General features: G+C 39.6%; 1 protein-coding gene across 1 annotated transcript; it reads right to left on the minus strand.

The window, feature by feature from the left end:
• Nucleotides 1-5,810: 5,810 nt before the first annotated feature.
• On the minus strand, nucleotides 5,811-84,072 carry LOC124148765 (limbic system-associated membrane protein-like). Its single transcript, XM_048403102.1, has 8 exons — nucleotides 83,549-84,072; nucleotides 30,994-31,103; nucleotides 28,031-28,235; nucleotides 22,250-22,402; nucleotides 21,049-21,177; nucleotides 18,407-18,694; nucleotides 12,226-12,432; nucleotides 5,811-11,748 (listed from the first exon to the last, which is right to left on the minus strand). Exons 1-8 carry the CDS (start codon nucleotides 83,619-83,621, stop codon nucleotides 11,645-11,647), a joined length of 1,269 nt encoding a protein of 422 aa, XP_048259059.1. The 5' UTR covers nucleotides 83,622-84,072; the 3' UTR covers nucleotides 5,811-11,644.
• Between the last annotated feature and the right edge of the window lie 60,107 nt (nucleotides 84,073-144,179).

A 144,179-nucleotide genomic window follows, 5' to 3' on the forward strand; every position in this document is an offset into this window, starting at 1 on the left:
GGTTTGGCAGCCATATTGGATTCAAGGTTTTGACAGGGTTTTTTGGGCACCTGTCTTCAAATACTATCTTCTCTGAATCCACTGCATGAAATGATTTCAAACTTTTTGAGAATTGTCTCCATACAGAACACAACAAATTAGCATAGCCGTTTTTTTCTATCTTTTGTAGTTGCGGCCATATTGGATTTTGATTTTGATGATTTATTTCACCGAAATTTTACTTTTAAGATCATAGCTTGTAAGGTTCTTAACAGAAACTATTGAAAGTTTGCATGAAGCTTTGAGACTATATGCAGCTCATTTTGTCCTGGGTTGCATACTGAAAGCACCACTGCTTGGTGTGGTATGATTTGATTTATGTAAAAAAATCAGACTTGAGTACAAATACTGAAGGAAGCGTCTCATAAATCTACCATACACCCCCATTCACTTGCTTTACAGATATCCAAGCGTTCTCCACAGTCTTGTTCTGTATTATGTGTACTACCCTTGACGACCAGGATTAGAATTGGCCTTTTTCAACCGATGCTTGTCTCAAAAGGCAACTATGCTTGTCACAGGAGGCGACTAATCGGATTGGGTGGTCAGTCTCGCTGGCTTGATTCATTTCTCAATTGCCAATTGCTACAGTACCTTATTTTTGACGGCGTTGTTTAAAGCAAACCATTTGCGGATTAGAATATGGTCGAGGTCGGAAATTGGTTAAGTAGACTCTGGGAAACTGTGGCACACGCAAATTTGGTAGCGGTAATGTCCTGCAAACGGTGACTATCTTTTGACGGAGTTGGTACAAGCAAACTATATGCGGATTCGAACATGGTCGAAGTCAAACATGGGTTAAGAACACACTGGGACACATGTGGTGATGTCTCACAAGCGGTTCATTACATTTGACGACGTTGGTACAACCAAACCATTTGGGGATTCGAACATGGTCGAAGTCAAACATGGGTTAAGAACACACTGGGACACGTGTGGTGATGTCTTGCAAGTGGTTCCTTACATTTGATGGCGTTGGTACAAACAAACCATTTGAGGATTCGAACATTGTCGAAGTTGGAAATTGGTCAAAACATCCTGGGACACCCAGGTCATTTTAGTAGTGGTGATGTCTCACAAGAGGTTCTTGACATTTGACGGCGTTGGTACAGGTAAACCCTTCGAGGATTCGAATATATGAACGAGGTGGGAAACAGGTTTAGCACTTTATCTCAGCAATGCGACAGGAACCTGGGGCCCCGACGAACGCAGAACGCTAATCCGTTTGACTGGAGCCCAACTGACAAAGAAGTTACGGCCTGTTAAAGAGTAACCAAGCCGAAAGGCTGAAGAGTCCCAGTGTTAGCGATTGATTTAATATTATTATTATTCCGCTGATTTTTGTACCAGAGCTAGAAAAATAACCACTGGCTCGATTTTGTTCAAGTTTTGTGTGTGTATGTGGACCGGTGGGTACTAGTGCCCGCCAAAAACACAAGGCTGTAGGCCCAAAGGCCAAGGGCAGATAACTAAAAGAACACAATATTTTGAAGATGTATTCCACCCTATTGCTCCGCAACCGCTTATCCGATTACTTTGAAACCTTGCATGCATCTGCTGCTTGAGCTGTTTGACATTTTTTGTTCTTTGACTTTGGTCATTGGTCACGTGGTTTGGCAGCCATATTGGATTCAAGGTTTTCACAGTGTTTTTTGGGTACCTGTCTTCAAATGCAAACAACTTTGAGTCCACTGCATGAAATGCTTTCAAACTTTCTGAGAATGGTCTCCACACATAACACATTAAACGTTATTAGCCGATTTTGGATATCTTTTATAGTTGCGGCCAGATTGGATTTTGATTTTGATCATTTTTTGTCATCGAAATTTTACTATAAATATCATATCTTGTAAAGTTCTCCACAGAAACTATTAATAGTTTTACATGAAGTTAGTGTGCTATATGTACCTCATTTTTTGTTCTTCGACTTTGGTCATTGGTCACGTGGTTTGGCAGCCATTTTGGATTCAAGGTTTCCACAGTGTTTTTTGGGTACCTGTCTTTAAACGCAAACAACTCCGAGTCCACTGCATGAAATGCTTTCAAACTTTCTGATAATCGTCTCCATGCATAACACATCAAACTTAAATAGACGATTTTGGAATTCATGTTTAGTTACGGCCGTATTGAATTTTGATTTTGATCATTTTTTTCAACGAAATTTTGTTTTAAAGATCATATCTTGTAAGGTTCTCTACAGAAACTATTGCAAGTTTACATGAAGTTAGTGTGCCATATGCATCTCATTTATTGTTTTTAGTTGTATGCTAAAAATAACACCGCTTGGTGGTAATATTTGATCAATTTCGTAGCGGCGATTTCCGGTGACATCTTTTGACAGAGTTGGTACAAGCAAACCCTTTATGGATTCGAACATGTTCGAGGTCGGAAATGGTTTTAGAACAGACGTGGACACCCTGGCACACGCCAATTTCCTTGCGACAATACCCTGCAAGTGGTGACTACATTTGACTGATTTGGTTCAAGGAAACCCTTTGAGGATTCGAACATGGACGTTTGTGCACAGTGTTACTTGGAGCCCGCCATTGCTGCTTGCAGCTTTAATTATTATTATTATTATTTATTTATTTATTTATTTATTTTTCCACCATGCCCTCAGAGGATTTGCTTAATTAAGCCCGAAAATCAAAGCTAATGCTTGAAGGTATTTATTTTCTAAGTATGCCATTTGCAAGAAAACTTTTTCTCCTTTTCTCGTTTTAGCTTGGCGATTCCTGTAGTCGATGGTATAATGTACACTTAATGTCTGTTCGCAACATATGCCTCGCATTAAGATATGCCACTTTAACCGCTTAAAGTATTATATCTCCCACTGACATTGTCTGGATATGTGATACGCCCACTTACAGAGGCACATTCATGCATATGGCTTGGGTATATCCCAGTGGCATCAATGATGTAGGTATGTATCAATCCCATTGCATTTTAGAACCTACTATTTTTAATTGAAAAAGTAATTGCTATTTATATACCCATTATAAAATATTATATCAATTAAACCAAATGTGTAACGTTGGAAGTCGCCTTTAGGGGGTTTTCTGTGTAGGTCAGCATACGTGTGAATGGGAAGCCGTAAATTCAAGATATTTCATTATAGGAAACGATATGTGAATGTGGTAATCAACGCTTAACTCAGAAGTAGAGACGCGTTCATTTTACCCTACCCAATGCACACGCTACAGCACATGATCTAATCTCACCCTCTTACAAGAAACCCACTATTGTATTATGCCTCTACAAACAACAATTGATTTTCTGACTTTTACCATATAATATGACTGTTGCGGTCGTTTTAATCGAAACATGCCAATCATATTTGGACCTGAGTTTTATTTTCCACGTCCCCCTGTAACGCTTTTATCGTTGTCTGTCTAACCCAATTCTCAAAGGAAATGGAATAAAATTTTCTTGTAAAATTCCAGAAGTAATCAGACTGCTTCTGACGTTAAGAAAATTAAGCAAAGACTAGAAGGCACTGGAGGATCGCTGAAGAGTCCAGTTCGAGGTTCCTTCACAGTATCGTCTATTGATCAAGCCTTCGGTGAAACTGTATATGGCTATGTCAATCAAATCTATTAGTCTCCTGAACTTCCTACCAAGCTTCTGAGGCAAACTGACACTGGTGATTGGCTATGATTGAATTACAGAGGGCGCTGGGTTATTTCAAATGTCTCCCGAGACTTTGTTGCTTCCCCAACACTTGTCAGTTAAAGTGTTAATCTCCCCGTCGAGGCTTATGGGGTGATCATTAGGTCAGCTCCATCGTTCCTATACTTGTAGGAAGCTCAGACAGGTCGCCGGTCAGATGACATGTGGATGGCACATAACGCCAAGTCCACCTTGACCTATCGTGTACAACCAAGTGGTATGGAATCTGCCATACGCAATGTTCAGCGTAGATCAAAGCTAATTGCCATTCCTTAAGACTATGTGAGTAGAGGTGTTACCTCAAAATATTACCCATTGGACTTTAATATAAAAGATTTTGAAAGCAGATTTGCAATCGGCTTAAAGATATGAGTGCAAATAGAACTTTGCAAATATAACAACGTATTATCTTTGTCTGTAAATATTTATAACAATGTACTATTATATATTGAAATCTGGTTGCATGATTAATATTATAATTGAATTATCATTTCACAAAGTAAGTATCGTTCACAGTGAAGCCAATTCAGTTAGTCTTGATTATGTACAAATTATTATTGTTATACTTTAAACACATGTTCTGTACCTTTGTATGTCGTACGCTTAAGTCGTGCATCTAGATTTTATATTCTTAATATACATTAAACGTGGCGAAATCAAATAAACGATTTGATCCGTTCACATTACTGTTCTTCCATAGCGATAATTTCCTGCGTGAAGGTCAGTGGTATTATTCTCCTGTAATGTGGGCGTTTATGTGTTTAAGTGTAACATAATAATACCATACGATTGTGTTAATTTGTCTTTGGTGTGTATTTATGACAAATACCACTCTTACATTCACATGCAATTTGCTACACTAAAGGCGGAGTAAACACCGTTTGTTTGTTTTTGCTGAAGAAATAGAACTGTTTCTAATGCCATATTTAATGCCATGTTCAGACATATTTGTAAATACATAAAGGTCAGTACAATATTCTGGAGAACTTCAGGATATGTTTGTGTTGTCACTATGTATGTAGTTACTATATTGTGTATACAGTGAAACCCCGTTATCCAGACGATCGTCCGGATGTTCGAGTTAACTGTCATTAGGCTGTGTCATTAGGAGTTAAACATGTTAAATCTAGCGCGGTTAAATCTCCTGGTAACCTAGCTCTACATCGAAAGCAGTATGTTTATATCGTTTCTACCATGACTAAATAAAAATTGAACTCTTTGGTGTTAGATAAAACATTGAGTTGCGTGCGTGTTTTGAGTGGGACGTCGCTCTCTGTTGTCCTCAAAACTTGAAATATATTCTCTTTGTAGATTTCTATTGTGGTTTCTGCACGAAATGTATTGCCACTCATCCTTTGAATATTGTAGTAACCGTCACTTTTCATTTTGAAGCTTATAATTGTACATAAATATGCCTACATACAATGACTGAAAAAGAAGTACTGATCTGTAAATATTAGCTTCCGCGGTGACGCGGCCGTCAAATCGGCTGTTTCAAACAAAAACCTCTAGATCTAATTGACCAATCAAACTCGAGTGTTTTCCAAATTCATGGTAGAATTCCACTTGGTATCCGTGTAAGACTTCCGGTATTGTCTTTCTTCCATTCATATAATGTTCATTACTATTTTATTTTTCTTGTCCCAATGCGTGTCATCATAAGCCGACGGCGTGAGACGTTGCTCACAATATCAGTCACTGGATTGTCAAGACCAGACTCGATTACTTTAAAGGCTGGAATATTGCTGACTTCAGCGATTAACAACAACGCAACCAATGTTATGGGATCCGTTTCGGCAGACATTCCAGAATATACGTTTCCGGATTAACGGCATCCGGAATAGCGAGGTTTCACTGTATATCAGTTATGAGGAAATGATGTTCTCAATATTGGCATTATGTTGGTCATGCATTCTATATCATTACTTCATCGTTCAAATATGTAAATAGTATCGTTAGTATGTAAATAAATGTTTTCGATGTACTGTTTCCACCATGCTATCCACGTGACGAATCACGTGCACAGAACGTGAATAAACTTAATTGAATCACCAACATTCTCTGTGTTCCATGAAATACGACTACATATAAAAACATTATACATAGAAAAAATATGTTTTATTCCCAAAACAAGAATGGCTGAGCATAAGTCAGTAATATACATTGCACAATGTTTGTCTACAATAACACTTTAGCTCTGTGAGAAGATTATAAAGTGGCACTAGCATTTACATAACTTACAACTGAAGGACACACCTAGTATGTGTCTATATGTATTCTTTACACAGTCTGAGTCGCTCAACACTATCTAGTTAATAGTAACGGTTGGTACTGAATCCATTAATTTGTCATAAAACACAGCTATCTATTATTCACAGATGGTACAACAGGGTGTTTATGTAAGAGTTAGCAGTTTTAACATCAATACACAAAGCAAAGAGATCATTTCATCATGAAGGGTAGACAACTCTTACATACATATTTTTCAGAAAGCCTATACTGATATTGTTATGCATCCATAATTTAAAATGATAAGTTTTAGGACAAGGATCAAGAACATGATGATTCATACGATTCGTCAATACATACAAGTAAGACTAATGAGAAAAGTTAAATTCGAATGTGTTCAAGAATCACAAAGACACTTCTTTGAATCTTGCTTTGGCATACAGTACATCGATTCAGCTATATGACACTATGTACATGATTTCACGGACATGTATGAGTGATGTATATTTGATTATATGAAATACTATCACCACAACCATGCAGAAATGTGTGTACCACAGGTAGGGATATATAGACAGCAACGAGAAGCGGCAGTACTTAGAGGTATAACAGCCAGGACCCCATTCAGCTGAAGAAGGATTGCATGGAGATCTGTAGTCCAGTGCCTCTCTGAAAGGCATTCTTCTGTGCCCGTATACATGTAGGTAGGAGAAGAAGTGAGATCATGCTTATTTTGTGCATATATATAGGTGTACATGGAATTTGTTATAGTAAAATGACGTTATATGAGCAAACAATTAAAATGTAACGAGTAAACTGATGTTAATTCTATCACAATGCATACACTATTAATATACATGTCTTTGCGCGATAGCATATTATACGTGCATGACATGCTTTTGTTGAAAAATAACAGTTTAACCATTTGGAATAAAAACATAATAATTATTGGGAAAAAGCGTAATAGTGCATTTTTGACTGATTTGATATTTTTAATGCCTTCTGTTCTATTCATAATCCTTTATTTACAAATAGCTGGTTCATAGTCACTATTAGTAATTACATTTAAGAAGTGTTCAAACTTTTTCAAGATTTATTTAAACAAAGTAGATGTATTGCTTATAATAGCAAAACGTGAGGCCACCACTACTTTTCATAGCTTACTCCACACGATACCAAATGAATGTTTATTTTTCCCCAGTTGGTATAGAATTTGGATTTTATTTCCCGATATACCTCAGATGGACTGGAAGCGATGATTTCGATCAGTATTACCAGGTCCCAAAAATAGCCGTTCCTGCTAAACCTAGTTATGTCACCGCGGAAATTCATTATTGTGGGAAATATAGATTAGATCTTACAATGTTTTGGGAGGAAGTATGTGAATCACTTCGGAGTGTCTAAGCATGATCACTCTCCAAGGTCATTATATGGCTTAATCTGAAACAAATTGCAAAAGAACTGGTTTTCCCTGTAAAACTAAGATGGATATTTGAATGATGACTCATTTAGACTGTTCCTGTCCAACGCTATTTTTGCTCGACGCTATCCACAGGAGATGTTCATTTATCCTGACTTGTTTCAAACGGCAATTTTCCTTCACGTCAATAATGTTTGTTTTTGTGGAAACCATGCACTAACAACTTAATTTATCATCTCGAAATGAGTTGGTGATATTGTATTCCATCAATCAAAGTCTTAAATAAGAAAAAAAACAAATATAAATACGATGTATATTAACAATTTATATTTACACAGTTATTCGTTGTTAATCTTGTATTGCATCGTCTAAGTTGGGTACCATTAGTTTGAAAGGTTCTGTGAAGATTCCGAGTGTACAATTTAAAACGTCAACGCCCGAGAATATTCAGTCAATAAACAAGCAACGTAAAAAACGTAAACATAGTAACTGGTCAAGCAAGAAACATTGTATTACGTTATTCTTGAGGAAAGTAGTTCATGTTTGAATATACCTATTTCAAAATGCTATTTCAGCCGATCCTGATATTTTGGAAGTACAGTAAACTACGGTTATAACGAACTTAAAGGGACTACTAATTTTAGTTCGTTATAACCGTAATTCGTTATAAGCATATATACAGCATAACTACAGCATATAGTCGGGACTAACAAGTTAGTTCGTTATACCCGTTAGTTCGTTATAAGCGTGTTCGTTATAACCGTTATATAATCTTGTATATGTATAGTTTGATTAAACAGGATTTTACAAACACCGTCAGTGGTTACTATGAAAAAAATTGGACCTGTAAATATCGTAATCGAGATGTGTGCTCGATAATCGAGATGTGTACTCGATAATACAAATATTAAAAAGTAAACATATAAAGTGAAAAAATCTACTTTTAATTGAGAATACAACTAACAAGTCATATTTTGTTAGGCTATATGTACATATCGTTCACAATTTCATCTCTAATATGTTATGTTCGATGTGCAAAGGTTAACGTTAGGTGCTTAAAAGACGAAAAAAGCAGAAAAATGGACAGAGTTACTTCCCTTTCTTTGGCTATCTTTACCACATTGACATCTATATATAATTAGCCATAACATTAGCGAATGCAATAATGTGTATTGCAGTATTGCATTTCATTTTACCCATGTGAAGAATCAAACCCGAGCCGTAAGTTTGACGTGAGAACATTTAACCACTAAGCTATTCCACCGCCCCTCAAACAATTTGGAATTAATGTCGGTTAATTCAATTTTATCACAGTACACGTCAGCGTTTTCCTCCCTAATGTTGCAAATATATAGTTTCACATACGTAATAAACATTACACAACAATGTTTCTATTCTAGTGCTGTCATACATTTGACTTTATCCTTGACACTGCCAAAGATGGTTAATTGTCTTATGTCTAAAATTAGAGACTGTGTCAGAAGCTTGTCCTCTTAACTGAAAACCTAAATGAACATGTGCTTGCTTAATAAGAACACCTTTTGACTTTGAGAGGCCTCATCAACACACAGATTCAAGGCATTTTAACAAAGACCTACTTGCACCAGAGAATAATAAAGTAAGGTTAAATCTCTATATATAGAACATCTAAGGTAATGCCATTAACAAAAAAGCGACTATTCCAGCTAAAAACCTCGTTCGTTGAAAGAGAGCTTCTAGAAACTTTTAAAGATATAAAAGTGATAGAGGCCAAGAGAATGTAAGGGATCCTTTATGAGAGCTCGTTTAAATGTGTCACGTGTGATGGCACCCTTTCGTTCAGTTTGAATACCGTATGTAGTGTCTTGTGTGTGATCGTGGCTATATGGATTTGTTTTTCTAATATATCACAAAGGAACTGTCTAATCAATAATTAGCTATTGGTTATTTATTCTTTACGGTGCGTGGGATATTAGCCATTAAGTATCCCAAAAATTTGAAATCGTGTTTCAAACATATGTTTCTGAGTATCTGAGGTTGAAACTTAGCGTATAAATTCAAACTCCAGCTATAATGAATAAGGATTTATAATAGTGACAATAATCTGCTCAAAGATATTTTGCATAATATGATTATATTTTGTTTCGGATACAACTATTAAAAACATTAACTTCGTATAGGTATATATATATATATATAGAATCGTGTATATTCAGTAATGAAACAACTCATCTGTTGTACAAATAAGACAGTGGACAAGCAGTTTAGGTCTGTTGATTATCATTGCATTATTTAAAAAATGGTTTATAAAAAATCTCTGTTCACGATAAACAAACAGACATAAATCCAAAGCGCTCAGTACAAGTTCATTTGCTTTTGTTATATGGTCATTTAACATATTTCTTCACGAAAACCGTCTTCTGTAGGGATATACATTTCACAATCTAGAACACCAAAGTAGAGCGTAGGTCATTAGGCTTGGTTGTGAGATGCGGCTCAATAACATTAGTTCAATACCTCGAGACTGTATATCACTGATTGAAGTACCTTCACCAAATGGGAGACTTTTTGCAATTCAACTAGCTGCTTCTTTCAATATTATGAAAGGGCGGAGGGAAACGGTGCTTCCATCAAGCTCCCTGCACAGAACTCCTACGTATCTCATTCTGCCCAAGACCTGACAACAAAGCCTCGTATCTGAGAAGCCTATGCAGATCTCCAGGAAAGGACAGTATAATGCTTCCACAGACACAGACCACGCTGCCTCCAGTGTCGATTCCCAGCTGGGTCATCGTTACAGAATTATTGAACAGCCAGTTAGTTTTTCTGCCTCTCTCTCTAAAAGTGACAAGACTCTCTCCCGAGGTATTAGATCTCTGCTCACATTGCCTCTGCGGATACAACAGCACACGCAACATCACGTGTTTCAATGGCCTTTTTAGGAAGTCCTTAATGAGAGCCAAGTAGCAGCTTTAATCAGTTCTTTCACATGTATAAGGGAACTAAGTACGGGACAATGCATGTGTAATGCTAACTTCTGGATGGGAGGATTGATTGACTGGTCTCAAGGGGTAGGGTGGTGTAGTGACTGAGGAAATTAGCATTAATCTAGTATATTGCTTTAGGTATGGGTTTAATTAGCCATTACCACTACCTCACAGTTAGCGCTAGTGGTAAAAAATCGAAGGCTCAAAAGGAAACATTTGAAATGAAAAATGAATTAAAATATGTGCATAAAATGGTGTGATCGTATGTTTTTTTTCTGTAAAACACTCATGTCACCAATCTCAAAGTCATGTTTCACTTTTTGATAAAAAAAACCTGACTGGGCTATCAGGAGACATTACTGTCAAATCGCTTTCAAGTATAATGCCATAAGAGTTTAAATAAGAAGCCATGACTCCATCGCTCAAAACAACACATTGTAGAGTCTCCCTACGGCTATCACCATAGTCCATCCAATGTGGATAATCTCATTAAATCGCCGGAACCATAACTACTCCCAATGAGTAGACGTATAGTCCTGATGGTCTTTTTGTTTGACCTTGGCCCGTGGTTAATAACAATCAGACTGGGAGTGTACAAAGCTTTTCTCTGAAAGTCATCAGCGAGTGAAGATCCCGTGCTTTGATGTGCGGTTAATGTACAGAGTAGAAACATGTCCTGGACACAAAAAGCAGAAATCCAACTCTGCAATTTAGATGATCCAGATGAAAAGATGTATCCTAAGCCATTAAATTCTACCTTTACTAATGAATCCATAGACACAGATTATGTTCACCGTAGCAAAATGGTCATGAAATTCAACACGCCACCAGCCATTTAGGTCTCAGCAGCATCAACAGCGCTGCAAACCATTTTCATTTGCTCTTGACTGGGGATTCACATACACCAATGTGTCCATGTCTGCTTGAACTGTTGACAGTGGAACTAGCATTTACGTAAATCCTCTACTGAAGAATTGCGCATAAGGTTCACAGGTATTCTGTTCCGGTATCCTTAGAAACAACCGCCTACATTCCTGCACTATTTTCCACTGGTACAACTCTTCAATGGTCGCCTAAAAATTCACTTGTTGCCTGGAATGTTTAGCCCAGTTTGTCCATGGTCCGTTAAAACACAAAGAGGTAATTTGAGTCACATCTAACGCTTGTTTGTCATCAAATGATTTCAAACTGACAAACCCCAAACCAGTGTCTTTGGTTGTAATCTTTGGTGAAATATCATACCCCATGTCCTCAGAAGTGATGTCTCGCTATTTTGCTTTGAAGATGGAAGAGTCGACCTCACACACCGTAGGGGTTGCAATCACAAAACAATGCGATATATGAACACAAGTGTTAGAACACTGTATATATGACACGCGTAAAGTCCGTTGGATCCAGTGGAACTCAATGGTCGTCCTTTAGCACCTGCAAATAAATTAATAGATGCAATAATTTGGTTTCATTTAAATATAATAAATGATATTACTTTTGGCATGCATAAAGTGATGACATTTCCTCGTTTAACTATATATATATATACATGTTGAAAACTGAGTGAGTTTCAAGCGCACTCAGAATTTTTCCATCAAGCTGAAATGATTCTGGAAAACATTACTTCATTTCACAATATTGTAACAAAGTAGACAGGTTGAGACTATTGTACTATTACCTACGGAGGATGTCTTATAATCAGTATCGTTGTCTCAAAGAAAGAGCTTTTATCAAGTTCACATCATGATGTTATTTGAACCGAAAATATTTCATTAAAGTGACTATATTTAAACATCTCAGCACAGCATCAAAGACGCACAGTTTTCCCTTTAATATTTAAGTAGGAATTCAGTTCAATACTGTCGACAGGGTGCAACTATATGATGAGATGTCATGTTATCATGCTAGTACTTGAATAAATTTGGTTCCTCGGGTTAATCATGGTAGACACTCGTCGAACGACGTCATAGTCAGTGTTGGGGTCGTTCCGACCCACAATTGGAGGGTAGCGTTGATCCTCAACTTGCCAACGTAGACGTGGATCGGTTGTAGTTGGTGCCGTCGTGGTAGTTGTGGTTGTTGATGTCGTCATCATCAGTCGTCGATAAGCTGTATAGTCTGAAGATATGTGAAACTGTTATAATACATACAAAGATGTGATTATTTAACATGTTATCATGATCTGATCAGTGAATAAACTACACATATTCTGATAACGTATAATAACCATTAATTGGTCGTGTTCTCCTTATTAAAGGTTGAACAAATAATAAATTTTAAAAATGGTAATGTGTGTTTGGCAGACAGAAGGACCATTTTTCATCGTTTTGTCATATACAGAATGTCAAAAGGAGAAAAACATCATGTGTTTTTTTTATATTTGCGGGTGTTGTTAAGTTATAAGTATGATACCCGGAACTTGCAATTGAAACGTCGTCTATAGGTTTCAAAAAATAAAATTCGCCGCATCGAAATCAGTACATAGCAACACCTGCACATATCAAAACAATTATTTTGTCGGCATTTTAAATATGAAAAAAGCTGTCATTTTCACATGCACCCTCTTTCTACGCGTACTTCAATAGTTGTTACACAGTTTTCAATGTGCTATCAAATAGTCGTGAGACACGCATAACGGTAGTCCTGAGTACAATGACGTCATGCTATAATCAATAGCGTCACATGCTCGCATGACACCATTTTTGTTGGATACAAGAAAATCAATTCAATCGATGTGCTTCTGATAACTGATACTTCAACGCAATATATAATGTATGCGGTATTTATGCTGCCATACCGTGTTTTCTTTTTAAATTTGGGATATGATACATATCCATAAATGTATTTATTCACAGTCAATAGTCCAGTAGACTTTGAATGTCATTGAACAAAAGGTTCTTAGATAACAGCACAATATGTCATCATGTGAACCAAATGCAATCAAATAGTGCAGTTCACCTGAACAAACACGGAACTATATGATGCAAGTGAAAATAGGTAATTGCATAGGCCACCGTTTTGGTCACTTAGGCGGTAAAGTTGGAAATGTTCTCCACATGTCTGGCATAAAACTTTTTGAAAGTTTCAGTAAGGCCTCATGTGCAGTAACCCTGATTAAACAACTTTTGAGCACCAGACGCATGACGTTCTTCGTACAAAGAGCATACTCGATTGTACATGAAAAGTTGTAAAATGTAGACACCAAAGGCTGGAACTGCTGGAAAGGTGAAAAAACACATATTTTCCTTTCATTCTCAACCAGAAGCAGTGGTTTATAAAATGACATTGGTTTTCATGGCAAATGACTTTTTAGACATGCTAACTTTAATTTAAGCATCAACTTATAAGTTATTCGCCCTAAATACGGCAATTTTTGTTACAATCTGCATGTACTACTGGGCTACAATTAGCATGTACTACTATTAATTCGAGACTTTCGCAAGGACAAACATTTTCAAAGACATTTTGAAAAAAGCACATGTATTGATTAAACATTTATACCACCCGTGAATGTACACCTATTTCATTTCATGCAAGGGGAGATAACACAAGAGGCAATGGCGAGGAAGAGACAATCCAATTAGACCAATGCTAAATGAAGATCATAGGGATAATTCGTTTATTCCTTTGCACTCAGTCATATTGGGTATCTATAATAGATGGAGATCTATTTCAGTGATAACGGCGTCTTTATTTGCTGATCATGCGTCTGCAGATCTATGCATTGGCAACTGATTGGGTTATTATCCGTTACTTGACTTCTCGTTTCCTTAGTCTAGAAATGTAACTCAACGCTTGCATTTGTATTTATATGGGACATGGCCTTACAGATCCATTCTATTCACGACACTTTCGTGAGCCATCTGTATAATACCATTCTTTACCATTCCTTGCTATTGACATTGGTCATGATTTGGTGTTAAAGGGTCTTTTCGACGGATGTTGAGCGTACGAGCAGGTACAAATGCTTAAAGAGTGACCATGATCCCTTGTACGTTACATTTTTCCAGTATTTGTCAAGGTCCAAACAGTATAATGAACGACGTGTGTAATACGCAGACAATGTTGCTTTCTCTGCGTACTTGGGGTCTCCTGTGTACGCTAGAATGATATATATCACAAATGTACGTCAGCAGAAAAGACAGAGCAGGTTTTAAATGACATGAATTAAACTTCTGAGGAAGGCCGAACCTACATTTTGTCCACCTTTAAACACATTGTTCTTTCCAGATGGTAAATACAATATTTGACAATACATGCATTTAGGTTTGGTTTAGGAATTACCACATTATGATATTGGATATTACTCTGTCAGCGTGCGTAAGTATCTGATCATGAATGTTAAAGAGGGACAGCACTAGGTCTGATTCCCATTTTAGTCTAGCTTCAGAGTTTGAATTTTGTCCCTCGTGTGAAACTGAGACATTGTCTCCGTGTGCTGTATAATAAAATTGATATGCATCATGAGTGAGTGAGTGAGTGAGCTGGGTTTAACGCCGCTTTTAACAATATTCCAGTTATATCGCGGCGTGTCAGCTAACGTGGGAGGGAAACCCGAAGTGATGCAGGTCTTAGACGTTTACCACTTCGGTGAAACCCACGAGCACGGGTATGGTGCTGACAAACCTAGAAACATAATCGGGGCGAACCGGGATTCGAACCCACAATCATAGGTTTCTGACGTGCCCAAGGGACGCAACTCTGCACAGTGAATCGCGGCGCCTTAAACGACTGGGCCCCCCGTGCCCCTTAAACAGCGATATGTGTCTCACACATGCAAGTATGTATATTATAACCCATGTAATCATAGTTATTGAACATGCCCCTTTTATGAATAATATGAAATGTGCAATATATCTTCTAACTATTATAAACAAATGAGCATACATTGAGTTAACACAACGTTGAGCAGTATTCCAGTTATTATCAGCTATGTGAGATGGAAGCCCGAAATGATGCAGGTCTGAAACGGTTATTACTTGGTTGAAACCCATAAGCGTGGGTATGGTGTTGACAAACCAAAATGGACACTGGGATTCGAACCCATGGTCAAGATATCCGCGGATTTTTAGCGCTTTAAACAACCGGACAAGCCCGAATAGATAACAATATATATTTAGATCAGATGGTTGTAATCTAAAGATCCTAGTGGACAAACAGACATGAGCCGTTTCAATATTTATACGTCCACACCAACCTTCAGACGCACTCAGTGCGGTGTATCATTATTTCAGACCATCCACGTCTATCACGTAAAGCAATGCGGCCGTTCATTAACGAGTGTGCAGAACACAAAGTTTGTACAAACAAGACTTGCGCGCAGTAGCACAGAAAAGATGCTCATCACGAAGCCTTTAGCCCCAGTGTTCATTATTTGAACTTGTGGATACACAGCTACCTGCAGGTCTGTCACGGAAGTATGGACACCAATATCACGGTTGGTTACCCACGTGTGATGCATGTGACACACGCATGCCTATATGTGCTCCAGACACACCCATATCAATTACAGACACACCTGTATTTATCCCCGTAAATCACATTTCACAGATGCATAAACTTCCATGTCGTTGTGACATGGACATGCCTAAAGTGCATGAATTTGTGACATACAGACATACAGACACACATACACACATGCAAACAAAAAGACATACAGACATACATTGTCTGGTGCAGATGTAGCTATCTCTGATTCAGATACCATCTGGTACAGGTAACTCGACCTGAGACTTACTAACTGTAATAAACACTTACATATAATTGCGTTTACATGTAACGGAAACATCTACATGGAAGGGAACCTCTTGTGGACTCCTACATGAAAAGGAAGACTGTTTTGAACAACTACATGAAAGAAAACCTCTTGTGAACACCAACATTAAAGAGAACCTGTTGTGAACACCTACATGAAAGAAAACCTCTTGTGAACACCAACATTAAAGGAAACCTGTTGTGAACACTTACAAGAAAGGGAACCTGTTATGGACACCTGCATGAAAGGGGACCTATTGTATACACCTACATGAAAGGGAACCTATTGTAGACACCTACATGAAAGGGAACCTTTTGTAGACACGTACATGAAAGGGAACCTGTTGTAGACGCCTACATGAAAAGGAACCTGTCGTGAACACTTACAAGAACGAGAACCAGTTGTGAACACCTACATGAAAGGGAACCTATTGTAGACACCTACATGAAAGGGAACCTTTTGTAGACAAGTACATGAAAGGGAACCTGTTGTAGACGCCTACATGAAAAGGAACCTGTCGTGAACACTTACAAGAACAGGAACCTGTTATGGACACCTGCATGAAAGGGAACCTATTGTAGACACCTACATGAAAGGGAACCTTTTGTAGACGCCTACATGAAAAGGAACCTGTCGTGAACACTTACAAGAATGGGAACCAGTTGTGAACACCTACATGAAAGGAAACTTGTTGTAGACACCTACATGAAAGGACACCTGTTGTAGACACCTACATGAAAGGGAACCTATTGTAGACACCTACATGAAAGGACACCTATTGTAGACACCTACATGAAAAGGAACCCGTCGTGAACACCTACAAGAACGGGAACCAGTTGTGAACACCGACATGAATGGGAACTTGTTGTAGACACCTACATGAAAGGAAACCTGTTGTAGACACCTACATGAAAGGGAACCTGTTGTAGATACCTACATGAAAGGGAACCTGTTGTAGATACCTACATGAAAGGGAATATGTTGTAGACACCTACATGAAAGGGAACCTCTTGTAGATACCTACATGAAAGGGAACCTAATGTGAACACCAACATGAAATGGGCCTGTTATGGACACCTACTTGAAAAGGGAAACGGTTGTAGACACCTACATGAAAGGAAACCTGTTGTAGACGCCTACATGAAAAGGGAACCTGTTGTAGACACCTACATGAAAAGAAACCTGTTGTAGACACCAACATGAAAGGACACCTCTTGTAGACACCTACATGAAAGGGAAACTGTTGTAGACACCTACATGAAAAGGAACCTCTTGTAGATACCTACATGAAAGGAAACCTTATGTGAACACCAACATGAAATGAACCTGTTATGGACACCTACATGAAAGGGAACCTGTTGTGAAAACCGACATGAAAGGGAAACCGTTGTAGACACCTATATGAAAGGGAATATGTTGTGAACACCTACATGAAAGGGAATCTGTTGTGAACACCTACATGAAAGGGAACCTGTTGTAGACACCTACATGAAAGGGAATATGTTGTAGACACCTATATGAAAGGAAACCTGTTGTGAACACCTATATGAAACGGAACCCCTTGTGAACACCTACATGAAAGGGTATATGTTGTAGACACCTACATGAAAGGGAATCTGTTGTGAACACGTACATGAAAGGGAACCTGTTGTAGACACCTACATGAAAGGACACCTGTTGTAGACACCTACATGAAAGGGAATCTGTTGTGAACACCTACATGAAAGGGAATATGTTGTAGACACCTATATGAAAGGAAACCTGTTGTGAACACCTACATGAAAGGGAACCTCTTGTGAACACCTACATGAAAAGGAACCTGTTGTAGATACCTACATGCAAGGGAACCTGTTGTAGACACCTACATGAAAGGGAACCTGTTGTAGACACCTACATGCAAGGGAACCTGTTGTAGACACCTACATGAAAGGACACCTCTTGTGAACACCTACATGAAAAGGAACCTGTTGTAGATACCTACATGCAAGGGAACCTGTTGTAGACACCTACATGAAAGGGAACCTGTTGTAGACACCTACATGCAAGGACACCTGTTGTAGACACCTACATGAAAGGACACCTGTTGTAGACACCTACATGAAAGGAAACCTTTTGAAGATATCTACATGAAAGAGTGGACGTGCTGTGGGCACCCAATATTTACATGAAACGGACTGACGGTAGGGAAAACTCATACATTGAATATGTTCATATGAGATGGATGGATAAAAGGACGCACAGCCAGATAGATACGAACACAGCACCGACCAAAGATGTTTATCGCGGAGCATTCGGAAGTGAAAAGTCACATACCTAACCGGGTCATAGCAAACCTACCGTACAGAACCATACTCTCAGAGTCACTGCCAAGAATATTGGAAGCTGCACACGTATATTCCCCGAAATCCTCATCATCAAGCACTCGTATCCTTAGGCTCAGAGTGATGGTATTATCGGCATCATTGTAAAGTTCTATCCGGTGTTTGGCACTGTTCTGGATCTCGTTCCCCTGCCACGTCCAATAGCTTATCTCCAAGGGGTTTGCTGTGATAACACATTCCAAAATGGTCTCCTTTCCCATCACCTGGCCGATCCTCTTGTTCGGAAGCCGAACTTCAGGAGGAACTGAAAAGAAGATGTGAATATATGGTTAAGAGTTTTAAATGTTCGCCCCCGGACTGTGTTCCGTCTTGGGACGGCAATCACACTCCGTGTGTTTATTTGCGATATAATTGAGTCTGGGGCAGGTAAACAGTAGTTGATCTCATGACCAAAGTCCCACTCGCAATCAGTCACATCACCGAGCCAATACTGTCGCCTCCTACGACAAGCAACAGAGGGCTGTGGTTCTATTCCATCTCTGATGTCCACAAGATATGACTACTCGTAACTTGTTGACGTTGCTTTAGGGGCTACATTGTGTTACAGTGAAATCATCTGACCATGGTTGTGCGTAAATATTTGTCACAGAAATATATACACACTAAGACATATAAACGTTACCGTTAACGCTGTTAACGAAACTGTCATTCAGAACGCCATGATCGCGTTTATCAACCTCGGTTCCAGCTGCTAAATGCCTAACATATTGAGAACACCTTCTCGTTAACAAATGCTGGATCTTTCCTCTTCTATCTTTGCGGAGTATGTGTGCAACATGCCCTGTCCCTTGCATTTGGTGTTTCTCGAGGTTAACATCCATTTATGATGCATACATTATTGAATCAAGTTCGAAATCTTTTCTGAGACAATCAGATTATTTACAGAATATTGACAATTATGATGGTGAGCGTCTGGTCTTGTGTACTGTGTATTGTGATTTTATTATACAGTTGACATTTGCTACAGACGTTTCCTTCATTGTGTATTTATATCAACTCCAGCAGATAATGCCATTTCCAGCCAATTGCTTATCTAAAACTATGTCTGTCTCACCTGCTGATGTCACACTTTGAATACTAAGTATGTCTTTATCCTAAAATTACTTGACGATCTATGACATCTTGCCCCAGTCTACCTGTTAAGGGATCTACTGTAAAGTGTAACCTTTCTATGAATATGTAGCTTCCATTCTGTCATTGGCCTTTTAAGTTACACACACACACACACACACACATGTATAATACATGTGTTGCTGTGTATAAATATATATTTTTAAAACAATAGGAACAGTTGGTCGCAAATGTATATTCAAACAAAGGTCATTAATTGTGAATAAAAGAGACAAAACCCTTCCCATTATCATAAGAAATGTCAATTGAATCCCTTGTACGATTAATGTGTTTATGAATCAGACAAACAATTCATCTGATTCACGAATTTGTGTCCGCTGGTATGACCTTTGATTAAACATGACTGAATTTGGTACGATTCCGATTCTATCATAAGCATGTGCGTCATCAGTGATTTTCGATGATCGATTCAAATTATTTTCATCGTTGCTGTGCATTTTAAGCTCAATGGAATCTGTTACATCGGTTGGATAATCGAGATTGAAAGTTTTCTGGCATTGACGGTATATATAAATGAATCAAACGGACTCGTTTTAAAATCAATGAAACTGTTAAATTCCATCATTAAAGAATTATACTTTCTTGTCTGTCTCTAAAACGTTTTAAAACAGCATACGAAATGAACAAAGTACAAATAAGTAGTCGTGTAAAGTGTTTGTTTTGTTTTACATATAATAGCGCCAATGGCATAGTGATACATTGAAACGTTAAGTGAGAATACTATATAGTGTGACGTCTGGGCTTAGTGACCTAAGATATTTTGACTCCTGTCCAGAGGCCAAAGGGTCGTTTTCATGGATTGCAATATCACTGTAATTGGCTGAGAGAAACATGCGAAATAATCACTTCTGGACCATGCAGTATGGTACACTAAACGCGACAAAGCCATTTCTATAGCCATACGAAATCTTTGTTTCAAGAGGTGTCTGTTTTTGCACGGGGTATTTAACGTTAGACAACTGAACTTAATCAAGGTTCCTTATTTCAGTCACGGCAACAACAGGTATTCTCAGAACGGATTAAAATGCCAGGCCGCACCTTTCGACGTCTTGATTTGTCATGCCAGACGGTAGAGGTGAACATAACTGTTCTATAAGAATGAGTCACTAAGCCTCTGTTCCAGCGAGTTGTGTAACGCCGCTTTGAGTTTGTATTTCAGTTATATCACGGCGTGTCAGGGTTATTATAAGGAATGTTAAGTGACACGGTTCGTAGACATTAGCGTCTTCGTGCACAAGTAAGATGGTAATTGCACTCTATATATATTGAGACTGTGTCCATACTTTCTTGGTGTGTACGTAATACAGAAATAACACAAGTAACTACGATGCCAAAATACTCTTGGTTATATGAGAATATAATTGTATAAATATTTGGTGTGTTATAAATATATGACCTTACTTGAAAAAAGGACCATCAGAGACCAGCCATTAAACCGTATAGAAATACCCCATGAAATATACTTACAGTCTACGGTGACTTTGATAAGTCTGTTCGCGGCTGGAGGAACACCGTTGAAGGCGACGCACTCATAAGTGTCGCCACAGTAGCGGGTGACGTTGTGGATGAGGAGGACCTCTCCGCTCATTCCTATCCCTGTTGTCACAAGCATAGCTACTTTCAAATTATTCGCACTGTAACAGCGCGACGAGAAAATATGCATATGCACGCATGCAATTCTCATAATAAAAATAATTTATATTTTCATGTATAAATCAAATCATAACATTGTGTCGTTATCTGACTCGTGGTCATTGCAATCAAAATTCGGATATGAATCTCCCCTATTCACATTGTGTAGATACTATTCTTATTATAAACAGTTCTACCACACTGAGTGACCTTTGTCCACACCGGACCGCCTCCGTGGTCTAGTGGTAGAGCGTCCACCCATAGAGCGGAAGGTTCGGGGTTCGATCCCCAGCCGTGTCATACGTTAAAAGATGGTACTTGTTGTTACCCTGTCTGGCGTTCGGCATTAAAGGGCTAAAGCAAGGACTGGACGGCTCGGAGTCAGTATACTTTGTCTGAGTGAGGCATTAATGTTAATCTGCAACACGTCGCAATATAAGTGCAATACTCTTGGACGTGACGTTAAACCCCATTTCACCTCACCTCACTTCTTCCCCATTAAAAAACGAAAGCTTATCATTTATTACCTATTCAGTTTTATTTTTTGCGGAAAAAACTCCAATGATGCTGCACTGTCTTACTAATTTAAACAACTTTGTTGTCTAGGAGGCATAAAACGTCGCGTCTTAGACCATAGCCTTAGCAATTCCCAATGTTTAAGTATCTAGATGTATTTTTTAAAACTTGATACGAACAAACCACCCCAAATTCTGCAATACACAATATGTCCTTCAAGATTTGTTCTCTCTGGCAAAAAAATAATATGCCTCATCAAATAATCTTTTCTGAACCCGTAATATTTAAGAAATTAGATATTAACGGGTAAACATGTATGGAACGCAAATTAGTCTGTAGAGGCCCTTCTGAAAATCCATACTGAATACTAGATGATTTCTGAATCATCAAATAAGCACAGAAACAAAACACTGGCGATTAAGCTTTGACAAACAATGGAAAAGCAAATGCAAACAAAATTATTTATCATTACGCCAACTTTGTCCGCTGGTATTTCGCTACCGCATGTTATATATCTTACTTTCTTTCTCGACGTCATCGTCGGTAATCCTGTGCCTATACCACGTGATTGTTGGCGTTGGGATGCCTGACACATTACATATCAAGGTCACCGTATCTCCTTCACGCACAGTGATATCCTCTGATGATATCTCATGGTTGATTTTGGCAGGTACTGAAATGTAGATATTGATATGAGAATACATAAAATATTGTTTTTAACATTATTATCAGTTTGCGATTTTGTTATGTTGCTGTCTTGAGACCATAAAATAATTATAAATAATCGTGTACACCCTCAAGAACACAGAGACGCTAAATCTTAAAAGCTGTTGAAATGAAATAATCAAAAGTCGATTTCTTAGTTTTATTGTCAAAACGCACGGAGACGAACTCAAACACACACAACTACACAGTCCAGCACTCACTCGTGAGGGGCGGTCGGGTAGCCTAGTGGTTAAAGCGTTCGCTCCTCACGCCGAAGATCCGGGTTCGATTCCCGACATGGGTACAATGTGTGAAGCCCATTTCCGGTGTCCCCCGCCGTGATATTGCGGGAATATTGCTCAAAGCGGCGTAAACCCTCACTCACTCACTCACTCGTGAACGCACACAAGCACCCGCGCATGTACACTGCCACACGGGTGTATGTTTCAGTACATGGAATGAGTCCATAAACTTAACCAAAGACCAGTTTTGTGAATTTTACTTGATAGGGCACAACAAAAAAGTCAAGTAATGTCTCCCCTTGGTTGGTTTATGTAATGATAGAAATAAAAGCGACAAAGGATTGCCAGAGACACAAGAGTCTTAACTAAAAACAGAGTTGATTGTGTGATTCCGAATGTATCATGATCATTTGTTCGGGGTTTTTTGGTTTTGTTTGTTGTTTTACGCCGTACTCAGCAATATTCCAGCTATATGACGGCGGTCTGTAAATAATTGAGTCTGAACCAGACAATCCAGTGATTGATATCAATAACATCGATCCACGCAATTGGGATCGATGACATGCATCAACCAAGTCAGCGAGCCTGACCACCCGATCCCGTTAGTCGACTCTTACGACAAGCAGAGTCGCCATGTACGGCAAGCATGGATTGCTGAAGACCTATTCTACCCTGGATCGTCACGGGTCACTGGATCGTCCGGGAATAACAATCAAATAGTGATGCCACCAGATGTTCGCGAAAAGGGAAGGACCTCAGCCATGGTGAAGTGTAACATTCTCACATATGTAACTATCCAGGACTTAACTGTGCAGGATGACACTTATCCTACTTTACGCATAACTTGACACGGCTTTGATACAACTTCCTATTATTACTCTTTCCCACGCATCCATCGTTGAAAGGTGTTAATTTTTCATTGGGTAAATCTCTTTTGACTTTCAATGGCAGAGGTCAATAGATTCTTTCAACATGCGAGAACGTCGCGCCAACAATATAAATTAAATATTGCAATGATGGTGAGTACTTTAGTGACTTAATGGCACGAGAAACAAAAACATTCCAGGCAGCAAAGTAGACTTCTGCCTCGAAACTTCCAGACAATGTATAGATCAGCTAAATGGAAAAAAAACATCACCAATATAATAACAGTGAAGAAGATTAATTTATCAAACAGCCTCAAACTAAATCTAGATTTTCAGCCCTTTACATATATGACTATAGCTAATGTATATGTTTCATTATTCATAGAAAATACCATCTGATAGTTCTGTTTATTACCATAAGCAACTTAATATACCAATGATTTAATGCGTCAGTCAATGTTGATCAAGGTGTGAGAAACGACAAAAATTAAACCGTCATCGTAAAATATGACCGTTCGTTTCTTAAAATGGTATCCCCGATAAATGTCACATTAACTGCAGATAAGCACGTCATTGCTCTGAATTTTTCATGAGAAAAGTCTTCTTTATCTTCTCAAAAGTCCCAGGGGTCCATTTTCTTGTGAGGAAAACCAACAATGAAAGACATTCTTTATACTACCGAGTAATACTTCTGGACAAAGGCTCCTAGGATCAGATGGCAGTGTCTGGCTACTTGGCTGCTGAACGTCATAGAGTACAGAAAGAAATGTGAGCAATATGATGGAACAAGACAACCCTTTAGACAGTCGTAAACATGTGTATATAGTTTCAACATCTGCACAGAAAACTAAAGAAGTCGGTGGAACTGCAGCGAAAGGACAATTTGTATGCCTTTATAAAAGCATTAACATTATTGCGAAATGTAATCTCTCTGGGCTTTGCATAAGTATAAAGATATCACACGGCGTCATAATGATAAACACATCGAACTTTACATGGAGATTATATAGCGTCCCTACACTTGTTATCCTTAAGAATGTGTTTAATGTAGTAATACAGTAAAAGCGATCGAAGTCGTTTGTGAAAGTTCAATTCAAAATTCCCCAGCTAGTGATGATGATTGGTGAGTATAGATAGTCAGTTAATATTGCGGCAATATCACGTCTGGAAGCACTAGATATGGGCTTCACACATTGTACCCATGTTTGGAATCAAACCTGGACACTCTGAACCCTGTTAAAGCGGAAACCCTGCCTTTAGGGCGATTGCTGCTGAGAACGTCCACGTGTGTGGACAAAACTTCATAACCATGACGTACTCATCAACCGATACTTCATATTGAATTTTATTACGCGGCCGTGAAGAGATCACCCGTTTAATAAACATACAGCTGTATTACAGTGTAATGCCAAACCGCGTTCTTATGTACTGCGGGAACAAGTTTCACTGAAAAATATTTAAAATTAAACTCCAAGCATCTCTTGGCTTTTTCAATGACATAGCGTGTAGAGATGAATACTAAACTCGCTCCCGTGTAATACCAATTTTATGAAACTCATAAATACTATTCACTCGTTTCATATAACTAGTACCACACACGAACTCTTTAATCTATATTTGAAACAGGGGTCGACCTCGAACTGTTTCTACCTTATTATTAGAAGTAAAGAGGAAGTAAGGCTTAATGCTGAGGGAGGGAAATATGCTCTTTAATAGTTTTTGTAAAAAAATCTGAAGAAACATATCTTGCATGTATCTTCAAGGCATTCCATACGATAGAATGGTAACTAAAAACAAGCTATGTTATGTGTTGTTAACATGAATTATGGTAATGGTTTTTAATCCACGTTCCCATGTTATTCTAAGGCTATTCATTCATCTCCTGCTGTTAGACAAGACGACAGGAATATCCCCATTCTAGTCGACAATTCGATTTGAATATATATGCCTCTACATTGAGGAAAGTATAGCAGTGAAATTATCCTTATATAACCAAATGATTAAGACAAGGAATTAAACGATTTTGCATAGCGCTCTTGACAGTAGTTCAACACAGGCTTGTTCGGTAGGTGTATTTGTGGACTCTAACGGCACTTTTAACAGAATTTCAGTGAAGCTAATTTTGATAGAAACATGGTAGATATGAAAGACGTCAACAACCTCGGTGACGCCAGCAACCACGGGAACATTGGACGCTAAGAAGCCAAGGATCATAAGAAGGTTTAATCTGAATGTGTGTTTGTGTGTGTGTGTGTGTGTACGTGTATGTGTGTATGCATGTGTAGTGTGCGTATGTGTGTGAGAGTGTGTGTATGTTTGTGAGTGTGTATGTGTTTGCGAGTGTGTATGTGTGAATGTGTGTGTATGTGTATGTGAGTGTGAGTATGTGTGTGTGTGTGAGTGTGTCCAGTGATTGATATCATGAACATCGATCCACGCAATTGGGATCGATGACATGCATCAACGAAGTCAGCGAGCCTGACCACCCGATCCCGTTAGTCGCCTCTTACGACAAGCATATTCCCCTTTTACAGCAAGCATGGGTTGCTGAAGACCTTTTTGACCCTGGATCTTCACGGGTTTGTATGTGAGCACGTGCGGGTGCGCGTGTGTGAATGTGTGCGTGCGTGTGCGTACGATTGCTGTTAACCATTATTTTTTATGGCTACTGACATCTGATTTGTCTCGACACAAAACTTTGTGTGGGTTTTACAAAGTATAGATGTATATTTCTAAATATAAGGGAATTGTTTTTGTAAAACATGGTTTCAAGAACAATTATATAAATGTCATCTTGAAAAGATGTGAAGATTATTTACATGTGATGTGTCTTGTTGCAGTTATTCGACACGCAACATGTCCTTTATGGAACATTTCAAAGAGCAACAAATACATGACATCCCATACAAGGAGTAAGTCGCCTTATGGATTCGAAAAGGAGTCATTGTCATCGCAGTATAATACATGTTTCCATAAAACTTGGAACAGTACTTATTGTCATTATAATTGAGTGGTGGTTTTACGTCCCTTTTAGCAATATTCCAGCAATATCACGGCGGGGGACACGAGAATTGGGCTTCACACATTAATCCCATGTTGGGAACGAACCTGGGCCTTCGGCGTGACGAAAGAACGCAATGAAACACGTTCTGCCTGCCTGCCTGTCTGTCTGTCTGTCTGTCTGTCTTTCTGTCTGTCTGTCTGCCTGCCTGCCTGCCTGCCTGTCTGTCTGTCTGCCTGCCTGTCTGTCTGTCTGTCTGTCTGTCTGCCTGTCCGCCCGCCTGCCTGTCTGCCTGCCTGCCTGCCTGCCTGCCTGCCTGTCTGTCTGTCTGCCTGCCTGCCTGCCTGCCTGCCTGTCTGTCTGTCTGTCTGCCTGCCTGTCTGTCTGTCTGTCTGTCTGCATGCCTGCCTGCCTGTATGTCTGCCTGTCCGCCCGCCCGGCTGGCTGCCTGCCTACCTGCCTTCCCGACTGTCTGCCTTCCCGACTGTCTGTCTGCCTGTCTGCCTGTCTGCCTGTCTGTTTTAGGTTTATATGTAGCCGTCTAAAGCGCCACAGATTGTATCCCTTGGACGCGCCAGAAACCTTTTATCGTAGGCTCGAATCCAAATTTCGCCTGGATCATACTTGTAGACGTGTCAACACCATACATGTGCTCGTGGTCAACGTCTGTGGCCTACCTTTTATCGGGCTTACCTCTCACGTGGAGCTGAAACGTCACAATAAAACTGAAATACTGTTCAAAGCGGCGTTAAACCAAGCTCACTCACTACATACATGTCGATCTATGTACATATTGGAGAAGAGCTCGAGCTATCGGCGTAAGACGTGATAAGCATGGCAGTACATCTGCACCGTGTACATGCTACCAAAGGGGGCACGGGTGGTCCAGTCGTCTAAGCCGCAGCGACTCGCTATGCAGAGTTGCGTCCCTTGGGCACGCCGGACACCTATGATTGTGGGTTCGAATCCCGGTTCGCCCCGATTATGTTTCTAGGTTTGTCAGCACCATATACCGTGCTCGTGGGTTTCACCGAAGTGGTAAACGTCTGTGACCTGCATTACTTCGAGCTTTCCTCCCACATTAAGCTGACATATATAACTGGAATACTGTTAAAAGCGGTGTTAAGCCCAACTCAGTCACATGCTACCAAAGCTACGTGTATGGGGACGCTGTCTCTAAACACACGGACAAGGAAAATAAAGATGATACGGTAAGGGATTAACCTTTGTAGCATTCTTGTTAATTATGAATTTATATGTTATGAAGTAAATATGAACGAGTGCGTTTACATTTATCATTCCCATGTGTGTGAAGTAGAGCAATTGAGGTAATTCGACATCAAAAGGTTTCTCAAATTAAATTACATTCATGACAAGAATACACGTAATATTAAACAATATGACAAGCTTTGTATCAGGATATCGAGACAGTTTTACACCGTTATTTGATGTTCATGTACTGAATACAGACGGTAGCTCGGACAAACCTTGAACTCTCAGATGAACTGTTTTGATTTTGACTGGCGTCGTGTTGATCTGGCAGTTGTACCCTCCCTGGTCGCTATGTTTGGCGGCCCGGATATGAAGATTCCAATCTCTTGTGTACGGACGTTCCACGCTCAGGCGCTCATCGTCAATGATGCGACGGTCCTCAAAGGTCAGTAGTGTTGACCACTGGTCGGTCCATATTACCTTTGCAGCAAGAACATCAATGAGAGGTCAGTACAGTTCCTGATCACCTTTACATAGAATACAGCATGAGGGGTCAATCATCATCGTTTAATCAGTATATTAGTTCTATTACGATAAGTGTGGGGGCACGGGTGGCCCAGTCGTCTTAGGTGCCGCGATTCGCTGTGCAGAGTTGCGGCCCTTGGGCAGGCCAGAAACCTATGATTGTGGGTTCGAATCCCGGTTAAACCCAATTATGTTTCTACACTCTAGGTTTGTCAGCACCATACCCGTGCTCGTGGGTTTCACCGAAGTGGTAAACGTCTGAGACCTGCATCACTTCGGGCTTTCCTCCCACATTAAGCTGACACGCTGTGATATAGCTGGGATACTGTTAAAAGCGGCGTTAAACCCAACTCACTCGCTACGATAAATGTCATGGACCTATTCGCTACAAAACCGTTGTTCGGAGACAGATTGGAGGGCACGGGTGGACCAGTCGTCTAAGGCGCCGCGATTCGCTGTGCAGAGTTGCGTCCCTTGGGCACGCCAGAAACCTATGATTGTGGGTTCGAATCCCGGTTCGACCCGATTATGTTTCTAGGTTTGTCAGCGTCATACCCGTGCTGGTGTGTTTCACCGAAGTGGTAAACGTCTAAGACCTGCATTACTTCGGGCTTCCCTCCCACATTAAGCTGACACGGACGCGATATGACTGGAATACTGTTAAAAGCGGCGTTAAACACACTTATTCACTCCGAGTCCGATGTGTATAGCTTTAAAATAGCCGTCCAATCAAATTACTCTGATGAGCGAAAGAAATTCTGTGGGGTGAGGGACGGAGCGATGAAGATAGTGAAGTCACTTCCGAAACGAATCGAGGATAAATATCGATGAATCAACTGAATGGAGATATAATACACTTGATAATCGAGGATGATGGTCATTACGATTCCACAAGTATAATCCAGTACACTGTGGATATAGTGAGTGAGTGAGTGAGTTAGGTTTAACGCTGCTTTTAACAGTATTCCAGTTATATCACGGCGTGACAGCTTAATGTGGGGGGAAAGCCCGAAGGGTCTCAGACGTTTACCACTTCGGTGAAACCCATGAGCACGGGTATGACGCTGACAAACCTAGAAACATAATCGGGGCGAACCGGGATTCGAACACAAAATCATAGGTTTCTGGCGTGCCCAAGGGGCGCAACTCTGCACAGCGAATCGCGGCGCCTTAGACGACTGGGCAACCCGTGCCCACTATAATTACAGTAAAGAAATGTACTAGAATTAAGCCATAGCGAATTAAGATTATTAAATTCATAATTGCTAGATTATGCAATATATTTTTTTATAAACACAACGTAGGCATGTTACAAGATTTACATTTAGTTGTCTGAGAAATTGATAAACACATATTATTTTCCATTATAAAAACATATACATAAATAAAAAATATTTATGTTTGGTGTAATATCGTAAGTAGAGTATTACTTTATAAAAATGCAGAAAAGGGAAACAAGTACCTTCAATAAACCCGGCTGCGAAAATTCGAGCTGTTAAACGACTGCGTTAAATCCCCAATATGTATTGCATGTTATAGAGCTAACGTTAAAAGGTCATCGTACAACTAGATATTCACGCGAGGCTTGTTCAAAGAATAAACCAAATTGCATAAGATATGCGCTCAGAGCTGTATATTTTTTCCTGTTCATATCAACACAAAGGTTAAGTCCTCGCAGCTCCTCAGTCCAATGATACACCTGTGTTCTATGATGGAGAGGATTATCGTTCCAAAATGCTGGTAGACCCCTAACAGTTGCTCTACACTTTATCCCGCTCAGTCACGCGATCCTAGTGGTTCTTGAACGCTAACCACCCACCGTCAGGAGGAATTCTCTCCGTCAGAGGCAAGTTAAATGTATGGCTTCTACCTAGATAACAACGCTTCATCATTGATCCTAAATGTAACTGTCCAAGCAATAAAAGCGCACGATGCGTCCCCGGCACACCGGTTTAAAATGGCTTTCCTTTAGAACATTTACGCTCTGAACTGTCAACAGAGACTTGACTATTATCGCTAGCCTGATGTGAGCGATATTTGGTTTAACATTAACTCTGTTGATTTTTTCCCATTAAAGTTATTCGAATTTCAGTATCTGTAGATGGAAACAATAATAAAAGTGCAAAGGTTTGCTTCCTTAAATTAATACTTATAGGATCGGTAATTAAATTTAAGATGAGATGTACAGAGACACGGTATAATAATTTCATTCTGCATCAGAATACGAGTACGTCCTTTCATCATACCATTTTAGTCGCAATGGCCGACCAAGGAGGACTGGATGGTCGATGGCTGGATATTTGATCATGCTGTCATTAACTGGTTGGGGCACGGGTGGCCCAGTCGTCTAAGGCGTGCAGAGTTGCGTCCCTTTGGAACGCCAGAAACCTATGATTGTGGGTTCGAATCCCGGTTCGCCCCGATTATGTTTCAAGGTTTGTTAGCGTCATACCCGTGCTCGTGGGTTTCACCGAAGTGGTAAACGTCCGAGACCTGCATCTCTTCGGGGTTTCCTCCCACATTAAGCTGTCACGCCGTGATATGACTGGAACACTGTTAAAGGCGGCGTTAAACCCAATTCACTCACTCACTCACTCATCTACTGGTTTGACTCTATACTTTAGAGGACACCGTGAAAAACATGCAATTTTGCTGAGTGCGGCGTAAAACAGCATTCACTCAATTAACACTTTCAATTGTTAGTTTTAGTTACCTGGTGTTTGCCGAGATTTTTAACAGAGCATGGTAAAATTGCAGTCATTCCTTCTCTCACGGTGACGTTCATGAAGGGGACGTCAAAACTCGGCGTGATCTTCTGTCCGTCTGAAACGAGATACATACAGTCTACAGAGGGCCACGCCCTTGACCTACACTGTCAAGAGGTCACGGCCACAGCATATACAGTCTAGAGGGCGGGGCGGATTGAGCATTTAAAACATTTAAACATGGACTTTATTCAATTCTTCATAACGCATTATAAATTCTGAGAGAGATAAAGATAATTGAAAAGAACCATATGAATATGCAATATGCATGACATTCGTCTTTTGGGTGATGGAATTGTATCCGTGCTGTTCCTATCAATTTGTTTTCAATCTCCTTCAAGATAATTTTTATAATGAGTTCAAAAAAGATAAATAATTGCCCCCTTCTTAAATTCGCGTATGATGAATGTCCTTCTTGTTTGATTTTTTGACTCAGAAAAGACTGAATGCAATAGCACGATTAACGGAAAATAGAAAATATATATTGTATTTATATATCAACATATATTTATTTTTCATGAATCTTAAAATGGTCATGTTCTAACGAAAGGAAATCAGAAAAGTAAACACATTATTTCTTTCAACGCGAAAGTTTCTGTTTGCCTTTTGGGATCTTGATTCATTAATTGAAATTTATTCATTAGCTGCAGTAACACAGTTTATCGTTGTAATGATTTTTTCCTGAATATTATTATCCCTTCCCTTGCCTACCTGTCACCAGACTTTGTAATCATATTAATCACAATTTGCTTTGTACGGAAGTGATTACAGTAAACTACGGTTATAACGAACACGCTTATAACGAACTGACGGATATAACGAACTTACTTTTTATTGTCCCGACGACTTGCTGTAGTTATGCTGTATATGTGCTTATAACAAACTACGGTTATAACGAACTAAAATTAGTAGTCCCTTTGAGTTCGTTATAACCGTAGTTTACTGTATAATGATTGATATACGTGCACGTTGATAATACGGCACCAACTACCCAAACATAGAACCGTAGAAATCTCGAATGTCGGAATACACCTGCTTGTCGACCATACGATATATCGAATTGTTTGTAATCACCTGAATTGGATACGGAAACCTTCGGACAAAGAGACGCGCCTGCCACTTGCCTTGAGTCGACCCCACATAAAACATACAGCCGCTATATAACAAGCTCAAAACAAGTACTCGTGTATATATGAACCACATGAATCTAATCATCAGAAATCCATTTATGCACGTATAGTCTTAACTCCCAAATGGGTATCGATGGACGTCACAATGGCTAGATGGCACAGTCAAATTGGGTGATCGAAACTATCGTTTATCAGAGCGTCCATTGCCACATCGGTAAATTGTGAAGATAAAAACCCAAACGAACTAGGTCGTTACTTTACTTGGTTCACTCTGCGTGTGTTGGCACTGTGCATGGCCCGAACATATTGCCCAGTGGACTATTAAGGGAGATAAGGCCACGGAAGAAACGGGTGAAAGGTTGTAATGGTCAAGACGCTGATACGAGCGACGCGAAAATATCCAACATTTGCCTCTGTATAATATTACAATATTTCCACCATAATGATCAGAGTGACATCAACAAGACGCGTGTATCAAATCCTTCAAGCAAGGGAGGTGTAGGTGAGGTGAAATGGGGTTTAACGTCGCGTCCAAGATTATTGCACTTATATAGCGACGTGCATGTACGTGTGTGTGTTTGTGTGGCTGCTTGTACTAGTCCGGACTGATGCCGATTTATAGTGCTAGCTCACTGAGATACCATGCCGCAGTTTAACATGAAAACCCCACTCAGACACATTATACTGACTCCGAGCCGACCAGTCCTTGTTTTAACCCCTTAATGCCGAGCGCCAGACAGGGTAACAACAAGTACCATCTTTTAACGTCTTTTGGTATGACGCGGTCGGGGATCGAACCCCTGACCTTCTGCTTTCCGGGCGGACGATCTACCACTAGACCACGGAGGCGGTCTCACATAGTGTAAAAACACAGGCATGGTTATAGTTAGTTTTGTTTTGTGCTGCTTTGACCTGTACTTCTGTATATCTGCGCGTCAGCCTCATGTAGGAGGAAGGCCTTACATTTTGCAGATGGAAGACGCTTTCCATTTTTTTGAAGCCCACATGCATATGTATGGTCCTCCCTAACCAAGGATCATAATCAGGGCCAATCTGAGTTTCGTACCAAGAGCATAGGATCCTGGTCTACAGAGCCTACAGAGCGAATTGCGGCGCTTTTGACGTCTTGGTTACCAATGGTTATAGGCTTACACAAAATACTACAAATGTAACGTGAGTGAGTGAGTTTGATTTTACGCCGCTTGTAGCAATATCCCAGCAATATCACGGCGAGGGACGCCAGAAATGGGCTTCACACATTATACCCATTTCGGGAATCGAACCCGGGTTTTCGGCGTGACGAGCGAACGCTTAACCACCAGGCTACCCGACCGCCCCTACGAATTCAAGGATCTTCGGGGGAAGTAGATTTACAACTGAATTTGATATTGCCAGTAATTGATTTCACTTTTCAGTGCTTGATATGACCACCTGATACCGTACGCGCATCTTCAAACATATGTCAACCTTATAAAATATCTAAACTGACATTGAGAACTCTTGGCTATGTCTTTTAAAAGAAGCAAATATTTCCGAGGGACATTATTCTTTCTAATGTGAATGAGTTGTATAATGTAGATGCTTCAATTGTTTATTGGTTTTATTTATATTCATTACACAAAAATGTTTAAGGTAGTATAATGTTTAAGCTCATTAAAATTGCAATAAACATATCTTAAATCGAATTCTATGGAACTATTTCGATTTTCATTTTCATGTTATCAAACGTATATTCATGATGCTAAACTATTTTATGTGTAGTACAAATATCTTGACCTGTAGTGTTAGATAGCAGGGACACATCCAGTAACCAGATCAGCAAATATCTTGACCTGTAGTGTTAGATAGCATGGACACATCCAGTAACCAGATCAGCAAATATCTTGACCTGTAGTGTTAGATAGCATGGACACATCCAGTAACCAAATCAGCAAATATCTTGACCTGTAGTGTTAGATAGCATGGACACATCCAGTAACCAGATCAGCAAATATCTTGACCTGTAGTGTTAGATAGCATGGACACATCCAGTAACCAGATCAGCAAATATCTTGACCTGTAGTGTTAGATAGCATGGACACATCCAGTAACCAGATCAGCAAATATCTTGACATGTAGTGTTAGATAGCATGGACACATCAAGTAACCAGATCAGCAAATATCTTGACCTGTAGTGTTAGATAGCATGGACACATCCAGTAACCAGATCAGCAAATATCTTGACCTGTAGTGTTAGATAGCATGGACACATCCAGTAACCAGATCAGCAAATATCTTGACCTGTAGTGTTAGATAGCATGGACACATCCAGTAACCAGATCAGCAAATATCTTGACATGTAGTGTTAGATAGCATGGACACATCCAGTAACCAGATCAGCAAATATCTTGACATGTAGTGTTAGATAGCATGGACACATCCAGTAACCAGATCAGCAAATATCTTGACCTGTAGTGTTAGATAGCATGGACACATCCAGTAACCAGATCAGCAAATATCTTGACCTGTAGTGTTAGATAGCATGGACACATCCAGTAACCAGATCAGCAAATATCTTGACCTGTAGTGTTAGATAGCATGGACACATCCAGTAACCAGATCAGCAAATATCTTGACCTGTAGTGTTAGATAGCATGGACACATCCAGTAACCAGATCAGCAAATATCTTGACCTATAGTGTTAGATAGCATGGACACATCCAGTAACCAGATCAGCAAATATCTTGACCTGTAGTGTTAGATAGCATGGACACATCCAGTAACCAGATCGGCAAAGCACGTTATATGGCATTAGGTCATTCTAGTTAGGCTCTGAAATATGCATTCAGACCTCGGAGTGCGCCGTGATAGACTATTCTCACAGGGGAGGGTTTATCACTGACAACCAAAATTTTAATGTTTCCAAAGAAGCATGATATCCTTTCAAACGTGAACTTGTTGGATGTTTCTGACAGAAATGAATTAATTATTCTGCCCATGCCTAATGGACCAGACACATTATTAAGATCGATACCCCTTGGCACGAAACAGGCAAGGATGTCTATTTTCCGTTAATCGTGCTTTTGCATTCAGTCTTTTCTGAGTCAAAAAATCAAACAAGAAGGACATTCATCATACGCGAATTTAAGAAGGGGGCAATTATTTATCTTTTTTGAACTCATTATAAAAATTATCTTGAAGGAGATTGAAAACAAATTGATAGGAACAGCACGGATACAATTCCATCACCCAAAAGACGAATGTCATGCATAAGTAACATGTTTGAAAACATAAAGGATGAAAATTAATTATACGTAATACACACGGAATTAGTCTTGGAAATGTTAAAGTGTGTTAAGTGTGCGTCATTTTAGAACAACCTGCAGCTGCATAGTGAAATGTTTTATAATTACACATCTTGGCTCATTATTTTTCTCTGGGTCATCAAGCAAATGTGCAATAAATATGGTAAAATAACTATGATTATATCTATGTTTTGGTATTAATTATCATGCTTATTATGGCTCTACAGATTGGTCGATCTTCTGACAATGTACACAGCAAACCATTTGTTCAGACAGACAAAGGAGGCCAACTGCCATATTAATAAGGATAGAGGTAAAAAAGTTACTATTTTCTTTTCCATTCACGAAAATTGTACATCTATAATGGGGAATGAAATATTTCACGATAAGTGTGTAAAACATAAGTGTGTAAAAAATGCCAAGCAGGGTGTTATTGGAAACTTCGAATTTTCGAAGTTTTTTAATTTGAAAAATTAAACCTCGTGACTCGTGAAAGCATATAGGGGCATCTCCGGCCTGCAAAGAGGTAAGATTTACGTGATTAACTTCTAAAACAATCAAAGTTTGATGGATAAATCAGAACATGATTCGATACTCCTGAAAGCAACTTCATGTATACCCGATTAAATACTGAAACAGTATGAAAACGCTAAATTTCGACTGGGCTTTGAAGGGAAATGATTGAATGCACTGCAGTTGCTATGGTAAATCGTGATGCTACTTATTTCTGATAACATACCAGAGAGTATGTCCGATACGTGTGACGCCACACTGTGGAAACCTTAGAAACAATTTATTTAACAATGAAAAGTTAATCTGGACGGAACTGTTTCAGCTGAAATCGTCCGTATCAACACATATGTAAATGCTTCCACCGGGAATCCTACAAAAGGGGTCACAGTGGTGACTTGTAAAAATGCCACAGTTGCATACATGTCGCAGTGTCACAGTTGCATACATGTCGCAGTGTCACAGTTGCATACATGTCGCAGTGTCACAGTTGCATACATGTCGCAGTGTCACAGTTGCATACATGTCGCAGTGTCACAGTTGCATACATGTCGCAGTGTCACAGTTGCATACATGTCGCAGTGTCACAGTTGCATACACGTACAAGTGTCACAGTTGCACACATGTTGCAGTGTCACAGTTGCATACATGTCGCAGTGTCACAGTTGCATACATGTCGCAGTGTCACAGTTGCATACATGTCGCAGTGTCACAGTTGCATACATGTCGAAGTGTCACAGTTGCATACATGTCGCAGTGTCACAGTTGCATACATGTCGCAGTGTCACAGTTGCATACATGTCGCAGTGTCACAGTTACATACATGTCGCAGTGTCACAGTTGCATACATGTCGCAGTGTCACAGTTGCATACATGTCGCAGTGTCACAGTTGCATACATGTCGCAGTGTCACAGTTGCATGCATGTCGCAGTGTCACAGTTGCACACATGTCGCAGTGTCACAGTTGCATACACGTACAAGTGTCACAGTTGCATACACGTACAAGTTTCACAGTTGCATACATATCACAGTGTCACAGTTGCATACATGTACAAGTGTCACAGTTGCATACACGTACAAGTTTCACAGTTGCATACATGTACAAGTATCACAGTTGCATACATGTCGCAGTGTCACAGTTGCATACATGTACAAGTGTCACAGTTGCATACACGTACAAGTGTCACAGTTGCATACATGTAGTAATGTCACTGTTACATACATGGAGTAATGTCACTGTTGCCTACATGGAGTAATGTCACTGTTGCATACATGTAGTAATGTCACTGTTGCCTACATGTAGTAATGTCACAGTTGCCTACATGTAGTAATGTCACTGTTACCTACATGTAGTAATGTCACTGTTGCCTACATGTAGTAATGTCACTGTTACATACATGTAGTTATGTCACAGTTGCCTACATGTAGTAATGTCACAGTTGCCTACATGTAGTAATGTCACAGTTGCATACATGTAGTAATGTCACAGTTGCCTACATGTAGTAATGTCACTGTTACCTACATGTAGTAATGTCACTGTTGCCTACATGTAGTAATGTCACTGTTACATACATGTAGTAATGTCACAGTTGCATACATGTAGTAATGTCACAGTTGCCTACATGTAGTAATGTCACAGTTGCATACATGTAGTAATGTCACTGTTGCATACATGTAGTAATGTCACTGTTGCACACATGTAGTAATGTCACTGTTACATATATGTAGTAATGTCACTGTTGCCTACATGTAGTAATGTCACTGTTGCCTACATGTAGTAATGTCACTGTTACATACATGTAGTAATGTCACTGTTGCATACATGTAGTAATGTCACTGTTGCACACATGTAGTAATGTCACTGTTACATATATGTAGTAATGTCACTGTTGCCTACATGTAGTAATGTCTCTGTTGCCTACATGTAGTAATGTCACTGTTGCATACATGTAGTAATGTCACTGTTGCACACATGTAGTAATGTCACTGTTACATACATGTAGTAATGTCACTGTTGCCTACATGTAGTAATGTCACTGTTGCCTACATGTAGTAATGTCACTGTTGCCTACATGTGTTGTACTGGTAAAATAACAGTATGTATCTATAATGATTTATCAAACTTGTAATGTATCATGCCATTAATAGTTCTCAGAAATACGTTTAGAATTTATGCATTGGCATAGACGGTACAAGTTCGAATCCCACGCGGTTATCAACTGGCGACTATCCTTCATCCTAACATCCTCAATACATAAGTATACGTACTAAACGCTGCAACGCACTTACCATTCTGTCCGTTTCCAAAAGCATAATGATACGCCCTTTAAGGATAAAGGGCAATAAACGGGTTTTACTGGTCGATAATGTCTGACTCACTGTCAACATTAAACGGTGTTACCTAGGAACATGTCATAAAATAGTCACCACTTGTCATTACATAAACATTTTATTATTGGTTATTTTCGGCCTAGCGTGTTCAAGAGTTATAATCGATGTATGGAAAGACGTTCATGTTTCTCTTTCAAATGGGTCACCGTTGTATATCCATCTGAAATGTGCTCATGCTGCCTGTTTTATTTTATGAGCAATATTGTTCATAGTTTGCGCACAACCATTGTTCAATGTTGAATATAATGTGCATGGAATGTGAGTTGTGTGTACATGACTAATAGTCAGCGTTAACAAAATATGTTCCTTTTTACAGGGCTTGAGGAAATTTAGATCCAAGGTCTTCTCAAAGCAATCATGTACTAAACGAATTCATGATGTGTTTGACCTGTGCAGATGCATGTGACCAGCGTCAAAGATATTAACGGTAAACCTCCCAAAATACAAAAAGGTCCACAACACCAAACCATGTCACATGGTCCGTCTCAGCCAATTATTACAATTTACAGGATGAGTTTCAAAAGGTTGGCAGTACAAAAGGGAACAGTTTAAAAACATGTCCCAAGTTTTTGCTTCACAATCCAATATGAGAACTTTCCGTGTAATGGAATTAAGTCAAAAACTCGGCTTCTATACTCAAGGGATCCCATTTGTTGCCGAAGAAATGTCTGTTAATACAGTGTACGTTTTATCAATGTCGGAGGCCGTCGCACAGCATTGATTCCCGTACACAGAACAAGCTAGGAAAGGCTACATTTCCTGAAGCCCAGATTCCCTCCTTTGTGGAGTCCACAAATATTGGTACAGGGGATTCATGCCTTCTTATGGCGATTTAACGGCGGACTAGGCTTCAAGCCATGTTCATGTGACTTATTGACTCCAGTGTTGGTCCAGCAAATTAATTTTGACACGATTTGCTTTGTCCTATTTATCACGTATTTCATGTCGCATAAACAGAAACAATGATATTCTGGCGTAATGTTCACGCGTATCATTCCATGAAGAACAGTTGTTTCATTTTCAAACGTACAAGTTACAATAAATGATATAGATGCAAAGTATCAACCACAACAAAGTGCAGATATTCTTTGTAAGTGACAGTGACACTTTATGAGGAGATATTGTGTATTCACTGCGATTGATGACTTGCATTTTCCGTTATCGTCTTTTTATCTTTTTTTCGAGATGAGTGTGTGAACTTTATTTTTCCATAAGAAATAATACTAAAATCTAAAATGACCTAACTGCCCGATACAGAAATGAAACTGCAGAAGTAACACATTTCACGAAGAAATATCGGTGCTTCATCAAGGGGTTCCACAATACGATACACATTCAAAGAACATATGACAATGTTTTTACACATCCGGTACCAAAGGAACCTCTCACTGCGTTGATATGGCCTTGGTTGATTTATTTTCAGATTTAGATAACAGGAAATGAGAAAAAAGGCAACAACAAAATATTAATCTGCTCTCATTGTGAATAAAAGAGAAATCTTCCTTTGTATGACCCAAACTCCGAACAAACAACACTGTCTCCAGTGGCAGATGTTTCACACTTGGCGGACGATGCAAATACCATTCATAACCTGGGTCAAACCATCTGACACATGCAAGCACCTCACGCCTATCATCACAAATGCCTACACAGTTCAGTGGTATGCAATTCTTCAGATACATTGCATGTATTATGTATGTAATTCTGTTGCTGCTTCCAATGATCCCTTTATAGCCTTCATATCATGGGGAACGATTGCTTCCGTGCAATGTCTTTTGAAATGACAACACATGATACAACAAGAATGACCAAAAGATTGTGCTTTGGGAAACATGAGAGTTAATGCCAGTTTCAGCATTGTTTCACCTATATAATGGCATTATGTAAACATCAGTGTGTAAAGACACTACCTATGGCCAAGAACGAGAGTCTCTATTACGTCCTCTGTCCCATGTCATCCATTCAATTATAAACCATTGTAAAATAAATGGCAGTGTGTGTTGCAGTCTGATTGGTTGAAAACGTTGTTTAATGGGATTGGATCCCGGAAATCTTTCTGACTTTTTATTGAGTATGAAAAGTATTCTTGATAATTATTTCTCTCATTCTCAATCCTAAATTTCCTAACCGGACGAGTTCCGTTATGTGACGCCTTCGAACGTGTCGTGACGTCATAGCATTCAGGAGTGAAGTCATATTTGTTGTGAGACTTTACTTAGAGACAGACCGTGTGTGCTTCAGACAATTACTGATAACTTTTGTACATCGAATATTCAATAACACTTTCAAATCTTAAAACGCCTAAAGTTTATCTCCTAATTGTAGCCATCCCATCCTATTTTGTTCTTGTATTACACTGCACATAGATGTAGAGTAAACTGTACTTCATAAATAGAGGGGACTAATATAACCGCATCATCTGTCTCATAATTAGATCAATACATAAAGACTTTTCAAGCCTTTGATGTCTACATTTAACGTTTTTTTAGGTACAACGGAGCATGCTCTTTCAACGAAGATTTCAAAGAGCGTCAAACAACTGTTGCTCAAAAGTTGTTTGATCAGGGTTAAAACTTTCAAACAAGTGGAAGACATTTCCAAACTTGACTCATCAGTGACAACAATGATAGTCGATGCAAGTCCCTATTATTGCTTGGTCAATATGTTCCCGTAAGTATAGTATTGCAAACATGACTCTCGCGGTTGGATCAACATAACACATCTAGTACACAAGCATTACTTCCAGCTGAAACGACCGAGTCACGAAATAACAATGTTAATGTATCATAACTACTATTACAGCTGTTGCCCGTTTTGTTTGTGTACCTGGGAGCAAATTTTTTTCCTCAGTAAAGCCTGTAATCCGAGAATCAAAAACTATTATTTACATCTGTTCCCTTCCAATAAAAAAATGCATGCGTTTTAATCGGAAACTGGAATAACATAAATACATGGGCTAGATTGAAATAAAGGTTGCACAAACGTATTCCAAAGAGTGTAAAAGAATGTCAGAATGGACAGACCAGATTAACGGCAAACATGTTCAATGTCTGAAGACATTCAGCCGCCTGTTGATTATTTACATCTAGAACAGACATGTCGTTAATGAAACCATGAGGAACTTTCATGTACACGTATCAATGGGATATACCAAGTCATATATCTATAGACGTACATAGTTGAACAGTGACGGAAATACCTGTTCAAAACCACAGCAGAACAATTTGCCTGTATTCCGAGCTCTGAAGTACATATTGGTCTGAAAAAACACACACTGTTCTATTTAACAAGGATAAAATGATAGGTTCTATTCAACTAGTAAACACATTTGATAGACAACACATTTTGAATTCAAACCATACATATACTTCCCAGTATACATTCAAGCTGACAAAAAGTAATTGACAAGATCCCATGCTGCCTACTGAAGGTTCTCTGATAGGCATCCATTCCAATACAAGATATGATAAGTCTGGTGGTATGATTTACAGTCAGTAGGCATTAAGTGGCACTCCATGATATGAAGGTCGATATGAAATGATATTAATGGTGTTAAAACCAGTAGTTTAGAGAGCGTGGAGACACGCAAAGTGCCACAGCATTGTGAAGATGGATTAGGCTCTTACACTGGAAGATAGGACTTCTTATTATCCGTCAACTGAAGAGATAGATTGTAGTGACTGGGAGACGGACACCTTTTAATCTTCCTCCAATAATAGATGGTGTTTGTTTACGGGTGAGGCAATTTGAGCAAAAACACCATAGCCAGATCGAGATATGCATATTATGTCATAGTCTGTGTTAGGAAATGCTCCAATTATACGATAGAATGTGTTGAATGGTATTCTGTGGAATGTCATGCAGTAACAACGACCAGTATCATGAACAATATTAGAGGGACAATGGATAATGTAAATCAGTTCTCTTGTTGAATAGTTTAGCTCTGATCTATTTTCAGATTCTGTGCAACGCGTTTAAGCAGTTAATATCATTTTATATATTTATGAATTTAAACTGTAATCCCAGGATCAGTGGGTTGTATTTGTTATCATTTGTCATTAGAAAAGAATACCTGATTTTTATGAATGAAATTTGCAAGTATCATGAGCATGTTTAACTACAGTGTTTGATCTTTACAGAAATGTTTCTCCCTATCGCCAGATTTGATCATTGTATCACTCATCTTGGAAAGTGATACCCAAATAGAAAGAGAGGTATTAATATTGTATTAACTAATCAATCAGGGACATGCTGTCACGTTAGTATTTCACTGTCTTGTTTACATTTGACATTTTGACAGTCTTAATCATGGGGATTAAGCATACACTCTCAAAATTCGATTCCATTCATTAATCTTTCATTTCAAATGTCGAGGTCAAGCATATTATGTTCCTGACGCATGTAAAATAACGTTTCCACGAGGGGTAGTGGAAAAAGGATATTAAAAATAACACAAACTCATTACAAAATTGCCATGTGACCTTGCCTCTTGCCTAAGGTGTTTTACTAATCCCCAAGGGTTTCTCTGTCACTGACTATCCAAAGAAGACCGATTGCTGCACGTTGAAGCGTTGTTTTGACATCTTTAAGAAAACCTTTATTTTCATTTTTATTACAATCAATGTGTCTGACTGTTTAAAATATTTATGAAAAAAACATAGAAGACACATTCACACATGAGGATACCTGTTTCGTGTTTCTTGCTTTATCAGTGTTATACCCATGCTCGTCGCTTTCATCCAAGTGGTACACTTTTAAATTTTTGTCATTCTTGTCTTCAACACGAAGCTGACACGCCCTGGTATTAAATAAAAGCGACAAAACCCTGTCCATATTGACAAGAAATTTCTGCCAAAAAAGAGTCGATTGTTCGATTAATACCGTTCAAAGCAGCGTTGTACCTTACTCCAGACTGCTATAAGCAGCATGTACATCTGTCCTTAGGTTTTGTATGGCCTAAAATGTATGCCTCGTTGTCACCTGAATTTCAAATAACTTCATGAAATATATGCTTCAATTATAACTGAGCAAACGACAATAACAAAGTAAATATTTCAAACTGCGATCAGGAAATTGTAATTCCTGTTCTGTATCAGTGATGCATTCGGAGGAGGAAGAGGGAGAGGTGGGCAACTGGCCTTCTTGGCCACAAACATCTCTGGATCGATTCCCTGTGTCGGTACATCTAGTGAAACCCATTTATGCTGTCCCCTTGCTGGTCGTCATGCGGCGATTAGTGCGGATGTCAAGCTAATGATGAACCAGCCAATCGATCCAAGACTATGAATGCTCATAAAGTGCATTCATAACCCTATCTCATGAAGAAGTATGCCACGCAAGACATAGTTAACATGGCAACAAATTCATTTGAACGCTTCCATATACCTATTGACATACCATGTAGGTATAGGAGGAATAAAACGCGAAGACTCTCCCAGCACCAAGAGAGGTCAATTACATTATATTGCCACTGGAGGCACAATATTTGTATCAGCCTTGTGGAGACGATCTTCAAATACGCGTTAATCACCACTTAGCCGTCAACGTTGCCTGTTCATTGGGGTAAATATTTTCTGAAAGTCACAAAAAAGTCTGAAACTATGATCCAAATTCAGTGAAACTTTTTGAAGACAGTTTATAAGACAGTTTCAGAACTGTCTCCGCATCTCATCAAAGCGAACGTACATTTCCCCGAGGTAAAGTCCACATCAGGTCCGGTTTTTCACATCTGTACAAGATTAACGGTGATTCACAACAATTTCATTACAAAGACGAAATTACGCTTTGAACTAGCAGAACTGATTGATGCGGAGTTCTTATTGCGCGATCAGAACATACGGGCGTTATTTCCTCGTCCGAATTGCAACCATGACCCGTAATCGCTGTAGTAAATCGCGCCCCCTGACACCCCCTAATCAGCCCTATTAAAGATCGCGAGAAGATTAGCCTATCATTCCGACGGTCGACCCTTGTAGCGATATTGTGGGAAAACCAACGTATTTGCCCACCAAACACGATTGCAAGCAAGTGGCTAAATGCTTTGAGTTGTTCCGCGGCGCGATCATTGGCAGTATCAATGGCATATCGATGTTTTGATGGCATCTGTAGCAAGCCGTTAGTGTCTTATTGATGGCAGCCTCTCGAACACGTTATCGTAACCATCCCTGTGGCATCCAGTTCGTCCGTCTATTGACACCTAAAGAAATTCCAGCAATTCAATGATTTAATTCTTTTCATTAGCTGCGGTGTTACGGTCTGTTGTGTATGAGGCCGCGTGATTAGAGAATCTTCCTCCCAGTAGGACTGCTTGCATAGTCTGTGCATCCCATCTACAGCTCCTATAGAACTCGCCGGGAAGACTTTCAACCTGCTCTTGACCTGATACATGCGGAAGGCGATGCAAGTCGCCTTTGTTTGTATCAAACACTCCATCAGGCAACCAGACATGTAACGGGAGCCAGTTCCATTGAGGCATGCGTGCATGTTTTCTGTGTTAACATCTATTTAAACCAACGACCTGTGTTTCTAATGTGTTTTATGTAATGAACACACGCTGAGTTGTGACTGGCAAATGTAACCTACCACTTGCAAATCGTGTACATCGTCCTTTGGTCTATTTCCACGTGTCATCATGTGGACACAACTTAGAAAAAAAAACTTCACCTTCTACCACATCGCACATAACTCTGCACAGTAGCATGATCATAAAATGACATACATGTGTGCAGCTTCTCAAATATTGTTTTACACTGCTATCATGTATAAATGGTTCAATGAGAAGATGTTAAACCGAATGCAGTAGAAGTAGTGTCCAAGTCAGTGTGTTACAATTAGGATTCAATATGTATAAATGGATGGTATGTTTGCATCTATGCATTACATCCCGGATTTAGGTCTCAGTTTCCTGCATTTACACACATAGATAAGATGTTTGCAGAAATTCTGTAAGATTAACTGCTAAATTCGAACACCTTATTATTGATATCCAGGTCTATTAGGATATGTATGCACCATGCATGTAGAAGCACATTGAACGAGCAGAACATGATTAGTATATGCAGCATGTAGTTCCACAAATATCATATTTATATACTAGTAAATATGGAACATGTCCTTATGCGGAACATGGCTTTTTAGCACCATACACACGTTGTTCCACACGTTTCTCGAGGTGAACAGGGATATAGGGATTTATGTGGGATGCATAAATATAGAATCCAGGGAATGTCGATGTGGAATTGTAGCTCATGATATTATTAAGCATGTCTTTTTGTATTGTAAATTGAATATGAATGACAGAAATGAACTATTTGAAATCATTTGTGATGTGATAGATGTCTCTACATTTGCAAGACTATGTAGTGAGGACGATGACATAATCCTATCTGTACTACTAGGCGGTATGCCTGAGTGTGTTAGCCCTTTATCTCAAAGTCTATGGGGTGACCTTATGGTTATTGTGTCAAGACATTGTAGGAAATGGCTGTATCTGTTACAAAACAGTTATAAGAATACTTGATTGTCATGCATTTTGTAGTTATCATTTCTAATAATATTGTTCAATTGTACTACTGTACAGCTCTGTAATTATACATAATATCATATATGATATGTATCTTCAATATCTGGAGGAAATAAAGAATATCTATCTAAAGAATATTTATCTATGCAGCATGTAGTTCGACAAATACCTATTTATATGCTAGTATATGTAACATGTGGAACATGTCCTTATGCGGAACATGGCTTTTTAGCACCATACACACGTTGTTCCACACGTTTCTCGAGGTGAACAGGGATATAGGGATTTATGTGCGACGAAGTTCAACAAATATATACGGGAATCAAAGATATATATGCTACACATAGTCTACAAGTACCAGTAGTTCTGGTGGGGTAGGGAGTAGGGATGTGTATGCATCCGTGGGTCGGGGCTGGGTGTGAATTGGCTCGTTGATATGATGTTATTCTACAAGTATCTCTAGAAGAACAGGGGTTATATGTATTTCTGATCCGTGAAGATCCGGGTTATAAATGGTCGTCAGCAACCCATGCTTGTCTAGGAAGCGACTTACGGGATCGGTGGGTCAGGCCTGCTGATTTGGTTGATGCTTGCCAACGTATCCCAAATGGGTTAGATCGATGCACGTAAGGTCAGTCACTGAATTGTCTGTTACAGAATCAATTATTTACATATTATTGTGCATTGTACAGGTGTGCATTACTCATGTGAAGAAACACAGGTGTGCATTACTAATGTAAAGAAACGCGGGTGTGCATAACTAATGTGAAGAAACGTCCGTGGAAATTACTCATCTGAAGAAACGCAGGTGTGCATTACTTATGTGAAGAAACGTCCGTGGAAACTACTCATGTGAAGAAACGCAGGTGGACATTACTCATGTGAAGAAACGCCCGTGGACATTACTCATGTGAAGAAACGCAGGTGTACATGACTCATGTGAAGAAACGCAGGTGGACATTACTCATGTGAAGAAACGCCCGTGGACATTACTCATCTGAAGAAACGCAGGTGAACATGACTCATGTGAAGAAACGCAGGTGTACATCACTATAGTGAAGAAACGCAGGTGTGCATTACTCATGTGAAGAAACGCAAGTGGACATTACTCATCTGAAGAAACGCAAGTGGACATTACTCATGTGAAGAAACACAGGTGAACATCACTAAAGTTAAGAAACGCAGGTGTGCATTACTCATGTGAAGAAACGCAAGTGGACATTACTCATCTGAAGAAACGCCTGTGGACATTACTCATGTGAAGAAACACAGGTGAACATCACTAAAGTTAAGAAACGCAGGTGTGCATTACTAATGTGAAGAAAGGCCCGTGGACATTACTCATATGAAGAATAGCAAGTGGTCATTACTCATCTGAAGAAACGCCCGTGGACATTAATCACGTGAAGAAACGCAGGTGGACATCACTATAGTGAAGAAACGCAGGTGTGCATCACTCATGTGAAGAAACGTAGGCGACATTACTCATGTGAAGAAACAAGGGTGAACATCACGACAGTGAAGAAACGCAGGTGGACATTACTAATGTGAAGAAACGCAGGTTTGCATCACTTAAGTGAAGAAACGCAAGTGGACATTACTCATGTTAAGAAACGCAGGTGGACATTAATAAAGTGAAGACCGCAGGTGTGTATTACTATAGTGAAGAAACGCCTGTGGACATTACTCATGTTAAGAAACACAGGTGGACATTACTAAAGTGAAGAAACGCCTGTGGACATTACTCATGTGAAGAAACGCCTGTGGACATTACTCATGTGAAGAAACGCAGGTAAACATCACTAAAGTGAAGAAACGCCTGTAGACATTACTGATGTGAAGAAACGCAGGTAAACATCACTAAAGTGAAGAAACGCCTGTAGACATTACTAAAGTGAAGAAACGCCCGTGGACATTACTCATCTGAAGAAACGCCCGTGGACATCACTATAGTGATGAAACGTAGGTGTGCATTACTAATGTGAAGAAACGCAAGTGGACATTACTCATGTTAAGAAACGCAGGTGGACATTAATAAAGTGAAGACCGCAGGTGTGTATTACTATAGTGAAGAAACGCCCGTGGACATTACTCATGTGAAGAAACGCAGGCGACATTACTAATGTGAAGAAACACGGGTGAACATCACTAAAGTGACGAAACGCAGGTGGACATTACTAATGTGAAGAAACGCAGGTTTGCATCACTTAAGTGAAGACCGCAGGTGTGTATTACTATAGTGAAGAAACGCCTGTGGTCATTACTCATGTTAAGAAACGCAGGTGGACATTACTAAAGTGAAGAAACGCAGGTGTGCATTACTAATTTGAAGAAACGTAAGTGGGAATTACTGATGTGAAGAAACACAGGTGGACATTACTAAAGTGAAGACACGCCAGTTGGCATTACTGATGTGAAGAAACGCAGGTGAACATGACTCATGTGAAGAAACGCCCGTGGACAATACTCATGTGAAGAAACGCCAGTGGACATTACTCATGTGAACCAATTATATTTCCTCCAATAATTCTTTTTGATCTACCTCTTAAATTTATACCTCAGAATGCTGCACCTTGACTTAACTTTAGTTATTTCAGCCTATTCCTCATTCATACTTCATAGATGGTGATAGAAGTGTCACAAAACCACGATTTAACAGAATCGTCTTTGGGAGATATTAAACTTCTACATATACCTCCCCGTCCATCATGCTTGTTTTAATTAGGCAGATACACAATCAGTGATTTATTTGTGAGACATTTTATGATAGTTTCAAAAATGACATTATGCATATTGAATTTTTCCGATGCTAAGTAAATGTTAACATGTTAGATTTTGTAATGAAGCTATATATAGCGACTTTGATTTCAGCTGACATTTCGCGCTTTCAATATTGAAACAAAACACGCCTCAAATTAAAATGCCAATGGAACATAGTCAGTTGCATTAGCTCTTGATTCTGACAGATTAAAATCAAATATCTAAAGCATTGGCCTGGAAGTTCTAATTTACTAATCTACAGTTAAACTTCCTCACATTTGAAAATGCAAAACGTTTATATGCTTGTAGAAAATTCTGTTCGTAGTCAAATGCATGCTTAAGATTTAAGATAGATCAGGATACCAAATGCAAAGAGGTAATATGACTTTCTGTAAATTACGATATATTCGTATATTCATATATATGTCTATACGAATTGGCACATCATTGGCACAACATGAGAAGGACAAACCACTGCGGGATTTACGCATGTTGGTTTCAGCATTCATCAAAGCTCTATTATTCAACCCTGACTGAATGCGTGGGGGCCGACCATTCAGTAATCTGGAAGGATGCTGGGAATCTCCTCAGAGACCGAATACTTCCTCGGTCACCGTTTAAATACAGAAACACCTCCTCGGTCGCCGTTTACATGCAGAAATATTTCCTCGGTCACCGTTTAAAGACAGAATGCTTCCTCGGTTACCGTTTAAAGACAGAAATACTTTCTCGGTCACCGTTTACATGCCGAAATATTTCCTCGGTCACCTTTTAAGGACAGAAACACCTCCTCGGTCACCGTTTACATGCAGAAATATTTCCTCGGTCACCTTTTAAGGACAGAAACACCTCCTCGGTCACCGTTTACATGCAGAAATATTTCCTCGGTCACCGTTTAAATAGAGAAATACCTCCTCGGTCGCCGTTAACATGCAGGAATACTTCCTCGGTCACCGTATAAGGACAGAAACACCTCCTCGGTCACCGTTTACATGCAGAAATATTTCCTCGGTCACCGTTTAAATAGAGAAATACCTCCTCGGTCGCCGTTAACATGCAGGAATACTTCCTCGGTCACCGTATAAGGACAGAAACACCTCCTCGGTCACCGTTTACATGCCGAAATATTTCCTCGGTCACCGTTTAAATAGAGAAGTACCTCCTCGGTCGCCGTTAACATGCAGGAATACTTCCTCGGTCACCGTATAAGGACAGAAACACCTCCTCGGTCACCGTTTACAAGCAGAAATATTTCCTCGGTCACCGTTTAAATAGAGAAGTACCTCCTCGGTCACCGTTTACATGCCGAAATATTTCCTCGGTCACCGTTTAAATAGAGAAGTACCTCCTCGGTCGCCGTTAACATGCAGGAATACTTCCTCGGTCACCGTATAAAGACAGAAATACTTCCTCGATCACCATTTAAAGACAGAAATACTTCCTCGATCACCATTTAAAGACAGAAACACCTCCTCGGTCGCCGTTTACATGCCGAAATATTTCCTCGGTCACCGTTTAAATAGAGAAATACCTCCTCGGTCGCCGTTAACATGCAGGAATACTTCCTCGGTCACCGTATAAGGACAGAAACACCTCCTCGGTCACCGTTTACATGCAGAAATATTTCCTCGGTCACCGTTTAAATAGAGAAGTACCTCCTCGGTCACCGTTTACATGCAGAAATATTTCCTCGGTCACCGTTTAAATAGAGAAGTACCTCCTCGGTCGCCGTTTACATGCCGAAATATTTCCTCGGTCACCGTTTAAATAGAGAAGTACCTCCTCGGTCGCCGTTAACATGCAGGAATACTTCCTCGGTCACCGTATAAAGACAGAAATACTTCCTCGATCACCATTTAAAGACAGAAATACTTCCTCGATCACCATTTAAAGACAGAAACACCTCCTCGGTCGCCGTTTACATGCCGAAATATTTCCTCGGTCACCGTTTAAATAGAGAAATACCTCCTCGGTCGCCGTTAACATGCAGGAATACTTCCTCGGTCACCGTTTAAGGACAGAAACACCTCCTCGGTCACCGTTTACATGCAGAAATATTTCCTCGGTCACCGTTTAAATAGAGAAGTACCTCCTCGGTCACCGTTTACATGCCGAAATATTTCCTCGGTCACCGTTTAAATAGAGAAGTACCTCCTCGGTCACCGTTTACATGCCGAAATATTTCCTCGATCACCGATTAAAGACAGAAATACTTCCTCGGTCATCGTTTAAAGACAGAAATACTTCCTCGGTCACCAACACACACACACACACACGCACACACGCACACACACACACACGCACACAAACACACACACACACACACACACACACACATATTATCATATTGCACATCAGTGTTACTCATACCAGCATATATATATAATATAATATAATATAATATAATATATATGCTGGTATTTGTAACACTGATGGGCAGGGAGGCAATTCCATGGTGATGTATTTAGGTCAGGTGTTATTGTCAGGTCTTCTAGCCTTTAGGTATCGCTCGATGGCTTCCTGCAACCGTGCAATATCTTCACCGAACTACATGTACATATACACACCACTAGCTGTGTCCACATTTTGTGCCTGTTATGGTATGTCAAAGTTGTATTTTACTTCTAGTATAAGTTAACCAGCGATTCATATCAGACTGATTGTCTTAGAGCAAGCCATCGAATTAGTCCGCTTAAAAAACTAATGCTGACATTTAGTTGTGAATACGAGAACAGAAAATGTATTATCTACTTACGGACCTGGAAGTTTACTGATTTTTTGACATTCTGTATTAACATTTATTTCAATCGAGATGTAATCGAGTGGGAAATATTTCAATTTAATCAGTACAGTTTTCCTGGGGTTGGTTAGCCGAAGTAATTATAATTCCATTGTGAGCGTGCGCAGTAGATTGGAAGTCAAATACATTAAGAGTAGTTGTCATTATGAAACAATTCGCATGCAGCGGATGGCTTTGGTAAGAAAGAAGTTTAAACCAATAGTTTTCACAGACCAGGGTGACCCTAAGGGTCTGCCCGGAGTGGAAGGTCGGTGGTTCGATCCCCTGCCGCGTCATACCAAAATACGTTAAAGAGATGGCACTTGTTGTTACCCTGTCTGGCGCTCGGCATTTAAAGGATAAATCAGAGGCTTGACGGCTCGCTGTACAGTACACTGAGTCTGAGTGGGCTATCCTTGTTCATGGGGTATCTCAGTGGGCTAACACTATAAAACCGGTATTAGTTACTTTATGAGTATTCTTAACTTGAACGCAGCGTTAGCCCAATCTCACCCATGCCCGAAAACCAAACACTCAAGGAACCATGAGGCTTCGGCCCTCTGTTCTCAGACTTGAACATGAAGGTCTACTAATAACGACAATGCGTGAGTTCCGAAGGGCGAGGTGTGTCCTATCTCTTTTCACAACACACTAAACCATTTATATACATTTGAAAGTATTTTGGCCGTCGGTACGTTCAATATAAACGTATTTCAACACTATTACTAACTAGTTTGTGATGTCGTCATCGAAATTACACGATAATTACCGAATTGTCACGAGTTTCACTACTTGAAATTTAAGACGTTCACACCAAAGATTAACCAGTCTCGCTTAAAATCAGTTCTAAGAAGCACCTGTACAAACAGTGCAAAATACACTTTGACATTTTCCCCACATACTTACAGTGCTTACAGCGTGGGTTAATCTACACATATGCACTGCCAGCCATAGCTATTGTTTATCACGAAGCACCTACGTCGGTGGAATACATCCAGTACTCCCTTTTTATCTAAAAAAAGAAAATATACTGGCGACAGAAAAAGAGATATAGATTAACTGCAATGAAACAAGTACATGTAGACTTGGCGATTCCGGTTTGAGAAATGTGTGATCTGTATTTAAAATCAATAGCTCTAAAAGAGACCATTCGTAACGTTTGTCACCCGATTGCAAAACTTTTTGACGTTAACTAAACTGTTTCATGTACACTTACGACAGACAGAAAAATATAACCGACGAGAACGTGAATAATACATGCGGTGTCATCTGTTTTGCTCGTTTAATACATGCTTTATCATTCACAGTGCCGTATTCTCCTAATAAATGACACGTTTTATTTTCCACCTAAAACGAAGACCCAAACCTGAAATTATGTTTCCCCATTTTATTTTTCAACGTATTTTCGACGTTAAAATTACTACCGTCTGTCTGCAGAAACCTACGACCTCATTGGTCTAATGTGATATAAGAATGCAGAGGAACGCATAAGATTGAATTTGTAGTATTTGGTCAGATAGAAACCTGCTTCTAGCCAGAGCAAAATTAATGTCTTCCTGAAATAGTGTTTACCACGTCTCGGAACGAGCCCCAACGTCCGTGGGTTCAGCCACATTGGAAAACATAGACAATAGCTAAGAAATGATGTATATCGTTTTAACACAGCTAATCAGCAATTAGAGAAAGTTGCGAGTTAACTAAACTAATTTATGGGCAGCAAATCTAATTAGTTGTGACTGAAGTGAGAGCTTCGCTAGCAGCCCAGCTGGGTCTACTGCGAGGGTCTTCCGAACAGCCTCGAGGAATTCAATCCCAGGTCTGTTTGAGCTTCTAAAATACTGCAAATATGCGTAGCAGGAATTTGATCGTTTGGCTTGGTCAAGGGCTCCTATTAGATACCTTAATAACAGCTGCCAATACTTTAGCATGCTTGCAAATAAGCAACGTCTCAACTTGTTTTAACCTTGTAAAACTGGAAACAGCCATTTTTGTTAAGTGAAAAGAGCTTAAAGAACCAGCTCGTTATCAATCGCATATTTAATCTAGAGTGGTTCCATGTAACTTATAGAGATGATGCATTCAGCACCGTTTCATCTCATGATTTTTCTATAGAATGTCAACTGCAACACCCCCATAAGACACTGCTGTATTTTCATGTACTCGTGTAGATCCGGGTTAGAATTGGTCTTCAGCAACCCATGCATGTCATAAGAGGCGACTGTTTTTGTCGTAAGAGGGACTAACAGGATTGGGTCAGGCCAAGTGGATTGGTTTATGCCTGTCATCGTATCCCAACTGCAAAGATCGATGCTCATGATGTCACAACTAGATTGTCTGTATTTTGTTGTATTGTGACAATTTTGGGAAAATATTAAAATTTATTAGAGATACTCAAACACAAAATTAACTGTGATCCAATTACGTTTTCGAAAATGTGAATTAATAATATGAATATGATCGTGATACCTCTGATTGACTTGTGTAATTGACACAAATACATTGGTTGGAAGAACTGTTTAGAATGACTATGCTGTCTATCATTAGACGACTTAAAGCACTATATGTTACACAATAAAAAAAATAGAGAAGAGCTATGAATTAAGTACGATATGAAATACATGAACATAATCACAGTTACTTTTGGGAATTTTACCTTATGAATAAACTAGCTGATAGAAATTAGCATGCATTCTCGAACAGGAACCGAGACAACTGATAAGTTGTCCATTGTTCATATGTACAGTTGAAAATATCGGATTCACAAACGACACTTTAATCCCGGAGCTGTAGTATATCACGTCATTGTTATAACGCTTGGTTTTTTTAGGTGTCTTGAAATGCGGGGACGAATGTGTTTAAATGAGCGATTAAGTGTTCAATTGATTATACTGACTTTTTTACTCGGGGTCATATGAAACACCTTTAAAAGCCTTTGCTTCAGTATGTGACCATAGACACATTAGTAATGAAATTACTTACTGACTAAAACCTAACACGAACTTCTCACAGCGTTCATTACTTTCCAAAATCTATCCTTGCCCATCAATAACATACCTTTAGACAAAGGTTTTTTGCTCGTGAAGAAGTCGTGAAACTAACACTTCTATCAAGGATCTAAGTAGACATGAACTTTAACAAGAAGGCCCCTTTCGTCTTTAATGTTTCACAGCTCCAACGCTCACGATTTTTAACTTAACACTGCTACATAATACTCATTGACCTGTCTGGGGACTAGCCAAAATCTCGGGACCACTAAACTAGTAGCCTTATGGCCAGATGAGTCTACGTCGACTGAGACCGCCAACAGCAGGTAATATTGGGTGAAACGCCTGTCTTCACACCTCGTCCTCCTTCTAATGTGAGAAGAGGAGGATGGCCACCAGCTCACCGTGAATATTTCATTGTGGAAAAGTTAATCAAACACTGAATAATAATCCTCTTTCACTTCCCCGTCAATATGTAAGTCTGAGCCCGGGCCTAATCCTTATTGAGTACCCCGTACCCTGGACAAAATTAGGCCTTCATCCTGATTTGATCTGAGGGTACAGCGTTCACAGCTGATCTCATGTGACTGAATTTGCAACGAATATGCAAATGGCTAGTCAGGATAAGGGTCCATTTGACCCAACCGAAATGTCAAATTCTAAGGTCAAGTTAAATTCAGACATGTTCAAATGGCTGATAACTGGTCGTTTCTCTTTCTTATCCATGACAGTTTTTGATTTCTTGAACATACATAATTATAGCAAGACCATGACCCAAGATGCTTCAACAGATGCTTGAACTGTTTACATGTATATCTCCGTCTCTTGATGAAATCAGCTGGAGTAAACGATTTTGCTCATCTTTGAATATTTAAACAATTCTTTCTGATAACCTAACAAATTAGCATTTATGACACATTTTACCCAGCCGATAACTTCCACAACAAAGTCTAAAGGTTCTGTTCATTTGTAAAACTGTGAGCACTGTGACACTGTGAGCTTGTCCTTTGGTTGATGTTCAGAAGGTTGCCATTCTTTTGTTTTCCTGTTTTTGTCCTTGGAAATTTTCGATGGTCCTAAATTATGCCATTGTTAGCAATAAATAATACAATAGCTTTGGCTTATTTGTAATCAAGTCTCGGTCAGACACACCAGTGTCTCGCAACATGAGAAAGACAATGTGTCCACCCTATCTGACATTATATGTTGACATGTTTCTTCTTTCAGACTTTTATTTCTTTTATGCCGACCTTTAACATATATATCCAGACACAACCGTTTAAGAAGAGCAATACTTTTTCAAATATAGTTTTTGACATATAATAACAGGCTGATAAATATGATGACTTGATCACGATCACTTGTGCAACGGTAACAAGGTATCCACAAGATTGCAGTGACTACCAGCTTAAGTCAGCCAATACTTCGAGAACAATCACTCACAGTATAATATTCGCTGAATTAAGATATTATATTTGCTTCTAGATGACATTGCACGGATGCAAATGCATTGGAAGATGTACACGTATCATTGGTCATTGGCGTTTTATGTGGGTAATGCACACTCTGGTTCAAACTATTGGTGCATGTGTGCATGTTGCAACCCTGGAGAGTACCATGGATATCGAATATTGAATGTGTCAAGTTCCACTTTCTATCCTTCACCTTGACACGTTGTCTTTGAGGACAAATCACACTGGCTACGTGTAACTTGGTGTCTGAACCAAAACAACCCCAGTTTAAGGTGAAATAGGGGTGTGTACACTGGTACCACACAAACCACCAGGTAATATTTTACCTCCCATCCCCATTCTCATCTTCAATTACGCCGAGCATGGGGTGCCGGAACCTATTCTACGTAAAGATCCACAGGGTGTGTGAACAGACATTGGTAACAGTCTCAGGTGACGATCGTGACCTCATTGTCTTTTGTTGAATGCCAGCTTTTCAATCAGCCTCCTAAGCAGCTATATAATGTTTTACTATTTTCAAGTTTTACGACAACATTGCCATTTCTGATCGGACTGTGCTGATTAGGTCTCTCGCCATTACTCTCTCGCAATTACTCTCTCGCAACCTTGGTCTTATTGCTGACGTTCTGCAAGGCGACAACTACACTGGTTTATGCTTCGTACAACTGCAACACACACGCGGTGTTAGTCTGCCACAAACATCTCGTGCCAGTGTACTACTTATCTATGGATGGTCTTTAATATAACAATCTGACAGTGTTTCCATTCCAACAGGAGATTCAAGCTTGTATGTTTTCTGTCTGAAACAAAGCGGTGTCAGGTTATGCCATAATATATGTGTTGGTTGCTGGGTTGGTTGGTTGATGTTGCCCACCACTAGTCATATAATCATTATCGATATGAACAAAATATCTAGAATCGCCGATAGTGTACATGTGCACGTACATATACACGTAACATGATAGACTTCAGATGGCCTTAGATAAAAGGCAAGGTATCTAGTGGAACCTCCAAAAGATAATAATAATAATAATTGCGGGGGTTGGATGTTTGTGTGCTGCGATGAATATGAGAAGAGGCAAGGAAATGAAAATAGAATAGAGTTTCGTCATTATATAAAGACACCTGGGCCCCGTTCCACAAAGCGATCTAGCGCTAAGTCGGTCGTAACTCCCATTCTGTAACACTGACTTACGACAGTCGTAGCGCTAAGATCGCTTTGTGGAACGGGTCCCTGTACCCGCTGTACGCCAGACTGGTGTGTTTATAGTTAAACGGTAGATGAATAGGCACTTATTGATGACTTAAGTTTTATGGTAGATATGAAGAGAAAATTGACTTGCCTTTCATGTGTTTGGAAAGCTGCCACCGGTGGAAAGGGATAAGGACACCCGTTCGCGAACACATGGTATCATAATTATTTGATAGTGATTCGTAAACATAGGTTTATGATATATAGTCAGAATCGTACGATCGACGCAGCTTTTAGCAGATATTTCTTTTGCTTAAGGAAAAAATAAAACTTTTCATTTAAAGAATATTGTATTTAAGCTTGAGAATTCTCTTCTGTAACAAGTGGGCTGCAGTCCGACTCATCAACATTGATCAATATCCCTCAGACTCTCATCCGCCCTCTTGATTCAGGTTCCTCATTTACATCACTAACTAACTCACACCGGGATATCATGGACAAACAGCTTTAAGGAAAGACTAGCACCTCCATTTAAACGCCGCGTAGATGCTGGGTTCATTTGTGCAGACCGTGCAACCCTTTCAGCTCTGTATAAACGCGATAATTCATAACTGTTTTAAAAATATGTTTTCGTCACACATTCTTCCTTAGTGATTCCAAAACACCAAAAGTTACATAAACCATGTGGTTCTACAGTACCTTGTTGATCAGTACCAAAACATTGAAAAATTCCTGGGGATGTCAATGTATCCCGATGTAACAGCCATTTTCTGAAAGCGTATACTCTTTGTCATAGTAATATAATCACTATAATTAACCCATAATTATGGCTGTTTTAGGACTATGACACTTACATGAGGTAACGCATCTACTTGTTTACAAAGCGACATAACCATTTTCGATATACATAAACTTATATCCATCATCTAATGAGATGTTTTGTTCCACGGCGTTCCTGTACCAATTGCCAAGAGTGAGTGAGTGAGTGAGTGAGTGAGTGAGTTGGGTTTAACGCCGCTTTTAACGGTATTCCAGTTATATCACGGCGTGTCAGCTTAATGTGGGAGGAAAGCCCGAAGTGATGCAGGTCTTAGACGTTTACCACTTCGGTGAAACCCACGAGCACGGGTATGGTGCTGACAAACCTAGAAACATAATTGGGGCGAACCGGGATTCGAACCCACAATCATAGGTTTCTGGCGTGCCCAAGGGACGCAACTCTGCACAGCGAATCGCGGCGCCTTAGATTACTGGGCCACCCGTGCCCCCTCCAATTGCCATGAGCTATCGGCGGTATGTGAAAAGTGTATCAACATGAGGTTAATGTCATATGTGGATATTTCCTAAAGATACATTCCCGTTCGGAAATAAAGAAGGGTGGTACTTCACTGTTTGCCCTTTCTCTGCCCTTCGCACCAAATGTAATCTGTTTCGGCTGATAATCTAGACTGGTTATTCTCTTGCATTGAAAATTTATATTTAGGTGCATAGACCACAGACCTTTGAGTCTTTTAACCGAGTTTTTGTTAATCCACGCGATTTCGGAAGACTGATACAGTTCTAATTATAGGGGTTCATTGTAACAAGAAAATATGCTGAAATGTACGTTTTCAGCTGAAGTCAAAAAATTATTTATAGAACTTATAATTATATTACATTCCTTTCAATTAACATGTACGCATATTTTTTTATTTGAGCTACTAGTTCCAAGTAATCATCTCAACGCGTCTCACCCAGAATTTATGCTTGGTTAACATATGTCATGAAACCCGGCCGAGTAATTCATACATAATCTACTCATGCTAAAAGCTGCCCACAAAGAGCTTCATAGTTAATTTCAACTCATTACATGCGGCTATTCCCCCAAGACCACGGGAGTCAAACTTTTGGAAGACTAGCTGCTTAACTATAGCCAACAGTGACAGGTGTAATTTAGTTAAAACAATTGGAAATTCCAGTGTTAAAATATTAGCTGTCTGCAAGTGTTGACGCAATTTGCCGCAGTTGAACACATGTGCTGAGGGACCTTTCCGTTCCACGAAGAATGTCCGTTGGTCCGTATTCAGAGTATTTTATTTTTTGTAAGATAGGTATTTCTAAAATGTTTATTATTCAAGCTAACTACCCAAATGCAAAAAGTAGTTTGAGTGCATTGTATTGCGCTAAGCGATAACTCCTTCCCCCAATTCACACATTACATAGCCACCGCCGGTTAAAGCAATTTGACGTACATTCGTGACCAACTCGTGTTATTCCGGGACAACTCGAAAGCGACTCGTACCCCTCTCGTGGCCATTTTTGCGACCGGGTTCCGTCTTAGCGCAAACGGGCATACCTAAAACAATTGTCAACTCGTTGCGTAATGGTTCACACATTTTCCCCATATATTATATATATTTCAGATGCAATTTAAAGCAAATCGGGACGTTCGGAGTTATACAGTGTGATAAAACACATTTAACTGTGTCTTTGGTATATTTTTAGATGCAAGACATATGTAAAATCAAAAATTATTTCTGGGGGATTCTTTGACGAAGAACTTGAAACCATACGCGCATTCTGATTGGTTTGTCGTATTTTCGCACATAACATTCATCGATAGGGGGACGAGTCTTCTTGCAGGTGACGGAAAGGGGCGAGTGGTGACGAATATATGACGTAATGCCACCACACTGTTAGGAACAACACATGACGTTATACACACCTTTAAGAATTGACAAACATTTAAACAGGATGACTTCAGAGGAGGTTTTCACCTGGATGTTGGCATTTACATTTAATCCATTACTTTCATTTTTCTTTCCTTAAATATCAGTAGTATGTATAGATTATCCTACATTAATTATGGATAATATATTCATTCGCACAGATAATTCTAGACTAACATCTAGGCTCTGAAAAAAACATATTTTACAGCAAAACCAATTGTTAAATTATAGTTAAAAATAAAATAAAAAAGAGCACAGAGACTTTCATCACTTTCAAAACATTTTAGACCTGCATGAGCTGTATTGGATATATATTTTTTCAGGGTCTGTATGACAGACTAAAATAATCCAAATACTGCACTGTTTCTCTATATGAATCGGCTTGGAGTAATTTGCTCCAGATAGGAAGTTTAATACTAATAAAAGCGACAAAACCCTTTCCATATATATAAGAGATATCTGCCCCAAAACAGAGTGGATTGTACGATTCTGACTATATCATGAGCATGGTGTTATGAATCACTATCAAACAGAAATGAAAGCAGGTGTTCGCAAAAAGGTGAGCGTATCCTGCCCAACCGGTGGCACCCGCCACAAACATATAAAAAGTACATCCGTAATAACAAAGATTTGTAGTGAGTGAACGAGGTTTTACGCCGCTTTTAGCAATATTCCAGCAATATCACGGCGGGGGACACCAGTAATGGGGTCCTCACATTGTACCCATGTCGGGAATCGAACCCGGGTCTTCGGCGTGACGAGCGAACGCTTTAACCACTAGGTTACCCGACCGCCCCTGTGTAGATTTAGTAGTGCGTAGGTAGTATATATGGAGAAGTACTAGTAAATTAATTACTAAGTTCACAGAATATAATTATCCAAAGTAATCTATGTTAAGTCAGGGTGGGTAACTGATATTCACGGTACTCGGTCTCAATCTTTTCCTTGGCCGGGATTTTCTTCAAGGCCGGAATAATAAATGAATTAATGTAACCAATTACGCTGCATCTTAGTATGGTCAATCTCATGTGGCCACATTTAAGTAATGAAAATTAGTTTTGCTTCATTGAATTAATATTGATGTACGCTCCAGGACCTACTGTTAACAGTGGTCGTGGTACTGGAATGAGTGAGTGAGTGGGGTTTCATGCTGCTGTGGACAAAGTGTGTGTTCTGTCACGCAGTGTCAGCAATGTGTGGTCGGAAATCCGAAATAATGCAGATCTGTGAGTGAGTGAGTGAGTGTTGCTTGCAATATCAATAGTTATCGCAATAGTGATTTCCAGACCAATAGTCACCCCTAAACAATACTTACGTTTTATGCAAATTGTGTGAATGAAGATGCTACTGGTAGGGAAGGGCATGCTTACCCTCTTCGCAAGACCATCACCGATTTTCAGTGGTTATTTATATAATTTTGAACAGCTATTTTGCCCTTTACGCAATATTAATATGTTTTGGTGGATAATGTTATTCTCTTGCATTGACAGTTTATATTAAAACAAACTGTAAGTTTACACTTACACGGACCGCCTCCGTGATCTAGTGGTAGAACGTCCGCCCGGAGAGCGGAAGGTTCGGGGTTCGATCCCCAGGCGCGTCATACCAAAAGACGTTAAAAGATGGTACTTGTTGTAACCCTGTCTGGCGCTCGGCATTAAGGGGCTAAAACAAGGACTGGTCGGCTCGGAGTCAGTATACTGTGTCTGAGTGGGGTATTCATGTTAAACTGCGGCATGGTATCTCAGTGAGCTAGCACTATAAATCGGCATCAGTCCGGACTAGTACAAGCAGACACACACATAAGTGCAATAATCTTGGACGCGACGTTAAACCCCATTTCACCTCACCTCACCTTACACTTACACAGCTAAAACAATTTATTTGCGTTATTCTGCGTCTGATTCATCAACTTAATCCGATGTTCTGTTTTTGTATTTGCACACAAACGTGATCTTCCAAAATTGATGGACAGTCATTCATTCCCAACAGGTGGGCGCGAAACGCTGACCTTATCGGGAACATCTGCTAGCATTTCCATTTCATAGTTATGCTCATTATAAAGTCAGAATCGTACGATAGATTCTGCTTTCAGCAGGATTTCGTGTAATGATTTCTCAATGACATGCATATCTATTCTTGTGAGCATATTTAAAACTTAATATGGGTTACAGTAAACTACGGTTATAATGAAGTCAAAGGGGCCACCAAATTTAGTTCGTTATAACTGTAGTTTGTTATGAGTGAGTATGGTTTTACGCCGCTTTTAGCAATATTCCAGCAATATCCCGGCGGGGGACACCAGAAATGGGCCTCACACATTGTACCCATGTCGGGAATCGAACCCGGGTCTTCGGCGTGACGAGCGAACGCTTTAACCACTAGGCTACCCGACCGCCCCTGTAGTTTGTTATAAGCATATATACAGCAAATGGACGAGACTAGAAAAATAAGTTCCTTATATCCGTCGGTTCGTTATGAGCGTGTTCGTTATAAACGTAGTTTACTGAATGATATCAATGACGCAGAATAGGTTTTCATGTTTGGTCGATTTAAAATGGTGAAACATGATTACGTCCAGAATATAATTCACAAATAATCAGTTCAACAGACGTAAATAAAATTTTAATATTAAAACACACTTGCTGTTGATTTTTTATAGTATGTTTCAAAAGCATTTGATCATGTAATCAAAATGTGACAGTACTGAATTCGAAAGCATACCGCATAGGTGCACACATTGCCCACGGCCTTTGACGCAGGATGAAATATTTGTGCACAGTTACAAACCTACAAAGGTACAGTGAATTTTCTCTAAGATATGTTGAAAACCCTTTAAGTTGACATTTTTTCCAGTTGCCTTCTTTTTGTAATAATCAGGGTTTCGGGTTACTTCGACACAATGGTACAGCTGAACAGGTACCTATTTCGACACAAGTTGACAGTGTAATGCACAAGAACACTTCGACACAGAAAGATGTCCATGTACACAAGGATATACCTGTAAAGGTATATACTTCGACACAAGTTGACAGTGTTATGCATAAGTACACTTCGACACAGAAAGATGGCCATGTACACAAGGATATACTTGTAAAGGTATATACTTCGACACAAGTTGACAGTGTTATGCATAAGAGCACGTCGACACAGAAAGTGTCCATCTACATAAGGATATACCTGTAAAGGTATATACTTCGACACAAGTTGACAGTGTTATGCATAAGTACACTTCGACACAGAAAGATGTCCATGTACACAAGGATATACCTGTAAAGGTGTATACTTCGACACAAGTTGATAGTGTTATGCATAAGTACTCTTCGACACAGAAAGATGTACATGTACACAAGGATATACCTGTTGACAGTACACATGAACCTTAGGAATACCTTACACTCGGACAATAGCTACTACACTAGAATTGTAATAAGCCGAGTGGACTTGTGTCCATCAATTAGCAGTCACATTTAGTGACAGTGGAGATTGCTTGCCTTAACATGTCGGCTAAGAGAAACCGCGAAGCTGCATCGTGATAAGCCCAGTGTTGTTAACATTTCCATTGTAAACATGAAGCTTGATATATGCAGAGAAACATATCAATATAATACGGATGAAGATAGTACAGCTGAAGTTAATGAAAGTTTATATTCTCTTGTTCATAGTAAACAAATACGTAAGTATCCAGGTGTAGGCAACTTCATACGACACATACAGAAGAAAGTAACCGATATATATCGTTTTACAAAGCACCGATTGACTGTACATCTGATAGGTGCCTCGAAAATCAATAGTTGCTGATACGATGGTAAACAATTTGATCCAAACGATGAAAGATGTATCAACTTGTTTCTATGAACATATGTGCCCAGAATTCCACATCGACCTTATACATGCAGAAAATACAAATTAACTCCAAGTAGAAGACACCTTTTAGATTTTGAGAGTAGTTACACATTTTCAGATGTTTTTGTGCTTGATTCATATGCAAAAACTCTCTTCTAAACGCAGAATCATGGTAGATTCACAAACACGTAAATAAAAGCGACGAAAGCATTTACATAACCATAAGAAATCTCTACTAAAGCAGAGTTCATTGTACAATGCTGACTATATCATGAGCATGAATCACTACCAAAATGTGATGATACTAGGTGTTCGCGAAAAGGGGCGTATCCTGCCCTACCGGTGGCTCCCGTGGGTGTATTGGACATATTGTCACTGAAGCATCACCTTTGGAAATGTCCTCCACATGTCTACCAGAACACTTTCTGAAAGATGTATTGAGGCTTTGACTGTTGTAACCCGAATGAAACAACTTTAAAGTCAGGCGATGATTGAAACAGTGATACTATTAATGACTATGACGACACCGGGTGTTCCTAAAAAGGCAGATATTCTTCTTTATCATCCAAAACTGGCTCCCACAGGAGATATCGCTTCGATGAGATCAAGCGATATCTACACTGTGGATATCGCTGCAATGAAATTACATCACAATGCTTTGCAGACCATTGTGACATCACTGGTTACCATGACGTCACAATCAAATGACATCACTAATGGCTCTGCTACTGAAGCTGTTTGCAGTACTTTTTACACTGAAGACACTGCTAATTACTGTCTACAAATTGAAAAAGTTGAAAGAATGATGTTGGATGATAAATAAAATCTCACCCTCGTGTCTTTTGATATCAAATATATCAACACTCGTTGATAAAAGTGGCAAAAATCCTCGGCAAGCCTCGGAATTTTTCCACTTTTATCAACTCGTGTTGATATATTTGATATCAAAAGACACTCGGGTGAGATTCTCTATATAATCATACATCCGTCTACACCAGTCTACCGCTATCAACGGCGTCAGTGTCAAAGATATTGGATTAGAGACACGTAATAGCAAGGATGGAAGATCATAGCACATCTGAGTAGAATATGAAAGAAACAAATTGCGCTTGCTCTGATCATGATCATCCGAAATTCTTTGTGTGTCATTTAATACAAAAAGAAACATTTCATATCACATTCCGTTTAAAACACCCCATGATCAATATCGACTTTGCTAGTGTTTAAACACTCGGAGAAATAGGAACGTTACACGTAAGTGACATTAACGATTACTGTGACAGATTGCCACACTACATAAGCCGACTTTGAAAGTAATTCCCCTCAATAATATTGTATTACAGTGCAAGTCTAGCTGCGCTGTCTGCATATGTGATATAGGACAGACTTATTGGGGGAAAATGATGCTTGACATGCCATCACTTTGTATAGATGAGTAGTGAAAAGAAAACGCCAGGAGTTGTTCGAAACTGTTGTATTTTGACATATTATGCCTGTTTTTAGATAAATATATTTTCCTTGCGATGGAAATTGTATATATTATGAGAGCCTAGTGTAACTAAAAACAATGCAATAAGGTGCATGTTTGTATGACAGATGTATGGTGACAGGAAAATCGTGAAATATTTTTTGTCCAATACGAAAATGATGGATATCATATGAAACAACAAACAAACGATTATTTCAGATATTTTAAACACACATTGTATACAAAAAGTAAATTGTTGTTATTGATATTACAAATGCTTTACCGATAGGCTATGAAAACCGCAGTGGGTGGGTGGGGGGGGTGGGGGGATTCTAATCAAAGAACGGGTCATTTCCAATATGTGGTTTACATTAGGATAATCAATAATGAGTTTTTGTCCTAGTAAGAACCTTTTTATTCGAGTTTTTATCGATTAATAATATTAAACATATATATTATATATATCATAGTTTAGGTAAAATATATACAAATATATATATATATATATATATATATATATATATATATTACCTAAACTTTAATTTAACAGTTCAGCTTTCTGAAGTTATTCTGTATTTAATACCAAAGTATCACATTGTCCATAGATATCTGAACACCACTTGAACTACATGTCCATGTGCCCTTTATAGAAAGTCTGGTCTTTGGGAATATTGTGGTTTGTATAATCCAGATTTGCATCAAGACTCAGACAATTGCTCATATAGTATATCGCTACCATCTTGATGAATTCGCCTACATATTTTCTACCAGTACTAATACACCAGTGTTGACGTTCTTCATTTCAGAACTACGATATATGTCACCGAGATAAGATTATATATACCTTAAAGGTTCGCCTGCTGCTATTAGGTCTGCAGACAGACAGTCTCTTATTATCTTGTGCAACACTGGTAAACATTTCATATTCGCTGGGGGTGAAAAATATTATTTACTTCGAATATGAAACTAGTGACCAGTTAACAGTCAGTTAGTCAGTCAGTCCCTGTCTAATTGGTCATGTGACCGTGTCTGTAAGAAGTCCAACGATGTTGGTTTGTAATTTTTACAACACATAGTGGGTGTAGATTTCTGTTGTATGCACATTTAAACTTTGAAATACTGCGATGTTCACTCATAACCTTTTGGCAAATATTATACAGTGTGGGCAATAAAAGATTTCAGTTAACATATTTTTTAATGGACAGACAGAAGAGATTCTAATAAAACTACCGTTTGCTTAAGGAGGTTGTTTGTGTCATATAAATCAAGCTAAATGCAAACAGAAGTACAATTGAACTAAAGGTAATAAATATTCTCAAAGAATAAAAGAAATGTCTTGTGACAGGTGCCACCGGCGGGGCAGGATACGCCCACCTTTTCGCGAATACCTGTTATCATCACTATTTAATAATGATTCTTAAACAAATGCTTATGATAAGTCGGAATCGTAAAATGGACCTTTAGTTGAGATTTTATTCATGTGTGTCATGCACAACAGATAGGAAAATATCTCAAACCTGTAACAATGAAATCACTTTCAAATTCTAAAATGTGTCTTCTGCTTGGAGTTAATTTGCATTTTCTACATGTATAAGGTCGATAAGCGATAAAACTATCAACATAGGTAGGTACCTCTGGGTAGGTATAGTTAGAAACTGATTGTCATATTTTGTAAAAGTAACTTCGAATGTGTTCTAACCATTCAAGGCACAGGCCCAAAAGAAACTTGCTAGTGTACACTTAAACAACACCCGTGCATTAATTGTATTTCAAAGTGTCGGTGACCTGTTGTCATTGATTCACAGAGTGCTAATGGACATTCCAGTCTGCCAAATACGTATTACTGACTATTGATGTATTTTGGTGGAGCTCTACAATGGTCAAGGAAATCTGTTAAATGTACGTCAGTAGATCTGACCTGGAAAGCTATTCTCGAAGAACTGTAAGTTGAGTCAAGTTTTATCTGATCATGTGTACGTCATTTGACTATTTTCGAGTTTGGCTAATACCCCAATCATTCATCCAATGCTTTCTTTCGAAGGTATGTGTCAAGGATTATGTTTCTTTTTCTGTTACCCCAAAAGCCATCAGCTGAGACGACTTTGAGAACGTCATCAAAATGTAATAACGAAATAAAGAATTTAGACTTTCATTGATGCTCCCAGTGATCTTTCAAATGATCGTTTGAATTTCAGTTGTTGATATGCACAGGTTGCACGTCCAAATAGTGACGATCTTAAATGTATGAAGCTGATCACGTTGCCCAGCTAACTGGAACGGCTGCTTGTATTAGACCAAAGGTTCAATATCAATGACTGAACTTCTCTTGAGACGAATCGTTAACCTAGAAACTCTGGTCGGTGCTATTAGTGAAGATGCTCTTCCTTTGCTTGCTATAATAGACCCCAAAGAGCCTTGTACTTCTTCGTAGGATTTAAAACACGACTGGTTATCGGATATAGCGCCATTACCATAACCCTTACATTGACAGGGGGCACGGGTGGCCCAGTAGTCTAAGGCGCCGCGATTCGCTGTGCAGAGTTGCATCCCTTGGACACGCCAGAAAAACCTATGATTGTGGGTTCGGGTCCCGGTTCGACCCGATTATGTTTCTAGGTTTGTCAGCACCATATCCGTGCTCGTGGGTTTCACCGAAGTGGTAAACGTCTGAGACCTGCTTCACTTCAGGCTTTCCTCCCACATTAAGTTGACACGCCGTGATATAACTGGAATACTGTTAAAAGCGGCGTCAAACCCAACTCACTCACTCATTTAAATTGACACAAACCCTACATTTAGTAGCCTAGTGGATGGGACATCTTCCTGGAGAATGGAACTTCGGTGGTTCGATCCCAGGCCACGTTATACCAAAAGATGTTAAAAGCTGGTTCTTGTTTATACCCTACCTGGGACGGGTTGATTGTGTTGTCCATGTTAAAAGCGCATGTACGTCGCTGTATATGTGCAGTAATGTTAAATGCGACTTTAAATCCCATTTCACCTCTCCACTTAATATGATATATATGACAGCTATAGCATTGTGCTCTGTCTTGCTATACTGTGTGAGTTAACAGTCATGCATTATCAATTTGTTATGTGTTCAATAACATGCTATTCGGAAATTGCCTCCCAAAGCAGTAGTTCGTTCAAATGTGTATTGTATTAAATCATATTCTTACATTTTTCTTGGTTGACATTCGTATTTGTACATACAGCCCCTTATATTGCTTTATGACGACTTAACAACCATTCCTGCCTCCGCATTTGGGATAAATATTCTTTTCTGGTCAACAAAGACTGTCTAAACGCGATTGTAAATCCATGTTTATTACATAAATGTCTGGCATATGATTCACAAGCAATGTATATTGCTCAACATGGCGATCAACAAGAGTATATGAAGACACATACCCAGACTAATTTGGAGAATAAATTATATTTTCAGTTTAGTTTACTGAAGATTTACCTCTTCTTGAACACCTAAGGGGCTCTCATATTCAATGCCAAATTTGAGCCTTCAGTTACGAAGACATTCATCACACTGCCCAGCAAATATTGAAATGTATTGACCACAACGTTATTACTGTATAAAATGTATTATGTCGTTCTTGTCGCAATTCCAGTGATATGTTCAGTTGACAAAATGAATTGAAACACAGATTCAGATGATGGCTACTACTCCTAGGAATGAAGCCGAGTGCAGGGAATACATATAGCGACATGATGAATAAAACTTATAAACCAGAGGGCATATTTCTTCAGGGATTTTGATTTAAACGCCCACTTGGACTTCAATTCAACAGTGACAGTTCTTGCTTGTATCTGTCAACCAAATCAAATTGTAAAAATTACTCAACTTCGCAAACCAAATCAAATATTTCAAACAACCTTCATCATAGACGATGACTAGGATTTAATATAGCAATAGAGATTACCACATTTAGGGTGGTCTGCTCCCTAAGTGCCAAGCCAATATGCTTTACTAAACACTTGCCCTCGTTATAATAACGAAGAATTCTGCGAGCGAAACTCCTAAATTCATTATTCTTGAATCCGGCGGTGCGCTCATGTTTTCCGATGTTATAAACTCGCCATGCAATGAAATTGCGATTGAGTTGGGTATCGTGAAAATTGGGAGGTCAATTCAACCGGAAATGTAATCTTTGATTCGGTCTTCTTACCATGGCCCAATCCATGAGCTTGACTGAAGTTGTCCTCCAATCTCCCTCTTGAATACTAACACAGGATTTGGATATAGTTGGAGACACTGAATCGATATGATACAAAGCTGATGTTGGGAAGTCTGTGACAAACTGGCTAACTTTCAGATTGCGATCGAGATACTGTTCGACTTGTAGCTCTTCAAACAAACATACGCTTGGTATTTAGTGACTATCGTTAATATTACTATGTTGCAATTATAGACTTCTGTGAATGGTTGGACATTACACTACGCTGTGGTCTGAAGGTTTTACCCCATGTTATGTTTAAAAGTACAATATTTGTTTTATATGCCAAAAATCTCGTACAAGGTAAATATCGAAGATGTACCACACCCACTATCTTTCTGAACACAAATTCTGTTTTCAAATTCCTTAATCATCTTACATCATTTTAACGGCGAGTAGGCATGGGACTTCAAGTCATCAAAGGCGTCGCAACTGTCTGTGAAGGGTTGCGTCCCTTAGGCTTGCAGGATCCTACGATCATTGGTTCGAATCCTAAATTTGAGTTGCTTATGATCCTTGGTTTGTCGTACTTTACAAGTGCCCGTCAGGCTTTCCACTCATGTTCAACTGATACGTTGTGATATAATTATAATACTGTGAAATATTAGTTAAAATCGTATTTTTGCCGTTAGTGGGGTACATATGTGGCTGATGATATAAGAATGAGTTGAAAAAATGTTATTCAATTCGGTGACATTCAATTATATGAAACAAACAAGAAAACAGTAAAACCTACCCAGATGAGTCAATACGCCAGTATGGAGATTTACCCTTATGATAATCATACTGAATATAGGGTGAGGTACACAGCTTATATTGGCGTGGTGGAAGGTCGGTATGTAAACTAAGAAAGAAATCTGCCAAAACACGCATCGGTACTATTACCTTTTGACTTTCTGAAACCTTCCGACATGTCCATTCCTCTTTTTTACTGGATTCCAAACTTCCATAAAAACCCATACAAAGAGAGATACATTGCTTTCGTCCAGAGATGTACCACCAATTCCCTGTCTCAAAGATTAACCATATTGGCACCAATTTTGATCCCCTTCTGGCTTATCTGTTAGCTTTATGCATATGAATTTTTGCTCGGTAATTTGGCCAAGAAGTTTAACTTAAGCTTCAGGTATATCGATGATCTGATATCGGAAATGGTTTTGGCGCTTTTAGTTATAAATGCAGGTTCTTTGAAAAGCTGTTTCGGTTTTTGTTTTTTCGAATCTAATTCAAACGTATTTGGTATAAAAATGTTCTGTATTCTTATAACAATTTAATCCTAACTTATTTATCAATCAAACAGAGGGACAAATATGCATGGCCGTTTATAAATAAAGTGACAAAACCCTTTCCATATCAAATAGTCATCTCTGCATCAAGCAGCGTCGATTGTACGATTTCGGCCATATCATGAGGATGTGTTTATGAGTCATTATCAAAGAGTAATGATACCAGGTGTTCGCGAAAAGGTGAGCGTAACCTGCCCCACCGGTGGCACCCGTCACAAACACATGCAAAAGCAAGTTAATTGTTCACCTGAAAAAAAAACGGGAACATATGGTACAAGTCAAAATAGGGATCACTGTTGCGTCAAATTTGGAAATGTCCTCAACATGTCTACTATAAAACTCATCATTCTCTAAAACAAACTAACATTACACGAACATATATTGATCATTTGATTAGAATTGAATTGCTTTATATTTGCTTTACTGTAAATACAAGTAAATCATCGTTTTGAATTTGCAATATAAACCAGAAACAAACTGAAGTTTAACATCTGCCGATGTATGATAATTTAGTTCCACACGAAAGTAAACATGAAATTCAAAATAGCTACGCGCATGAACTATTGCTGTTCTCAAAACCATACATTTGAAAACATTCATTTCGTCAAATTCGATTAATTCACCTGAATTACCCACATTCAATGCGTGACTCGTACATTTCAAGATCGGAACCGTATATAATTATAATTGATTACTTTAACAGGATAACTGTGCTACATGTTCTACTATTCACATGAATTCGTATGTCGAGTACATTGTATGTTCTACCCTTGTATTCTTATACCATCAGCCACGACTAGTTACCCTAAATTACACGAAAACATAGTTTTGTTATTGAGCTTTGTAGTTAGGTTGGGGATAATCCGTGGGTAAATTGCGAATAATGTGTCAATGCGCGAGCCCAGAAAAGTATTTAGTCTCCTTATTGTGTTAACTAATTTTACAAATTTGGGCGGATTATCTGCAGATTTCCACACTCACTGCACGTTCGCGAATTGGGTGAAAATATCATTTCCTACTTGTGTCAAGAAGTTCATATGGCGAAAACGGCATATTTTATAGGTAACAATGGCGAACTGTGCCAGATGAACATATACAGTCTATTTAAGCATCTAGCTACATTGACCTGAGAAATAATGACGTGCACTTCAGTGCCCTCCGTGTTGTGCAACCCTGCGCATTGAAACTAGCCTGTTTTATTATTTATTAAAGCCTTAGGGAGATTCATTTTCATATCTCTGCCGCATGGGGAAATCGAGTACGAACACATTCATACAGTCTTACTAGTTGCTCATTTACAATGACGACCGGTGTTCGCGAAATGATAACCATGTCCTTCCCTGCCAGGCATTGTACGAAAAGAATTGTAAATAGTTTTATGTGGCAAGTCATACGATTAAAATGGAAATTTTTAAAATCTCCATCAATGTAAAAACTGAAGATGCTTACTTATACGTTTTAAAATATGTTTAGTGAATTTGGTTTGGTCATTATGAAAATTATGTATGGGTTGACAGCATGTGCAGGTTGTCAGCATTAACTGTTAGTTGTATTGCTATACTCTGTTTCAGTGACATATCACAAGGGCAGTACCCTGAATAGCATACGATCAATCAGAAAATGCAAGCATTGTTTAGCATACCCCTTCGTCACTGCTGATGAAATTAGTCCAAAGCATTCCAAAATGCAGACTCTGTAAGCCGTTTATCTCAATCATCTGTTTAATATTTTAATACAATCAGTGGAGAAACAGAGAAAACATGTTTGAAAACATTCGTGCCCGAACATTAATTTGTTCCCTTAGACTGGATTAATTCATATCCGGTTAAACACGATCACAGCATAAAACATGCATAAAAATGGGTTTTGTAATCATTTGGATCAACACACGTGATTAATATATTTGAGTTTATCATACATGATCTATTAATAGCATGATTAAAAGAGATGAGTTATCTTCCGCCATTATCAAAAGCTTTTGACATTACTGATGCAAATAATGGTTTGTCTGCGATTGTAGACGGACATTCAGACTATTGCAGCCGGATTACCTTTATGAACTAAACAATGCATAAACAAAACGAACTGGAAATGAAGACATGGACCTAAATGAACCGTAACACTATGTGAGTAATATGTAAAAATATATAGCAGAAATAGCATTACTCAAATTGTTTGGAAGTATCGTTGATAATGATTTATCATACTTCAAAGTGATGTATTCAAAACTGATAGATGGAGTTGAACCTTTATGTATCGCTCTAGTTTGCAATCAGCAATAATGCAAATCCCGATGTTCAAAATTCATTACAAGTTAACGTCTAACTGATAAGCGTATAAGAAAGCTTAACACATGTAATTGACTTCTTTTAACAGACCATGTGCCTCAAATGAATTGACTTAACGGCTACACTAGAACCGACACATAGAAAGGTTTCAAAGCCAATATGGGAGTAGTAAAAAGACAACTGAACGACTTAAAATATTGACATAATCGTTTTCTTTGAAATATTTACTTTGCCTTTACAACGCTAAGTGCAAATATGTGTTATCCTCCAAGGCAACCATTGTAAATTACACCATAAGCACCAAAGTGACAAGTTCCCAAGTCAATCACCCGACAAAGAAAGCTGTTTGGGAGCAGGCAGGACGAGTGTCTCTTTGCCATTCTACGTGTGCACATTCATTAAAAAAGCGAGATACTCTGTCTGTGGCAGATGCAGAAAACAATCTATCTTGCTCAGAATCTGTAAAAGACAATATTTCCTTTCTAATTTACGCCCGTCCACATCTAGAAATGCTGGGATGGTGGAGGTAGAGGAGGAGCAGGATCGATTGCATTCCGAGCACGAAGCAAGCAGAGTGTATTACTCACTTTGCCCTCCTCCTTAATAATGCATGAGACGAGTTCCAACCCACTCTATCAGCTCCACACTCTTGTCCTCAGTTCATGCCTAAAAGTTTTGCCTATGATCCAAAGCCTCTAGACACTCGGTGTCAGACCAACTCATAATAGTCCACAGAGCATCACTCTCTTCATCCGTTTCAAATCAGAAATATGAATATATTTACATGTTGAGTCCTGACGTCGGCTCAATCTGATCGCCTGTATCATGTTTGTCAAGACACATTAGTAATGGTCGCGAAAAGACGGAGGACCAACACTTGAGCCTGACAAGATGATCCTGTAAGCATCTCACTAAACTGATATGCCCGTATTATAACATTAAACCAACTATAATAGGTTCAGGGTTAATGTAATGGATTTGTGTAGCGTGAGATACCAGGTACTTCTGGGAATTGCACAGGTATTGGGAATAAACACTGCTAAAACGATTTCATTTTATTAGTATTATACGTTACTTCTATATATTAAATAAAAACATCACCCTTGGGTGGATATGTAAGGTGGCATTGTCTCATCCATGCCAAAGTAATTACAAGAGGAAAATAGAAACAATGTTGCGCAATGCATAATAATGCTACAGCTGTAATATTTCAGCAAAGTAAATGGTCATTACCTCACTCACATTTTATGATAACTGACGTCATCGTGTAACGCTACTATTGAAGTCTTACCAATCTAACCTTTATATTGCCTTAGACTTCGAATCCATCACACCATCAATTCTAATCACAGAATATTCAAAACACTTCATAAATGTCAAACAAACTCCACACCGTCAAAATCTGCAAGTCAGCAGTTTGCTATCAGAAAGACAGTCTGCAGTATATATTAAACACAGCAATGTCAAATTGTATTGAAGTACATAAACGGCATAAAATTGAATAAACAAGAAAAAAATATGTTGACGTTTCATTCAAAATGATGTGTGATGATAATCGTTTCTTGGCATTTTAACCTGCCAAGGATTTCCAAGGACTCAGATTATTCCTTCTGCTTAATAAGATCATACTATGCTTCCACTGCTAAGGAAACGATCACCGCTCATTTTAATTTGCGCAATGATTTGCGCAATATATCCACAGTAAACCACCTGAGGTTTCTCAATGTGGCCACGTACAGAAGAAGAATGACATGCCTGACATTGAAACAATACCCTCACTAACTTTTCCTAGCGGGTCTCCCTGGTGAATATAGGTCTTGTCAAGAAGTAGGCAAGTTGCTGTCAACTATGAATGTCTCTTATTCCCAAATCCGATTTTCTGTTTTAAATGAACCGAAGACACAATGGTGGATCTACATCCATGCCTCTCAACTCCTATCTTCTATCTGAGACATGTACAAAAAAAATGCATCCAAAACTCTTACCGATGACTATTTACAAAATAACGGAGTTTACAATAAAGTACTTCTGAAAATTGAATAAAAAGAGAATGTATTGAGAATTCAAGATATCTGACATTAGCAATATTGAGGCTGTTATCCCGTAAGAACAAGCATACTGTATAAGTCCCGTTTTTAGGTGATCTTCCGCTGACTAGGTGCATAAAGAAATACTATAAAAAAACAGCTGTCAGCTGTTGTCGCTTTCCTACGCCGGGCTCATTAAAATGAACAAATCAAGTGAAAATTTTGCTCATTGTCTCAGAGGGCAATTCAATGCCACACACTTCACCCGTCAGCCATACTCGACTGTTGGCTTAGGCTTTTTTTACGACAAGTTCTAACGTTCAGATCTAAAGTCCACTTTCACAGACTTTGCCAATACACGCAGCCAACTGACGAAGTTACTGATTGCCACGTGATGTGTCTGAAATGGGGTATCGCACCCCTTCACCTCCAAGACCTCCAAAAGTGCTTTGGTGTAATCGTAACATACTCTGATCATCTGAGAATAGCTGTGCGTGTTTCTGGCATCTCGTCGTAAAAAGATGTTGTTACAGGATCTTGCAATATGCAGTCTCATAAGAAAGTCTACGTAAATTTTTCTGCTTTCTGTATATATCTTGAGGGAGAACCTGTTGTTTAATCCCACAAACAGGGATATTACAGCTATAACATGGTTGATATGTATCAACTGAGTTTGAAGCAGAACCAGTTATTGATAAAATAAGCATCCTGACACATTAGCGCTGAACTGACTTCAGAACATGCATGTGAACGATAGTATGCACATACATTTCATCCGTACCTCTGCGTGTACCCCAAGAACTTTAACAGTGTATAAATAATACATAAATACAATAACAAATCATTGTAAAAAAAATAATAAATATTCAAAATTAAGATATCGTTTTTAGCTTCAACAAAATCAGCAATCGTACCTATAGAGTGTCTGGTCCGGATTGTTTTCAGGCTGCCGTGGCATGTCAAGAGTGCTACTGTGTTAGGCTAACAAACAAGCGCTTACTCATTTAATGTCTAAGTGACTGGTGATCCGGTAGAGCAGACATACTTACCCATTTGCGAACACCTGTTATCATCACTGATATTCAGTATTCGATTCAAATATACTGACCGCAAACGTCACCATGGATAGATATATGAGAAACCTTTTTTGTCCAACCACTGTAAACATACCTTGATACATATTAAAAAGATGAAACTTGGCAAAACTGATCATCAAAGTTGAAATTAAAGTGTCAAATGTTCTTAAAGTGAAACACAACACCAGAGAAAATGGCATCACAAGTCAGTATCTCGTGTGTCCGCCATGTGCATTGATGACTGCCGTGCAACGTCGATACATGGAATGGATGAGGCGGTTGATGAAGGCCATAGGCACTTGAGCACACACTCTGAAGAACGCCTGACGCAGTTCTGCTGCAGTTGTCGGCCCTGGTCGGACGTCATTCAGACGTCTATGAATCTCATACCACAGGTGCTCAATGGGATAAACATCGGTACTGAGGGCAGATCACTGCATGGTTCTGATGCCATTCTGCTGGAGGAAGTAAGTCTCTTGTTGCCCTCGCAGTGTAGGCACGGGCGTCATCATGCTGAAACTCGTGTCCCGGCGATGACGTGGTGTCAGAATGGGTCCTCGGTGTGGCCTGTGACAGTGCAGGTGTCTGCTCTTCAATCGTCGACGCATGGTGTCCGCACTAATGTGTCGCTGGTGTGTCCCCATGGTCTCTCGAGCGGTTTCCGCAGCAGTAACAAAGAGATCTTGAAGATGCTGTCGCACAATCTGACGATCCTGACGTCGGGTGGTGACCCTTGGTCTGCCACTACGTGGTCGGTCATCTGTAGTGTTGGTGGTCTGGTACCGTTGCTGGAGCCTGTATATGGTCCTTACGAGGACTTGAAATGCATTGGCTAGTTGCCGGGCGGTTTGTCCAGCTTGCAATCGTCCAAGGGCTTGGTGTCGCTGATTTCTTGTCAATCTTGGCATATGGTAGCAATTCAATAACGAACGAATATTATCCGATCTGGGTGGATTTTTAGAGGGCAAGAAATCGGGGAACGCATGTGCATTTCAATTTGCACGGAACTCACGTGCATCGGGTCACAATGGCTGTTGCCGTGATGCGTTTGGGCGATCGGTTTTATTGTCATCTGCTTTGTTTTTTTATCATCAAATTTCAGTTGTTCCGGACAAGGTAATGTTAAATTTTAGAATCTTTGACAAAAAAATACCCAGATATTTCAATGAAAGCTTTTCATGCAATGTGACTTGGGGTGACGTTTCTTTTGCGGTTCAGTATATTATGTTCACCAAAAGTTTGCCTTTTACGCCTATCGGGACAGGTTTCGGCAGATAATCGAGTTTATATACAAAGATAAGTCCTCTGTTGCTCGAAACACACGTATAATTAAGCATGCTGCTTATAAGAATAACACAGGCACCATAAAGCATTACATCGTTTATCCAATACATCATGTTAAAAGAGTTCGAGTTTAATCAGCCAAATGACAATCATTAAAGAATTAATCAGAAAAAGAACTTAATCCTTCGCGCATCGTTTCTACCTTCAATCCTACGGATATCCTTAAAAATGTTGAACCAGCACATTCTAGGTCAACTCCGAATCCTTAATGACACCAATAAAATCACCCTCAACGCAACAGAGCAGGGGAGGGACGTTGATTACATGGGTTTACTAAGTGAACAGGTTCATTTTCCATGCTGGCTTCATTTACCCAACAGTGGCTCATGTTATTCGCGGGAGGTTGAATCATTAGCTAAATACCTTTCATTTGCCCAGAAACTTTCTTAGACAGCAGGGACCCCCAGAGACGTACACTAGGAACACATGACATGATAATGTTTGTCGATGATACAGAAATCGAGACGGTAGGAAGGTATTTCTTTAATAATGGATATAACTGATGGATGAACAACTTTAATGAATCTATTAAGTTCCTTTAGGGCAGCTCTGGGATTACATAATTGGTACTTAGACACGAATTAGATCGTCGGTTTAATGGAGAATGTGCGTGCTCACTCGGACAATTTATGTCGACATGCCTGTACATAAAAACCGGGGTTGTTTAATTGAATGTGTGCCATTTCCGATGTTATGGTCGCCAAGTGACTAATGTTATCTTATCTGAGGTGATGTTTGATCTGTATGGCTACCCCGCTGCGCTTAACCTTACTAACATCGGGGATCATAATCACAGCTTGTCTTGCCATCTTTGGACAAGATCTGACTGATACGCACGCAATCTGTGGGAACATGGAGACCATCCCCACACAAGACGTGATGAATTCGCGTTGACCTTTTAGGGGGGGGGTGAAATAATTCAGTCGCTTTCTTCATATTAACGCGCTTCAGACGTTGAGCTAATTCAATTTTAACCAGTTATTTGTACAATTTGGGCAAATATGTATCAAGCCTTACAGAAGATTTCGTTTTATTACACTATCGTTGGTTGAAGCTTCACAAGGTTCCATTTGGTTTGAGTGACTTAACCAATATTCTTCCCAGCTGACCATTTTTTTCTCAGTCTGATGTGTTTTACGGTGCATACTCGTGTTAGGAGTCGGTATTGCTGCAACGTTTGAATATGAAGGTATCACATATAAACATATATTCTTTGGCTTTTGAAGACTGCATCTCGGACGCAGAGTTATAACTCAAAGATTATTTCAGCACACAAGGGATTCTACAACCAATGAAACTGCAGCCGGAGGTGTTTTTCTGTGTGCTAAACACTACTTCACATTTTTTCCAGGGAGTTGATAAATCAATTAATAATTTGTCTGACGTTGGCATTTTTATTGCATTCGGTATAGCTGTTTGTAACCAGAACCTTCTAAATGCGTGACATACCGAAACACATTTGCTTTCTAAGGGAAGAGTTAATGAAAAAAAATAAAACCCTGAATCAGCCAATTTTAGTGCAAACTAAATGATGAGAAAAACGGCTTGACAATGCCTATACACACCTGACTTTAAAAGCCTATTGTCACATGTGGCGTAAAAATTATGATAAACACATGGCCTGAGCCGGCTATAAACATGACCCAAAATAATATATAATATGCATGACTTTAAAAAAGGCTTATTAAAAGTAATTATATATACTTTTGAAGCCAAAGGATCTTAAAACCCTAAATTTCAACTATATATGTATCAAGGTGTGCTTTGAAATTGTCATTTCAATATATTTGTACATCTTAACTTTTTACTTAATTCATCTTTATAAACACGTTATTTAAATGGAGTTATGGAGTTAGTCAGCAGAGTTGTCCGCGACATTATTTTGGCGGACTGATAGGTTGGCATAAATTAGATTTCTTGTGACGTCGATCATAACAAAAAACTTTACACTCTCTTAAAAACTTAAAAAATGAACCAGTGTCGAGAAGTAGAAACGGCCGCTCTAAACGTTGACCGCTCTTTGTGCTACGCCCAGCAGAGATGCCACGTCGCACGACGTCATGATTGACAGTGAAGGGGAGCGGACAAATGGTAGTCCCGACGCTTACGTTTAACGCTGCCTTGAACAGTATTCCATTTATATCAAGTCATGCCAGCTTGATGTAGGAGGAAAGCCAGAAGTGATGCGGGTCTTAGAAGTTTTCCAATTTTCTAACAAACCTAGAAACATAATTAGGGCGAACCGGTATTCGAACCAACGATCAGGCGTTTCTGCCACCCCTGAGCTGTAACTCTGCACAGCGGTGTCTTGGACGACTTGACCACCAATGTCCCTGGGACCATATAGAGTAGAGAAGGAAAATTGCATGACGTCGTATCAGTAATTATGAAGGTATTCGCTGCGGTCAAATAGAATAGACCTGCAGAATAAGTCATCTTTAACAACGGCAATGTACAAATACGGTAAATATTTAAATCTAAGTCACAATGTCAATTTCAAAAAGAATTCCATTTTGTTCAGAGACGATAGATAACCACATTGACACCATGGCATCTCTCCCGTTATACTGCTTGTTGGAGGGATGTTTGAGTGTCCTTAATTCTCTTTACCAGTTGTACCGCCCTTGCAAAAATAATTGTACTGAGGCTGTGCCCCTGTCTCGTTATTAGGGCTTAATGGGAAATAGAAGAGCCTTTCTTAATTTCCTGTTTCACTTCCAGTAAATCTACCACCTTGTGATTAAAACACAAACCAGACTACAAATAACAAATCTTTAGCTTTGAAAATTCATTGAAGATTCCGGTGGGACAAACTGTGAACAAACTAAATTCACGCATCACTGCCTCCCGGTACTTAATCCAATATCGACATCGTGAGAAGAAGGAGCCACGCTTTCATTTTGCCACATTTCATTTTGCTTTGGTTGATCTATTCTTTAATAAACTTATACGGCACGCTTTGTTGCTTTTCAATTCGAAACAAAATATCAAAATGGCAAAGAAAGTTGAAAACTCCACCGGATTCACGCTCTTCCATGAAATAGGCAGATGTGGAAAAAAAGGGATTTGCCAATATCCCTGATTGTAACTGAACCTAATCCGGCGACCACTGAATCTACCATAGACGATATTGGGATGATGGATCCTGGAATGCTGACTTCCTGCTTGCTAGTTGACGATTCATTCAGTTGCACGGACACATACTACAGACCTTAAGAAGAGGGATATTTTTGAAAGCAATTCAGGCGGACACCTAAGCTCCCTCCAGGAGTATAATGCTCTTACGGCAAGCCTCCTTCAACCCTTACCCTAGCTACTTCAATCAATCATGGCGCGTACTTCAAAAGTCGCCTCAAGTTGCTAGCTACCTGGATGGTTTGGCCATCCACCATCCCCATGATAACAAACCTCTTTGATGGGATAATTTTACTGACTTATGATTCAAAACTAGAGAGAACTTTCGATTTAGGCAGTGATGAGGGGAATTTTGGATGGTGGGCGATGTTTATATCGATCACGTGATCCGGAACGTGATAATGCGAGATATCGCCATCTTAAACCCAATCACACTACTTGAAGTCTGATCCGTGAGAAAACGGCTTCTTACTTGCGTATTTTTTATTCTGTGTCTGTCATTTTGACACTGTATAGATGAAGTGATGCGTTTGGCCATCATAGCAGCAGCATCATAGTTAGTGTCGCCATTTATTTACCCTATGTTACATTTTCGCATCGGAATGAAACATGATGTCATACCAACATATCTGCCTCTAATGTTTTACACGCATCCTATCAAAAGTGCCCTTAAATGTCAAAATATTTTACAACTTGATCCAACCCACGGGCACGAGTATGGTGCTCACAAACATAGAAACATGATCAGGCCGAACCGGGATTCAAACAAACGATCACAGATTTCTTGCACGACTAAGGGATGCAACTCTGCACAGCGATTTGTGGCGCCTTAGACAACTGGACCACTCAATGTACCCCAAATGGAATTTTGAAAAAAATTGACATAACCCGTCTTGAAATAAAAAGCAAAGAGAATATACCTGCACCTGTAAAAATACAACAACTCAAGCACGGTAGATACAGTGAACTACGGTTATAACGAACTCAAAGGGACCACTTATTTTAGTTCGTTATAACCGTAGTTCGTAAAAAGCATATATACAGCATATATACAACAAATGGCCGGGACTAAAAAATAAGTTCGTTATATCGGTCAGTTCGTTATAAGCGTGTTCGTTATAACCGTAGTTTACTGTAGTTCAACACGGATCACAACAACAATCGTACGGTACATTAAAATGAGGAAGATAATCAGGCGAACCAAGTAGTAGTAGTAGTAGTAGTAGTAGTAGTAGTAACGGTGATCTTGGAGGTCGTAGTGTATTTGAACTTTTGAAAGATATTGACGTTGTCTGATGAAGACAGTATAAGCAGTAGCAGCACAATGCCAATATACGAACGGAAGCAGTCATAATAGTGGAAGCATCATTAATATCAACATGACCAGAACATCAATATTAGTAGACACTGTTGATCTGAAGTAATACCAGTCGTTCTATAACATCACGGCAATGGTGGTTATAGTACACGAAATGTAATCATCAGTGAAGTGTCTGCGTTATTTGAAAATAGTTTGTGGTTGAACATGAAACGCTGCCTTGCAGTATTACATGTACGTTATTTGATTTCGTCATTCCTTTCACGACATAGATATCGACATTACAGAGACCACCTGGATGTTCGGATGACGTTATTGAATGATGAAGCTGGTAATGAATCATCGTACCATAGGAGCTATACCTGACACAACAGTTAAAAAACGCTAATAAAATAATCATTTGTTTTTATTCACAATTTGACATCAACATTGATTATCCAATAACATGTTTTAACTTTTCCATCGTATTAATTATTTGAGTACTCTTTCCACTGCTTCATTTGCCTCTTTGCATCATATATGAAGCAGTACCTATGTCCATCTAGAGAAAAAATATTCTTTGTTCTTTGATCACCAGGTGTCAATGAGGTGAATGTCTGTGTACGTTTTCAAAACTTACATGTTAATTTAGAAACAAAAGCTTTCCTTTTTTTGCCAAGTGTACATATACCATGTGCTAGTATGTTGACACAAGCCTCACACAATACTGCAATAGGGCTCAGTGAAATTGGCATTGAACAAAACACAAAGATGTGGCTACTAGAGTAGAAGGAACTCAATCCACACAGTGTAAGCATACGCTGTAGTCAGTATCGACTAATACCATAAAAACACGTTAAATCTGTCTGTACAAAGATGCACACTATCTGGTACGGTACATTTACAGTAAGTGGTATTTTGATCAGTTGATCATTAAAAATTGCCATCCCAACGTATAATCTCTTGGCTCTGTGTGATAGCAGCACCTATGAAATGCACCCCTTATTTGTCTGGTATATCCGATAATCGCTTTCGTTTAACCACTCTAAAACTAGCAGATGAAAGGAAAGGACAATGTATGGAAAGTTCAGTTCTCCATATTCTCGTAATGTCACTTCCATATATGCATTCTGAATTATAGAAATTTGACACTTTTTCCATCAAAATGCATTTTGATTTATTTTTTGTTAATATCAATACTTACTTTGAGGATGGCCTTCAACTATCACTACATGAATTGAGAGATAACACGACACGTCACGCTTCGAAATGTCTCAAATGTGAAGAGCAAAGAGAACGAGCGGTTATTCGCTCATCATAACCCATTCAATAATGACGGCTTAGGACTCGGAGCGGTAAACGGGACTTAATTCATCTTTACTCGAATCACAAATCCTGAAACATTAAACTCAAAGGCTATTTAATGCCTGCTCGTTTTCCTGACAAGAGCGAGATATTTCCCGGGATTATTGGCCTCGGACAGTTCGACATTCTCGCGTCGCGTAATTCTTTAAGCGCACACTGAGTGGCGATAATTGGGTCCAAGAGTATTTATATCCAAACATCTTCACTGTAACGAGTCTGCGTTCAAAATTATCATTTTATTAAAATAGTTTAATATCAAATGTAATACACGTAAATATATATATATTTCTGATATTACATACCTCGTGTCTGTCTAGCGTACAAACTAAAACACATTTGGTCATTCTAACTTTTGTTACATAAAGACATGTTTAATTAAAACACCATTAATACAATAAATATCACTCACCTGACGAGGTAAACCAAATAAGAAAGAGCGCAAGGGCAAGACATTCCAAATCCATCCTGCATGGGTTAGTCATTATGTACAGATTATCCCTAATCAGGTTAATCAACACTAATCCTACGATGAGTTATGTGAACAGCGTCTCTCAGTCAGAGCCGCGTCAGTGACTACTACACTTGACCCGCCTCCTGAGTAGAATAGACATCACCGCAAAACACACAGGCACACTGAGGTGTCTTTCGCCGTACCCTCCCCGTTTCTATATACATGAGTTGTACTTTCTCGGTCTGTGGCGGTAGAATAACCCTTGTCAGCTTCCGTTGAGAAACCGCGTGTCCTGGAAGCGAGTCGATGCAGTGTCCAGGGAGGGTATATTTCTCTTTGCGTGTCCAGTACCGGAAATAAACACCCAATGAGCGCATGTCAATTTCACAGCTACTTTCAATTTGCTTATTGGCTCTGCTGAGAGTGAGAGAAGAGTTGCACCGCAAAGCTACACAGTCAGGTGCGGAGAGGAACGGAAAGAAGTCTACTGCTACCACATCCTCACACAGACAAATCAACATCGCCCGACTCCCTAGTAATTTTGTGTCGATAGAGATTCCAGCGGCCAATTAAGCTTATCGCAATGGTGTTTCCATTGTCGAATGGTTCTTTTAAGACCGCTTGACAATGTCTTAGCTCCATAAATCTTTCTTCTGTTACAACAAAAATTGATTTTTGTGGTTTAGATGTGGTATTACACTGACGGATGCGTTTAAACAAGGATTACCATTTGCCAACCATTAATGTGAAGGAAAGATGCCTCTCTTGTTTCAGTCCAAAATTTCACCTCGTGTGTAAGTGTTTCTTATTTCAAGAGCATATTACATTAACACAGCTATTTCATCATCAATTGGACACATTTTCATAGTTGTCTACAAACACCATTGTTCTATACCTAACTGTTGGTGTGATGTATACAAAATGGAATGTTTTGGTCGGTGTTCAAATGTTGGTTGACAGAAATGTAGAAACTAGTCAAAGGAGCTTTATTGTTTTACGCATTAAATGTTTAGCAGTCATGGAGATTTGTCTATTGCTCGATAGAGGTTGCTTTTATTACTACCAATCACGCACTTGCGCAATAACACATTATCAAATGCTCACGATCCATCCATGTGTTCGACTAATTATCATTTGAAGACAGGAAAAAGGGAAATTTAATAGAACCGTCTACTGGAAATTGAACAAAGGTCATGCTGGCGTGATGGAGAGTACTTAAACAATTGGCGTGTGAATTATGTATTGTACATAAGCATTTCAATGTAGGAATGACCATGGGAAGTTTAAAGTAATTATAGCAGGATTACTTTAGATAATTTATTTTAAATAATACAAACCTCTTCTACCTAATCCGCTTTCCTTTTCTGGATTTTCAGTGACCAGACATGTTTATCGATCCAGTACCCACATCGCCTCATTCATAAACATGTGCAGTGAAAGGTCTATTCTTCTTATACATTAATAGCATGTCGAGGCCAGACTGCCAAATTAAATTTGTAACTGTATATGATAAGATAGGTTTACTACTCTCTTAAACATTGTGTTATTTTGCAAAGAATGTTTGAAAATAATGTGCATGTTCCATTATCTGTATTAAAAGCAGTATCCAGTACACGCAAGGTCAATAGAATAATATTCGGCTTGAGAGCAAATTTTGTTTTGATCAAATTGGAAGGTTGATTAGTTGTAAGTTAGACTTCTTTGGGAACATTTCAACTAAAGTATGTGAAAAATGAGTAGGCGTGGTGCCTTAATTAAGTGTAGCTGGAATTCGGATAAGCTTTCTGGATGTGTTAGATAATTTGGGAAATAACTACGTGTAATGAGAAATGACGTATTTTCTGTCCCATGTGAGGTAATTAAGTGCCAGTCCTTAACAAGTGTATACAAATGAAAGATAATTAAAAAACTGCGATTATCATTATTCAATATATTACCTATAATCTTTTTTCAACATTATGGATTCCGATCATAGAGATAAAAAGACATCAACGAAGTCAACTCATTGTTTTAACTTACGTCACACACAAGACGTCTGTGACGTCATTAACAGGGGATGACGTCATTTGAATAAATTTTGAAGGTTTTTTGTTGTTTAATGCCGCACTCAGCAATATTCCAGCTATATAACGGCGGTCTGTAAGTAATCGAGTCTGGACCATAAAATCCAGTGATTGACAACATGAGCATCGGCCCGCGCAATTGGGATTGATGACAGGCATAAACCAAGTCAGCGAGCCTGACCACCCGATCCCCATTTGAATAAGTAGAGAATGTTAAAAAATCAATTTTCTTATGTTGTAAGAGAAACTTAAGAATATTATGCGTGAATTAGCACGTCGGCGGGGATAGAAATTAAATTCTTAGTGAGTCTTTCCAAAAATCTTTTGTCCGATAAGCATGCCGACTCTATCAAATGTTTACCATCATATCAGTAACTATATAATTTCTGGGGTTATGTATCAGCAACTGACTGCTTTGTAAAACGATAGACGGGTACTTTCTTGTACGTTTGTTGTACATTCATCACATTTAGAGTGAGTGAGTATGGTTTTACGCCGCTTTTAGCGATTTTCCAGCAATATCACGGCGGGGGACACCAGAAATGGGCTTAACACATTGTACCCATGTCGGGAATCGAACCCGGGTCTTCGGCGTGACGAGCGAACGCTTTTAACCAATAGGCTACCCGACCGCCCCCATCACATTTAGAAGTTGCCTACACTTGGATACTGTTAAAGTTGTGAAGATCCGGGGTAGAATACATCTTCAGTAACCCATGCTTGCCTTAAAAGGTGACTATGCTTGTCATAAAAGGCGACTAACGGGATCGGGTGGTCAGGCTCGCTGACTTGGTTGATGCATGTCATCGATCCCAATTGAGTGGATCGATGCTCATGATATTAATCACTGGATTGTCTGATCCAGACTCGATTATTTACGGACTGCCGTCATATAGCTGGAATATTGCTGAGTGCGGCGTTAAACAACAAACCAACCAACAACTGATTGGTATGCATAAAGAAACAGATCAGCTGGGAGAGGAGCAAAATTGGTGCCCATTGGGATGCCTACTTCTTGCCTAAATGTCTTACCCCGACATTTTACATAGATGTTATCAATGTGGAAGTCCAGCATTAAACATATTGCTTACTCAGTAAACTTCCGATTCATTTTTACCATCTTGACCTGAACCTCTGAAGATGTGAGTTGAGGTGAAATGGGATTTAACGTCGCGTCCAAGATTATTGCACTTATATAGCGACGTGCATGTACGTGTGTGTGTGTGTGTGTGTGTGTGTGTGTGTGTGTGTGTGTGTGTGTGTGAAGGTTCGGGGTTCAATCCCGGCCGTGTCATACCAAAAGACGTTAAAAGATGGTACTTGTTGTTACCTTGTCTGGCGCTCGGCATTAAGGGGCTAACACAAGGACTGGTCGACTTCGAGTCAGGATACTGTGTCTGGGTAGGGTATTCATGTTAAACTGCGGTATGGTATCTCAGTGTGCTGGCACTATAAATCGGCATCAGTCCGTACTAGTACAAGAAGACACACACACACACACACACACACACACACACACACACACACACACACACACACACACACACACACACACATACACACACACACACACACAGGTGCATGCACGTCGCTATATAAGTACAATAATCTTGGACGCGACGTTAAACCCGAATTCACCTCACCTCACCTCACCTCACCTCACCTCACCTCACCTCACCTCACAGGACAATAGAGGAATGGACATGTCTTCAGGTTTTAGAGTCAAGTCAAAAGTTGATAGTCCTGATGCACGGTTTTGACGGATTCCTTTCTCATTTAAAATACTGGCCTTATATGTGGCATAATTTGACATGTCTCTCATTTAAACCATCATTAACTTTAACTACGATTTTAAACCGAAAATGTCATCAATCAAGGTGCAATGGATGGTTTTCAGCTCATGTAATAATGCTTCATTGATGATTTATTTCAACGACAATCTTAATTTATTTTTTTAGCAATTCTTGTTACTATCTGTTTATACTGTGTTGGGTCCCAAAGATCATTTGTCATCAAGGAGCACGGGTTGCCCAGTCGTCAAAGGAGGCTAAATGTCGCAGTACGGAGTTGCGTCCTTTGGGCTCACTGGAAGGCGATGCTCCAAGATTCTCAAGCGCCTACGCGCTCACTCACTCACTCACTCACTCACTCACTCACAAAATCATGAGTCGTATGAGGCTAAGGTAAAGGAGATACAAACCCGATGGTGTGGGAGTTTTTCCTCCGAATATGAATCATTGGTTATGTACAGGCCGAAGTCGTAGAGCAGGAATATTGCTGGAGCGTGGCGTTAACAAGAAATAAGCAAACAAACACGTTGGGCTTCTTGCCAGGAAAAAGAAGATGCTTATTCATTCACTCACTCACTCAGAGAGAGAGAGAGAGAGGGGGGGGGGAGGGGGGGAGAGAGAGAGAGAGGGGGGGGGAGAGAGAGAGAGAGAGAGTTATAAGAGATTTTTTTCGACGAGATGCCAGAAACACGCACAACTATTCTCAGATGATCAGAGTATGTTACGTTAACACCAAAGCACTCTTGGGGGTGAAGGGGTGCAATACCCCATTTCAGACACATCACTTGGCAATCAGTAACTTCGTCAGTTGGCTGGGTGTATTGTCAAAGTCTGTGAAAGTGGACTTTAGATCTGAACGTTAGAACTTGTCGTAAAAAAAAAGCCCAAATTTTAAATCAATTCTTAGAACCACGCTAAAGAACGTTATGTCCCATCTATAATAGAGAGGGTGAGAGAGAGAGAGAGGGAGAGAGAGAGAGAGAGAGAGGGAGAGAGAGAGAGAGAGAGTGAGAGAGAGAGTATGTTACGTTTACACCAAAGCACTCATCCTCAACTGCAGTCGTGTCCTGGAACTATTTTCTCGATCGCAGTGATAATGGGTTCTTACATTGACGGATAACTCGTGTCAGGTGCATTTCTTTTCATGCGTTTTTGTATGCCTTATGTAGGTTTTAATAGTTTCTGTGTGGTTATTAACAATGACTTTAAACGTGTAGTCCTCTTCTCTTGCGCGAGAGCGTTAACTTAGAGCAGGGGGATTTTTTTACCAGTCAAATGTATTCCAAAAGCGAAAACACTTTCTAAAATCATTAAAAAAATCCCCAATAATGGCAGAGTCCATTGTGCGATTCCGACTATATCAATACCATGTTTTCATGACCCACTATCAATAAGCGATGATACCGCGTAAGGGTGAGCGTGTCCTGCCCCACCAGTGGTAAACACATTAAGGTATTCCCTGTATAATGGGCAGTTTCCGCCCTTCTTTCCATCCATCTCTGCTTGCGTATTTGCCGAGTTTGATGTTTCGAAAAAGTGGACAGTCGTCGTCCTTGCAAGGATCACCGTAGCAAACATGACAAGCTGGGTAGTTGTGGTCGATGAACACGTTCGATTTTAATATTTTGGTGTGATTACCGGTCTTTTTCTTTTTGAATCGACCACAGCTATCTCTGTCAGTCGCCATGATTGTTTACAATAAGGGGCATAACTCTTACTCGGTATTACATCACCCGAACATTGCCGATGTTGGAAACATCGGCAAAAGTCGTAGTTTAAAGTCGTAGTGTCCCATTATACAGGGAATACCTTAAGTCAAACAAACACGAGAACATATAGTATCAAAACAGGGAATTGCATTGGGTATCGATGAAGTCGCTAATGCGTCAAATTTAGATAATAATAATGATAATAAGTGCATTTATAATGCGCCAGATTCCATTCACCAAGTGGATGCTCATACCGCTACACTATTATTACCCCGGTCAATGGATCAGTGAGCACTCGATTTTCATTCTCAGCTCCCTGGGGAGTATACAACCCAAGCTGCCCATGAGGCGCTAGAAGGTTAACAGCCACATTACCATCTCATTCTACCGGGTACCCACTCACTGCTGGGTGAACAGAGGCACATTTCGAACGAAGTCACTTGCCTAAGGGGACACGACATGTGGTACATGTGCTTCAGTGTGGGGCAGGACCGAAGCCCTAGAAACTCTCAGGTCTCAAGCCGCTGAACGTGGTCACCCATACAACTACTCTCCGATACCGACGTTGCTTAACTTCACCTGATTTGTGATCTGTGCGCATGTCCTGTACATGTCTATCCTTAAACGTTTTGAAAGCTTTACTAAGGCCTTGAATGTTGCAATCTTGATCAAACAACTTTTGATCAAAAGTCATATGAAGCTCTTTGAAATCTTCGTAGAAAGAGCATGCTCGATTGTACCTCAAAATGTGACACCAAAAGCTGGAACTCGACATGTAGGGGAAGTTAACAATTGGAAAGTTGAAGTCACCCCCTTATCATACAGTCTGTATTGTGGATTATTATTTTATATCGCTACGAACCTTTATGCATAGATATAATACGAAACAGATGAGGTTGTTTCACATGTTTCTTATATTTCTTGTTCCGGCGGTTAGTCGAAGGAAACTGGCTATTGAATTTCAAATCATCGCTATACTTGAAGCTTAATTTTAAACATTTTGGCCACATTATCATGCTCGTCAATAGTCAAATAATTATGCACGTAACACTTTCCTACGTGTTTTATTGAGAGTTGTACCGTTTCTTATGACCTGTTCCAGGTTTACCAAGCCAGTATAATTATCACTGACACTGACTAATTTCACCATAAGGGAGATTCCTGGTTAGAACGTTGTATCCAGTGTTTCACGTTCAAGATTATCAGAAAGTCTTTCAACGTAACTGACGTCATGGATCGTTTCATTAATTTGTTGTGTAGAAGCAGGGACGGTGGGTTAATTTTGTTCACTCGTTAGATTCCGAGCATGGGGTCAGGTGAGAAGCCCAATTCTCTTGGCTCTAGCCGAGATGCTGCTAGATTATTGCTGACAGTGGTCTAGTTTATGTGTATGTTTATGTTTATAACAGTGTTCATCGTCATTTCTTGGATGTTCTATTAACCTTCATATTAAACATTTTTAAATCTTCTTCGTCATATACATAATCCAGATTCCAATCATAATTCGACGCTTAATCGTAAAGACCTTTTGTACATTAGTTCAACTCATTCTATGACCCTAGCTCATCATATTTCATTCGTGTTTGACCTGAGGTGATGTCATAAACATCATTTTGATTGAAAAGGATCCATTACAATTGCTATCTAATTAAAAAACGAAATACACTCGAAGAAAATTAAATAATCAAAGCTGTCATGTCCATGTACCTGAGGTAGTGTGCTTCGTATTTCTTAATATATAAAATATATATAATTTGATAAATAATCAATCGTTTCCATTTTGCGAATTGCCTTTTATCTCCCCATCGGCATTTATATTCCGATACCGTGACGTTTTATATAAAAGGGATAGGAGCGCACATACCTATCACGTGAACATATACGACCGCCGTTCTTTTGTTACAACAGTGCCATATAAGAGCGACAAACTCTTTCCATATTCATAAGAAATCTCCGCCAAAAACAAAGTCGATTGTAGGCTTCCGACAATATCATGAGCATGTTTTTATGAATCACTGTCAAATAGTGATGATACCATGCCAGGTACTCGTGAAAAGGTTAGCGTACCCTGCCCCTTCGGTGGAACCCGCCACAAACACATGCAAAGGCATGCATGTCAATTGTTCGCCTAAGGCGATGGGGCAACCTAAAGCACTCGCTTGTCTCGCCGAAAACACGGGTTCGATTCTCCACATTTCTGGTGTCCCCCGCCGTGATATCGGTGAAATATTGCTAAAAACGGCGTAAAACCATACTCACCTGAAAAACAACGCGGGAACATACGATAAAAGTCAAAATAGGGAATTGCATCGCATATCATGATTGTCACTGATGCGTCAAATTTGGAAATGTCCTCCACATGTCTTCCATAGCATGCTCGATTGTACCCCAAAGGTTGTGAGATGTAAACACCAACAGCTTGAGCTACAGCTCGACATAAAGGGAAAGTTGACTGTTGGAAAGTTGAAGTCATCCCTCTTGTCATACAGTCTTGTGGAGAGTGTTTTGTTACTCTGAATCTTTTTGCATAGATCAATATTTGAAACAGATGAAGAGGTCTCACAAGTCTCCTTAATATCTCATTCAGACAACTTATCTCTTAATTCTAAAATTCAGACATTATCAAATATCACAAATTCGACTTTCACATGTCTTTTTGATACAGGCGTAGATTTTTATGTTATCGTCATCAGAAAATAACACAGATGAAACACTTTTGAAATATTATTGAATTGGTACGCAAAATTTCACATCAAACAATGTCTGCCGAAAAATAGTACATACTAGCGGACGAAGTATCTGTGCTTCACAGTAGAGTTTAGTTAAAATGAGTTTAGTTCAGTGAATGTTCTGTTATTGAAAAAAACAACACGATCTTTGGCAATTGAACTGATCAATATATAATCAGAACAAACTTATAGACAAAACCCATACCTGGTAACAGGTGACAGAGCGACAAACCCTAAAAGAGGGGCGGGGAAACAACTCAATAACCGATGTCATTACCGGGTGTGACCGGCATTTGCGTTGATACAGGAGAGGCGGCGACCACGCGCTGAAGACATCAGATGATTGAAAACAGCCTTGGGGATTTGTTCCAAATGTCAACCACAGACCGATCAAACTGAGCTAACATTACCGGTTGGTTCTGGTCCTGTCGTTGGCGTCGTTTTATTTCATCCCAACATGTTCTTTGGGGTGAAGTCCGGAGAAACTAGCCAAGGCAGTACAACAATGTTGCCTCATAATTCTGTTACAACACGTGAAACACGTAGGCGGGCATATTGTCACGTTACGTCCCCGCATTTGCACAAAGGGTAAAACATGATCTCGAACGATGATCCTGGAAGCGCACGCCATTCAAATTGCCATTGACACGAAGGAGTTTTGTTCTTCCAAACCATAACACAGTTTATTACTGTCCAAAGGATGCCTTGCAACAATTTAAAAACATATGTTGTTCCAGATGTTTGTTCAGTAATTTCTTACTTTTTTCGCATCTGATCTTATGACCGATTTTCTGGGATCTATTCCATTCGTCACCACTCGCCCCTTTCCGTAACCTGCTACAAGACTCGTCCCACTATCGATGAATGTTATGTGCGAAAATACGACAAACCAATCAGAATGCGCGTATGATTTCAAGTTCTTCGTCAAAGAACCCCTCAGAAATAATGTTTGATTTTACACATGTCTTGCATTTAAAAATATACCCAAGACACAGTTAAATGTGTTCAATCATACTGTATAATTCCGCATGTCCAGATGTGCTTTAAATTGCATCTGAAATATATTTAATATATGGGGAAATATATTTGAACCATTTCGCAACGAGTTGAGAATTGTTTTAGGTATGCCCGTTTGCGCCAAGACGGAACCAGATCGTAAAAATGGCCATGAGAGGGGCACGAGTCGCTATTCGGCTTGTCCCGGAATAACACGAGTTGGTCACGAATGGGATCTATTCGTATAGTTTTAAGCGCTATTTTACCTTAACGTCAAATGGAATCTGTTTCGGCAAAAAATCAAGACTGGTTATTCTCTGGCGTTTGTCGTGCAGTGTTACGTCACTTTGGCTTGCCAGAAACCTATGATCGCGGTCCGAATTCCACATTCGCCATAATTATGTTTCTTAATTGTCAGTAAGTTACACGTGCTCGTGGGTTTCACAAAAGAGGAAAACGTCTAAGAATTGCATAACTTCAGGCTTTCCTCCCACATTCAACTGACACGTTATGATATAATTGGAATACTGTCCAAAGCTACATTAACCATACACACTCACTAACTCACTTCTTGATAGGTAGGGTGACGAAACACTATTTTGTGTGGGTATCCCTGCACTCAGGTGTATCTTTACTTACGCATGGGTGCAATGTGTGAAGCACATTTTTTGGTGTCCCCCGCCGTGATATTGCTGGAATATTGTTAAAAGCGGCGTAAAACTATACTCACTCACTCACTTTACTTACGTCTATCATGAGGTTATATAGCTGCAATCGACCTTTCAAGGTCTGGCAACCAAGAACAATCAGTACTGTTCAGAAGAAGTGTTGCTTTTTAGATAAAATGCTTGTGTACTAATACGGTTAATAAAATGTCTAAATGTCATTTTTTTATCATGAATATTTTGCTGTCAGTGATCCATGTCATTTTGCACACATTACCAGTGCTTTTCAGTGATCCACTCACACAATTGTCACCACTAGTTTACATCTTATGCCCAATGTAATCTGTTTCTGGGATAAGCGAGACTGGTTATTCTCTGTCATTGACGTTTTATATTTTCTATACCTCATTATGAGTTTGTTTCTTAATACGCGACTCTTCGCCATGGTTACATGACACGTGAAAATGGCGTTCCACGTCGTTACAACGTAACTGACACCCCTGAATGCATTTGTACTCATTAAATGTGCATTGGTATTGATTTTCTGGTTTTGGATTGGAAATAGATATTCTTGACATTATCTGAATTCGTTATTTTTACCTGAAAACACTCGTATGACATTTGAATCATGCTTAACATGATGTTTTTGACTATTAAGTATTCTTTCAACTTTGTAAACAAACGAAAACGTTTTAGGTCTGATAAAATTCTTATAGCTGTGTAGAAGCGGGAAGAAATGTGAAAACTCACACCCTTACAAAATAAATACGCAGATCCCAAGAGGTTTCCATGCATAGATCCCAAGAGGTTTCCGTGCATAGATCCCAAGAGGTTTTCATGCATAGATCCCAAGAGATCCCAAGAGGTTTTCATGCATAATTCCCAAGAGGTGTTCATGCATAGATCCCAAGAGGTTTTCATCCATAGATTCCAAGAGGTTTTCATGCATAGATCCCAAGAGGTTTTCATCCATAGATTCCAAGAGGTTTTCATGCATGACTGTCTACACTTATTCGACACAGGGAAGAAATGCACTCATGCGTTTTCAGCTCGATCGGATCAACTTTATTAGTGCTATTCGATCGATCGGGGTGTAGTGAGTGAGTGAGTTGGATTTAACGCAGCTTTTAACAGTATTCCAGTTATATCACGGCGTGTCAGCTTAATGTGGGAGGAAAGCCCGAAGTGATGCAGGTCTCAGACGTTTACCACGTGAAACCCACGAGCACGGGTATGGTGCTGACAAACGGAGAAACATAATCGGGGCGAACCGGGATTCGAACCCACAATCATACGTTTCTGGCGTGCCCAAGGGACGCAACTCTGCACAGCGAATCGCGGGCACGCCACTTGGGCACGCCAGAAACCTATGATTGTGGGTTCGAATCCCGGTTCGCACCGATTATGTTTCTAGGTTTGTCAGCACCATACCCGTGCTCGTGGGTTTCACCGAACTGGTAAACGTCTAAGACCTGCATCACTTCCGGCTTTCCTCCCACATTAAGTTGACACGCCGTGATATAACTGGAATAATCTTAAAAGCGGCGTTAAACCCAACTCACTCATTTAGAGTATACATGTTGCGCACTTTGTCTCCACAATGTCAAGCTTCAAAATAATTAATGTAAATTGTTCATTTCCATTATGCAACATTATGTTTAACTGTACAAAGGGAGAAGGCGGTAATAAGTGTTGCACTCGTGTCCAATCCCTTTGTCTTTTTGGACAATAAAATATGTTTAACACATGTTTAATAAAAAAATTAATAAAAACGTATATGTATATGAGACTTTCAACATAATATCACTAATAGCATGCGTACTTTCATATCCAACTCTAGGTATGTTATAACAACATGAGCGATTTCGATAATCAAAAGAAATATCTGCTGAAAGCAGACACCATTGCAATTCCGCCAAAATGTATATCATACTCATTCAAGTATAATTGACGTGGTTTCAAAATAATGTCATAAAAGCGGCAAAACCCTCGATTGAGTGTGAGTGAGTGAGTTGGGTTTAACGCCGCTTTTAACAGTATTCCGGTTATATCACGGCGTGTCAGCTTAATGTGGGAGGAAAGCCCGAAGTGATGCAGGTCACAGACGTTTACCACTTTGGTGAAACCCACGAGCACGGGTATGGTGCTGACAAACCTAGAAACATAATCGGGGCGAACCGGGATTCGAACCAACAATCATAGGTTTCTGGCGTATCCAGGGACGCAACTCTGCACATCGAATCGCGGCGCCTTTGACGACTGGGTCACACGTGCCCCCTTCCCTCGATTGTACGACACCGATTATATCATGGGTATGTGTTTATGTATAACTTTTTAATAGTGGTGATACCAGGTGTTCGAGAAAAGGTGAGCGTATCCTGCCCTGCCGTTGGAATCCTTGAATGTTGTAACCCATATCAAATAACTTTGGAACTTCACCCCAAATTTACTTTAAGTATATAATAAAGTCAAGGTACTATCTTAGTATGGACTAGAATAACTATCTCCTTCTTAGGACTTAGTATGGACTAGAATAACTATCTCCTACGTTGGACTTAGTATCTCCTACGTACGAGATAGGAAGTCCTACGTAGTAGATAGGAAGTCCTACGTAGGAGATAGGAAGTCCTACGTAGGAGATATTAAGTCCTACGTAGGAGATACTAAGTCCTACGTAGGAGATAGGAAGTCCTACGTAGGAGATATTAAGTCCTACGTAGGAGATATTAAGTCACACGTAGGACTTAGTAAAAATGCAGAGATACTAAGTCGTACGTAGGAGATAGTGATTCTAGGCCATACTAAGTCCTACGTGAGAGATAGTAAGTCCTACGTAGGAGATAGTTAGTCCTACGTAGGAGATACTAAGTCCTACGTAGGAGATACTTAGACAAAAAAAATTCACCGTGGCCCTACTACGCTTCCGTAAATACCAGATGTATATCAGCTTAAATTGTAGTAAATAAAAATGTTAATCAAATGTCTTTATTGCCATAAAATATTTTTGAACACTTTTGAATATGATATGTTATGTAATAATGAGCATGAAATAACCCATAGAGAATTGTTAAGACCGAGAATTGACCTCCAAGAAATAAAATATTGTTATATAATGAAGTTCTATTCACTGGCCTTATAATGAGGACATTCGAGAGAAAAATGATAGACATTTTCACATGGATTTCCACAGAGGAATGTTAAGTTTTCTGACAAATTGACTTTAAATAATTCTGGATGGTTGGTTGGTTGGTTGTTTTACGCCGCACTCAGTAATATTACAGCTATACGACGGCGGTCTGTAAATAATCGAGTCTGGGACAGACAATCCAGTGATTGACATCATGTGCATTGATTTTGGAACACGATGACATGCATCAAACCAAGTCAGCGACCCTGACCACCCGATCCCGCTTGTCGCCTCTTACGACAAACATAGTCGCCTTTTACGGCAAGAATGGGTTACTGAAGACCTTCATGTATTCTACCCCGGCTCTTCACGGGTCGGTCATGCTTGGTTTTTGGTTGACAGCTTGACATCGTATACATTCGCCGTGGATCATTGCTCAAGATACGGATCCCTGAATTGTCTGGCCAAGACTCGATTGTTTACAGTAATATTGCAGCGCTATGCAACAAATAAACACACACGTTTTCATGAAACTTGTGAGTTGACATTGCTATCGGTCAAGCAGGACAAGCTTACCAGTTTCGTGATTTTCAGTGACCCATTCATATAATTTTCATCACTTTTCTGCCCTGTGGAATATCTGTTTCAACAGATAAATGAGAAAGATTTATGTTTGACGTTGACGTTTTCCATTTATTAGCCGCGTGATATAACGGAAATATTGATGGCCGAAGCGTAGAAACAAACAAACAAGTTGAACTCATAAACATCAGGACGAACAGAAAACACGACAATCAATCTACTGCTACGTTTCATGTCCGTATGGTTTCACAACCATTTGGGGGCACGGGTTGCCCAGTCGTCTAAGGCGCCGCGATTCGATGTGCAGAGTTGCGTCCCTTGGGCACGCCAGAAACCTATGATTGTGGGTTCGAATCCCGGTTCGCACCGATTATGTTTCTAGGTTTGTCAGCACCATACCCGTGCTCATGGGAGTCACCAAAGTGGTAAACGTCTGAGACCTGCATCACTTCGGGCTTTCCTTCCACATTAAGCTGACACGCCGTGATGTAACTGGAATAATGTTAAACCCAACTCACTCACTCACTTACTTCAAAACCATTTCTGATTCTGTTACTGGTTTTGGCAGTACAACACGAACTCCAGTAGGATTGGACAACTAGACAATGCTTTATGAAAATAATATAATTTACATCCCCCACGAACAACATTCTCGTCTTTTATGGCTTGTAAAATGTGTGAATCGTTGTGAGTACTAGTCTTCTTGGGAAAAAAAGGCTAGATCTGGTGTTGGATGTCAAACATACACAACATGACTTGTCCTTTCCTCCCCGTTGTGGAAACCGGTATTTTTTTCTCAGCTGACCGATGAAACACCACTCCATTGTGGCGTTTTATTTGTTTATGTCAAGACTCCGTGAATGTAATGGATGTTACTCTAATCTATTGTCTGGAGCGTCTGCCAGATACAAAAACTTAACTTACATACCTCCAAGCCTCTTTGAAATTTTGTCAAATGCTGTTGCGGAAAAATTGAGAAAAAGCATAACATGTGATCAAATACGTCGTAGGCCTTAATAAGCTCTTCATTATCTAATGGTTGACTGGAAAGTAGTTTCTCAACTGACAGATTGCTGCAGAAATCCAATATAAATGTTTCTCCAACCCATATACTGACACACACGCACTTAATTACTGCCGATAATAATATCCCCACCACTAATTATCTTGCTGGAAAACTGCCATTTGAACCAATTATTGTATGTGCCTATACGACCGTCACCCAAACCTGAATACAGGCAATGGCTTCAATATCACTCGGCTTGCAAACAGACTTTCAAAGGTTTGATCACATGTCGGAGCAATGCAGATCTGTGGAACATTACTTTGATTAAACTGTATCCATCAGTGTTAAGATCAAATAACGCTACGAAAACCAGGACACAGTTTAAATAGTTAAACTTATAACAGACATGTAAGTCTATTATTGTGAACATTGTGTAAATGGCTTGAAAATGTTTGAAAAGATTTCAAACGAGAGTGAAGAATTATTTTTTTGGTTTCTCAAAAACATTTTTTATTTATATAGTATTATACAATATGAGTTTATAACCTATCTTCTAGTCCTGGTGAAGATCGTGTTTCTATTGTTCAACAGGAATATAACTTTTCAGGTTATCCTTAAGGTGTATACGAAACGGCAGGTTAAAAGTATCTTTCGATATATATGCGTTCCCGTATTTCTTGTCATCGGTTTATAGGTGAAGGCGTGTGTTCCATCAGAAACGTTATGGTACAATGATTGATGTTTTCGATCTTAAGAAATTGCGCAATCTCATTAAAATTAGATCTTAGTTCTCGCTATCGCTAAACAAAGCTGATGAGATTGAGAAATTGTGTAAATTATATCGCTGGTCCATGTAGTGGCAGTAATTCTTTTAAAGCAGGAACGCATTCAGAAAATGATGCTTACAGCTAACGTTTAAGTGTACCAATATAACCACATGATTCTCCTTCCGAAACACATTTCCAACAGGAAAAAAGCGAACCCTTATCGTAGCTCAAAGAACATAAAGAACACGTAGATATATTTGGCTATCATTTGACAGTTGTCAAAGTGTATTGCCGATTCCTTTTGTATTTGAACGGAGATGAGTTAAGGATATTTATGTGATATTGTCGTTTAAACGTACCATTACACAGAATAAATAGATTGATATTTCTTTATAGCGCCTTTTATAGTCTTTGGGTGATTGGATTCAGACAGACACATGTTGACAGTCCCATTAATGATATTTTCCACGGCATCTTACAGGAGATACACATTTTCATACGATGAGAACCATGCTATGAACACTGGTTTACTCATAAGCAATGTATAACACTTCGGCAAATATTTGACTCCAAAGTCACAATAGTATGACAAAATCGATATGAACAATAATATCCATGTAATCTTTTCCACAGGGTATTAACAGTCATGAATTGTATACGATGTTTATTAGTTACAATCACATCTGCTAATTCGAGCTTAAATCGTGAAATATTAAAATTTCATTTATTGTCTTCATGGCAGCACCGACACATATTTTTCATGTTGTTGTTGTTGTTGTTGACTTTTAAATGATCTATATGAATAACAAATATTTTCTCAACTGATGATTTTCTTCAACAACCGAAAGAAACATGCATATGTATAAACAAATCTCATGCTTAATGCCAAAGTATGTCTCCAGATGCACGTGTCACACATTATGCTTACAATGGGTTTCTCAAATGATTCATTTTAAAGCTTGTTACTCCTTTAATTTGTTAAAATTCATAAAATGAAAAATAATAATAATGGATAATGATAATGATAATGATAGCCTCACATAATGATGGTATGCTATACAGCCCCAATCTTGTCACAATGAGTGATAAATGCATCAAAGTGCCAATATTTATACAGCGTCATTGATACATTTTCATAAGTCTTTGGAGCCACGGGTGGCCCAGTCGTCTAAGGCGCGCGATTCGCGAGTTGCGTCCCTTGGGCACACCAGAAACCTATGATTGTGGGTTCGAATCCCGGTTCGCCCCGATTATGTTTCTAGGTTTGTCAGCACCATACCCGTGCTCGTTGGTTTCACCGAAGTGGTAAACGTCTGAGACCTGCATCACTTCGGTCTTTCCTCCCACATTAAGCTGACACGCCGCGATATCACTGGAATATTGTTAAAAGCGGCGTTAAACTCAACTCACTCACTCACTCATAAGTCTCTTCTTAATACTTCGCCATTACTATAATGTCAGTTTGGACATGTGAGCATGTATATCGTATTTGGTCTCTAGGTATCAGTTTCTCACAATATAGGAATGCAAATATTTCCAAAGACACATCTCTGTGATATATCTGTCTCGTTGATATGTGTACAATGTATGTGAGTGGGTATGGTTTAACGCCACTTTCAGCAATATTCAACTTTACCACGGCGAGGTACACCAGACATGGGCTACACACATTGTACCCATGTGGGGAATCGAACCCGGGTCCTCTGCGTGACGCTTTAACACTTTAACCACTAGACTACGACACCGATCCACAAAATATAAATATGAACCGAACTGCTATTACCTTTAATTGTCAATAAAGTTTTGTTTTGCTTGTGTGTGTGTCTGTGCGTCCCTGTGTGTGGTATCTGTAGCAACATTTCGATAAATCAGTCAATGTATTACCTAATGAGTTATTCAGTGCATGTTTTCAAGAACTAGAATGTTCATATATAGAGCTCCAGATAAATCAAGTATTTCCATATATATAGACTCCTTACAAAGTAATAGTATAGACGAAACTCATTTGTTGTTGTATCCGAAGCGCCATTCAGATATTGAATTACAGACGCCAAAATCTATTTTCTAATGACAGAATAGTTAATTAACAGTAACACTGCTGATTGGTTTTTTAAGGAGTATTTTGAAGCCATGATGAATCATATGATCACCACAGACATATGTTTTGCATAAAGATAAATTTCAAATAGTAACGTCTGATTTGTTTTCATTCTTGACATAACTATAATGTCTGGTTTGACATTTTCTGAATAGAGTTGTGTTTTGTCTTTAATATGTTAGTTGCTCATAACGTAAAATGTCAATATGCTCATTATAATTGTAGTTACACTGCCAAGATGTTAAAGGACTTCCCAAGATGTCGATCTATGGAAATAGAGGATAATGTATTTATCTCTCTGCTTGGTATGTATATATATATATACAATAAATGATATTCCAAAAGATCGATTTAAATATGTATGTGTGCTGGGTTTTTTTTAAGTATTGTCCCGATAGATGTTCTTTCTTTCCTCTAATATATATCACTTAATGTCGCGTTTAAACTTATTGGACGTGCATCTATGTGTCTCAATAAGGTATGTGTTAACAGTACGTATGTTACTATAAGGTAACATTGATGCATAATGAGATTTTGTATTCGTGAGTTCTAGCGACGAAGCGTTTCGATATGGCCGTTTACATTCTACCCACAAAGGGAGGTTTCAATATCAAGAAACACGCAAACAGATCGATTTAGGAATGAAACTTTCTTGCAGAAAACCACCAACTTTTTCATCATTCTTATCCTTTCTTGTTCTGTCAGATATCTGCGCATGCGCCCTTACGAAATCCTTTTTCAGGGCTGTGATTACGTTATAACATCTCTGTTGAGATTTCTGTGTCGAAAATTAAAACTGACATGGAGAGTCCCAGAGCGCATTCGTTGTTATCTCCGAGCTGGAAATCAACACATATTGCGTTAGGCGTTGTAATGAAATGTATAGATCAAACCTCTTTGTATTTTTGGACGAATGAGCTTGGAAACGATGTGCATGGTGTCAACTGATTTGGGTTTAACAGGTATCCTCTGGATCAACATCAACTTGTCTAATATTCATTCTCCTAATAACCCATTCAAATTATATACAATGGATGTCAGCTGAATCATTCAAAACTGGAAAAGTCGATTGCCCATAACCCTATTCTCATAGCCTTGCATTTTCAAGTGACTTGAATCAAACAGAGTGTAGAAAATACTTAAAACAGAAATTTCATTATTTTTCAAAATATTTAATGAATAAAGCTTCAAATCCTTCTGATAACATTTAAAACTTGGTTGATGCTTATCCACAATACTATGCTGATAAGAAAGAAAACACAATTCACAGTATTTTCTTCTGTGAACACAAATCACAGTACTTTCTTCTGTGAACACAAATCACAGTACTTTCTTCTGTGAACACAAATCACAGTACTTTCTTCTGTAAACACAAATCACAGTACTATCTTCTATAAACACAAATCACAGTACTTTCTTCTCTAAACACACATCACAGTATTTTCTTCTGTAAACACAAATCACAGTACTTTCTTCTCTAAACACAAATCACAGTACTTTCTTCTGTGAACACAAATCACAGTATTTTCTTCTGAAAACACAAATCACAGTACTATCTTCTGTAAACACAAATAAATCACAGTACTTTCTTCTGTGAACACAAATCACAGTATTTTCTTCTGAAAACACAAATCACAGTACTTTCTTCTGTAAACACATATCACAGTACTATCTTCTATAAACACAAATCACAGTACTTTCTTCTGTAAACACACATCACAGTATTTTCTTCTGTAAACACAAATCACAGTACTATCTTCTGTAAACACAAAGCACAGTACTATCTTCTGTAAACACAAAGCACAGCACTTTCTTCTGTAAACACAAATCACAGTATTTTCTTCTGTAAACACAAAGCACAGTACTATCTTCTGTAAACACAAAGCACAGTTCTATCTTCTGTAAACACAAAGCACAGTACTATCTTCCCTAAACACAAAGCACAGTACTTTCTTCTGTAAACACAAATCACAGTACTTTCTTCTGTAAACACAAATCACAGTATTATCTTCTGTAAACACAAATCACAGTATTTTCTTCTGTAAACAGTCATTGCCATCATGTTCAATATCGTTATCATTCCCCTACGCCTATTTCAAAGTATATTTCCCCGCAAGGGTACACCGTGTGAAGCCCATTTCTTGTGACACCCGCCGTGATATTGCTGGAATATTGCTAAAAACGGCGTAAAAAAACATACATACTCATCCAAGGTATATTTCACTGGTAGGCAGCTTTGCCATTCATAATCAAGTCAAATTTCAGTTATCTCATTCTGTGGACATTATACGTGTTAATGTATCTATATACCATTATGAAACTTAACTGCATAACCTAATATATATGTTGTTCGTGTCCTTGTTTACATTCCGTCAAATATGAAATAAATGTAATAATGGCTACCGCAACTTTCATAGAAAGGGTTAAAAGCATTAATTCTTGTGCATAGTTACAAGATTTGCACTTATTAATGTACTTTCTCAAACAGCAGTGGGTTTTTCCATGACATAAGAATGAGTTCTATTACTGATCTTAGGTACTTTCCGTTTATATTTCTTCACCTATCCATGACTTTGACTGTGTCGATTTCATACCATATAAAATTAAAGCGACAAAAAACAATTCCATAATCATAAGAAATCGCTGCTAAACGCAAAGTCCTCTGTACGATTTCGACTATATCATATTCCTGTGTTTATCAATCACTATCAAAAAAAAATGATACCCATCACAAACACATGCAAAGGCAAGTGAGTTGTTCACCTGAAAAAACAACGGGAACATATGGTACAAGTCAAAATAGGGTAGTGACCAAATCAATATTCTGTCAATAACAAATATTAGCTGATTTTTTTTTTATTAAAGCTAAGTATTTATTTTGCAATCGATGCAATGAATGCCGAATGATCAGAATGAATTACGTCGTCTTTGAGGTAATAATTAATTGCATCGAGACCAGAAGTCTACGGTTGTTAGTCTTGCAAATCTAATTACCTGTCATGATCCGCTTATCGTGGGTTCAAATCCCATAATTTCAACGCGATGAAATTCTAGGTTCATCGGCACAATGCCCATGCTCATTGGTTTCATTAAATTTTCTAAACATGCATCTGCGACCTGGGTTTTTCTCCAGCGTTCAACTGCCAAACCTTTACACAACTGTAAGCTTCCTAAGCGGCTTTCATCTGACCTCACTTTCTTGAGAGTGACACTCAATGTTGTGTGTTTTCTTCTTAATCAACCGTTTTGATGATTATACACAAAAAGTAAAAGGTCATTTAAATTATATTTCTAATCTCATGAAATTGTGAAGTTGCGATCTGGTAAATTCAGATTGTACTTGGAAACATGCGCTCGATAAATCCACGCCGAGGGAGCATGCTGTTACTGAACGCCTGTTCTTTGTACAGCTAGGGCATATTCTAAAGGACACATCTGCATGTCTTCAACTTTCTCTCCTCGAGGGTTAGATCTTTTTCCTTACAGTCGTATTTCCCAAGCAAATATTAATAATTCACGGTTACAGTTATATACATTCTGGTTAACTCTTCTAAGCTTGACTGTTCGTTACTTTGTATGAAGCGTTACAAAAATACATGAAAAATAAATAATTGATTATAAGAATTTCTTGATAAGGGGATACAGGAGTTGTTCCGCCTTCGTTGTGTAAAGGTCGAACAATACTGCTCCCTGAGAAAGGTGATTTTGACTGGCCCTAAAACCCTCCGCCCTATCACTTGTTTGAATAAACAGAACAAAATATTTACAGAGTGTCGAACAGATCTTGTATCATTATACTGCGCTTCCAATGACATTATTTGCATGGAGCAGAAAGGAGCCAAAAAGGGATGGGGGCACGGGTGTCCCAGTCGTCTAAGGCGACGCGATTCGATGTGCAGAGTTGCGTCCCTTGGGCACGCCAGAAACCTGTGATTGTGGGTTCGAATCCCGGTTCGCACCGATTATGTCACTAGGTTTGTCAGCACCAAACCCGTGCTCGTGGGTTTCACCGAAGTGGTAAACGTCTTAGACCTGCATCAGTTCGGGCTTTCCTCCCACATTAAGCTGACGCGCCGCGATATAACTGGAATACTGTTAAAAGCGGCGTTAAAACCCAACTCACCCACTCACCAAAAAGGGTTGATGGGTTGTAAGGATCAATGATCCTTGAAGAGGCTAATACTTACCACCGTAACTTCTCGATGTCTTGGATAGACTACAGAAAAGCTTATGATTCTGTACCTCACGAAAGGATTTTGAAGTCATTGGAATGTATTGACATCCCCGAGCGACTACTTGTTTTACTCAAGTTTTTAATGAGTTGCTGGTCAACTCAACTTAAGATGTATTTGCAGGAGCAGGTGGTGACTTCGGTGCCCATTTCTATCAGAAGAGGAATACATCAGGGTGATTCTTTTAGTCCTTTTCTTTGCTGTTTGTCACTAAATCCTTCAGGCGTTTTGCTCAGCAAAGAGGAGGGTCATCATTCTGGACCTCCTCAGCACAGATCCCCAACACCCCTTACCTACCTCCTTTACATGGATGACCTTGAACTTCTTGCCAAAGGAGAATCCACACTGAAAAACAGATTCTCATTGTCGAGTCCTTTACTAATGATATTGGCATGCCCTTGGGGCTCGACAAATGTAACATTCTTCATTTGAAAAGTAGCGAGGTAGAAGAGGGAGGATCAGTCAGTTTACTTAGGATAGGAGTTATTGACCATCTCGTTGAAGGTCAGGTCTATACGTCCTTAGGTATGCAGGTAGGGGACAAACTCCAGAATGCCCATATCAAGGAAAAACTTCGTTCAGAGTTCAGAGCAATAAAGTCAAAGCCACAAATATTTATGCTGTACCCGTCCTTTCGTATTCTTTTGGTGTTGTTGATTGGACGGAAAAGAAATTCAGGGTACGAACAACGTCACACGAAGAATCATGTCAGACAATACATCCAACCACCCTCGCTCTTCCCCAAGCGCATACTTTTTCGATCAAAATCAAAATGGGAGGGCGTGGTTTGATTAACGTGGATGTTCTTTACGATAGAATTGTATCGTGTACTTTTGCACACATTTATTTTTCTGATGATCCTCTTGTGAAGCATGTCAAGACTCATGATGAAAACAAGGCATTCTACAGTTTCCTTAAACGAGCATAGGATCCGGGACATTATGTTAATGTCATTGTTGATTTTGTTGATGATTCTGTACTGCTCTACGGTACAGAAATGAGCGTCAACCTAGCGAAGCAATTCAAATCAGCCCCGAGTCAGTTTCTCAAGGAGATGCTATCTGAAAGACCACTGCATAGAGTTTATGTGCAGAAAAGATGTCCGGCAACCCTGCAGAGGTCGCTTGAATGAAGTCTGCTGGACTGAAAAGTGAAACAGAAAGCTTTGTTTGCAGCACAGGACCATTCAATTCCCACTCGAAACCGTCAACGTGTGATCTTGCATCAAAATGTAAATATGAAATGTAGATTATGCAATAAATTTAATGAGGCTTCCAACACATTGTCAGTGGATGCCCAGCATTGACACAAACTCAGTATCTTAAGCGACACGATGAAGTGGCTCGATCCTTTTATTACCGTCTTTGCTATGCTTTTGGTTTTGACACAGAGGTCCATCCTTGGTACGATCAAAAATATGTAGAGGGCGACATGGAAAATGATAAATACAATATTCTTTGGAATAGGCCCGTATACAGCCTCAGACCTATGCAGGCCAACAAACCTTATCTTGTCCTCTTTCATAAATCCAATGAAATCATTTATATTTCAATCCTCTGTCCATTTTGATACTAAGGTGATTGACAAGATTCAGAAAAAAACATGGCAATTATGGAGACTTCGCTTTTGAAATGTCACGCTTGGATCCCAAGAACAAAGACTCCCCATTGTTCTCGGAGCCTTAGGTTTGGTATCTCCAAATCTGTTGACTGACATTGGAAGAGTACCTGGGTTTGCTGCCAGGAATACAGCCCCTCTGACAATCCGGGTGATGCAAAAGGCTGCGGTGTTTGGGGAGTCTTCACATTCTCAGTGGGTTCGACGAGGCAACGCTTCATGGGAGAGGTCCCATTCACTGTCTGGGATGCGTGTAGAAGGGGGTTAGGGCCCTGAGCTGACGATGAGCCTAACCAGCCTGACTGTGCCAGGATCACCCAAACCCTCTTTGCTGCATTTATTTATTGTAATTTGTAAATGAAAATAACTTGCCGGTAGGTTCCTTCTTCATCTCAGCATCACGCCCGTACACTAGTAAAAAGGAAATGTGTTTTTAGATTATTATGTGTTTCTTACAAAAACATACTATGATGCATAACGTTACGCTCAGACATAAGTTTGTCTTTGTGAAAATATAGGCGTCCAAATTCTAACTGACATCTTGCTGAGTAGTACAGCATTGTAGCTAATCAACCATTGCTGATCGCCATGTGGCTATCAGATGCAATGAAAGCGGTAAGATGTGATGGCAGCGGCTGCTATAGTGAAGATTTCAAACATACAAATCCACACGCACAATCACATTGAAGTATTTATTTTAGAATTGTAACCTTAAGTACCAAAAGCAGCAATATATTAACATGAGTAACACATGGCTGGACTATGGGTCTGAATTCTTGTGATAATGCAGGAACGCATTTGTAATGCTGGTTCGTGGATACAATTCATAGATCGAGTGTAAATCGAAATGTTTGTTGATTTACACAGAAAATGGTTAGAATCAAAATTGTTCACCATTATGTTTCAATATTATCTTCATTGACGTCAATACACTTGGTCCATCGGTACTCCAGTTTGCTTTGTTATCCCTATCCAGTAGCAAGTTTCAACCTGGTCAGCTGAAAAGGTGTCGTTATTACTGGTAAAGTCTCTACTCTGCAAGTCAGAGGGAGCAGGATCTGAAGAATGAGGGACATAGGGAAGTGATTAAGCATGTCATCGATCCCAATGGCGTGGATCGATGCTCATGACATTAATCACTGGATTGTCTGGCCCAGACTCGATTATTTACAGACCGCCTTCGTATAGCTGGAATATTGCTGAGTGCGGCGTAAAACAACAAACAAACAAACAAACAAACCAACCAACCAATCTTAAGTTTTGACTCTGGATCAAAGTGACAGACCCCAGTCTCATCCTGGATGCAATTCGCATACAAAATGTTTCAGGATTTTGCTGATATGTTCAAAGGTCCATGAATAAATTCGTCAGGTCAAGTTCTGATATGGTGTCAACAGAGAATGTCAGTTTAAATGTTGTGTACAGACCCAATTCTAATCCTGATAGTGTCAGTCATATGCTGAACTCTACCACGTCGGTCAGACTTAATCATACAGTAGGCCTGTTGTCATCGACAAGCGTTCTTGTCATATCGTCATGTATTTTCGTTGGTATAACTATTTTTTTAACTCTCAGTCTGGTACATTTTCACATCTCGTTTCTCATCTTAGACCGTTTAGATCGTAGTTTCTCTCAACCCTGCCAAATCCTCTAATGACTCGAAACCGGATGCAGTTATCGTCTGTAACTTGTGTTATGCCTTCCAGGTGATGAGGGGGCAGGGGTGGCCCAGTCGTCTGTGGCGCCGCGATTCGATGTGCAGAGTTACGTCCCTTGGGCACGCCAGAAACCTATGATTGTGGGTTCGAATCCCGGTTCGCCCCAATTATGTTTCTAGGTTCGTCAGCACCACACACATGCTCGTGGGTTTCACCGAAGTGGTAAACGTCTGTGACCTGCATCACTTCGGGCTTAACTCCCACATTCCGCTGACATGCCGTGAAATTTGATACACGAAATTTTATACACATTACGCAAAGAGATATATAGGGGACCGCGAACTAAACTATTTACTCTTGTGTCTAGATAATGGCACTCCTTACAACACGTGCACAGCTATGATGAGACATCGATAGTTTTATTAGCGATCATCGCGAGTCGTTACTGTTGTTATGGAGATATAAAACGTCAGCACCAGAGAATAATCTATCTCGATTATAAACAGATTCCACTGGGCGTAAAAGGCAAAATAACAGTGGACAATATATAAACGCATCACACGAAATCAGCGATGCCACGAGGAATTCGCGAAAAGGATAAGTATGTCTTGCCCTACGGGTAGTACCCCACTCACACAATTTGCACAAAAACACAAAAATAATCAATTCGCCATAAGTCAATTAAACTTTTAAACTTTAGGTTCTCCCCTCTTACGATCGCGATTAGTTTCATTAATTTAGTCTATGTTAAGCTGTGATTAATAACACTAGCCCACTAGTAGCATGCGACTGTTTAACATGGATTCCCCGCTGAAATACATTGTACTGACTCCGAACCGGAAAAACCTTGCTTCATCCTTTTATGCCGAGCGCCAGGCGGGATAACAGCAATTGCCATCTTTTAACGTCTTTTGATGTTGTTTTTGTTTGTTGTTTGTTGTTTAACGCTGCACTCAGCAATATTCCGGCTATATGACGGCGGTTTGTAAAATAATCGAGTCTGGACCAGACAATCCAGTGATTGACATCATGAGCATCGATCCACGCAGTTGGGATCGATGACATGCATCAACCAAGTCAGCGAGCCTGACAACCCGATCCCGTTAATTAGTCGCCTTTCACGACAAGCATAGTCGCCTTTTACGGCAAGTATGGGTTGCTGAAGACCTATTCTATCCTGGATCTTTACAGGTCTCTTTTGATTTGACGTGGCCAGGGGACCGAACGCGTCTCCCATTGTACGATGTCGACTATTTCATAAGCATGTGTTCATCAATCACTTTAAAATAGTCACGTTCTTCCTTCCACACAAGGGGCGGTCGGGTAGCCTAGTGGTTAAAGCGTTCGCTCGTCACGCCGAAAACCCGGGTTCGATTCCCGACATAGGTACAATGTGTGAAGCCCATTTGATATTGCTGGAATATTGCTAAAAGCGGCGTAAAACCATACTCACTCACTCACTCCTTCCACATAATATATGCCACCTAACGTCACGTTCAAGATTATAGCAACGCACATGCAAATGTGTCCGTGCGTGCGTGGATGCGTGCGTGCGTGCGTGCGTGCGTGCGTGCGTGCGTGACTGCTTGTTCTAGTCATGTATGATGGCTGTTTTATAGTGCTAGCCCACTGAAATACCATGCCGCATTTTCACAAGGATTCCAATACCACACTCAAACACAGTATATTGGCGACCAGTTTATATTTATTCCATTAATGCATGATAACACCAAGAAAGTATTTTGGTATGACGCGACCAGGGAATCGAACCACCATTCTTTCACACCCCGGGCAGACGCTCTATCGATTCAAATAAAGAATAAATGTTGTAGGTGGTAACGTTACTCTGTTAATCCAAATATATAGTTATTGATATGTTTCCTTCAATCCATATATATTTACTTCTTGACATAATCGTTTTGCTGTTGTGCATCACCATTCGATCGTTTCTTCAATAAAGCCACAGTACTGTGGTATTTTGAGGCGGAAAGCAGGTCTTTATTTATTTTTTTCAAATATTTGGATTTGCCTCTTTCAGCTATGATCCCTTTTCTGTATCTATAGTCGTAAAATAAAAACCACAGAAACCTTTCCATAATCGTAATCTCTGCCTAAAGCAGAGTTGATTGTTTTCGATTCCTACTTTTTCATGAGCATGTGTTTCGGAATCACTATCAAATAGAGACGATACCAGGTAATCGCGTAAAGGTGAACGTATCCTGCCCCACCGATAGCATCCGTCACAAACACATGCAAAGGCATATAAATTGTTCACCTGAAAATGAACGGGAACATGTGCTACAAGTCAAAATAAGGAATTGCATCGGACATAATGTTTGTCACTGATGCGTCAAATTTGGAAATGTCCTCCACATGTGAACCATAAAACCTTTGGAAAGCTTTACTGAGGCTCTGGATATTATAACCCTGATCAAACCATTTTGAGCAAGAGTTGTATGGCGCTCTTTGATATCTGTGTAGAAAGAACATGTTCGATTGTACCTCCACAGTTGTAAAATATCAGATCATCGATATACCTTAAGCTTAAGTTAAACTTCTTGGCAAAATTACTTTCTTTTGAATTTGCCAAACCGAGCAGAAATTCTGATTTAAACGAAATTGTTACTAAAAGTAGAGTTTTGACAATATCATAAGCATGAATTAATGAATTTCTATCAAATAGTGAGGATGCCGCGTGTTAGCGAAAAGGTAAGTGTATCCTGCCCTACCAGTGGAACACCTTACAAACATAAACCTCAACGCTGGAGAACAGCCAGTCTCGATTATCTGCCGAAATTGTTAATGAACCTGTGGTGATTACAAGTGTTAGCCATCATTGATCAACTGGCCGATCATTGAAAGGTAATTATAAAGACGTGTCAAATAGATACTGAGGTAAATTCATAGATTGCTGTAGATTGCTGTCAGTCTAGACATGGATCGACTCGATAGTCTGAATTTGCATTTGTTCGTCTTGTTGACAAGAATGGGTGGTGGTGAGGGTATTCGTGAACGGGCACGGAGTCTCTAAATGATCAGAAACAATGCTTTTGTATTTGTTCATGCTGGGGACTCTCCCTGTCTTTGTAGGATAGAGTAGAGCAGCTAAGAGATCTCAAGATAAATTAATGCTCTTACAAAGCATTTGATGTTATTGTTGGTTTCTGGACCTCGGCATATGGCAATAGTAGCTGCGACTCTCTGAAACACAGATGACACAAGTGGTTCTGCTGCTCACACGAGTGTGTCGCCCTGACTCAGCTGTAATAATACTGACATGACCCACTACCTTGTCTTTCCAATTTACTTGGTCTAAACATCAAGAGGAACACTTAAATACTGTGTCGATACCCATGCTGAGCATTTCAACACTGTAATAGACTGAGTTATTGAGTTGGGCTTAACGCCGCTTTGAAAAGTATTCAAGTTATATCACGCTGTGTCAGCTTGATGTGGAAGGAAAGCCCGAACTAATGCAGGTGTTAGACGGAAACCACTTTATCAAAACCCGCACCCATGGTGCTGACAAACCTAGAAACATCGGAGCGAAGTGGGATTTAAACCTACAACTGTAGGTTTCTGGCGTGCCCAAGGGATGCAACTCTGGACAGTGAATTGCGGCGCCCCAAACGTGCCCCCAAACTGTAATGGAAGCTCTATGTAAATATTGTTATGAGGTAATGTACACAATAACCTTTATTACCATATATCTTTTCTATTTAATACTACAATAACGTTGGGCGGTCGGGTAGCCCAGTGATTAAAGCGTTCTCTCGTCACACCGAAGACCCGGGTTCGATTCCCGACATACGTACAATGTGTGAAGCCCATTTCTGGTGTCCTCCGCCGTGATATTGCTGGAATATAGCTTAAAGCGGCGTAAAACCTCACTCACTCACTCACTAACTCAACATAAAAAGTTTGTTGCATAAAAACTATTGCTGTGATGAGAGTCATCTGGTGAGAGGTTGTAAATGGTAAACAGCAAATGTAAAATACCAGATGTATATGAGCATAAATTGTAGTAAGCAAGAGTTTGCCACTAACGTGGCTATATCCCCCGCCCCTGTTGCAGTATTTAAGACATAATTAAATCTAAACAAACCCCTCACCTTTTTTAACCGAGGTGAACTTGTCATGGAAATTGTAAAAAAAAGAATACAATACGTTTGCATACTAAGTAAACCGACTGCGATAGTAATGATTGAGTGAGTTCATGTCTATGCGTACATTTGGCCACGTGAAACATGTGTCATATAAGGCTCAATATCATGAATTAAAGCAACTGGAATAACATGCCATTCAATTAAATCTGTTTTCTAAAAAACATGTTGTCCATTCTAACACATTATGTGACACCATCTTTACGTCAAACCATGCAGTTGTCAATCATGTAAATGTTTACTCTCCACACGTGCATCTGAGCATGACATTTGCAGGTTTGTGCAACAATAATACATAATCAGCTTTGTAATTCGCGGACGCCAGTGATTGAGAGTTTCGATCCAGCAGGTTACACACTTCTCGTACAAGGCAGTATACCCACAGGGGGAGGTTTCTGTATCAAGAAACACGCAAACAGATCGGTTCGAGAAAGGAACTTTCTTGCAGAAAACCTCCAACTTTTCCCGCACCCTTATCCTTCTTGTTCTGTCAAATATTGCGCACGCACTTAACGAAATTCTTTTTCAGGACTATGATTACGTTTTAACATCTAGGGTCAGATTTCTGTGTTGAGTGACACGAAGAGTCACAAAGTGCGATCGTTGTTAGCTCGAAACGAATGTCACAACCAATGTTATCGATCAGTAAAGACAATCACGGGCCTATGACCATATATAACACTGAATACCGTCTCTGTGGTCTTGTGTCAGAGCGTCCACACGGAGACCGGAAGGTCCGGGGTTCGATCCCCGGCCGCGTCATACAAAAGGACGTTAAAAGATGGTACTTGTTGTTACCCTGTCTGGCGCTCGGCATTAAGGGGCTAAAACAAGGACTGGTCGGCTCGGAGTACACTGTGTCTGAGGGGTATTCATTTTAAAATTCGGCATGGTATCTCAATGTGCTAGCACTATAAATCGGCATCAGTCCGGACTAGTACAAGCAGCCACACACACACACACACACACACACACACACACACACACACACACACACACACACACATACGTGCATACGTCGCTATATAAGTGTAATAATCTTGGACGCGACGTTAAACCCGAATTTCACCTCACCTCACCTAGTATACTGAATACACAATAACTGACATCATATCTTCCAGTATCATTCACCCCCATCTTAATTATGCTTCATCGGTAGACAGAATTTACCATTTATAAATAATGTTGAGAAAAGTGTTTCTTTTTTTGTGAACCAGTGGAGATCCGGGTTAGAATTGTTCTTCAGCAACCCATACTTGTCGTAAGAGGCGACTCACGAGATCGTGGTCAGGTTCTTGGTTGTTGCATGTCATCGTATCCCAACTGCGTAGATCGATGCTCATGGGGTCAGTCACTTGATTGTCTGGTCCAAAATCGATTATTTACATACTACCGCCAAAAAGCTGGAATACTGCTGAGTGCCATCACGAATGTTCAGTGATCTATTCATGTAATTTTCACCGTTATTTTGCCGTTTACGCTCAATGGAATCTGTTTCGTCTCGTATGTAGGGATGGATAAATTTTCCAGGAATACATAAATTTTCTTAAACCACAATAATTGTTACAAATTAGCATAAAGTGAAATTCGTCTTCCACACACACCACGGATCAACATGTATATGATCAGAACTGAGCATGGGATAAATGGACTTTTCTTTAACAGATATCAGGTATATGTACAAGACCTATTTCCGGTAGAATAGGTCTTCAGCGACCCATGCTTGCCGTAAAAGGCGACTATGCTTGTCGTAAAAGGCGACTAACGGGATCGGGTGGTCAGGCTCGCTGACTTGGTTGATGCAGGTCATCGATCCCAATTGCGTGGATCGATGCTAATGATATAAATCACTGTATTGTCTGGTCCAGACTCGATTATTTACAGACCGCCGTCATATAGCTGGAATATAAAACAACAAACAAACAAACAAACCAACCCTACCATGTTTGCTGGAAGTAATCCTTCCTCTTTGGAGTAAATAAAGATTTGAATCTGGTTTTGTTTCCAACTCACTGCTCCATCACACATACCATAAACCCTAACCTCAATTATCTTCATACCCTATGACCTACCAGCAATTGCTATACGGTGTAATACATATATATTTCCATCACATGGGTGCTCAATTACTTTCCGTTTCTAACCAATGATATACCAATGGCCATGACTATGTAGATTCCATTCCAATCAAAAGCAAGATCTATAAAGCAAAGGAATCAGTATTTCTTGCCTCATTAGACAGGTGCAGTAATCCTTATGACCGTTCGACCATTCTACATTATAGTCATGGCCATTTGTACACAACGGTCCCCTTAATTCTTCTTTGGGGATTAGTACCTCTTGTAAAAGTGTCTAGATAGGAAGTAAACGTCATCCTGAATAAGCTGTCACTGTCAGCCCAGTGCTTGTCACTTAGCCTTCACCTTGTTTCATTTCTCTAGCTCCTTCCTGCCAACAGTTTTGTCTCATGAAATGCAATTTGTTTCTGTTACCAAAGACAGCGGGGCATATATGTACTATTCATGATGATCTTATGGGCCTGGAGCTCTGCAATCACCATTAACTGAATGGGTTCGGTATCAGTGCTGTTTGTGGCGACAGTGGCTATATCCCAGTTTCCGTATATGAATTGAAAGCATTGCAAGTGGTTGTATACATATCATGGTTTTGTTTGTATATTGTTGATGGCTGGTAATTAATAAATTCGAATGTTATCAATTTTGCAGTCATGTCAAAGAGACACTTCAGTAAGTTATTTTCAATCAAAAAATGAAATAAATATTTTACGATTTTTCACAAATTTAATCACCTATTGGGTTGCCTTTTGAGTAAAACATTTGTGGGTCATGCGAAACACATGGTGTCGATTCCACACATGCACAGAATGTGTGTTGCGTGTTTAAACTTATATTTCTTGAGAAAGTTGTAATGTGTGTCTGTTGTCCTCCGGGGTAGAATAGGTCTTCAGCAACCCGTGCTTGTCGTAAAAGGCGACTTACGGGATCGGGTGGTCAGGCTGGCTGACTTTGTTGATACATGTTATCGATCCCAATTGCGTGGATCGATGCTCATGATATCAATCACTGGATTGTCTGGTCCAGACTCGATTATTTACAAACCGCCGTCATATAGCTGGAATATTGCTGAGTGGGGCGTTAAACAACAAACAAACATGGTAGTGAGTAAAAACAAAACCCGTGAAACCTTATCACTTTTGAATATTGCTGAGTGCGGCGTTAAACAACAAACCAACCAACCAACAAACGAACCTTAGCTGTCGTTATCAACTTCCCCCGGTTATGATCTTCGACTTGTCGGCACCATCCCTGTTCTGGATGTGGTTTTCACCACATTGGTACTGTGTAGACGTTTTCGACATGAGTAGCTTTTCTCTCATATCAAACTGAAACACTGAGCGCGTGACTGTTCACATAAATCGACACAAACTTTTCCATAATCATAAGACTTCTCCACTTTAGCGACCGCCTCCGTGGTCTAGTGGTGGAGCGTCCGCCCGGAGAGCGGAAGGTCCGGGGTTCGATCCCCGGCCGCGTCATACCAAAAGACGTTAAAAGATGGTACTTATTGTTACCCTGTCTGGAGCTCGGCATAAAGGGGCTAAACATGGACTGTTCGGCTTGGAGTCAGTATACTGTGTCTGAGTGAGGTATTCATGTCAAAATGCGGCATGGTATCTCAGTGAGATAGCACTATTAATCGGACTAGTACAAGCAGCCATATACACACACGTGCATGCACGTCGCTATATAAGTGCAATAATCTTTGACGCGACGTTAAACCCAATTTCACCTTACCTCTCTACTTTAGCAGTGTTCATTGAATGATTCCGACTATATCAAAAGTAATCTTTAAACCACCTCTAGCACATGGACACTTGTTTCGTGCGTTTTCCTCTTTACCAATATTGTTGATTCTTTGCATTTTTCTACATGTAACTGTTGAATTTTATAGATGGAGCTGTTTACGCAACGAATCACTTGAAAACACAAACCTTGAATGTACTGTATTATGCTGTTTACTCTGTATATTGGTGAACAAAAATTGTCACTCCTCAAAATTTCTGTTTAATATCATATCAACATTACTTTATGTATAAAAAGAGCTCAGACACAGCTAGGCACAATTGGTTTTTTTATTTTGAACGCTAGAGTTCTAACGAATCTCATAGTTGTAAGTGACCCGTGAAGATTCGGGGTAGAATAGGTCTTCAGCAACCCATGCTTGCCGTAAAAGGCGACTGTGCTTGTCGTAAAAAGGCGACTAACGGGATCGGGTGGTCAGGCTCGCTGACTTGGTTGATACATGTCATCGATCCAAATTACGTGGATCGATGCTCATGATATTAATCACTCGATTGTCTGGTCCAGACTCGATTATTTACAGACCGCCGTATTATAGCTGGAATATTGCTGAGTGGGGCGTTAAACAACAAACAAACATGGTAGTGAGTAAAAACAAAACCCGTGAAACCTTATCACTCTTGCCGTTGAGTTGAAGTACCAAATTCTCACAAATATCTTGTCAGGCACTGCGACATGGTGACTAATCAACCAGGATTGGTCAGCTCCAGATGCCAGTCGGCTTAATATCAACAAGAAAATAAACTACTTTGGAATCGGCGAGATTTGATGGCAGCGACTACTGTAGTAAAGGTTGGAAGCGGATAATCGACACCCTGGGGGCAGGATCTCATGGAAGGAATGTAATTTATTTCCAGAAGTCCTTGAACCTTCAGTGACAAAGGCACCATCATGTTAACATGAGTAAGGCACGAGTAACTGTATAGCCGTTAAACTATGTTCTCCAAACAAGTTTGCCGTCGTCAAGTAATGAAGGACGGATATTTAAGAAAGAATTATGGATTCGTTCGAAAGATATCAGGTTAATGACCAAGTCTTTAGACATAACAAGTGTACTTCCATGGTCTTGACAACGACATTGTTTTAAGAGCCACCAAGTGTCGTTACTAGTGTCGGAAATATATGTGTTCTTGGACAATGATTAGGGTAGGATAAATCGTTTCATTGAATAATGCCAGGAAACGTCAGGATGAAGAATTAGCTTCAAAATGGAAGGACATACATCTGTAGAATCTGTACTTTCTGTAACTCTGTTAATAATCAATCGAATCTGTATGAAATGTATAGCTTATGTTATACATCCTGTCTCCGTTTTTACTTCGTATCAATACGATTTAATAACTTTTTTATTTATTGAATTCTATGACACTCAAATTTATGATGATTAAGCTTGCGCTGATGGAACTAACGACCAACTTAGACATGACCACTTAATCAAACCGATCCATGTAACCTTGGTTACCGTTGCTTCAGCCAAAACCTAAAATAATTATTCATTTTCAGGAGGACAGATAATGGTAGGTGATGATTCAATAAGGTTATTAATCACACATATTATCATATTCACTTGACACGAATTGTTCGCACAACCAAAACATGTTTCAAACACACGCAAACGCTGCTTTGATCACTGGCGTTGGCGTTTTGTATGCCTTCCGTGTTAAAATGAATATTACGTTCAAGTACATTTCGCTTTGTTCTGATGCTAAGACACACCTATGGCATTTTATGTTTGATTTGTATTTTGTTTTCGTAGTATCAATATCAATTTGTAATATGTCAATATGCATATTACAAATATGGATGAGATGTCAAAAGGATATATTCATATCATGTCATTAATCAATTGTTTCAGAACAAATGATGTTAGTAGACACTTGGTATTGTTTGGTTGGGTTTGATAATCTGCCCGTATGGCAACGTGAAACATCAGACATATTAGGTTTCGTACTAGGAGTATACAAAATACCTGACATTAATTCCCTAATGCCATTCCAGTTTACACACGTTAACCGAATTGATAGTAATGAGTTTATGTTTCTGTGCAAATATGGCCACGTGAAACTTCTGTATGTTTCATATGATAAATGAGGTAAGGTGAGGTGAAATGGGGTTTAACGTCGCGTCCAAGATAATTGCACTTATATAGCGACGTGCATGTACGTGTGTGTTTTAGTGTGGCTGCTTGTACTAGTCCGGGCTGATGCCAATTTAGTGAGCTAGCCCACTGAGATACCATGCCGCAGTATAACATGAATACCCCGCACAGTATACTGACTCCGAGCCGACCAGTCCTTGTTTTAGCCCCTTAATGCCGAGCGTCAGACAGGGTAACAACAAGTACCATCTTTTAACGTCTTTTGGTATGACGCGGTATGACCGCTCTACGGGCGGACGCTCTACCACTAGACCACGGAGGCGGTCTTATATGATAAATGAAATAACAGGTCATTTAAATATGAAACGTCAACACCAGAGAATAATAACCTTCCATTATCAACCGAAACAGATTCAATAGGACGTAGTGACAAAATAAAAGACGTCGGTGGTCTTTGAAACCAACGAACTGCTAAATTCAATGTGTTGAGTCTGTTTCCGCCATCAAAAAGACGTCGTCACAAGAAAGGAAGAATCTCTATTTATGCCATTCATTTGGAACATCTGTTACCTCTCCTTCAGGAGGGACTGCACCAAGTAAGGCCAAGACTATAATTATACTCTGTGTCGTTGAAAGAAATAAAACGACTCCGGCATCTTTTGCTGATGGGTCTGTCGACAAACCGTAAGAGCCCATAATATCGACAAGAGAGTATAGTTCTTGATATTGCTTTGAAACGTTTGGCAATACTAGAAACAGACTCCAATAAATCAGACAAAGACTGCATGTTCTTGAAATTGAAGCTTGCAAACAACGGAACTGATTAAATTTAAGTTACATTCTTAGACAAAAATCGGTTTCCCCGAATGTGACAAAATCTTTCAAATTTCAGGAACAACCAACAATTTCATTTTCCTATACGAACACCCATTTCATGCAGGTTGTTCAATTATAGTAAAGTGTTGCAAAACATGTATTTGACAGCTCATGACGAAAATTCCACTACTTGTGACTGTCAAAACCCAACCTGTAGGTCATACAATCGTAGGTGACTACTCTATTATTGATATTAACAACCTTGCTTGGTTATTCAAATATGGACCAAAAATCGTGAGCAGCCTCCTAAAAATTGGGATCTTGAAACACGCAAATAAATTGGCCAAAATAAAAGAAGAACCTGTTGAATGTCTTTCAGAGTGGGTCAAGTCAGGGCGTGATGTTGTCATTGGTTGAATGCACAAACTGAAAAAGAGGAAACAGAAATGGAGCAAACCCATTCTGTCCCAGCCAGCTGTCATCCAAAGTCTGGCTGTCCCACATGAAAAGTTGTAGTTATTCCCACTGACAAGGCCTCTAATAACATAGGCATTATATGTAAGCATCACTACATTAATTCTTTGATCAAAGAATTTGGTATAAGACATATCAAATAATACCACACTTAAGACCAGTAGACCGCCTCCGTGGTCTTGTGGTAGAGCGTCCGCCCGGAGAGTGGAAGGTCCAGGGTTCGATCCCGGGCCGCGTCATACAAAAAGACGTTAAAAGATTGTACTTGTTGTTACCCTGTCTGGCGCTCGGCATTAAGGGGCTAAAACAAGGACTGGTCGACTCGGAGTCAGTATACTGTGTCTGAGTGGGGTATTCATGTTAAACTGCGGCATGGTGAGCTAGCACTATAAATCGGCATCAGTCCGGACTAGTACAAGCAGCCACACACACACATACACGTGCATGCACTTCGCTATATAAGTGCAATAATCTTGGACGCGACGTTAAACCCAATTTCACCTCACCTCACCTAAGACCAGTATGTTAACCGAGGGAGAATTCTACCAAACTCCTCAACTTTCGACTTTGACTCTAAAATCTAAAGACATTCCCTTTTCCTTTCATTCTGGATTCCAAAGCTCCATAATCATCCGTATAAAAAGAGGTATCTGACTGGGTCCAGCAAATATACAAACAATTCCCTGTCTCAAATACTAACCATAATCCTTAATACAATCAAGGAAGGACTATATTCACAGAAAGTATTTGAGACTTAATACTATATGGATTCTCAAAAACTCAAAGGATTAGCTTGGCCTTTTGCAATCTCAGAAGAGACCCAGGTTCAATTTTGTGAAAACGTTTGATTTTTCAACTTTGTACACCACTATCCCACATGACAAACTTAAGGGAAAACTCCACTCCTTGATCCATGGGGCTTTTGTTACAAAACGTGGTGACCATAGGTATAATTACATATCTATCTTCACACGTTCAGGTCAATTTGTCAAAAATGAAGGCAAATACCATTTAGGTAACAAGTAGGCATCCCAATGGGCACCAATTGCGCTCCCCTTCTATCTGATCCGTTTTTCTATGCATACGAATCAGAATTTCTGCTCGCATTGGCGAAGTTAAAAGAAGGTAATTTGGCCAAGAAGTTTAATATAAGTTCAAGACATATCTGGGATCTGATATCGTTCAATAACCATCAAATAGCAAATTCCCTTCCACTGATTCACCCACCTGAACTAGAAATAACGGAGACCAATGAGACCGCTTCATCTGTTCCATATCTGGATCTATGCATAAAGACAAAGCACTCTCCACAATACTGTATGACAAGAGGGATGACTTCAACTTTCCAATAGTCATCTTACCCTAGCCTTTATGTCGAGCAATATTCCTCCAGCTCCAGCTCTTGGTGTCTACATTTCACATATTTTGAGGTACAAAAGAATATGCTCTTTCTACCAAGGTGAGGTGAAATGGGGTTTAACGTCGTGTCCAAGATTATAGTGGCGAGCATGTACTTGTATGTGTGTGTGTGTGGCTGCTTGTGCTAGTCCGGACTGTGTGCTAGCGGACTGTTATAGTGCTGATCAAGGTTACAACATCCACATTCTCAGCAAATCTTTTAAAGAGTATTATGGAAGACATGTGGAGGTTATTTCCTCTTTTGACTTGTATCATATGTTCCCGTGTTATTTTTTTCAGGTGAACTATTGACTTGCCTTTGCATGTATTAGTTACGGGTGCCACCGGGGGGACAGGATACGCTCACCTTTTCGCAAACACCTGGTTTCATCAGTATTTGACTGTGATAAATTCACAAACACATGCTCATGATATAGTCGGAATCTTACAATCTACTCTGCTTTTGGTAGAGATTTCTTATGAATATGAAAAGGGTTTTATCGCTTTTTTTAATATCATATAAATGGATCACTGTAAATCAGTGATGAAAAGAGTACCAATCTGTTTTTAAATATTCCCATATCTTACATTCTAACATGATATTATGTGATACCATCTAAACTTCAAGCATATTAAAATTTCATTTTGCAAGTTTATTTGTATATAATTAGTATCAGATCGGGTAACATTGATGTAAAATAAGCTTTGGTTACACTCTACCCTTATCAGGATATGTACCCAGAAATGAAGGCTTCTGTATTAAAAAGTAGACCCAAAGATCAATCCGGGAAAGACACTGACTGTGGTTACGTGTTAACATTCTTTGATACTCACGGAAAGCGCTGGTGTTCTTATCTGGGAGTCGGCAATCAACAAATACTGCGTTAACGGGTGGAATGAAATGTACAGATCACAACTCTTCAGAAACAGGTTGTGTCATTCAGCATAAGAGCTCAAGAGGGTCATCTATAAGACCTACATTTTATGTTTGTTTGTTTGTTGTTTAACGCCGCACTCAGCAATATTCCAGCTTTATGACGGCGGTCTGTAAATAATCGAGTCTGTACCAGACAATCCAGTGATTGACATCATGAACATCGATCCACGCAAATGGGATCGATGACATGTATCAACCAAGTCAGCGAGCCTGACCACCCGATCCCGTTAGTCGCCTTTTACAAAAAGCATAGTCGCTTTTTACGGCTAGCATGGGTTGCTGAAGACCTATTCTACCCCGAGTTTTCACGGGTTACCTACATTTTAGGTATGTTTTTACTTTCTATAACGATTCCGAGAAATACATACATTTATCTTCATATATTAAATAATAAATACTTTTAAAATAGTATAAATAGGTAAACATAATGAGATCATAGGGTACAATGAAAAACATAATTATGTACACCGACTTCCCAATTTATGACGTATCAACAACAGATGGCATAGGTCAAGAGGTCACAGAGGACTAATGGCAGGTGCACAGGTCTACCCTTCGTATGAGATAATGTGACTCGTCGCTGATTAGGTCTCCGTTTCCACAACAGTGTAAATGTTGTGGTCATGTGCATGGGTGCTAACTATTGGTAATACTGTCTGGGCCTGTCTAGAACTTGTTGATGGTCGCCATGAACCATTCATGGCTCTTGCAGCGTGCTGTTGGGTTTTCTGCGTGTCTCTGTCCACTGAAGCTTCCCATACAGGGTCGATATTGTCGTATGTATGCACCTATAATAGCAATGCCACATAGATACCCTATATATTTCTAGCATAACCTTTAAACGTATAAAGGGCATATTTTGTGTTAGGAAATAGGCTAACTATATTACGTTGGTCCACACATGTTCTTGAAAGTTCAGACCCGTGAAGATCCGGGGTAGAATAGGTCTTCAGCAACCCATGCTTGCCGTAAAAGGCGACTATGCTTGTCGTAAGAGGCGACTAACGGTATAGGGTGGTCAGGCTCCCTGACTTGGTTGATGCATGCCATCGATCCCAATTGCGTAGATCGATGCTCATGATATCAAACACTGGATTGTCTGGTCCAGACTCGGTTATTAACAGACCGCCGTCATATAGCTGGAATATTGCTGAGTGCGGCGTTAAACAACAAACAAACAAAACAAAACATGAAAGTTCATGAGTAATGAGTAATTGCAAAACAAATAAAGAACACATTCCGACCGCAATATATCCTGACAAGAAACCCAAATTCTGAACACCCAACATCAATCACTAGAAAATATAGAGGCCCAGATCATGAAATGTCATCACAAACAAACAAAAAGTTGTTATCCATAAAAAATTTAAAACGTTTATTTGTTACCAATTGCAAAAGCGCTTTTATAGCTAATATTTTTTTCTGATTTCAATACTTAAGAGATAACATCAATGTAAATAAGTTCATGAAACGTACATATGCTCAATGCTTTAATCCAGGAATATCGGGATGGAGGACATGGCAGTTTGGTTTCATACAATGTCGCCATGTGAGAAATAAATCACGAACACATTACGTACGAGGTTAACCGCCCAAATATGCTCTATTAAAAAACCCTAAGATAAATTAGACATAATTCGTCTCCCCGGACAACCCTCCGCTTCCGTCGCGTCCGTTCGAAACGAAACATGACAGATGTTGATACTTTTTTCGATTGATGAGAAGCACTTTATTCTTTGCATCAGGGTCCCTTTATCAAATGAACCTACTGGGTTAATATATATGCATGATATATACTACTCAAAATAAGTTAAAGAACACCCATTTTTTATATGACTATAGTTAATCTGTCATGGCTGGTTGGTCTTGCAACACTCAGCCTTCTAATTGTGTATGTTCCTTAACTTGTTTTGAGTAGTATATTTACATAAGGTAGGATTAATGCACAAAAATAACCATAAATGACCATCCAAACCACGATATTTCCAGACAACAAACTAAACTTCACCAAAGAAAGAAATTAAACTCCACGAAACTATTGAAATACAAAGAATGAAAACAGACAGCTTATACAAAGCCTGAAACAATTACAGTTGGGATGAAATGTCAATTAACAAAATAATAAATTAACCGATTTCAAACAGTTGTTTCAGGAGTTTATCTCTGATGTAACAACACATGTAATAACATCTAATTGTAATTATCATTAACCATCTTTAATATAATGCAAATCATGCCTTCGCCCAGGCCTAAATGTGGGCCATTAAGAGAAACGGACTCCTTTACTATGTAGATGTTGCTGTTCACTGGACATTTGAAAGCTCATGGATAAGAAACTGAGTCATCCATGTGGAAATATATAGTTACTCTCACATCCATTGTTGGTAGGTAAAGGGTTTACAAGAATTCATGCTTGGAACATCTTATATTTTCTACAACCGACACAAAATATGGGAACTGATGAAATGACATTGAAAGTGTAAGGACGATACATATCTGGTGTGTCCACCATGTTGGCGATACATGCACGACACCTTGATGGCATAAAGTTTATTAACTTGTGTACCTTTGTCCTTGGTATTGCCCGCCATTCCGCCTGAAGAGCTACCCCAAGTTGGTCTCTGTTGTACACTCACAGCCCGAAAATATGCCGGAGATGATCTATTGAGGACATGTCAGGATTCTTGGGAGACCTGTCCAGTGTTATGCCTTCTCGTCGGAGAAAATCGTTGACGGCCTGGTCCCATGTGGTCTGTCACTGTCATCTTGCAATTCAAAAAGTTTCTGACAATATCTCTACTGAGCGGAACACCGACATGGCGTAAAATGTCGTCCACAAAGTGGCATGTCCATTCACAATAACCAAATCAGTTCGCCCGCCATGTGTGATACCACCCCACGCCATGACACTACCTCCCCGTATCGATCATGGGGAAGAAGCGTTGCCCTGGCATACCGCTCACCGCTACGTCGCCAACAATGGTTTCTTCCATCTGTGAATCGGATTCACATTGCCTAGCTCACCCAATCCTTTGCCGCCTTTGGTAACCCAGAACATACTCTTTACAGGACACCTTGCTTTCAGGCTGGCTGCAGACTGTTGTTTATGGTAGATGTTGAAATTCGCATTCCGGCTATTGTACGGAGGTCTCTATTGATCACAGGAGCAGATATGAATCTATTGCGAAAGTAATTGCAATGTAATGAGAGGATCTTGTCTAGGTGTCGTTGTTTCACATACTAACTCAGACAGCAACAGCTATATTCAGCCATGTATCAATAGTGTTATTGGCATTAAAACCTTGTTGACTCATTTTGTTTCCACAGAAAAAAAATAATAGAAAGATAATAGGTTGACTTGCTTTAGATCCGTTATATCAAAATATTTAAAATATTGATCTGATATCTATCCATGATGACTGCAATACAATTAAGGGAAATTTTACTCCTCACATATGTGAATCATAATGATTTTGAACCATTTAATGACCCTGAAAGTACAGACTGAAAAAAACATTAAGTGACATTGTGACAATGTCTATTATTACTACTACTACTGCTACTACTACTACTACTACTACTACTGCTGCTGGTGCTGCTACTGTTGCTGCTGCTGCTACTACTACTACTACAGAAAAGAATATTAAAAATATTGTTGTAAAGATACCACGGAAGCTGTAAATATTTCACAAAGCATAAACTGCATCAATGTATGGTCTCAAAATGCCGCTATGCACCAATATGAATACATATTCTGATCTAAAATCAGTTCGTCACATCTATCACAGTCCTGAAAAAGCGTTTTATCAGAGCGCATGCGCAGATATCTTACAGAACAAGAAGGATAAGAAAGTTGAAAAAGGTGGAGGTTTTCTGCAAGGAAGCTCCTTTCTCGAATCGATCTGTTTGCGTGTTTCTTGATACAGAAACCTCCCTTTGTGGGTATACGGCCTTGTGAGAATAGTGTGTAACCTGTCGGATCGAAACTCTCCCTTCCACGTTTCCACGAACAACAAAGCTCATTATGCATCAATGTTACACGAACCAATCTTTAATTATTGCAAATAAACATGCACAGAACACATACACAGTGTAAACATTTATTCTTTGAAAACACGTTGTTGTAAATGACAGTTTAGTCCGCTTGATTGAAATCATCATATCGAACTTTATACGTAAGTTGTTTCACGAGGTCATATATGCGCATAAACTTGAACCAACTCACACATTCTTATTGTAATTGGTTAACTAATGTAAACGTTATTACAGTATTAAATGGAGACAAAGTTCTTTCAGTTCATCCCTGAAGCGTTGTGTATACGCTGTAGCTATTGAAGGTATGGTTACACAGTCTATTATGTATTGCATTGCTTTCTATCAGTAAGAACAACACATTTGTTCTTGATTACTCGAACAATACTGGATCTCAAACAGACAACAGAAGTGTTGTCGAAACAGCGACCACCTTAAGGTGCCATTTGTATTTTCAAAGTATTACGTTCAACAGCCTTATAAAATATCAGATTCATCAAGCAATACCAAGTTCGATTGCTTTCCATGAACATGACTATTTCGCTTCATCTCAGTGACGTTCTCGCTTAGATTGACTCCCACATTGGCTGACTCATGAGATTGCTTAATCCTCATAATTAAATTAGTATAACTTGCCCTATTGGTACAGAGTTCAACAAGCGTCGTTATTATTATTTACAGATTAAAATAAATAAATGCAGCAAAGGGGGTTTGGGTCATCCTGGCACAGTCAGGCTGATGAGGCTCATCATCAGCTCAGGGCTCTTGCCCCCTCTACAGCCCAGACAGCGAATGGCACATCTCCCAGGAAGCACTGCCTAGTCAAACCCACACAAAACTTTTCGGAGAAGGTAAAGACTCCCAAACACTGCAGCCTTCTGCATTATCCAGATTGTCAGAAGGGCTTTATTCCTGGTACTCCCCCAATGTCAGTGAACATATTTGGATGGTACCAAACCTAAGGCACCAAGAACAATTGGGAGCGGAGAACTTGGTACATGTGATACAAGCGTGACATTTCGTAAGAAAGGTCCGCATATTGACAATGTTGTTTTCCTGAATATTGACAATCACATTATCGCAAAGGAACATAGCATTCAATGAGATCAATGTATTTTGGTGTTGATAATATGAATCGCTATTTTCATTAATAATGAAACGAGTATTATTTTGTTTTTAAAAGAAAAAAGTTTATATCAAATTGAATACATGTACATCCCATCTCCGTTCTCATTTCGGATCAGTTAGAATTGGTCTTCAGCATCCATACTTGTCGCTGACTTGGTTGATGCATGACATCGTATCCCAATTGCGTAGATCGATCCTCATGATGTCAATCACAGGGATTTCTGGTCCAGACTCCATTATTTACAGACCATTATTTACAGACCGTTGTTGTTGTTATAATATATACATATATATCCTTTATGCCTCAATAGAAGAGTATGATTGTGGCACGGTACTTAAAGAAGTGCGATGCTCCTCTGGTGCACTTTTTCAATTATTTTTTTTTGTAACTGAGCTATTGTCTTCTCCAAATTTGGATGTATTTATTTGTTACCTGTTGAATATATATTATAACAACAACGGTCTGGAGTCTGGACCAGAAATTCCTGTGATTGACATATATATATATATCCAGACTCGATTATTTATTTACTGGCCGTCATCATGTAGGTGAAATACTGCTGAAATATTTCACAACATACAATCAAACCAAACATCACATCAAAAGCGACATTTAAAATGGATGGATAGAAAGAAATTTCTCGAGACAAACATAATCATAATTACCACTACATATAACGCACAAACATAACTAACTATGAAACTATTAAATCATAACTAAAATATTCAATATTTCAGTCTTTAACAATTATCGTTTGGAAAATTGCATGACATTTCTTACAAGGCTCGACATAAAACAATATGTGAAAATGAAACTTGAAGACAAACTACATTAACAAAATGTCAAACCATGACATTATAGTTATGTCGAAATCTGAGTGGGAAAGTAGAATGTAAGTCAGAAGGAACTGTAAAAAAATGCATTTTGATCATAGGATACTTTGTTGTCACAAACTAGTGGAAGAACTCACTTAACCAATCAGCAGCGTCACTGTTCTTTAATGACCAATAAAACACGGGGTAAATTCGTGCTCAAAATGAGTACACTTTTAGTATTTACCTGAAATAATGTTATTTAATTACTTCTATGTTACGACACAACATATATAAAAAATGATATACCGTGTTGTGTCATCAACGATTAGCTTGAACATTTTCACTAAATCAAACTAATTCATCTGGCCTTGGTTATTGTTACTAAAGGGGGCACGGGTGGCCCAGACGTCTGAGGCGCCGCGATTCGATTTGCAGAGTTGCGTCCCTTGGGCACGCAAGACACCTATAATTGTGGGTTCGAATCCTGGTTCGCCCCGATTATGTTTCTAGGTTTGTCAGCACCCTACCCGTGCTCGTGGGTTTCACCGAAGTGGTAAACGTCTTAGACCTGCATCACTTCGGGCTTTCCTCCCACATTAAGCTGACACGCCGTGATATAACTGGAATACGGTTAAAAGCGGCGTTAAACCCAGCACACTCACTCACTATTGTTACTGAAACAAAACCTTTAGACAGTGTTCAAGATTAAATACGGTACTTGAGGATGTAAGCAGGTATCACTGGAGGCCTTTAAATAAAATATTTTCAATCAACGATTAAGCGATGCAGTCCAGGATAATAATATACGGTCAAGTCGTCAAACATACGATTTAAATAAATGAAGTGAAACAAAAAGAGATGTAAATGCCATTTTATGGTGTTGCATTGCTTGCAACAAAAGAGACAGCTTGTAGCGCCGCAAGGTTCTAAAGTATATCACATCACTGCACTGTTTATATCTTTGCGTGACGTCAAAACACGCCATAACTCCAAGTTTGAAATTGAGAGAAAAACGTAAATGCGAACATATTTATCGAGTTCCTATAAAAAAAGCACACTAACCTATATATAGTTTCATGGTTTCTTAGAAATGAAATTTAATGCATACGTGGTAAAAATATTCTAAAAAGTTAAATATGTATTGCATTATTATGATGAACTGTTACGAAGGTGGGTGATGTTCCTTAATGCCTCAATAGAAGAGTGTGATTGTGGCACGGTACTTAAAGAAGTGCAATGCTCCTCTGGTGCACTTTTTCATTGAAATCTAGAAGTCATAATTAGTTTTTGTAACTCAGCCATTGTCTTTTTCTAATTGTAATGTAATTCTAATGTATTTATTTATTACCCGTTGGATAAATACACATAATGAATTTGACTTAGCAGACATACAAAGGGGTATTTGACCGACTTAATAAAACCAAGACTGTCGAGCCAAATACGAGTGCATCTGAATTATCACTCCTTTTCATCAGTTGGATACAAATCAAAGACTCTGAATAGAGACCGATGGACATCCTTAATTTAGATAAACACATGACTTTAGTTGTCCTTACTGTTAAATAATATTTCAAACGCAGACACGGTTTTCCCCGCGTTCTTCTTAGATTACGAATTTATTCAAATTAATCTCACCTTAATGTATATTTATTCTATTTGAGTCATTATTTGGCTCGACCCGTGAAGCTCCGGGGTAGAATAGGTCTTCAGCAACCCATTCTTGCCATAAAAAGAGACTATGCTTGTCGTAAGAGGCGACTAACGGGATCGGGTGGTCAGGCTCGCTGACTTGGTTGAAAAATGTCATCGATCCCAATTGCGTGGATCGATGCTCATAATATCAATCACTGGATTGTCTGGTCCAGGCTCGATTATTTACAGACCGCCGTCATAAAGCCGGAATATTGCTGAGTGCGGCGTTAAACAACAAACCAACCAACCAACTTAATGAAAGATTTATAACTGTAAAACAAGTAACTTATAATCAGGTATATCGACGATCAGATATCGTTCAATAATGGTCAAATGGCCAATTCCCTTCCACAGATTTACCCACCATATCTAGAAATAAAACAGACCAGTGAAAAAACAGCGGCGTAAAACAACGAACAAAAAAACAAACGAACAAACAAACCATTATTTGGCTCAAGATAGAGATGAAGTACTGTTCCAAGCGGCATTAAACCCAAATCACAAACTCATTATTTGCCTGTCGATCTTTTATATGATACAAAATTGATAAAGTATTTTCATAGTCGAATTTCTTTTTAATTTTTAATGCAAAAACATATGTAATTATCACAATAAATGCCACATGTGGTAACTGAATGGTAAAGTTCCCCTATAAATCATACAGTGAAAAGAGAGCTCGGGTTGACACGTCAACTGTGAACACGCTAATCCATGAATCCAGTGACGAACCGCCAGATTATTTGGATTACGACTCATTTGTCTGGCAAGTGTAATTGTCGCGGTTGTGAAACAAGTTTGTCATGTTTTAGCAAATGAGTTCGCTAATAGACACATCCGGTCTCTCAAGACAAATTTCCTGAATAATGGGATGCATTATTGAGAAAATAATTCGTTCGAATGTAGGTTTGGCTCCCTGCGCATCAGCTGTAGGGTCAGACGGTGCGCCCCCCGGGTTCCAGCTGCAGGTACATGCAGGTGAGATCCACGGCGTTACACATTGCCGGTACATATAGGTGTCACTCTCGGGGAAACAAAAAACAGGTATATGTTGGTAAGAGTCGGGGGGGGGGGGGGGGGGGGGGGGGTCGAGTCTGGACCAGACAGTCCAGTAATTGATATCATCTACGCCGTGCATCAACCAGACTAACCTCCCGATCCCGCTTGTAGCTTGTTGTATTTAAACTACAGGTAAGTACAGGTGAGAATCCCCTGGTTTAAGCTACAGGTAAATACAGGTGAGGATCCCCTGGTTAAAGCTACAGGTAAATACAGGTGAGAATCCCCCGGTTCAAGCTACAGGTAAATACAGGTGAATGGTTAAAATCCCCAGGTTTAAACTACAGGTAAAAACAAGAGAATTACCCGGGATACCTGCTGCAGGGAAATACAGGGGAATTATCTGGGGTACCAGCTGCAGGGAAATACAGGGGAATTACCCGGGGTACCAGCTGCAGGGAAATACAAGGGAGTTACCCGGGGTACCAGCTGCAGGGAAATACAGGGGAATTATCCGGGGTACCAGCTGCAGGGAAATACAGGGGAATTACCCGGAGTACCAGCTGCAGGGAAATACAGGGGAATTATCCGGGGTACCAGCTGCAGGGAAATACAGGGGAATTACCCGGGGTACCAGCTGCAGGGAAATACAAGGGAGTTACCCGGGGTACCAGCTGCAGGGAAATACAGGGGAATTATCCGGGGTACCAGCTGCAGGGAAATACAGGGGAATTACCCGGAGTACCAGCTGCAGGGAAATACAGGGGAATTATCCGGGGTACCAGCTGCAGGGAATTACCCGGAGTACCAGCTGCAGGGAAATACAGGGGTGGTAACCAGGGTACCTGCTTCAGGGAAATACAGGGGAGTTATCCGGGGTACCAGCTGCAGGGAAATACAGGGGAATTACCCGGGGTACCAGCTGCAGGGAAATACAGGGGTGGTAACCAGGGTACCAGCTGCAGGGAAATACAGGGGGGTACCCGGGGTACCAGCTGCAGGGAAATTCAGGAGAATTACCCAGAGTACCTGCTTTAGGGGAATACAGGGGAATCACCCGTGGTACCAACTGCAGGAGAATTACCCGGGGTACCAGCTGCAGGGAAATATAATGGAAGTACCCGGGGTACCAGCTGCAACTTATACATCTGTTTGTTCACACTTGCCAGAGTGAGACACGTAATCGCCAGCACCCAAAGTCAGCGATCCCACTCAGCCACCGAGTTATTCCCAAATATAACATTTGTTACACATTAGGATGTTTCTAGCTATTGTCTGTATGCTTATACCAATGAGGATCAGTACCAGCTGCAGGTTAACAACGAGTAACAACTCTACCCTCAATCCCACGAGTCGTAATTCCTCAAACTTAATAATGAAAAATAAATGTGTGATTTAGTCGAACCAGTTCCAATAAGTGTTTCAGTAATTGACAATGGGAGTCACGGGGTCATTCTTTCACGCGTCCCTTTACATAAACACATGGCAGTCTGTCTCCCTGACTCTAAGATAGCTTCGTGCACTCGGTCCTCATGTTTTGCTTTAAGATACATAAGTTCAGTCGGGACTTCCAGGGAAGAGACAATTAGCAATTAGTCAAGCAACTTGTTTTTATATCTCTACTCTCCTGTGTACTCGGGGAAAATCAGACCGCATCACATATTATTGTTGGGATGTCGGTTTTCATTTCCGTTGTACTGAGAGACTGCATTATGCTTGACATAGATCTAGACACAGTTATGGCAACATCTTCCCACGTAGTTCAGGTTGCAAGTACTTTTTATGTAATACTGAGCAGGGTTGAAAACATCTAGATGCTGTTCAATTAGTGCAATGGTTTTTCTCTGTCTAATTTACCTTGGAGAGAAAACATTTGTCAGGGAGTTCGCGTCCCGAAGAAGATGTTTACGCTCAACAGGCTTTGCGAGTCAATTGGATTTGTGGACGCTCTACCGGTTATTTGCACTCAGAAGCCGTTGTGTCAGCCGCGCTGTGATGATATAGTTTCACATCCCGTAGTGTTCTTCAGTGTAGGGTGACCTTTCACGTGACCTTTGTTTAATAATATCATCTGCACACTGTATTCAGCATAAGTCATTGCTCGTCAGATACAACAAAACCTAGCTTGCCTATACTGTCCAAATGATAACAAAAAGCTTACAACAAAACGATGAGTGAGTTGGGTTAAACTCCACTCAGAAGACAGTATTCCCTTTATATCACGGTTGGTCAACTTGATGTGGGAGGAAAGCCCGGAGTGATGCAGCTCTAAGATGTGGTGGAACTCATGACCACAGCCTTACACTGACCACTGACAAACCAAGCCTCAAACAGGACGAGCCGGGATTCGATCCTATGATCACATATTTCTGGCATATCTAAGGGACGCAACTCTGCATACGCGATGTGCGGGGCCTTAGAAGACTGAACATCAGGTACAACAGGTACCTACATACGTATGTGTAGTGATGGTGCACCGGGTACCTACATACGTATGTGCAGTAATGATGCACCAGGTACCTACATACGTATGTGAAATAATAATTCATCGGGTACCTATATACGTATTTGTAGTGATGATACACCAGGTACCACATACGTATGTGTAGTGATGATGCAACAGGTACCTACATACGTATGTGAAATAATAATGCATCGGGTACCTACATACGTATGTGTAGTGATGATGCACCAGGTACCTACATACGTATGTGAAATAATAATGCATCGGGTACCTAAATACGTATGTGTAGTGATGGTGCACTAGGTACCTACATACGTATGTGCAGTGATGATGCACTAGGTACCTACATACGTATGTGTAGTGATGAAGCAACAGGTACCTACATACGTATGTGTAGTGATGATGCACCAGGTACCTACATACGTATGTGTAGTGATGATGCACCAGGTACCTACATACGTATGTGTAGTGATGATGCACCAGGTACCTACATACGTATGTGTAGTGATGATGCAACAGGTACCTACATACGTATGTGTAGTGATGATGTACCAGGTACCTACATACGTATGTGTAGTGATGATGCACCAGTTACGAACATACGTATGTGTAGTAATGATGCAACAGGTACCTACATACGTATGTGTAGTGATGATGCACCAGATACCTACATACGTATGTGTAGTGATGATGCATCATGTACCTACATACGTATGTGTAGTGATGATGCATCAGGTACCTACATACGTATGTGTAGTAATGATGCACCAGGTACCTACATACGTATATGTAGTGATGATGCAACAGGTACCATCATACGTATGTGTATAGATGATGCACCAGGTACCTACATGCGTATGTGTAGTGATGATGCAACAGGTACCTACATACGTATGTGTAGTGATGATGCACCAGGTACCTACATACGTATGTGTAGTGATGGTGCACCGGGTACCTACATACGTATGTGTAGTGATGATGTACCAGGTACCTACATACGTATGTGTAGTGATGATGCACCAGGTACCTACATACGTATGTGTATAGATGATGCACCAGGTACCTACATGCGTATGTGTAGTGATGATGCAACAGGTACCTTCATACGTATGTGTAGTGATTATGCACCAGGTACCTACATACGTATGTGTAGTGATGATGCACCAGGTACCTACATACGTATGTGTAGTGATGATGCACTAGGTACCTACATACGTATGTGTAGTGATGAAGCACCAGGTACCTACATACGTATGTGTAGTGATGATGTACCAGGTACCTACATACGTATGTGTAGTGATGATGCACCAGGTACCTACATACATGTGTGTAGTGATGATGCACCAGGTACCTACATACGTATGTATATAGATGATACAGCACATACATATGTGCAAATTGTATCATCTGAAACTTATTCATCTTACTGAAACCTTGACAAGCTTAAGACTTTTTTACAAGGTCTTATTTCTCATTCTACATGATGACACTTTGACAAACACATACCGTGTGCATGAAGTGTATGTGAACAAATGCTGTTTTTTCACAAGTCCAGGTACATTTTATGATGTCCCGTCCCTTATCTTAATATTGTGCAAACTATCCGAGGTGGAGACATGGGCATTGTACCGAAACGAAGCCCCATCGAGATGTCCAACAAATGACAGTTTAACGCTGTAAACAGTAGAGGATTTAATAACCATTTTCTGCTATCGTCAAACATTGGCGACGGTTAACGGAGGGAGATTGATGTTAATGGGTAATTGGTATCCCCCAGGATTTGAAAGATCTCAACGCCAAGCGCCAGGAAATTAGATTTACCTGGCCACCCAACTTTTTCCCTAAGCTTGTGTCAGGGGGACTTTCCAGATCTAGCGTTACCGTCAGTTGGTATAGATCTATACTCTCGATCACAGTGAAAGATGGCGAATAGGGACCGAGCCTGCAGTCTCTGGAAGAGTTTTTGCCACGCAGGATCTTTATCTCTTTGTGTTATTTCCGGGTGCCAAAATGAAAGATTTTCAAATGGTGTGCACATTTGAAAAAATGTTTTGCTGTTTTTATATGAACATTTGTTAAGAATATATTTGCGAATAAGCTTACATTGTCCGAGATTCCTGCAAGTGACATCAGTGGTAACAAACCAAATTTGGTTTCATTGAATTTACCGTTGGTTATGTGCAAGAATGCATTCGCTGAACACTATCAAATTGTTATATACATTTTGAGTGATTATCAAATGATCTTGATCGATTTTATATGAAACAAAATACATTTTAAGTCTGTTAGTTAGAACTACAGGGAATGAATTCGTCTGCAGCAGAAATTCTGTATTGTTATTTAGTTTTCCAAATTTTCAAGAAATGTGAGCTGTGAGGTCATTTGGTTCACCTTGTTTAAAAAGTCACATGGTATCATTACAAACCAGACAGTATTAGCATCATCAAGTTTTTATATGGCAGAAAAATGTGTTTCCTGATGTGTGTTGAGTTATCTGACGAAAACGTGAAACATTTTTTGGATAATGCCCTTTTTATTGTTTGTAACGATGTTTCAATGTTACCTTTTGCCTCTTCATCATGTGCATCACACGATACGAAGTTCCATGACTTCATGTTCTTTCAACTTCCAAATGCCTATCAAAGACTTCAGAGCTTGGATGTCAATATGCCAGTTCTCATTGGAGAACTGAAAAAAATGACAATACACACTCACTACTTTTGTTTGTTTGTTGTTTAACGCCGCATTTGTAATAGACACACGTATTATTGATGATAGATGCTGTCCACTCATTCAATGGAGCGAAAACCGGTTTGGAGTGAGTGAGTTGTGTCGCTTTTGTTGGTTTGGCTCCGCACGCAGCAATATTCCAGCTATAATACGGCGGTTTGTAACTAATCGAGTCTGGACCAGACAGTCCAGTGATTGATATCATATGTCTACGCAATTGGGATACGATGACATGCATCAACCAAGTCAGCGAGCCTGACCACCCGATCCCGTTTGTCGCCTCTTACGACAAGCATGGGTTGCTGAAGACAAATTCTAACCCGGAGTCTACCATATGGGGCACACACACACACACACACACACACACACACACACACACACACACACACACACACACACACACACACACACACTGACTCACTCACTCACACACTGACTCACTCACTCACACATCCACTCGCGGACACACATGCATGTGCACGTCGCTATGGTGGTACAATAATTGTGGCATGACAATAAACCCTATTTCACCTCAAAACGTTTTATTTCAATATTCTTGCTTCTGATATTGTTATATTTAAGGGCGGTCGGATAGCCTAGTGGCTAAAGCGTTCGCTCGTCACGCCGAAGACCCGGGTTCGATTCCCGACATGGGTACAATGTGTGAAGCCCATTTCTGGTGTCCCCCGCCGTGATATTGCTGGACTATTGCTAAAAGCGGCGTAAAACCATACTCACTCACTCACTGTTATATATTTATCGGGGCACGGGTGGCACAGTCGTCTAAGGCGCCACGATTCGCTGTGCAGAGTTGCGTTCCTTGGGTACGCCAGAAACCTATGATTGTGGGTTCGAATCCCGGTTCGCCCCGATTATGTTTCTAGGTTTGTCAGCACCATACCCGTGCTCGTGGGTTTGACCGAAGTGGTAAACGTCTGAGACCTGCATCACTTCGGGCTTTCCTCACGCATTAAGCTGAAATGCCGCGATATACCTGGAATACTGTTAAATCGGCGCTAAACCCAACTCACTCACTCAATTATATTTATTCCTTATTTATATCATATTGAGTTTCCTTACCAGCACAGCTAAACCGTTTTGATTTCTCTCTGCTAAATGCTAACCGGGCGGTTCTGTTATCCTTCATTGTTTAATGACGTCACGGCTTTCCGGATTGACGTCATGTTAACTCACAGCAGGTTGTGTATAATAGAGAGAGCAACGTCTTGTATAATGCTGTTCGTGGTTTGCCACAGTCTGTAATATTCCCGCTATATCACGACAGCCCTTTTCTTTTATAAATCATAAACATTATTACGCATTTTGTTTGTTTACATCTGCGGGTATGGTAAACTATGTAACTTCGTCAATATTTAACACGCACACGCACACGCACACGCACACGCACACGCACACACACATGCAAGCACACATACGCATCCATCAGTGTATGTATACTGACATATAAATGTGTGTGTGTGTGTGTGTGTGTGTGTGTGTGTGTGTGTGTGTGTGTATTACAATGTTTTCTATGTAATACTAATAAGTAAACGTATGTTATCCATTTGTAACGATGATGTTTAATTTCAAGTACAATTTCATGTACGGTGCCTAAGATATGTTGAAAATCCCACATCACCAAGATGGAACTAACTCTTCTTGAAGTGAACGTGACATAATCAAATCGGAATGTCATCACAAAGACGTTGGTACAGCAACATGGCTCGGCACTCCATGATGGTATATCTTTGAAGGAAGATACGAGTATAAAAACACCGTGACCGCACGCTCATGTGGAATATCATCTACGTGCTCTTGTGCTACTTGACACAACTTTGGTAAATTTTACCTCTGCCTTGTGGCGATGGTTTTATGGTCTTTGATTTCAAGACTAAGCAGCGAATATCTTCAGGGAGATTCTGGTAGGAATCGTCTAACCGTGGATTAGCCAATCGGATGTCTCCTAGGACTGTCTGACATTTCATATTAACCCTTTGAAGAACCATATATTCTTATGTGGCATTCGCTGCCCTCGATTATTTCTTTTTCAATTCCTTTGATAGAATTCTTGTGAATTTCTTGTCTAGAACTCCAACTGATCCACCGACTCGTGTTCTTTGAATAAAACGACAGTACATGATGCCTCGTAACAAGAATTGACATACGTCAGTCAAATGATATTGCATTCTGACACAATACGTCTCGGGGGATTACATGGGTGGGCTGCAAGAACAGAGTGCCTAATTCAACAGGTTCAGTTTTCATTTTCAAATTTTCACGGCGTTTTATCCATAGAATCATTCAGCGCCTTCGTCTTCGTCAGGAAAAAAAGACAAGTCAAATATTGCACTGTTCAAGTACGGCACCAGATGAAAAACTTGCAACACGTGCAAACGTGTGTGTTATTGATTACCAGCAGTTGGGGTAATCATTAGTTATGCCCTCTTTCTCTCGTCGCTACAGATCGAGAGGGCTAACCAAGCGTTATTGGCTTAAGGTAAATTATCGTCTTGCGTACTCTAATTTACATGACCGGTTGGTTCGGGATTTAATAAAGAATTTGGGTGAAGTAACTGAACTAACAGCACATGGCGTGGACGCCGCCAGTCTGGTGGACGGCACATCTAGTACAATGCCTATCGTTCTTCTCCTATCGACACAATCGTGATGTTAATAGTGGTATGAAATGGTTGGTAAGGGTATTATTTGCTGTTAAATATTATGCAGTATTCCCTTCCATTAACCCCATATTTAGATATTAATTAAGTACATACATTTAGTTCATTAATCAGTATAGTATGCAATGCCGTTGATTCCACACATTCAGCAATCGTATTTGCTTTGTGTTAATAACGTGCACATATTTCTGATGCATTAACGGATTCTCAAACTACGAGTTTCTTGTGTAAAATAAAGTTTTTGTATGTTTTGTAAACTCTCCCTTGCAATTACCTGTATTTTTCCATCGAAAACTTTAAACGTGGCAAATTATGCAGAAAAACGGTTTTCATAACTACTTGTATACGAGTAGAAATTGTATACCTTATGCTTGGCCGATGTTGTATCGTATATTTTTGCTTCAGTAGGATACGACATATATACAGAACAATATCAAGTATTATTTCCATCTTTAAAAAGAATATTTTAGTAGCTTATCTTAATACAAACTGTACGATTTGGTTGGTTGGTTGGTTTGAAAAGACTGAGGGCTTCTGCAAATGATAATGCCCTGAAAAAGAGCGTTACCGTTTATATAGCTAAAATGGAAAGAATTTGTAATAAAATAAAGATAAACAATATTGGTTTTGAAACATTTAGTGCAATCAATACGAATTTCACTGACCCACTTTTACAAATATTGAAACGTCATAAAACAAACCAGATGACCTCACTATTGAACGTGACGTCACCTTTCCTGTCCCCGTGACGTTACCTAACAACGGGCGTGATAATGGCCCGTCGTCAAGCAATATGAGGGCATTATCAAGTTACAGTGGCCCGCTCATTTCCAATAACATGCGGGCGGTATAATGATAATTCTATCCATTTTAGCTATAATATTTGATAGTTATTCACAAACACATGCTCATGGATTCTGCTTTGAGCAGAGATTTCTCATAATTATGAAAGGGCTTCTGTCGCTAATATTTACCCTATGAAGACACACATCTATTGTTAGATACGTGTATATGTTTCACTCTACAAAATATAAACAATTCCTGTTTACCTAACTCAAGCATTGTTTATTCTAGCTGTGTTAGATACGGTTTACCCTACCGAAATATTGGATTAAGACAAAAGGTAACCAGTGTTTAATATTCATCTTGAAGATGCAGGTTTCCCTACTGAAGTATTGTATTAGGACAAAAAGTAACCAGTGTTTAATATTCATCTGGAAGATGCAGGTTACCCTACTGAAGTATTGTATTAGGACAAAAAGTAACCAGTGTTTAATATTCATCTTGAAGATGCAGGTTACCCTACTGAAGTATTGTATTAGGACAAAAGGTAACCAGTGTTTAATATTCATCTGGAAGATGCAGGTTACCCTACTGAAGTATTGTATTAGGACAAAAAGTAACCAGTGTTTAATATTCATCTGGAAGATGCAGGTTACCCTACTGAAGTATTGTATTAGGACAAAAGGTAACCAGTGTTTAATATTCATCTGGAAGATGCAGGTTACCCTACTGAAGTATTGTATTAGGACAAAAAGTAACCAGTGTTTAATATTCATCTGGAAGATGCAGGTTACCCTACTGAAGTATTGTATTAGGACAAAAAGTAACCAGTGTTTAATATTCATCTGGAAGATGCAGGTTACCCTACTGAAGTATTGTATTAGGACAAAAGGTAACCAGTGTTTAATATTCATCTGGAAGATGCAGGTTACCCTACTGAAGTATTGTATTAGGACAAAAGGTAACCAGTGTTTAATATTCATCTGGAAGATGCAGGTTACCCTACTGAAGTATTGTATTAGGACAAAAGGTAACCAGTGTTTAATATTCATCTGGAAGATACAGGTTACCCTACTGAAGTATTGTATTAGGACAAAAAGTAACTAGTGTATAATACCTCTTACAGATATAGGTTTCCCTAACATAGTATTGCATTAAAAGTAAACTATCCTATGGTAGACGAGGTCCATTCATATTATTTTCACCGCTATTTTGCCTTTTACGCCCAAAGGAATCTGTTTCGCCGGATAATCGAAACTTGTTAATCTCTAGCGTTGACGTCATATATTTACCCTCGTACAGTTTGTGAACCGTGAAGATCCGGGGTAGAATAGGTCTTCAGCAACCCATACTTGCCGTAAAAGGTGACTATGCTTGTCGTAAAAGGCGATTAACGGGATCGGGTGGTCAGGCTCGCTGATTTGGTTGGTTCATGTCATCGATCCCAATTGCGTGGATCGATGTTCATGATATTAATCACTGGATTGTCTGGTCCAGACTCGATTATTTACAGACCGCCGTCATATAGCTGGAATATTGCTGAGTGCGGCGTTAAACAACAAAAGAGACGTAAGAGAGACCCGTCACAAAGTGAGTGAGTGAGTGAGTATGGTTTTACGCCGCTTTTAGCACTATTCCCGTCACAAAAACTTGAAAAGGCAATAATGCTCGACATAAAGGGGAAATCACCCCTCTTATTATACAGTCTTGTGGGGTTTTTTTTGTAACTCTGATATCGTTATGCATAGATGTGAACATGAAACACATGAGGCAGTTTCTGTTTTATTTCTAGCTCTGGTGGGTAAATCAGTGGACGAGAATCGGCCATTTGACCATTATTGAACGACATCGGATCGTCGATATACCTGATTATAAGTAACTTGTTTTACAGTAATAAATCTTTCATTAAGTTGGTTTGTTGTTAAACGCCGCATGTCATCGATTCCAATTGCGTGAATCGATGCTCATATTTACCACTGGATTGTCTGGTCCAGACTCGATTATTTACAGACCGCCGTCATAAAGCTGGAATATTGCTGAATGCGGCGTTTAACAACCAACCAACCAACGTCAAGGTTTAAGCAACAAATTAATAACACATAGGATGTCAAGGTTGATTTTTTACTTCGTTTTAACGGAAATTGTGATGATAAATGGATTCTTATTGTTATGAGATATCATCCCAATACTAATCCATCATAGCCTTATCAACGGATCAATGTGAGTATGTGGTTCTATTCCGAATGTTTTAAAAACTGAAGCCAAATGGACAGTGGTTTCAGAACCTTCAAACCTCAAGACGGAAGCGATCTGAAGCGTTTTTCTTATCCCTGACACATTTGAAATTCAGAGAGATGTCATTTTTGCACTAACACTTCGAAAATAAACTGATTACTCTATTGACCAGCATTCACTCCGCAATAAAGTCTAGATTTGATGACGGGGTTCAATACTGATTTTTTGGTCCTGGCCTATTCAGCGCAAGTTTTGAAATTCACACTAGGAATCCCAGCGGACTAGGAAGGCAAACGGCACTCGTTTATCTAAGCATGGTACACGCTTATGGCAAAAGCAATCACCAAGTGCTCAACGGGGAAACTCGAACATTTTATCACTTGCAACAGATGCCGTCCAGTTTTCGTCAGTGTGCTCTTTGATGGGAGCGGTGTTGTGAAACCCTAGGGCAGATTTTGAAGAGTCTGAGACTTGGAAAATCAATGACATCCTCTCCGGTTATAGATTTACTAGTAAAATTTGGAGGACTTATTCGTCGCCTGCTGGAGGGATCTCTGTTCTTCTTTTGCCTGCTGGCGTGCAAACGAAATCGACCACCGTTTTTGTCGTTTCAGTAATTTTGTTTCAAAATGGCGCCAGAGATTAAATATCGACATGCATTCTCTTGGTATTCTTCTGAGGGTGTTCAACGCAGCCTGCGACGATGCTGGACCAAGGATAGCGGTGCTTCAATCAGGAGAAGAAATTATCTTGCACTACCGTGTGGTGTCAGTACCGTGTTTCAATGGGCTATACACAAAACGAGCAAATGTCCAGAAGGTCACAAGACGACTGTCACTGATCCCGCATCACCGGTTTATATGTGTTTAACATTGACCAATGCTTTTGTCAGACTTTGGTCTAATGGCACCGTCCATTGTTTGGACAATGTGCCAGACGTATAGTCTTGAATGGGATCAATCAGATATTACTGATGGTTCTGCGAGGATGAGTGTGGCCCAGTCTGGGGTTCCATCTCAGGCATATTTAACCACCAATGTTTACCATTACCACGACAGTCATGGGATGTATGTGAAACCATTCAACATATTATAGATATCATTGCTTTTAATCATATAGACAAGCAGTAAAAATCAATTTCTAGTGAAATAAAAATATGTCCCGATTTCCTACATTTTATCACAAAATTCCATATATCGAATGGTCAAAAGTGAAAACACCAGCAACATGTTTCATTTCATGCTAGTGAGTGGTTCTTCTGCTGACGTAAAGGTTTACAAATAGTGTCTGGTCTCAATGAATGTACACGTGTTTTCACGGATAGTTTGGTTATTTTGATCTTAGATCGCATGAGGTTACGTGGTAAGCCTTCGTCGCCGTTTTGCTTTTCCCACTCCGACTTCTCCAGAGCGGCTTGATGGATTGAAAAAGATTTTGTGTAAGTGAAACCATAAAACGACTCAAACTTGCTTAAGGCATCACAATTCGATGTCGTTTTTCTCAGACAAAATGCAAAAATATTTATTATTTAAGGTGTTAAAGGTCTTCTCCACAGAAACCTTACGACACTTCGTATAAACGATAATGAGCGAGTGAGTGATTACTGTGGGCTATAGTCAGCAATGTTCCTTTTTTATCATGGCGTCCTGAATATGATTGAGTCTGGGTCAGGCAAACCAGTGGTTGATACCATGAACACGATCCACAGCGTTGAGATAAAATGATACACAATCAGCCAGGGTCACTTATTATAACCGCCCGATATTTCTGTCAATCATACGGTCCAACCAGCCCAGTATGGCCCAGAACCTCCACGAGGCAAATGATAATGAGTGAGTGAGTGAGTGAGTTACGATTTAAAGTCACATCGGCAATATTTCAGCCATATAGTGACTCAAATGATAATGACCATATGCAGAGTACATGTAGTCACTTTATGATTTATTGTTTCAACAAAACTCTTGTTGGATCGCTTTGAAACATCTGTTGGTGTTCTTGAACTTGAGGACCTTGATATTTCAAAATGGAAAATGAAGGGTTGATATTTTATAATATATGAATTAAGTGACAACACCATTTCCATATCCAATAGAAATTTCTGCATAAAGCAGAATCGATAGTACGATTCCGACTATATCATAAGCATGTGTTCATGAATCACTATGAAATAGTGATGATACTAGGTGCTCGCGAATAGGTGAGCGTATCCTGCCCCACCGGTGGTACCCG

This window comes from Haliotis rufescens, unplaced genomic scaffold (genome assembly GCF_023055435.1).
Source record: "Haliotis rufescens isolate VD_foot unplaced genomic scaffold, xgHalRufe1.0.p SCAF_3, whole genome shotgun sequence".
NCBI lineage: Eukaryota > Metazoa > Mollusca > Gastropoda > Lepetellida > Haliotidae > Haliotis > Haliotis rufescens.

Bases quoted from the DNA above. Each gene is read 5' to 3' on its own strand.
- LOC124148765 (XM_048403102.1), bottom strand. From the start codon at position 83,621: ATGACTAACCCATGCAGGATGGATTTGGAATGTCTTGCCCTTGCGCTC. The intron at 22,403-28,030 runs GTTTGTCCGAGC...TCTACATTTCAG, and splicing joins AGTTCATCTGAGAGTTCAAG to TACCTGCCAAAATCAACCAT. The intron at 21,178-22,249 runs GTAAGATATATA...TTGTGACAACAG, and splicing joins CGATGACGTCGAGAAAGAAA to GGATAGGAATGAGCGGAGAG.